At 40.4% G+C, this 144,179-nt stretch overlaps 3 protein-coding genes across 6 annotated transcripts in view; 1 reads left to right on the plus strand and 2 right to left on the minus strand.

The window, feature by feature from the left end:
- LOC131226052 (membrin-11-like) overlaps nt 1-11,056 on the plus strand; it is a 20,783-nt gene extending 9,727 nt beyond the window's left edge. The window contains exons 3-4 of the mRNA XM_058221719.1: nt 5,864-6,013; nt 10,640-11,056. Coding sequence (XP_058077702.1) covers nt 5,864-6,013; nt 10,640-10,801 — 312 coding nt within the window. The 3' untranslated portion in view covers nt 10,802-11,056. The remainder of the gene's footprint in view (nt 1-5,863; nt 6,014-10,639) is intronic.
- Nucleotides 11,057-13,128: 2,072 nt separating this feature from the next.
- On the minus strand, nt 13,129-39,257 carry LOC131226053 (uncharacterized). The gene is made up of 11 exons (XM_058221720.1): nt 38,955-39,257; nt 38,824-38,871; nt 36,966-37,142; nt 36,788-36,854; nt 25,835-25,899; nt 17,392-17,470; nt 16,499-16,617; nt 15,291-15,370; nt 14,686-14,755; nt 13,618-13,695; nt 13,129-13,512 (listed from the first exon to the last, which is right to left on the minus strand). Exons 1-11 carry the CDS (start codon nt 39,156-39,158, stop codon nt 13,408-13,410), a joined length of 1,092 nt encoding a protein of 363 aa, XP_058077703.1. The 5' UTR covers nt 39,159-39,257; the 3' UTR covers nt 13,129-13,407.
- Nucleotides 39,258-42,789: 3,532 nt separating this feature from the next.
- Nucleotides 42,790-104,457, minus strand: LOC131226054 (protein phosphatase 2C 70). 4 transcript variants are annotated; one of them, XM_058221721.1, is made up of 13 exons: nt 104,254-104,456; nt 91,409-91,595; nt 91,098-91,295; nt 90,779-90,954; nt 89,518-89,676; nt 85,059-85,202; nt 84,918-84,979; nt 83,383-83,518; nt 45,522-45,616; nt 44,225-44,340; nt 44,014-44,143; nt 43,395-43,449; nt 42,790-42,998 (listed from the first exon to the last, which is right to left on the minus strand). In XM_058221721.1, the coding sequence occupies exons 1-13, from the start codon at nt 104,371-104,373 to the stop codon at nt 42,834-42,836; spliced, it is 1,743 nt and encodes a 580-aa protein (XP_058077704.1). In that variant the 5' UTR covers nt 104,374-104,456; the 3' UTR covers nt 42,790-42,833. The 4 variants fall into 4 exon arrangements, 3 of the variants coding, with proteins under 3 accessions (XP_058077704.1, XP_058077705.1, XP_058077706.1); XR_009161634.1 differs by having other exon boundaries at nt 42,926-42,998; nt 44,004-44,143; nt 104,254-104,457; XM_058221722.1 differs by lacking the exon at nt 89,518-89,676 and having other exon boundaries at nt 104,254-104,457.
- Nucleotides 104,458-144,179: the final 39,722 nt, after the last annotated feature.

Consider the following 144,179-nt stretch of genomic DNA (forward strand, 5'->3'; position numbering starts at 1 on the left):
AATTAGACTACTTAATAATGAAACGTCATGATGGTGCAACAAACATAGCATAAAATTATAGGAAAAATAGGGCAAAGAAGTATAAAATGAAGAAAGGGCAACTAAATTGATTTAATATTGTCACTTATATTATTTTATTAAAATCATTGAAAAGGTCTAATTCTTATTGAAAATAGAAAATGTAACAAATCATTGAAAACATTAATTGATTTTAGCGTTTTAGTGAAAAATAACTTTTATTGTAAGCTAGATAGCGTGTAGTGTAGGCCATGTAGCATAGGCTACACATGACTTGAGCTATTTTCATGAGCTACTTAATGTTAAGACTAAGCTACATTGCGTAGCATAAGCTATTTTACTTTAGAATAATTGTGTCTTTACAATATGTCTTTGTAGATGCTATGTCACATAGAGGGAGAAAACCCTATAAAATCAATGCTTTGAATTGCGGTGTGCAAAATCTGTTCATGTACTCTTCCTATTTTCTTTCTTATCCATCCTGCATCACATTGTCAAATACCTCCAAGCTACTGACCAGAGAACATCATTTAATAATGCCCATCTACCCTCATAGATTGAATTTCCGTGAACCGACAATGGGAAAGGAATTCCTGGGCGTGGTGCAATCGGTTCACCCCAAAGTGGTAGCCGATCATGTCCCAATTTGTTTAGAATCCTCTAACATTGCATTGGACAACTCCACTCAGATTCCAAAAATTGGTGCCTTGAAGTTCAAGAATCAAGATTTCGTGCAAATGATTGAAAAAGCGGTGGGGTGAACAGAAAGTGGAGGGTTGGGCCAGTTTTAGAATCATTAAGAAGCTTTAGCGTATCAAGACCAGATTAAAAGAGTGGAGTAGAGAGAAGTTTGTGGCTGCTGCACAACATAAAGTAGGGATTTCATTAAGCACCATTCAGCAGATTGATGAGGAAGCGGATGGGCCAATTTATGAAGGAAAGTTTCAGGAAAGGGAGATTGAAGTTGGATTATGTCAGCCTCTTAAGAAGGGAAGAGTCTGCATGGCTTCAAAAATCTAGGGCTAAGTGGTTGAGTGAAGGGGATAGAAATACTACTTTCTACCACAAAGTTGCCAATGGAAGACCAGATACGAATCAGATTCAGAGTCTGTGTTCAAGGCACGCTAGTGGAAGATCCAGATGATGTAAAGTCTCTGGTTACTGATTTCTACTGTAATCCATACACTAGAAAGTAGTTTGTGATACAAAAACTATATGGCGTGCTTACCCGTGGAGGAAAGGATTGGTGCCAGAGAGTATTCAAAGAAGATTTAAGTCAAAGGTTTGTGGAGAACAAGGCTAGAGGCAGAGCACTGAGCACTAGGACCTGGTGGTTTCTCCATGACTTTCTTCCAAGCTTGTTGGGACATCTTGAAGGACCTGTTGGAGTTCATGCATGAATTCTTTCGTCATCATGATCATGATCATGATCATCTCAGCCTTATCCCAATTAATTGGTGTCGGCTACATGAATCCTGTTTCACCATTCCACTCTGTCAATGGCCATACCTTCAGTTAAAACCCTAGCTCTTTTCTTACTACCTCCATCCACGTCCTTTTTAGTCCTTCCAATTGCCCTTTTGGAGCCTTCATCTTGTACCTACTTGCTCCTAACCAGCGCAATTCTCGGTCTCTGTTGCACATGACCAAAGTGGAACATGTGTCTGAAATCAAGGACTTTAGGCCAATTAGTCTTGGAAGTGGAGCCTATAGGAATCAGATCCTGGCAAAAGTTCTTTTGCAAGACTTTGTGAGGTGGCGGAAAATGTTACATGCTTACATCCCCTTCCGAGGGGCATTCATTAAGAAAAGACAATTTTTATTTTTATTTTTAAAATTTTGAAGATTGAAAAGACAAATTCTTGATGGTATCCTATTATCAAAGGATGCATCAATTCATGAGCTGCTGGCAATGAGGTTGGATCCTTTGTAAGATTGATATGGAAAAAACTATGATCATGTAGATTAGGAATTCTTACTCTATTTGCTTGCAAGAATGGGCTTCACCACAAAATGGATAAGGTGGACTAAAGACTGCATTTCCTTGACTTCTTTCTCTATTATAATCAATGGGTCAGCGGCCAAACGCTTCTCAATCTCTATAGGTATTCTGTAGGTGGACTTATTCCCCCATACCTTTTTCTTTTGGGGTTCACAGCTTGAGTTTGATTTTGCCTGACCAAAAAAAAAAGAGCGTGAGTCTGTTAATGGAAAGGGCTTCTTCTAGTGGCCTTAGCATTGGGAACTCTAAATTAAAGATATCCCACCTACAGTTTGTGGATGGTACGCTCATTTTTTGTAGGGCATCTTTAGTGTAGTTGGATAAACGAGAAGCATCGTCCGGAGCTTTGAAGCTGTCTCAGGCCTTAGAGTGAAGGTCAGTGAAAGCGAATTGGAGGGAGCTGGTGTGATCAAGGGGGCGAGTTGGAGGCAACTGGTGTGAACAAGGGGATAGTGTGTAGCTTGGTGGAGGGGATGGGGTGCAAAAGAATCTGTCACATGCTTTTACCTTTGTCTACCCCTTGGTGGCCATGCAAAAACAACCTCATTTTGGGACCAACTTGTTGAAAGATCAGCAAGGGAATTATCAAAATGGATAAGTATCTTTCATGAGTGGGAGGATAACTCTCATAAAAACGGCTTTATCTATTTATCCAGTGGGCCATCTGTCGATGGTTAAGATGCCGCTGGCTGTTGTTAAAGGTTGAGCGGATTCAAAGAAACTTCCTTTGGAAGGGGGATGACCTGGCTTTAAATTCCATCTAATGAGTTGGAAGAGGTGCAAAGGCCGATAAGTGGCGGTTCAGCGAGGAGCCTTCAGCCCTTTGGAGAGGGGTATTCTCAACGAAATATGGGGAATCTGGTGGTGGTTGGTTTCCTTGAATTCCTTCTGCATGGTCAGGGTTGGATGTCTGGAAAGGTGTTAGCATAGTGGGGAATGGGGATCTAAATGTTGATACTGTTGCCAAAGTTTCCTGAGAAACTAAGAAATGGCGCAGTTCATCGTTGGTGAAGAGAAAGTTCAGTTTTGGATTGACCCCTGGACTGATGATACCCTTGGCAGACTTATACCTGGGCCTATTCTCCCTCGCTTTGAATAGTGAGGAGAAAGTTTCCGACTTCTATAAAATATTGGAAGGAACCAATTCTTTGGCTACAATATATTGGAAGGTACGCATAAATCTATCTGATGATGAGCTTATTTTGTTTGAAAACATCATGAGTTTGTCGTGCAAGGCTAGTGTCAACCTTCTCGCCGAAGGTCAGGAAATCTAGAAGCATTCCCCACATACTCCATGTTTAAGATTCTCTTCGGAATGTGGAGGGCAGATTCCAAGAGATTATGTTTGGAAGCCCCCCGTTCTACCTAGAGTGCAAGCCTTTTGCCTGGCTTGCTAAGGCCAACAAGATTCTTACAGTTGACAACTTGGAAAAATGCATGATGCAAACACCAAATATGTGCTTCTTGTGTAGGAACGGCGAACATGGAGAATCGAAATGGATTTAGTCAAACACAGCATTGCCTCGATGATTGTGGACTGGGCAGTTGCTAATCAGATTTTAGAGGTTGCTCATCTGAAGATGTTATGGCTATCTTCCAGGGAGAGCCAAATAGTGACATCTAATGGTCCTTGGAAGCTTTTGTTTTGTATTGCCTTGTGCCTTTCCTTTGTTCCATGGCTTGTTGGTGTGAGGCCTCGTTAAATTGACTAGTGGGTCACTTGTTCAAGCTGTCTGATGTGTCTTCTCTTTTTTGCTTTGTAGTAAAATTTTCTTTGCCACATCATATAGACCTTATACCAATTAATTAGGGTCAACTACACGAATCCTGTTTTGCCATTCCCCTCTATCAAGGACCATACCTTCAGTTAGGCCACATGTCATCCAGTTTTTTCTTACAACCTCCATCTACGTCCTTTTAGGCCTTCCCCTTCTCCAATTAGAGCCTCCAAATTGTACCAACTCACAACTTCTAACCGGCACAGTTCTTGGTCTCCATTGCACATGACCAAACCATCTAAGTCTACTTTCCCACATTTTATTATCCATTGATGCTACTTCTAAGTTCCCTCAAATGCATTCATTTTGAACTCTATCCTTGCTCGTCTTGCCACTCATCCCATCTCAACATACTCATTTCAGCGACACTCATCCTATGAACATGTTGTTCCTTAATTGGCCAACATGTTGCCCCATAAAGCATGACTGGTGCTCTTATAGCTATTGTATAAGACATCCCTTTCAGTTGAGTGGTACACGACAATCACATAAAACTCTGGAGGTGCATCTCCATTTCTTCCACCCATCTTAAATTCTATGGGCATCATCCTTCTCAATCTCTCCGCTCTTATGAATTATTGACCCAAGGTATTGAAAGTGGTCATTTTGGGAATCTTCTTGGTTATCAATCTTAACTAATTCCTTGATTTCACTCCTATTGTTACTAAATTTGCACTCCATATAATATGTTCTAGTTTAACTAATTTTAAATCCTTTAGATTCTCAAGCATTTTTTCATAAATCTAGCCATGCATACACCCTCCCACGTCTTGTCAATCAAAACTATGTCATATACAAACAACATACACCATTGGATCCCTTCTTGCAAATCCCTCACTAACTCGTCCATAACCAACAGGGACTATTCAAATGAACAAGGTAAAAAAGGGAATAGGGATGTTTCCAAAAGCCCTTCTGAGTTCTTTTCTTGCGAGTGCCATTTGACTTTTCTGCATTTAATTGGCTCCGCACCACCAAAGGGATGTTTCTCAACTCCTCTTCCCCCAACTTTCAACACTCAAAACATCAAAGAAAAATTCTTTGACTCCTCTTTGCCCAACTCAGAACACTCAAAACAGAATAGCGGTAGTTAATGCACCAAATCTCATCTCTCATGGGCACCATGCAGGCCATATGTCAGATCTTGGAGTGCTTGATGCTTGATAGATTGCTTGTGATTGGAATGACTTCTACCAAATACTCAGCCGGCTTAGTATTTCAACCTAGCTCTCCAACTATGAAAATACTTGGATCCTTAAAAAACAGGGGTACCCAAATAGTATTCTCAAATACTTGGATAAGATAAAGGGGGCCTCTTTCCCAAGACATCCATATTTATTGCAAATCTGGAGTAGTCTCTCGTTTGGCTGCAAATCTGGAGTAGGCAATTATCTAGGAGCTTTGTTAAGTGCACATGCATTACAATAAAGCTCGTGTAAATGCGACAAATGGCTTGCATGGCACAGAGGTGTGAAATCTAACCCATCCATCAGGTTTGTCCAACCGTGTACATGTTTTCCCAAAAATAAAATTGGGTCCAATCAGTATGTGGGCCCCAATACTGGAAATTGGTGGATGGGTTAGAAAACTTCAGCCAAGTTTCTCAAAGCCGCCCATTTGTTTTGTCAAAATCTGGCCTGCCTGAGTAGTGGATCCACCTGATTCTTGGGCTAGGGCATCAATATAGTGGTGCAGCTGGTGCTTTTCTGATGGATGGATTGGATCTCAAACCTATCGTGCCATGCTGGCACATGTGGCATGTTCATGACCTTTATCGCACATGTGTGGCTTAGCCAAAGCTCATTATCTAGAATCAGGTAGTATCAATTCAGCAGCAAATTCATCCTGCGATATTGTTATGGAAATATTTCAACATGATTATACTTGCATTCACTAATCAATCCTTGTCATACCATTGTCTTAAGAATTTAGATATTGATGATCAGCGAAAATCGCAATCCATGATTTTGACGTTTGATTGTGTTATATCAAATGCAACAGTTTAGTAACTATTTTTCCAATAAGAGTTTTCTCTGTTCATAGAAGATTTGCTGTATGTTTTCAGAACGGGGACAATGCCCATGTTCTAAGAATTTTTGATGAGGAAGTACAAGCGATGCAGTCAGCACGGAATTCATCCTTAATGCTGGAAGAAGCATATAATACTGGAGTGGCCGTTCTCACAAAATATGCAGAACAAAGGGATCGTTTGAAGGTAACTAAGACTCTGGATTTGCAGCTGCTTCTTACAAAATTTCCTTGTTGAGATGTTCAGCAAACAATATGCTTAAATTCCTGAAGTTTGTCTGAAGTTTCTAGTCGTGACAAACAATATCATAGATTGCCAACAACAACAACAACAACAATAATAAATGGCATATATGTTTTTTTTTTTTTTTTTGTAAATACTCAAATCATTTAAAAGAAATTTTGGCCTTTTTTTTTTTTAAATTCCTTCACTCGAAGCTTCTTCTTCTTCTTCTTTTTTCCTGTCATTTTCTTTCCCAAAAAGAAAACTAAAAGACAGATAAAAAATAGATTGACATATGTGACTACTTTCACAGTCACAATCATCACACTTTGTGGCCCGTGATTTCGTCCATTTATTGATGGGCCCTTCCATGGGTTATGAATAGCCCATAGCCCTAAGGTACTACTATGCAGTCTTAATCCTAACTATCAGATAGGATTTTCTTGCTACTTGAACATAGAAATTGCTAAAGATATTCTTGCTTCTTGAATGTAGAAATTGCTAAAGATTTTCTTGCTTCTTGAATGTAGAAATTGCTAAAGATTTTCTTGCTTCTTGAATGTAGAAATTGCTCAAGATTGATTCAGAATGGTCTGTTTGTAGCTTACATTTTGATGGTTATCATCGTTTTGGGTGCAACTTTGGGGTATGACTTATCCATTATAGGGACCAATAGATAAATAGTCCAGATAATTGCTAGCCTCTTAATATGCAGCAATCATTCGTAGCCTCACTTTTTATTATGAGACTTGTTTGATAGATAATTGCTGGTACCTTTTCAAATATGTTTCTTTGGAGGAACAGTTAGGGCTGTACACAAACCGAGTTAGCTCGGTTAGCTCGCTCGACTCGACTTGAAAAAGCTCAATCCGACTTGGTTTGAAACTGAGTTCAAGCCGAGTCGAGCTGTCCCAAGCTCGATTCGGTTCGACTCGTGTACACTTCTAGGAACAGTTCTATGAGTGCAATTTTATTAGAGTTTCAGGACAAGTCTTGATCATCATCATCATCTAAACCTTATCCCAACTAATTAGGGTTGGCTGTGTGAATCCTTTTCCACCATTCCACTATCAAGGGCTAGGGACAAGTCTCAATTAATTAATTCAAAGAGATGGTCTGTCAATTAGTATGACAGCTATGGTCTGGATCAGGCCAGGCCAGTGGAATGCATAAATCACAAAGAACATCCTTTTCTTGACTTCTGTATTGCATTTTTAAGAGATTCTAGCCATTGGCTTTTGCCTGTATGTGTGAGCCCACAGAGACCTCATGTGCGAGCCAGTGGCATGCCCCAATATGATGCCTCACTGTGACGTGTACATGAAATCTACTCTAACCATCAGGTGCAAAACCCATGTTAGGCCTAGGTTCCAAAAACTAGGCTGGTTGATGATTCAAGTGGGCCACACCAAGGGAAACTTGTTGTAGGGCTCTGCTGTGCATTGTATTGGACATCCACTCCGAACATCAGATACATCACCAAATTTTAAGTCGAGGGCCCAAAAACCATGCTGCTCCAATATTCAGGTAGGCTACACCAAGGGAAACAGTTGGGAAGAGGAATGCCCTTGATTTTTTTACAAGCTCCATTATGATGTCTATGTGAATTCTACTCCTACTATCAGGTGCATCACCACTTGTTATGCCTAATGCCCAAGAACTAGGCCCATCCCTGATCCAAGTGGGCCACACTAAAGGAAACAATTTGGAGGTTGGGCATCCCCTTGTATACACTATTCCTGGTCGTTTCGCCCACTTAAATTGTGGAAGGGCCTGAATTTTGGACCATAAGCCTAACATTGGGTGACATATTTGATGGTTAGTGGATTTCACATACACATCATGGTGGGTCCCACCTTTTGTAGGAGACTAGGACTGTGTGTGTGTGTTCACAATATCAGTGATGTAGAAACTCCCTTGAATCTGAATAGTTATCAGCAATTTGTCGCCTATGTATCGACACGCGATAATATCGGCAAAATACTGCCCGAAGCCCTCTTTAAAAGTTCCCTTGTATCAACTATAGTGATGACATTATAACCAATACAGCTCGATAAGGGGGAAAAGGGTACGGGCATAAATGCTCAGAACTTTAGAAAATATCTAAAATATAGACAAAAAAAAAAGAAGTTTTCTTAAGATTTTTTTCTGGGGGATATGGGTTGGAGGTGGATTTTTGACCGCCTCTCTTCAAGTTTTTTTGTAATTAAAATCCCTCATTTGGGAGAAATCGGGGAGCGGATTGCCTGTGGCACCCACCACAGGGATATCCCTATGGCACAATGTGGCCCAAGCTCTATGGGGCCTACTGTGATGTATCTGTTTTACCCACACCACCCATCCATTTTGCCCTCATTTTAGGGCATGTGCCCAAAAATGATGCAAATCCAAAGCTCAAGTGGACCATATCACAGAAAACAGTGGGGATTGAATGCCCACCATCAAAAACTTCTTGGGGCCACAGATGTTTTGGATTGAGCTTATATTTCTGTTTTCCCATCATCCAGGTCTATGTGACCTTATGAATAGGTTAGATGGCAAATAAAACATCACGGTGGACCCTAGGAAGTTTTCAACGACGGGCATTCAATCCTCACTGTTTTCTGTGGTGTGGCCACTTGAGCTTTGGATTTGCATCATTTTTGGGTTCATGGCCTAAAATGAGCTGGCAAAACAGATGGACGGCGTGGATAAAGCACATACATCACGGTAGGCCTCACAGAGCTTGGGCCACATTGTGCCACATGGATATCCTTGTGTTGGGCACTGCAGGCAATCCACTTCCAAGAAACTGACACTCCAAAGTTCTGGTGGGTCGGAACATTAAAGGGGGGGAAAATCATTCCTAATATTTTTCATGGATTTTATTCGAGTTGAAAATTGAAAGATCTGGGGATCGGAATTGGAGAAATTTGAAATTTTGGGGAAAATCTAAAATAACTAATTGATGGCCTAAATTTTAGTGTGTTGATGAATGTTGGCCGATCTATTCATTCATGTAAATTTCTTGATTTTTCAGAATTTTTTAAAATGTTGAAAATTAATTAAAAAGTCTGTTTTCATTGGAAAATATAATTTCAACCTATTTTTCTTAGATTTTTTTATATCTATTTTATTTATGATTGTATGTTGATGATGGATGGAGTCCATTTCTTAAGAAATAAAAATTCTAAAAATATCATAAATAAACTGTTTTTTAAATTATTTTTTCATTTCAAAAATTATATTTTTCATGGATGCATGGTTGTATCACACAATGCATGTATGTGTGTATAGATGGATGGATGGATGTATTTATGTATGTATGTATGTAATGTATGCATATGTATGTATGTATATGTGCATAGATGGGTGGTTGGTTCGTGTGTGTGTGTGTGTGTGTGTGTGTGTGTGTGTGTCTGCATGGATGGATAGACGTTTGTATGCATGACTGGATGGATGTATTAGTGTTTGTATACATGGATGCATGCATGTGTGGATGGATGGATAAATGTGTTTGGATGTATGTATGTATGCATTGATGGACGGATCTATTAGTGTATGTACGTATGCATGGATGGATAGATGTAGTTTTGTATGTACATATGCATGGATGGGTGTATTAGTGTATATATGCACCGATGGATGGATAGATGCATCAATGCATGTATGTATGGATGATGAGACATGGATGGATGGATATGTTAGCATGTGTTAGTGTATGTACATATGCATGGATGGATGGATAGATAGACATTTGTATAATTTGAACTTATTTTGGTTGCTATTGCAATGATTTTTTATTTTCATTACATGTACATTCCTATTAAATGGAAACTTATTGTGTATGGTTCGATTTTGCATTTTAAAAAAAAATAAAAAAATCTTAGATATGTAAATATGTGTATTTTAGTATCTCCTATAGTTTCACTAAAAAGTTCCATGCACGCGCGCACGCAATGCTTTCTTGTAATTTTTCAAGGATTGCTCTTGTTAGGAACTTTAACAAAAATATATTGAAGTAGCGATCACCATCGTGAGATGTGCTAGTTGTGGGAGTGTGAGGTGTTGGCTCCAGTCATCACCGGCACATAAACTGAATGCTCGCAAGATATGCTAGATACCTAGTTCTAAAGCTTGCCGACTCATCTCGGAATGTGGCTGAGTCTACTTGGCAAGAAATCTTGCCAACTCTCGGAAACTGAAGATCTGGCTCAATCCCGACTTGGGAAGGTTTGCCAAGTCAACTCGACACGACTCACAATGACTCAAACCGAGTCACTGTCTTAATCAGCTCTATTATTGAATGACAACGGGATGGGTTGGAATCGAACCCACAACCTCACATGCGGAAAGAAACAGTCATGCATCAAACACTGGTTTGATGCAAATATCTGAATTTTATATTACTCGTAATAAATCAAACTATTTTGTCTATCCATGGGAATACCTTGGGTTGGGTCTAGTCTCTGATTCAACCTGACCCAGCTGAACATCTAGTGAAATAGAATTTTTGGGTTTTTAAACTATGCTAGATACAGGACCATTGGACTTGGCTGCCAAGCCATTCTTCATTTGTCACCCTATTCTTATGGTTACTCTCTGGTGTAGAGAGCGCAACGGAAAGCATTGGATATCCTGAACACAGTGGGCCTCTCTAACTCTGTGTTGAAGCTTATAGAGAAGCGGCATCGGGTCGATAAGTGGATTGCCTATGCAGGTATGATAACGACTATCATTGTTGTGTATGCATTTTGGCGGTGGACGCATTGATTGCAGAGGTTCTGCATGCACATGGGGGCACATTATTATATTATTTTTCTTCTTTCTTTTCTTTCCTTTTCTTTTTGTTCAGTGGTTTCTGTGGCTTGAGAAAAGATCAATCACGATCAGTGAACATAGTTTAAACAGATCTCAACCATTTATGAAAAGGTGAAATGTCAGTGCGGGGTCACTAAGAAGTTTCCAGTTTAAAATGACTGTTCGGTCTTAAGGCGTTTGGATGCACTTCCACCGAAGGGTTTTTCATGCTTTCTTTTGCCATCGACTTGATGCTTGAGTTGGCTTTTGAGTGCCTATTTTGTGAAGTGGGGATAAGATAGGTGATGCAAAAGTGCATTCAAACACAAAGGAACATGGTTTTAACTCAAAATGTCAATTGACTGTTCCCTTTCCAACAAGATAAACGTTGAAAAGAACTTCAGCCTACCCTTTTCATTAATTCATGATATCTATGGGAAGAAGCTCCCTGCTGTAGCAGTGGACCCTTGTTTTGGCAATTCACGACCTCATGTGTCCCACTTTGTTACTCCCAGGTCGAAAGATCTTTGCCACTTCCCATTCAGAATTTTGGTTCTTTCTTGAAAGAATTCATCCTGTTGTTGTTTTTCTTTCCATTTCTAGTGTATTTTCAGGCTGCTGGTTGGAGAGTTGTGATTCTCTCAGTCGGGGATTCGTTGTGTCGTCCATCAAATCGACGCCCTGGATCACTGAAACAGGTGCTCCCACTTCAACCAAAATAGGCTTCATTGTTCTCGGGCAAGGGTCTTATATAATTCATTTTATAGGGAAAAATAAATGAATAAATAAGAAGGCATCTGCTTCCTTCTTTTGACTTCCCTGATAGTGTTTAAGCAGCGACCAAGGCTCTCAAGGAGATGATTTTTTTTATCATACGTTAGAGCCACCATTTGCTAACAATAATCGCAGAGAGCGGTGGTGATGGGCTGGTTTGGTGCTCAAGGCCTGATCCCAGGATGGGCCTTGCATAGAGATCCAAGAATTTAATGTCTAGGTCCCGCCCAAAATTGATGAAATTCCTATTTCCAACTTTTAATGCTCCTAATCTCTCACTTGATCAAGTGGGCCATGTGCACCTAGGAATGAAATTAATGGTCTGCATTCAAGATGCATGCGCTGCCTAATCGAGTACTGGAATGGCATAGCTGGAGGATGCATGCACATAGAAAGTTGGGTCCGGCTAAAATGATTTGAGCCCAAGCCCATCCTGAAATTCATCAGGGCCTGGTCTATGTTCCTATCTGTAATACGTCCAAGCACGGCAGGCCAGGCTTGTTGGTTGGGTGTATGCGTCAAGGACCAGCTATCATTTCCATCCACCAAATTGGTGCATGATCATTAAGACTGAAACAGGCGACTTCCCAAATCACACATGATTATTTTTCAACCATTCTTCAATAAATTGGAAAGCCTTCTTTCAGTTCGTAGTTACGTGTTGTTTAATTCAAGTGTTGGACCACTTAACCAATGGTTTGGATACATTTACATGGACGCCAATCCAATGTTTTTTTTTTTTTTTTTTTTTTTTTTGGGTTTACTTCTAGAAATGGCGCCAAAATCTGCACTTGCTCTCCAACTATTCCCTCATGAGGATTCTCTTCACATGCACCTGTAGCACTTGAATTAGCCTAGTCCGGCATGAGTGGCACCTGCCGTTTATCAAAGCTTGCAGAAACCACAGCTCATCAGACCAGACACCTGCATGCTGGATGTGGGTCTTCGGCATGTCTTTTAAATTATCCACTTTTCATATGGGGGTCACCCATAGAGCTGTTTGGTCAGGTCCAGCCCACCAGCAAAACAGGCCCCAGAACAACCCATAGTCAATGAGGATCAAACCAGACCAAACCAAGCCAAAATAGGTACACACAAGCCAGACCCAGCCCCTCAGCCCGGGTGCAAACCTACAAGTAGAGGTGGCAATCGGTCAGGTTCGGGTCAGATCAAGGTCAGCCGAGTGCCCAAACTGTTTACTAAATGGACCAAAAAACCCAACCTGCGACCCATTAGCTATCTGGCCAGATCGAGTTGGGTAGATTTCAACCTGAACCCAATACATTTGCTTAAACGGACTACATTATAACCCTAGCCTGACCCACTACATTTAGCTTGGCTTAAGCCAGCCAAATATGCAGGGTGGGCGGACCATGGGTGCAGATACACTTTTGAGTTCACCCAATTCTATCAGCACAGCTAGATCTGAATTTGGATGAAGCACAGAGGCAGAGAGCTGAACAGCTCTTCTCATTGGATGAGATGAGGAGAAGCTTTCCACCGTAGACAGCTTGTGCACGATCAGAGAAGAAAATGACCTGATGCAAGAGACCAACAGTCTTTAAGCCGAGGCCCAACCTTGATGCTAAGAGTAGGCAGTAATACAACGTCCAATATCAATTTGAGTCCCATCTCTTTAGCGTGGGACCTGCTGGATCAATGCATGGCAATGATAGATGAGGGATCAATTTACGTCTTTATCAAGCACTGTCCCCAAAGAGTCTTGAAGAGAATGATTGAACATGAAAGTTATGACCAAACTAATTGGCGCCTGTGGAGTGCAACAGGCAACCATATGTAGGGTCTTAATGAGGCAATTCGTCACCTCTGGTTTGTAATGTCTCTTTGAATCTCTGCTTGGCCCGCTCAATTGGTTCCTGGAAGTATTGTAGGGATATGAATATAGCTTCCTGTCAATGAAAACGGACCATTCAATATTATAAATATGGAACTACCAAATAGATGAGTGGTCAATAGAAGGATGATCGGAAACACAGACTGGTTGAGGTTGATACCTCAGTTCGAATTGTTCTACTCCCTTGATGGGGACATGTATTCAAATAAGAATCGAAGACCTTGCGAACATCCTTACCCTGCCAAAACAACAGTACCAAGAATATTCAACAGCTTCTTCACGAAATTCGGTCTGCCTGACTAATATAAAGGTAAAGATTTGCTATGTGCGCGATGCTGATTTAATAGGACACATGCGGGACACCTTAGCCATGCATTGGGCGGGCTTGTTACTGACCTGGCCCAAATTTTGGCCAGTTAACTCGTAAAGTGGGCCACACGTCCAGAAACAGTGGATGGTATAAGAAAATTTTGCCAAAGGTCCACATGTACCATACCTGTCTAGCTTGCTGATGAGTTGACCAGCCTAATCATTGGGTAGCGTCATCTACATGGTGTGCCCCACCTGATACATGGCCTGTGTGCCTCACATGCACTCCAGGTTGGCACAAGTAGCTACATCTGGAGAAGTACACATTGGCTTAATGGAACACGTGGTGATAGTGTGAATGAAGAAAAACTTGATATTGTTTTGTCCATCCAGTGACAAAATTCTTGGACATTGTTCTCTGCTTAGCATGAGATCTGAGTAGATCTGAGTATGCAAACCAACATGTCATAGCCGTTCCACTTTTTCTAATTGAGTGCTTTGCTAAACCCACGCACATGGACATGTCAGCATGCACATGCCACCACATCTGCCAATGTGGCAGACAGTGAAATATCCAAGCAATCCATCAGGCCACGTAGATGTATTTCCCAAAGATAAAGGTGGTCTGTTCAGTAAGTGAACCATGATATTATAAGTAAACGGGGTTAGAAAACTTCAGCTGCTTTTTTCACAACCACACATTTTTTTTAGTTAACTGTGGCCCTCCTAACTGGTGGACTGACCAGATTCTTAGGATAGGGAATCTACATAGTGAGTGGCTTGGATGTTGCAACTGTCTGCCACGACCTGGCATATGGAGTGGCGTGTGCATTAGCTGACTGTACACTTGCGGGCTTAGCAAAGCTATCTTACTGAATTAGGTCCTAACTCAAAGAAGGAAAACCTTCAAATGACATACCTTCAAGTTACTATCCTCTTCAATGTTCTCTTCCAGGCCACTGAGTCCCCCAAAAGCAATCAACAAGTGCCTGCCAAATCATGCACATTTCTACTGAGTCAGTTCACAAATTGATCGAATTTATATAGTGTATGACTGCTTTTTTTCCCAGTAAAAATCAAATACAAGAGAGGGATGATACTATCCAATCCACCAAACATGAGCACGCATAAGAGATGCAGTGACCAGGAGTGGGATGATTTGGATTGTACCTCTAGCAGCCCCCAATGAGACGCCACAGCCTAAAAAAGCGCATGGATTGATGATCCTCACCATCTGACTAGTAGCCTTTAAATGGGCAGTTACAGAATGGAAAAAATTTCGAGTACAATAGGCAGAAGTCAGATTGAACGGTTGTGATCGTTTGGACTAAGACAATGTGATATGGAATCTTGATGGCAGGACAATCAGATGAACAATCCAGATAATGCTCACCAGAACTCATGGAGCATTCACGTTTCGGGATCTCATCGTATGGTATAATTCATGAAAAACACTCGAGGTCATCGAACTAACACATCCATATCATCTTATGATCAGCCATCAACACGCATGCAAAAAGGTACCTGAATGCAGGTATAACAAGCTCTGATGAATTAACAATGCGGCCATGCTCTGAAGTTCCAATTGTATGATCATACCCACCCTGTATAAAATAAATTTAGAAGACAACAAGATGATTGGGTTCTGTAAATGGCTAATAAACCATAGTTCAAAAACCTGGAAACTTGACTTGATGTTCATCCAGGTGGGGTGGACCTGGAGACTTGACCCGGCTCGACTCAATATTTAATTATTACAAGTTGTCAATAATTAGGAATGCTAGTAAGTATTTAAAATAGTTAGATTTTATATATATATATGGGAAAAGGTACTATGCGCTCGACCTCACGAGTCCGTCCCATGAGGTCGAGCTGTGAGGGCCCCACCGTGATGCTTTTCGAACATCTAACCCATCAGTCAGATGCACCATTCCATCGTGGGCCTAGGTCTCAAAAATCAAGTCAATCCGTGACTTGTGTGGGCCACACCACATACAGAAGTGGGGAGGGGCCGTGCACCATTAAAACATTCATAATCAGTTTTTTAGGCCCACCGAGATGTGGTTTGCAAATCCAGCCCATCCACTATGTGTGTCCCACTTGCATGAGGGTTCAGACCAAGTTTCAGCAGCATTCAAAACTCAGGTGGGCCCCACCAAGTGCTTTTATATGTTTTAACGGTGTTCACATGATTTTAGATGGTATGGCCCACCTAAGTTCCGTATACGGCTGATTTTTGGGGTATCCCATAATTTAGAGGGTACCCATCAAATGCACGGTGTTGATGGTCGACACGCATCACGGTGGGGCCCACACAGCTCGACCTCACGGGAGCTAATCGTGAGGTCGAGCGCATAGTACCTTTTCCCTATATATATATATCCAATTCAAAGCAGCAAGACCATGTTTACCTGACTGGGCATGGCTTGCTTGGTTGAGGTTGGGGGTTTAGTTATTATCACTCTGGCCTCATATTGTGATAAAATCCCCGCTTTCATAAGACGAGCGGCTTGGTTCGAGTCATGTAGAGTCGATCGAATCATCGAGTCAACTCGGTGAGTTTCTCCGAGTCATTCCCACTTCCAAGTTTCCCAAGGACTTTGGCTCGAAATCTCGCCAAGTCAAGTTGACTCAGCGAGTTGAGAGTCAAAGTAGCAAGTTTTAGTACTATGTAATAGATAAGATTCGGATAACATTAACAGACCAACAAAAGGCATAAGAACAATGAGGACCTCGTACGGGCAGCCATTGAACACATGACTGACATTGGATGCGTATCGCACTTTATACCCCCAATACTGGCCCAATTCTTCCCTAGGCTTGGAGGAGGGCACCACTTTTCGCAAACAATCTACACAGGTGAAAAAGGCAGCTTACTAAAATAATATTAAAAGAAAAGCGGGAAAAAAATCAAATCTCTCATGATTTGTGGCACCGTTCAAAAACTTGGTATCCAATCTTTGGTCTGCTCAACTCCACGTCTTGATCAAGTCATTAGTGACTAGAGAAAATAATAGGTCTTAAGTCCAGTGAATAACTTCCACCCTGTTGGAAGTGCATGTGACATCGAACCCTTCCAATAGGTTGGCCCCACCATGAGGATGACCAAGTGAAAAAATCAGCCCTATCTACTCATTAAGTGGGCCGCACCATAGAAAAAATATCTAGCCATTGATTAATAGAAAAATACAAGTGTGATCCACACGATGAGTGGATATGGCTGATTTTTGGACAAGGTGATCTTCATGGTGAGGCCAACCTATTGGGCGGATTGGATGTCGCATCCAGTAAATAGGTTTGAAGTTATCCGCTGGGTGGAGCATAACTTGTGGTCAAACCGGTTTGAATAGAGACGTCATTTAATAGATACTTAAATACCCCCATCTAACGGTGTTGTTGCAACTTGCAAAATCTGGCCTTTGCATTGGGATTGTTTTCTCCCTCATTTGATTTACCCTATTCTATAATAATATCCCTTGTAATTCATTTTTCAAAAAAAAAAAAAAGCCTAGTTAATTGTTTAGAAAGCTTAAGTAGAAGAGAAGCCAGTGACCTCAAAACATGGCTCAAAGACCACACCAATTAGGTTGCAAGCCTACAGAAGGAGAAACACCGAGCTATTTACCTGTTTCCAAATGGCGGTTGGTTCCCACGGCTACAGTGACACGCAGTCCAGGTTCAAGTTCTTCCTCAACCACGACATTCTGCACAATTCAATAGTTCAAATTATTTTTTTTTGTAAATTATTTTTTTACCAATCACCTTTCAAAAAAAAAAAAACACAATACTGATCAAATTTCAAAAGGGAGTGTCCAAAAATTTAAAGATTAAAAAAAAAGGAAAAGAAAAAGAAAAATGGCAATCACAGGTAGGGTCAGCAAGTTGCAATTCTGGCCTCTAAATTTCCTTGAAACACCCACAATATTACTGAAAGTCAAGAAAGTGTTGAGAATTTCTTTTGCCACCTTACAATGGGTAAAGAGATGGACCATTTCCTCATCTTTCTCGAACATAAAACATAAACTTGGGAGGCTATGCTGCCTGTTTTTAAGGTGGTCAAAAGGGAGGATGTCGTAACTGCAGCAATCCATGTGAAAGCTGCAACCCAAGGAGAGGCTGAAGAATCCCAAATTGAAGCACAAAGAAGATCACCCCTTTCCCCTGTTAAGGCTTTGAAGAAATACTTTCCCGAGAATTTACCGCTCAGAGTTCCACTTCCACGCGAGAGGGTCACCAATTTTCAGCCATTCTCTTCCTCTGCTGTAAATTTTCTCCTGCTTTAATAAAAACTTGTTCAAAAGCAAACAGATAAATAACATGTACAGGCCACCCTTGGGTTGCTCCAAGCAGTGTTCGAATTATCTCCGATATTATCGAAATATCTCTGATATTATCTTTATCTTCAGCTCAGCGATACCGACAACACTAGCAGCGATAGCAATAACGCTGGTAGCATCAGAAATTCTAGGTATTAGAAATGAATCGCTAAGTATCGCCAACGTATCAATATCGTTAATGTAATCAACTATGTAAATTCTAGGTGTTGCTTGTATTGCCAATGCATCAATATCGCCAATGTATCGCCAATATTTTCGACTATGTAAATTCTAGGTAACGCTTGTATCATAAGTGTATTGACAATATTATCAATTTTTTTTCATGGGCACATGGTTGTATGTAGTGTTCAATTTATCATTGATAATATTGATAATATCTCGATATTATCGATATCACAACATGCGAGACAGTGAGACCACAATCTTTCGTTTCCTTTCCAATTATTGATGATTTCTTGGTGAAATATCATGTGTTGTTGATATTTTGCAATATCAATGGATGTTTGGATGGAAGGTTGGATGGTTAAATAGGGCGGAGGGGATGGTTGGACTGACTTCTTACAGCAACACATGCTTTTAAGGCCCCATTTAGAGCTGTACACGAACCAATTTAGCTCAGTTAGCTCGCTCAACTCGACTCGAAAAAGCTCGATTTGACTTGGTTCGAAATTGAGTTCGAGCTGATTTTTTTAGCTCGAAAGTTCGAGCTTGCTCGACTCGACTCGACTCGAATCAAACCTCAACTCGAATCGACTCGGATCAAATTGACTCGGGACACGGTTATTTTGATATTGATGTTGCTCGCCAAGTGTTTGATGAAATGACTTAATGAAGTGTTGTTTCATGTGCATACATTCTTCGCGGGATCGGCTATTGGCGAGGAAGGAATGTCTATGAAACAAATCATTACAAAAAAACAAACTTCACATTATAAATTGCCCTCAAATTATGATTTTGATGTTGCCCGCCCAGTGTTTGATGAAATACCTGTATGTTGTTGTTACTGTTTTGCATTCTATGAAAAGTTGAAGATGCATTGCATGTGTTTGAGAAAATGCTAGGCTCGAACTCGCCCAAGCTACTGACCGAACCAAGCCAAGTTGGCCAGTCAGGCTCGAGGATCGAGCTGAGCTGAGTTCGAGTTGGGGTTAGCTATTGGCCAAGCCGAGCCGAGCCGAGCTGTGCCAAGCTCAACTCGATTTGACTCGTGTACAGCAATAGCCCCATTAAATGGAAACTTGTTATGCATTCTTTTTGTATTTTTTTTTTTTTTTTAATTTCTAAATATTCAAATATGTACATTTTAACATCTCCTGAAGTTTCGCCGAAAATTCCACCGTTTTTCCTATGTTTCCCCGCATTTCCGGTTATCAGCGATATTATCGGCGATATCAATATTGTTTCTGTATCCCTGGCCACTGAAACATGTAGCGATATCGATACTTCGAATACTGGCTCCAAGTGACCTCTTTCTTCTTTATATCCTTACATTTCTTCCCACATATCCTCAGGATCCCCATCCTTGTAACTTTTATCATCTGTTTATGTTGCCACTGAATTTCCCAACACTTTGCCCCACATAGCATAGCGATCTTAGAGTTGTCTTATAAAACTTTTCCTTTAGTTTCATCGGCACGCTGCAAGCCTACAACTACACACTACTCTAGACGCACACCTCCATTTAATCTACCCAGCTCTAGTTATAATGTTAAGAACTATAACCATTCACATGGTGGGAGAAAGAGGAAGAGAAAAGACTCTTTGGAGAAAGGGTAATATTTTCGATTAAGATCCCACTGTTAATGACATAACATTAACCCTAATAAACAAATGAAGGAAATGATGTCCAAAAGGAGTATTAAAGTAAATTAAAAACGCCCATACAAAACGTACATGTGTACTCACACTCGCCACTCTACACTCCCACTCCCCCTCAATCTACAGCATAAATTACAAACATGCTCGGCTTGCCCATTATAGTGTGAAGATGCAATGGATGAAGAGCCTTCGCAAGTAGATATGCCAGCTGATCATTTGTCCGAACATGAGGAGTACAAAGAAGCTCAAACAAAATCTTCGCACAAACAAAGCGACATTGAGCTTGATGTGCTCTATCCTTACGTGAAAGACAGGGTTCAGTGCAATGTGAATAGCAGCCTGACTGTTACAGCACAAGAAAATTGGAGTAGAAACTGAGATTTGCATGTCCCAAAGGAGAGACTAAAGCCAAATAACCTCGCATGTTGCATGAACCATAGAGCAATACTTTGCATCGACAAACAAATGAGCCGCCATTGATTATTTCTTACTTTTCCATAAACCAGCTTGCCTCCAAGGCTCCAACAAACATTCAGTAACCAGAAGTGGAATGGTGATCATTGGACGATCCAGCCCAATTTGTACACAATATGCCTGGATATTGAAATGATCAGGATCAGCATACAAGAGCCCTTTTTTGAGAAGTGGATTTCAAGTAATGAAGAATTCAGTATATGGATTTAAGAAGATGAGCTTGCATGAACTGACTGACCACAGACAGCATACACAATGTTGGGTTGACTAAGTATCAAATAAATGAGCTTTCCTGCTCATGAGAGCTGGGCATCGAGTCGAGTCGGACCAGATTGGGTCCAACTCGACTCGGTCCGAAATTTCCATGGCCTGACCTGAATTTGATTCGATCCGGGACCGAGTCCGGGACATCTCACTCGATCCGATCCGAGTCGGACTCAAATTGGGTACGGTTCAAATCGGTCTTGATGTTTTCTTCCCCTTTTTTTTTCGGAAAATTAAAATTAAAATAAAAAAATTCGGACCTACGCAATCTCCTCGAACCCTTTTGGAAAGAACTGATCCCAAACTGCAGACCTATGCATTTCTCCTGCTAATGAAACATTCCCCAGGGGCTGCGGACCAAACCAAGCCATATCGAGATCTAAGATTTGAAAGTGGTTACAACAACATCGATGCCATCCGATTCAAAGAACAAGGTCTAGTTCAAGATCTCTCTAGCACAGAGGTTCCGTAGGATTTTAAGAGGGAGAGATATTGGATACAGGGAGTGAGAAAAGAGAGATAGGAGGGGTCGGGCTGGATGGAGATGAGTACGGCGCTCGTTCGGGCAGAGAAAGAGAAAGAAAAGATTGGGGATTTAGGGTTCGGGTGAGGGTAGCTGCTGCCGGGTAGGTAAAATGTAAAAATAAAAAATAAAAAACTACTTACATAGACCTGACCGGATCGGATCCAATCGAATCGGATTGGTCAGGATTGACCACTGATCCGAACTCGATCCAATGTACGGTTGGATCTGACTGGGCCAACTCGATCCGATCCAATCCTAGCCTTCGGTTCGGATCGAATCGGGTCGGATCCGTCGGATTGGTTCGGTTTCTACCCAGCTCTATTGCTAATTGTTGATGCATGCTTGGGTTACTAAGAGCTGTAGAATCTGTATTGTGTAGATGATGATTGATTTTAATTGGTGTAGATGTCGAATGGGCGCCCAACATGTCGATCTTATGAAGAAGGTGAAGAGTATATTTTCACTCAGATATAAATATACTATGCCCAATCAAGCTCTCAGAAAGTATTTAATGCAGGGGCATTTTCACACCAGGCTCAAGTGAGGTTGTTTGTGGGATGCGGGGGCACACTCGAGGTAGGCGGGGCCCACGGGGAAAGTCTCGTGTTCGAGACTCCTCACCGGGGGTGATTAATGTGCATTTCACACCGGACTCGAGTGGGGTAGCCTGTGGGATGCGGGGACACACTCGGGGAGGGCGGCCCATGTGAGGCGGTACCCATTTGATTTGGGGTCCACGAGGGAAGTTCAGCCGAGGTCCTAACCCATGAGATGTGGGGCCTAGGCTATGAGATACAAAGATTAATTCGTCATACTCTAATAGTTCGAGCTTTTAGAGCAAGTGGTTAATTGTCTGCATCAAATTGGTATCAGAGCGGGAGGTCTCGTGTTCGAGACTCCTCAGCGGGGGTGATTAATGCAGGGGCATTTTCACACCGGGCTCGAGTGGGGTCTCCTATGGGATGCAGGGGCACACTTGGGGTGGGCAAGACCCACGAGGGAAGTCTCGTGTTCAAGACTCCTCACCAGGGGTGATTAGTGCGCATTTCACACCGGGTTCGAGTGGGGTAGCCTGTGGGATGCGGGGACACACTCGGGGTGGGCGGCCCATGTGAGGCAGTACCCATGTGATTTGGGGCCCACGAGGAGGGTTCGGCCAAGGTCCTAAACCATGAGATGTGGGGTCTGGGCTATGAGATAAAGGGATTAATTCGCCATACTCTAACAGTTCGATCTTTTAGAGCAAGTGGTTAATTGTCCTGCATCAGTATTTGAGCAAGGCCAAATCTTTAATTTCAAAGGACCTCACCAAAAACTGCTTCAGCATAGCAAAATCGCTTTCACTATCACCAGTGAGAACAATATTGTCCACGTAAACTGCAAGGGCAGTGAATGAGGAACTAGCGTCTTTAATGAAAACATAGTGATCATAAGCACTTCTACGAAATCCAATATAGGAAATGACATTCGTGTTTCTCAAACCATGCTTTGGTGATTGTTTGATTCCATACAAAGCTTTCTTCAGCCTGGAGTCTTTGCTCTTGTGCCTGATAGTCAAAAGGCAGGAGGGAGAAATATGTAAACTTCTTCGTGAAGATTGCTGTGAAGGAAGGCTTTCTTGCGTTAAGTTGATGAAGGGACCAACAATGGTGTGCAGCTACAGATATGAGCACATTCACGCAATTCATCTTGGAATCACGCCTCAACTGTTGTGTGAACCCCTTCAAAATGAGACAGGCCTTGCATCTAACAAGAACCCCTTTACACCTTTACAATTTGGATTGTGCTTAAGGGCGCATATACAACCCACAATGTGTTTATCATCAGGGCATTCTACTAGATCCTGTGTTCCCCACTTCTCAAGAGCTGCCATTTCCTCCATCCTTGCAGCTTTCCAACTAGGGCCAACCAAGGCATCTTTGACATTTGGTGGAAAAGAAATAGAGAAGATGGATGAAAGAAAACCTTTAAAGGAATAACAAATGTGCTCATAAGAAACAAAGTTACTGATGGGATGAGAGGTGCTTGATCAGTATTTTTCAGGATAAGCGTTTGGCTTTCCAAAGAGCAATGGGTAGCTCAGGTAAGGTGTGAAAGAACCAATGTCAGGAGATTGATGGTTGTTTGTCTCTGGCACCAAGTTGGAGGATGGATAGTGGGTAATCATCTCTGAAAGGTTATCTCTGCGCTTTCTGTGAGTATACACCTTAGACACATACAGTTGTCAACATCTGGGAGAGGAAACACAATACTGCATTCTCAAAGAAAGTAACATCCTTGGAGATGTGCCTTTTTCTAGTATCTGGACAATAACACTTGTAACTTGAGTATTAGCATATCCTAAGAAAACATACTAAAGTGACTCAGGACTTAATTTATCCCTAGAGGACCCTAAGATTTGCACAAAGCACACAATCAAAGGTTTTTGGTGAAATAGAAAATAGTTATAGATCAGGTTTTCACAATTTTAGATGGCATCCTATTGATCAAATAGGGGCAGTAAGGGTTGCCTCATCCTAGTAGATCTATAGAACATTCATCCCTGTAAAGAGGGATCTAGTGACCTCCAGAAGATGACGATCTCTGTTCTGTTGAGGAGATACGAACCCAATGTCTGGAATTCTATGCCATGATCGTACTAGTCTTGACGATCATAACATAGGCATTCTTTAGTATTATCAGACTGAAGCACTTTATTTTCTTATCAAATTGAGTAATAACCATTTTATATACTTCAAAAATAAAAAAAGGAACTTAACAATTAGGTGACGCTTCGCTTCTTAATTTCATCAAATAAATCCCTGTGAATCAAAAACTAAAAAAAGTGTTGAACTTTTATAAGTACTAGGAGTAAATGTTGTGTGACAATGTTTTGACAATAACAAACATCACACTTGAATTCCACATCTAACTGAAATTTATTGGGAAATAATATCCTAAGACACTTAGTAGACAAGTGACCTAAGCAAGCATGCCAAAGCTGGATGTGCTTTATTTTTGAGACCCGACTTAGAGACAAGAACAGAAGAAATGCCCTCGGCATCAAAGAAGTACAGGCCTTGAGATTCACATCCACCGCCAATCCTCCTCTTGGCTTACAGATCCTGTATAAAATAATAAGGAAAGAAATTGATGCAACAGTTCAATTGTTTAGTTAGGGCACTGACTGACAATAAATTGGAAGGAAACCTAGACATATTAAGAACAAATGGTAACATTAAGGATGATGAGAGGTGATAAGCACCTTTCCCAGAGGCCCTGGAAAAAAATACATCAACAAGTTTGATGAGACTTAAGGAACCTGAATACAATAGAATATTAACTTTGGTATTGGTCATATGATTCGTAGCTCCGAGTCAATAGTCCAAGACGTGAAAGGAAGAGAATGTGACTGAGCGAAATGAGCAGATGTCCCTGGCTATCCGCTCGAAGTGCGGGCTAAATGAGAGGAACATAGCTCCGAGCTCTTGCCGTAGGTCAGTAATGGGCTTGCTGAGGGCACCTATCTGCTCCCTCAAGTCTGAAACACTATCTGAAAGCTGCTTCCCGTCAACCTCAACATTATGAGCTGCTTTCTTGAGCTTAGGTTGCAGATGAGGGTGGACATCATACCAATGCTCATGCACATTTGCAATGACTGCAGATAGACTAGTTTGCCTTTGTCACTGTTCTGGTAAAAGGATCATGACTAGTTTGCCTTTGTCACTGTTCTGGTAAAAGGATCATGACTAGTTTGCCTTTGTCACTGTTCTCCCTACCAACAAGTTTACTGTAGCCTCCCTTCTATGACTATCCTTCCAAAGTGGCATTTGAAATACTCTGGCTTTGTTTTGCTAATTTTGAAGATCTAGATTATGGAGCCTTCCTCTAAACCTCTGAGTTAGCATTGGCACCCTCTCTATTCTTGTGGACCATCGCCATATATTTGGCAAACAACATACACCAAGGGACCAAAACTAATGAAATCAATGATAGATAAGAAAACATAAACTAATGAAATTACTAACCACAATTAGCTGCATCAAGACATAATGAATGGTAGTTGCTATTTGGTTGTCTTTTGAAGTAGGACATGGAAAATTATTTTGGAGGTACTCCTAGATCAAACCCATAACTCCAACATGAAGACCTCATTGTGTACTGACCACCAGGGCACTAAGCTGAAACGCAATAAAGATCGAGGTATTATGATACATAGGTAATCCATTGTTTCACAAGAAAAATATAGAGATCAATAACATATACATACATAGAAGACGCTGTATAACTTATAGTTGCATGAAACCTAAAGTGAAGTGGCAATGGATTCATATGAGGGAGCAGGAAAGAGTATTTTTCAAAAAGTTAGCAAGTATAAACATCCAGGAAGTGGGCATGGGAGTTCAAAGTGAAATCCAAACTGGAAGCAACACCTGGTTAGAAGCATTGTGCAGCTAAGGTATAACTACAAAGTTCAAACATTGAAAAATTGCTAAGAGGTGTTTAAAGGATATTGCCTAAAGAGCATTTAAGTTGATTCTCTTTCATTATTAACATAGTAAACTTGAAATAAATAGTCACAGAAACATTTTTAATATCTACTAAGAATACATGAAATTTATGCAATCTACTCCGCTAAACAGATATTGGCAAGAATTAAAGACTCGGACCTTATTTAACCCAACATCAACAAGTGTTCCCGTAGAATTTGGAGGTTTTGCTTTAAGTGTTATACCTGCAAATTGCAATAACATTGAAAAATATAATGGTGTTAAGTCCAGCACGTAAGAACACGGATTATTTTATTGGCAAATAAATAACTATTAATGAAAAAGAGCCTAAAACAAAAGCACATGCTTTCTAGATGTCACGAAAACAACTTAAATAGTCACCATGGTAGAGCTCCCCCTACAAGAATAATCATAAACCACCCTGTTATGCATGAGAGACTACATTGTGGAAATTGTGATTTTGTTTATTTTACTTCTTTTAGAGATAAACAAGATAATATAGAAGAGGAGAGAGATCTGTGAGATAAACAGGAATGCATAGAAGAGGAGAGATTTAAGAGATATCTGCAGAGATATTAACAGTACACATCTTAACAAATATAGAAGAATCTTAATTTAGGAAGATTTCCCTAATTACTTTAGCATCCTCCTCAAACTCAAGGTGCTCTAAAAGGAGTAACTTGAGTTTGAAAGGTACAGTGAACATTTATTCAAAAGCAAAAGAAATTCAACAGTGACATGGCGATGAGACGACTAATAGCATAAGGCGAGCAAGCACTTTTTGATGACCTGAGATGTGAATCATTGGCACTTAAAACAACTGGCAAATGATGTACTAACACCGCCAATGACCAGGATTTCAACTATTGCTTTTCCGATGGATACACACTTCCGGTGGTTGGGAGTTCAACCGTTGCTCTTACGGTGGCTATGGATGTTCCAACAATAAGGAAAAACACAACTTGTCAAAAGGCCCGGTGTGGGGAAGATGAATCTGCAACACACAAACCAAGTTTATATCCGCAGGGCACCAAAACAAAGAAAGAGAAAGAGAGGCTACAAGTGCATTGATTGTATGCACCTGCGGAGCACAGGAGACGACATTGTGGAAATGCGATTTGTTTATTTCACTGAGAATAACATGAATATATAGAAGTTGAGAGAGATTTGTGAGAGATCTTAACACAGGTACGCATCTTAGCAAATATAGAAGACAATCCTAATCCAAGAAGACTACCCTAGTTACTCTAACACACCCCAATATGCCAAAGCAGATAATGAACACATTATTTGTCCTGATGCAAGAGGAAAGCTTGAGTCCTATTAAGTTGAAGATAAGTCTGATTTTGTCAAACTTGGTTTAAGAATATGAGTAGGCAAATAACTATTGGCAGTCCAAGGGAATATTCAGGGAGCATCCTTAAAATATAATATATGTACTAGTGTACTGGCTGTAATTGTAAGACCTTACTTTGAAGTCCTAAACTTTCATTTTTGTCATGCTCGACAAGTAAACCAAAACTTACCTCTTTTCTTTCTTTTTAAGATAAGATGGGTTCTCACCCTCCCTCGGTGTTAAAGGTAACAACGCCTACCACCTCAGCTATGGTTTAAACACTTAATGGTGATTGTAAAAATAAGTTGCAAGTAGACAAACCCAATGGTCAATAGACATTTGTGGCCTCTTACAACCTCAAAAGAAGGAAAGAAAGAAAGAAAAGACCGATAGACCATAAGGCATCAATAAAGACACAAAAGTATAACAATATTTTATCTTTTTTGCGTATAATTTTAGAGATGTGTCAAACATCTTATGCTGAATGCTAAAAGATTTAAGAATTTTTTTTTTGTTCCTTCCAAATTCACCAAAATTGGGAGAACGGAAATCTAACAACATTCAACACATTGCATTATCTTACAATAATTTTTGAAGCCAATTTCGAGCCGAGTCGAGTTGAGCCTCGGCCTAGCTCAAACTTGGCTCGATTTTATTTTTTTGAACTAAAAAGAAAAAACAGGTTGGCTCGGCTCGGCTCCAGCTTCGAGTCGAGCCGAATCAAGCTTAGCCAAGCCAAGCCGAGCTAACCGAGCTAGTTCTCTCTCTCTCTCTCTCTCTCTCTCTCTCTCTCTCTCTCTCTCTCCCCCTGCTTTTGTTCGTTAGTTTTTCCTTTTTTTCGATTGAAACGCAGTTTGGGGCTTTTTACTAGCATAATAGGGGAAAGAAAATATGAGATTGAAATAACAAGGTTGAATAAGAAACTTTTCTTTCTTCATTCTAGGGTTAGGGCTTTGATATCGGGATTTTTACACAATGGATAAGGTTTCTTTCAATAGGGTTTTTTGTTCTTTTTGGCTGGAAGGCTGTTTACCAAACATACTTACACATTGAATCAGTAGAAACCGAGATCAACTGCTAGAGGCATAAGTAGCTGAAGCACAACAACTTGTGATCCAAACATGGCCTTAGTGATAGTTAGAAGCTAGTCGTAATTGGTGTATAAGAAGCCAAAGGGAGACTACCTCAAGATAGAGGGAAGGAAAAAAGGAAGTTGAAGTTAAGATAAATGTTTTATGATCAGGAGGTTGGAAATTTTTAAGACAATCTTAATTTATCCCATCATCCAATAGGCTGAGGCCCTATCTCCATGAGGCAAATTTCAGCTCCCCTTCAAGGGGATGAATGCAAACAAGTGTATAGATGAAGTGTCAAAAAGTTAGCTTCCTGCAGGATAGAGCTCCAAGCTAGCATGGAGTTGAGGTGACATATTTACTTTGCTCCTCATCACCACCAACGTCCTGCTCAGGAACACAAAGGACCTTTGATCGATATGCATCAAGGGCAGCCTTCTTCTCTCCCTTATCACCTTTTTCCCTTTAATTTCTTCCGAGTTCTTTTTTTTTTTTTGCTCCCTTACTTCCTTGGGGACATTTGGACACTGAAAAACTTGACCCTTCTAATGGTCCAAGTGTTGTCTTAACGGACTTATGCCTCTGCTCACACTCCCACTACAATATTTATACATAATTTATTGTGTAATCCCTCTTATTCTTACCCCCATACTGCCACCTTACATCATTGTTGTCATTATCAGCCATTTTCCCAACATCAACTGCCAAGTCCAAGCACTAACCCAAATATCCAACCCAACAAACATAGCAACAAGTCCAAAATCCACTTAACAAGTGCCTGCCACACTAGTACACCACAATCCAGTAGCCCACTGCAAGTATACAAGCATGCATTTGCAATCAACAAACCACTTTCTAAAAACACCAACATAAGGTGAAAATACGTTACAGACTTGTTTAATAAACTAATTAACTAAACACATGAACTCCCAAAGCAACTAAAATTCAATAGCTTCTGCATGTCTCATATGTGTGGAACCATGCCAAAAAACATGAGCGAAGCACACGCAAAAAAAAAAAAAATGAAAATACAATAATAACAACCAACTACAATAAAAGAAAACTTAAAAAGCAAAAAATTACAAAAGAAAAAAAAGAAAAAAAAAAAAAGAAGTGAAAATGAATGCATTCATCTACCATTTGGTCCACATGTCCATTTCCCAAATTGATTTTTTTTAATACATAAAAAAATTTGAAAATAATCGAAAATACAAAAAATAAAAAATAAAAAAATAATTTATAGCTCATAGATGATAGATTTATGTTCAAACTTGAAACCAATAATTTTCCATTCCCCAAATTGATTTTTACAAAAAAAAAAAAAAAATGTACAACAATAGCCAAAAATACATTTTCAAATGATCCAGCACATAGGACAGCCGATCCATGTTCAAAGAACAAAAACCTATGTTCAAACCACATAAAATTATCATTTTCTTAAACTGATTTAAACTAAGAAAATAAAACCATTTTGATCATGGCAAAAAAGTGGACGGGAACACATTAAAAATAAAATTACAGCCTATAAAATATAGACTTACAGCCTATCATTCCCCAAAATAAATTTTAGAAAAAAAAAAAAAAAAAGAGCAAAAAAATCAGAAAAGGTTCCTAAATATGGCAAAAAATGGCCCAAAAATACACGAATAATTAAAATCCAACACTGAATGGTTGATCTATGTAAAAAAACATTAGTTTAACTAGATCTATCTTCAATTCATTCGCTTAAACTTATTTTGAAAAAAAATCAAATTTCGGAAAATGCCCTTAAAATGTACAGAAAATACAAAATAAAAAATAAAAAATAAAAAAATAAAATTGTAAAAAATTATTTAAGTAATGCATGAAGAATCTATAGATCCATAGTAGTGACACTATCTTCATGCATCATTGCTCAAATTACTTGAAAAAAAAAATTTAAAAGAGAGAGAGAGAGAGAGAGAGAGAGAGAGATTTGCTGATTTTTTTTTTTAAAAAAAAACAATGAAAATCGAAAAAAAAATGCAAATAATCCCAAATTGAACACAAATCAAGCATAATTTTATTGATTTGGGGTATCATGTTGATTCGACATGATCACAACAAGATTGAAAAAAGGTTTACTACCATTTTTTTTTTTTAATTTCTATGAAATCGGCCACCGGCCATTCAATCCTTCGATTTGAGCCCAAAATACTTTTTTTTTATATATTAATCTTTAAAACAAGCGTAGATCTAGTCAGAATTGGGCATAGAAGAATCCCTAAGCAAGGCAAAATTGAAAAGAGAAGGAAAAGAGAAGGGGAAAAAGTGGAAAATAAGACAAGCCTGTGACTTTTATATGCGATCTTGAACGATATGCGTACCAAATATCTATATGCCGATACGGGACCTTTTTCCCAAGGCGGCTCGATACAGACCCATACCGTGAATCGTATCATGCCGATACCAATCTGATACAGTTGTATCGGCCTATGCGATACGAATATTTGGAACTATGGTTATCACAAGGCCAACATCTGTCATAAGTTTAGACGATTCATTGCGAATTATGTAAGAAGCGATGACATAACAAAGAGACCTGCAAGGAATTTCTGATGTTATCGCATATGGTTCTGTCACCTCTTGTCCATCCTCTCAACCTCGATCTCAAAAGGCAAAATCCTTGTACATAGGAGTAGTGATAGGTGCCTATCTTGCATGTTATCATTTCTCTCTTCACGCAGTATATCCCTTACTTACCTACCTTGCACGTTTACATTTCTCTCTTCCTGCAACAAGTTTGAGGTTGGGCATCCTATTTTGCACGTTTACATTTCTCTTCCTGCAACAGGTATGAGGTTGGGCCAATCAATACATCCCCTATTTTCCTTTCTTAAATGTTTACATTTCTCTCTTCCTGCAACAACTTTAAGGTTGAGCCTCAGTTGCCTAGGCCTTTGCTCCTGCCCCTGTGTGCAGGCATCTGGCCTCTTTGATATCGAGGATAAGAGGATGACGTAGATGCAACAAAAACAAATGCGACGACACCAACAAGTTCCCTACGGGGCTTCATGTTGTGTCTTAGCTTCTTACCTAGTCCACAACAAACTATTTGACCTTGTGATGGGCATTGGCATTGTGATAGCCCATCATTTGCAACTCCTCTTATTGCCCTTCGAACGTCCCAGCAGACGCTTCATTTTAGGAAGTACTTTGATTAAATTTTATTTCTCCAACATTGACATTTGAGGCATACTGTGTATCATAAGCTCATGTGTCACATACTATGCAGCAATAGTGAATTGGCCACTTCAATAATCTTTTGATTTTTTTCCTCTACTTTTTAGGATGGTTGCGACCACATGCTTACAAGTCACATCATTCATTTGCAATTTGCGGCATGTACATCTTCTTGTGTTCAAGAAGATAGTGTGTTGACCATCATGGCTGATAATCTCATACCTATCTTCTCCTACGGGCAACAATTCAGTGTGTCATGCCTTCTTAACACTTTCATTTAATTCTTTCTCTACCCTTCGGATGACCTTTTCCATTTCGTTGATCCATCCCATCTCATTTGAAACTTTGCCATGAGCTTCCATCAAATGGTATCCATCATTTCATATACAAGCATATATCTTGCATCACCAAAGAAATTGTTTAATGACTCAATTGCATTATTATCTATTTGGTCGCATGACAACCACCATTCGAAATACACTCTTGACCAGTTCCTCTGTGCAACTACAATCCAGTCAACCCATGCATGTGCTTAGGGCGACAATTCCTTGATCGACATTATCTTCTCCTCAAATTCATGCATCGTGCATGCTCTTGCAGCTGCTCAAAAAGTATTTCTTGAAAATAGTTGTCCCAAATTCCATCCTCTTCATATTGGCATACAAGTGTCTCATGCAAAAACAATGTTCATATTATGGGAAGTTGCCCATGACAGCATCCACCAACCCTTTCTGTCTATCAGACATGAAATTTTTGAAGCATATTGCATCATCTAAAACTTGAAAGAACCAAAACCGACTCTCATTGCACTCAAACTAAACCAAGGCCACCACTGGTGGAAGGATTCCATTGTTGTCATCTCGTACATCTACAGATAACAAGACTCCCCTATACTTTCCCTTAAAAAAAAAAACCATCCAATCCAATATATGAATGACAGCCAGTTAAAGAACCCATCTTACATGCACTAAAAGTCCGCAAATAACCTGTAAAAAGTAAAAACTGGCTCCATTTGTAGAAACCGCACCCCTGGGGTTGGTCTTCATTGTGGGTATCGCAAAAGAGTGGGAGCATAGCGGACTTCTCACGTGACTCTCGGATCTGATTAACCCCCAGCTCTCTCGCTCACCAAATCTTTGATATTTTAGTGAACAAACTATACTCACCATGCATATAATCCAACAAATCTTAAACTTTATATTTGGGTTTTATTTAGGCCAGCTTTTAATTTAATACACTATCCAACCTTGGAATGCCATGTGATTCCTTTGTCATCCACCAACGTGTATGGGTGCTTCTCTTGAAATGCCTTAATCTTAAATGTCACTCCTTGTAAGCATGACGCATGAATGTGCCACGGAAAACCTAGCGCAGCACATTGTGCCATCACTCTCTTCACCTCATTCTTTATAAATGCATGTCAAATGATTTTTGAATAGCATGTGCCTTAATGCTTTTCGAAACATATTAATATCATCAAATTCTAATCCAGCATGCAGCTTTGAATTGGACAACAATGTGGCGGATCAAATTCGCGTAGATCTTCACAGCCTTGTAGTCACTGTCATCATTAGACAACTCTTTTGAAGGTGTATAACTGGACATACCATCATAACATGATAATCTCTCCTTAATTTTGAAAATTCTTGTTGTATATTTCTTCCTTCCTCATTTACTTCCTCAACTTCTTCCTTTTTGGCTTTTTCCTCCACTTCCTCCTCATTTACTTTCTCAGCTCCTTCCTTTTTGGCTTTTTCCTCCACTTCTTCCTCATTACCCACCTCATTCCCACTTTCCATGTCACTCCTATCACCTTCATCTTCCACCTTATCCACATCAACTTCATCATTATAAGTAAAGCATGCACACATGCCCATGCACACGTGCACACACGCCCCTGCATGCAGGCGCGCACGTGCGTGCACATGCATATATCAAACCCCACCTTCCTACCATCAGAAACTTGATTGAGTTCAAGCATGGACATCAAAGCTCGATCACTAGAAACTATGTCTATTGTTTCAAACAGTGCAAGACCAAGATACTTGAAATTTATAAAAATATTCTCTTTTCTTAGTTTTGTATTTCTCATAGCATCATCTAAAATTTCCATATAAATGTCCCTATCTATCATAATATAATCAAACCCAACCCCCTACATATCTTGCCACTAATTTCCAACAATCCCGAATAAAATTTGCCCCCATGATGAAGGGCAAGGACCACATTATTGCTCATTGATGACATCGTCCTGGAAAAACATACAACACAAGCATACATAATACTAGGAGTGAATTGGAAATCTAAAATCAAGGATATGAGCAGGGATATGAGCTCCTAATGTAGTTTAACATTTTCTGGAAACGGCTGTGAACTCCTGCTATATTTTTGCAGGTCCTATACTGTATAAATGAAACATGTTCAAATTTAATTCCAGTTCGCAATGACTGAAATGAATGCAATATAACACGCAGTTAACTGAAATCATAGGTGAACTTAGTTCACAGGTAAAGCAGTGTGATAAATATCAGATTTTCCCCTAAAAATTTTGTGAAATATACATTTAGGCCTATTTGGATTGTGAATTGCATCAGTAATGTATTGTAAAAGTGCCATCATTATGATTTTACCACAATGAACCAAACACACGAATCAGCAGTCAAATGCAGATGTTTTAGGAGACAGCAGACAGGTGAATTTATGATCATCACAATTTTACACTGCATTGCAGTGAAATCTCGAATCCAAACACATACATCAATTTATGGATCTAATGATTTGACATTGAAGTAATGGAAATGTGTCATCATTGCAATTTTACCACGATAAACCAAAAAGAGGAATTGTCAGTCAAATGTAATGTTTTCAGGAGACAGGCAAAGGAATTTGTAATCACAGCACTTTTCCAGTACATTTTTTATGTAATTTGCAATTGAAACAGGCCCTAAATGATATTTCATGATATTATTGTGAGATTTTCAAAATATCATATTCTCATCTGATATTATTGTGATATTAACTTGAAAAAAAGGAAAAAGTGAAAGCCTTGAAGATTTTGTTAGATAAATATATTTAAAAATTAAGATTTGTTCATTAATTTATATTAAATATTTTTAAATATTGTTATTTTTGGCCAGATTTTCTGATAATAAAAACCTCAAATTTTGAAAATCGTCCAAGAAAGTCCAGGCCAAGAAATTGCCATGAACAAGATTTGTCGCCGTAGTTCAAAGCCCACAGCTGAATCTGAAATCAGATATGAACATAGCCCCCATAGCAACAGCTGACTCGGAAATCAGATATGAACATAGCCCCCAAAGCCAACAGCTGACTCAGAAATCAGAAATGAACTTAGTTCACAGGTCACAGTCCACAACAGGATATCTGAAATGTCACGGTCCACGGTTGAACATGAGAATCAGGATCAGACCATCCCAGTCATCACTTAGTGGCCTGCAATTAGAGGCCCTCATTCTATGGGCCAAAATTAGAGCAATATGGCTGCGATTATTGAATCATGGTCACTTTTGTGGGCCCCACAAGACATTACATGCAACACACATTGCATCCCGACAACTGTGTGGGCCATCCTTAGAAGTGGCTCCAGTGTGAAGATGAACGTGTGGAAATCGAGCTGGTCTACTCAACAGGTGGGCCACGCAGATACACTAATCCTATGCTTTATAAGGTGGGACCATTCACTTGATGGCAACTTCTTCCATGGCGAGTTCACTACCTTGTAAAGGATCATTACCAACTAGTAATGTGTCATTGTGTTTAAGCACTTTGTTCCCTTACATTGTAGCAAACTCAAACTATTAGACCTGTATGGATATGTGGATATACTTGAATAGATATAGACAGTTCATCTGGAGAAACCAAAAAACTGACACCCATCATTTGATCTAGCTGTTAATTAGATGGTTTCTTAGTATTACAAATGAACCGTTGAAAGAGATGCAACTTTAATGAGCAAAAATGTCCCAATTGGTGGTTAGGATCATCCAACCAGTGCCATCTTTTGGCATGTGACCCTCTATAATACCATGTCTCATACAAGTAAATGTGCACTGAGATTGAGTGCTTGATAACTTAGATATTGCATGCAGCTTATTTTCATGATTGTTTGTGACAAACACCGAACTTTTATGTTATGCACCTAGTTTCTACATGTGGGCCCCCTGGTTGGTTTATCCAAGCCATTGGTCTGATGGCCTTCATCATGGATGGACCATTCCCTCCAAATCTCCCAAATTAGAAGATCCTAGCCATCAAATCTTTGGTCTTACACATGTGTTTGCATGTGGCGACCAACATAGGAGATTTTCTAACATGGTCCATCCATGATGGGGACCATCAAATCAATGGCCTGGATAAACCAACCGGCCCCACATGTATAAACCCGGTGCACAACACATGCCCAAATCATCATGCACGTGTGTCAGCGTGAGAAAGAGGACCAACAACAGTTTTTTTTTCTTGACACTTATTTGCAATCGACTAAACAATTATAACGGTTCATTTGAACACTTACTTTCAAAAGGCATTCTTGTTAGGAGGGCATTTTCATCATTTTAACAAAGAATAAACCACTTAATCCAACTTCTGTTAAGAAATCTAACGGACGGTACTCTAATGATAATTAATTAAATTGATGTGGTAGCCTATTGAAAACCATTTTTTAAAAGGTACCAGAATGTGAATTCTATAATAAGTAGGTAGTTTTTTGTAAAATTCCCTTTGAAATATAATAAAACCTGAAAAATACAAAAGTTCAAAGAAGAAGAAGGGGAGTTCAAGAAAATTAAACCAATTTGTCTAATCTTTTCTACTGTTTTGCTTATAAATTGCAAAATATATGATCATCTACCGCATGTAAACATATAAAAATTAAAAAATCCATGATGCTTATACATCATGCCTCTAGGCCTAAGCCTCGCCTTGCCAAAGGGCCAACCGCCTCCTTGCTTGCCTCATGCCATTTAAAACTCTACTACTGGTTGTACAAAAAGTGTTTCTGTTGCTTCAGATAAGTTCAAATAGAAGCAGGCAGTATTCATGAGTTAGTCATCAAGGCATTCACAAATGGATAGTGAAATGGAATATGTTGCACACACACACCCATTTGAAAATGATGTCCTTTGTAGCAAGATGGTAATCCAAATTCAGTTTACGAACATAGCAATCAACATTTCAAAAGACATGCAAGTGTTCTTTTCACAAAAGGAATATATTGAGAGTTGAAACAAGAGTGCGCATACTTGAGCTGCCATAATCACAATCCAGATGCTGTATGAGAAACTAAACATGGGTGTGCACAATTTATACAATTAGAACAAGAAGACAGTGCCAAAGCAAGATCCTGAAAGAAAACATTTAAGCTCGGAAACTATCCACATTCAATTTCACACATGAAATGATTGCTGGAAGAAAGTAGAAGCGTGAGGTGTCTCACCCATTAGTATAGTGCACGACCACTAAAGACATCAATAAATAGTTTACCTTCACGGTATGGAGCCCATTCATGCTTCCGGAGATGGTGAGGAGCATCAAGGGGAGGCAAAATTCCCTATCAAATGCGAGTGGAAAAGAGCTTCTTTGAGTTAAAGGAATTATATATTTGCAATCGGAAGAACCATATTCACCGAAGGAAGATAACTTGCAGAAAATGGCTTCTTACCACGAATATTAAGCTGGAATGTTTTGGGAACAGGCTGCGACGTAGGTATTGTGGTGTCTCAAGATATTGCAAAAGCCTTATTAGAAATGGTGCACCACTTTCATTGGCATCTGTATCTTCTGCTTCTGTTACACCAGAATCATCTGCTGAGGTAGCTTTGTTATCAAATACAATGACCTGTTTACAATAACAGAATAGTCTTGTAAGCCCAGTGAGCATGCTCTTTTCCACATTTAGATATTGATGCTGCAGCTACAACCCGAACTTTTTTAAGGTGATTTTTTTTAACTGGGTGATGGAATCAAAATGATTAGTCACAAAATCTTTTCTCAACCTTAAACATGAAAGAGCAACCAATTTATCACCATCGCAAATAGAAGTTTAAGGTGTTTTTGGTAGTAGGATACAAGATTTGTTGTGGTAGGAACATCTACTGCAAAGGTGCAACCATTACAACTCTTCCTTCATTTCTTCTGTCCTTACAATCAAACCATAGTATTAAAAAATTTAACAATTTGTGGAGTTTTTTCTTACGGACAATTTCACAATTTTAAACACTAAGTGCTTGTTTGGATTGAGGGAAAACGGAAGAAAGGAAAAGGAAACATTTTCCCATGATGAGAAGTTTCACCATGTTTCGATAGCAAAAATAGTAGTATTCCACCTAGCAATTATCACACTTTTCTATAGTCAATTTCCCTGACATAAGATACGAGGTAAGCATGGTCTCACAAAAATGAGATTTCCACTTGCCATCCCAAAAATGGAATCCATTATTCAATAGTGCCATTGAATCCATCATTGGATAATCATTTCACTTTTCCTTTCATTTCTTTAGTTCTCCTTTGCTTTCCCGCAATCCAAACACACCCTAAAAGGCAAATGAAGTGTAGGGAAAAGGTGTAATGATTACACTGTTGAAGAAAATGGCTTACCACAACCTATTCTATGTCCTACTACAAACTTCCAAATAATGGTATGGAAGGTGCATCTTAAGAAACCCGTCTTCATACAAAACTCCCCACGCTCTTAAGGAGAAGAATTCGAGTCCACATTATCAAATATGAAGTGGGTAGGGGATTAAGTAGTATTTTAATTAAGTACCTGTCAACATAACACCCACTGTTTTCTGAGTGAATGAATAAAGTTGGATGAACCCCAGATCAGCCCACCATTAAAATCCAAAAAAGACATCCACAACTCAAATGTAACCTAAATCTCTTAGGGCATGTTTGTAATGTGGAATCCAATGCAAAAGAAAGAAAAAAAGAAAGGAAAAAAAAAAAAAAAAACCAATAATTAGTCAGGGACGATTTCCATGAAAAACTATTGAAACATGGATTCCACTTTTGAGTTCTTGTTTCAGTATCACGTAGAAATCTCGCATTCCTCTCACAACACTCACCCAGTTTCTCAAGCCAAGCATCCAAATTGTAGAGAGGTGTAATGATTGCTTGGTGGAATTCACCCTTTTCTTCGTTACCCAAAAAACACAGAATCGTCATATCAAAGGAAAACCCTTTCTCCCTTTCCACTGTTGGGCACGTACGAAAGTGACATATGTGAACCACACCATGTAACAGGCGGGTTCATCGACATGAAAGTACTCTATCCCAAAATCTAGGTTGTTCAATTTCTTGATAAACATCCAAATGTGCAGCAATTCACAACTCCAATCAACGTTGGCTGACTTATAGACCAGAGCATGTTCACAATCAACGTTGGCAGAGATCTCACACGAATGTGCAGCAATTCACAACTCCAATCAATCTCTCCCCCACAAAAAGCACTCAAACAATTCTATAAAGAAAAAAAATCCGAATCCGCACGCAGGGGGAGAGAAATCAAATCAGCTTACCTCATCGACGCGGAAAATGGTGGCAGCACGGGCAATCTGACCAGCCAACTGAAAATCAAAAGAAACTGAAACAGTGAGAAGATTAAACGAATGTGAAAGGGGCAAGTGATAAAGAAAACGCGACTACATACACGAGTGGCGAGTTCGAAGGATTGAGCATTATCGATGATGGAGCCTGCGACAGCTATGCTCACTGTTGGTATCTGTTTATTCTCCTCCGCCTCGTTCTTCAGCTTCTTCTTCTTCTTCTTCTTCTTCTCCTTCAGCTGCTGCTGCTGGTTTTGGTTTTGAGCATCGGCAATCTGCTCCTCTCCATTTTCTGCTTTTCTCTTCATTTCTCCTTGCCTTTTGATGTTTTTGCAGCTAAAACGCGCCAACGGCTTCTTTTGAATGGTAGAGAGATTGGAGAGAGTAGGGTTTAAATTTGGGGAAGAGAGAGAAGAGAGATGGTGAAATGGGCCGGGCTGGCTTTGTTTGGGTCCGGTCCGTTAGCCACCCCACAGAGAGAGAGAGATCCGAAACATGCTTGCAGCTCTGTTGGATCTCTGGGGTCACATTTCTACAATCAACACCGTTTATATGATGGGGTCTCGTCATGGATGGAGGGGATACTCAGATTATTTTTCTTCTATTTCGATTACTCCCAGCCGTATATCGTTCGCTCTTTTCCTTATGGCCCGGCCGGCCTTAGCCCAGCTCAGACATCTGGCTCTGGCCCATTGCCACTCCTATTTATGGGATTCATGGGTTTTCAATTCAGCCTGTTGGGGCCACGAATGCGCAATCCAGACCGTTGTTTTGTTTCATCTTTCGATGGATGGACTATGTCCTACAAATTTCCTCAATGGGGGGAATCTCGACCTTTCAATCTGTGGCATACAATTTTACAAATAGATGCGACAGCATTCCAAGTCTTTCAATCAGTAAGCTTTCTGTAGATAATGGTACATCCACGTTCGGAGGAAACAGATTAATTGTCTGGATTACCGGTACATGGACCCGCTTGTATGAATTGAAAATTCTCTGACCTCTGTATGTGTAAACAAGCTAGTTGAATGTCATGTCATTCCTCGCCATAAACCTCTCAGGGTGGAAGATCCTAAACCTTGGATCAGTAGCCACTGTATGGACGGTTAAGAAGAAAAAGATACGGATACGGAGACGATGCGGAAATAAGGCCTAATATGGATGGCAAGTGTTTTTACTTTATACCTATTTCCCGCCCTAATTTAGGCCAATTAAAGGCGATCGTGTGTCGATATCATGAAATTGCAATTTGCGCAAGATATACTCTTACCTGAAAGTATCACCGTTGGCATTTCCTTCGGTGATGCACATTGCAATAATTGCGGGCCCTTTGGCCTACCGTTAACAGAGCATATCAGCATAAGCCATATGGCCACGGTTATCGTGCCCATTAATGAGGCAAAGTGCCAACCATGTCCATAAGAGACCTAGATTTTATCACAAATTTGATAATGATTCTATTGGTGAAGCTCTCTCACAATCCTTCCAAAATGAAAAATTTTGTCAAAGATGTTGAGAAAAACTATAACATTTAAGAAGATTTCAAAAATTGGATAGACATCCAAGCAAACCCAACTGTGGCTCAAACCTGGATCAAGAGGAACAAACACACCACAAACCCGGATCAAGAGGAACAAACACATCATCTGGCGTGGGTCCATAACCATACTCTTAACTAGAACAAAAGTTGGGTAACAAGATTGAAGAAGGATATCATTTGCAAAATAGAATATCAGTATCAGATGGATCTGGCCCATTGGAGAACGACTATGATTAAGTGAAGGATGCTCTCCTGAAGAGTCCAATAGGAGAGCATCTATGTGTAGGAGTGGAAATTTGAGATTTAATGTCCTTAGACTTTTCAGAGACCTTCCTGATTAAGAGTTTCTAAATCTTACTAACGAGACTTTTCTATTCGAAAAACTAATGACGTGGGCGCAAAAGATCCAGAAGTAGTAAGAAAGCCCTAACGAGAGTCTCACTGCTTCAACAACCTATAAAAGGAACAATGGAAGAAGAAAACGAGATTCCATGCCAAACACATTAGTGTATTTTTTATTTTTCTCTCTGTTCTTAGCTTAGTTTAGCTATTACTTAGCAGCTCCCATTGCAGTTCCTTAGGAGTAGAGTTAGGTAATATCGCGATTCTTTCAAGTTCCAATTTGGTTAGTCACACCCGCTTAATTCATTTGTTCCAATAGCCATATTAGGTATTTATCTATTTCACCTTTTTTTAAAAAAAATATTAATAATTTGGCTGTCTGACAAGTTCTCGATTGTAATAAACATTATTTTACAATACTAAATGAAATTGACAACATTTAACCTTTATTTAATTTGAATGTGTATCTATGTTTATTTGAAAACTGTTTTAAACTCATAGTGTTTGTGAAAAAACAAGTCCTTAATCCCGTAGACTCACGTCTATTATTACTACGAGATAAAAAAGAACTTATTCAAAACGATTAGCCTCACTTCCTTTCACTAATTACCTGAGTGGAGCACAATTTTGGTGGCCAATAGAACCCTCGATCTTTTATCTTAGTCTCTGATCTGTCCATCTTGGTGAAAGGGACACCAACAATTTAATCAACCCTTAAATCAAGCATACTCTAACATACCTGTACATCCTACTTGCACATATATCCAATCTCGACCCTCAATCACACAAGTGGTTTTGTTTGATTGAATTGGAGTGCAACAGGGATCCTCCAACGTAGAAGATTTTGGAGCATTACAGTGACCACACCGTCCCAAAAGTCAGTCCAACTACGTAGGTTCAAGCCCGCCTAAAGCCGGGTTGAGCTTATCAGTTCAATGGCCCTTGTCACCTTACGGCAGATGAGAGGTCATTGCACATGTAGGAGATCCACACCATTCATAGGTTGGGTCCTACGGTGACCATGACCTGGCCCAAAAGTCGCTCCACACATCAGGCAGGCCACCCATGAATACTGAATATTTTCTTCTCATGCATGCGGCCAATGCAAGGAACAGACCCTCCTGGACTTTGTCAACAGCGTGCATGCCCAAGGAGCCTGGATCCCTCACAGGTCCCTATCAGTCAAAGGCGAGCAAGTCCCCTTTTATTGGCCTCTTAATCATTTACTCTCTGTTTTTTTTAAAAAGGGGTGGACCATCAATTTTCAAATGCCACTGACTCATCCATCCCAGAGATGAGCGTGGAGGGGACACAATATCCAGAAAAAAAAAAAAAAAAACACTGGACAAGCGATTTGAACCTTCCACATGGTGCCATGGATGATGAATGAAAGCAAACTTGTCAGGCTTGAAATTCAATGGGCAAAATCAGATGGGTAGCTAGCATACTTGTAGACCTAATAATTAATCAGGGCTGCGATCAGTGGGGGATGGACCCACTTCAAACGTATTCAACACAACCTAGGCTGTGCAGGCTTAGGCTTGAGTCTTCCTGGAGACTAGTGATCCAAACACTTCATTGGACCATCCTCCATTCAATGCTGACTGCTGCCAATCCAATGTTCAAAGATCATTTTATCACGGCCACTTTGCAGTGAACCCATGAATGGCAGGATCATCAATCCTTGTAGCACGTCTGGATTCTATGTAATATTTTTGAAGAGTAGGAATTTCTAATCTGGGACAGATCTTGGGGTCATCTTTTCCATTCTTGGTGGATGTGGGGCTTTGGAGACAGCCCCAGTCACCAAACAGTAGGGCCCACTTGTACGGATGACCACATCAAGACACTATTATCACCTTGACGATGAAAGTGCACAAACAAGGAAAACAAAACATCCCAAGGAGAAAAACTTCACTATGGGTAGATCTCATCGCCACCTATTAAGATTGGGCTGTGTGGGAGATCAGCACCATTCAATCCCACCAAACCAAAAAGTTCAATGCATGTGGGCCCCTGGGTGGAAATGAATCAACAACATATAATGGAGACAATGGTTTGAAACCCTAAAAAATATGAATTTTTTTTTTCTAAATGAAATTTACGAATCAAGGTTACAAGCAGCAGTTCTGTTGGCATCAAAATCTAAGAATATTATCGAGGTGTTGTCCTTTGTACGCAGTGTTCGTGCTTCGCTCAACACAAAATTAGCTATCCTCTCTGCTGAATTTGAATTCTCTTTATCCGCAGCGTATCTCTCCTTTGTCTGCTCATTCCAACACAAGAAAGATTGTCAGCATACAAAGGATTAAATCGAACAATGTTTCTCCACAAACCGGCATTTGTCTTGCTCAAGTTGCATTCCATGCAGTTTGGCCCACCTACAGCCACTCATCTTGAGGGCCTCAATTTGGGTGGCTGCAATTGTCATCTACAAATTGGCGATTAAAAACAAAAAACATGGCCATGCTCCATAAGCAATGAGAGCAAGTTCACCAATCAGATGGATGGAATTATTCGGTGGAAGGAGATTTCAAGTCAATCAACCATCCACAGCAGGCCTCACCAGATGAAAGATCTAGACCAGTCGAAGTAAGGCCCATGGCTCACCCGGAGCTAGAAGAAATTCTTGATTCTTCATGGGAAGTGTTCAAGGGCATACCTGAAGAACGAGCTGCACAGCTTTCTTGATGCCAATAACATCCCATAACCCATCACTACAGTTTTAAGAAACAATAAGAGAATCTCATCAGGTGGTGAACGCCCTTTTTTTCACCATAGTAGCATGAAAACTCAAACACTCGACTCGACTAAATGTTCGGCCAGGTCGGGTTGATTCAATCCAACTTCGCTCAGCATACAATGGTTATAAATTTAGAAAAGAAGGGATAAAAGTGTACACTTAACAAAGTAATATAATCAAATCACTCAATCGTGGGCTCGCCAGGTTCATGTTTCCTTTTGCGGAGGTCGTGGGTTCAGTTCCCTCCCTCCCCACTTAAATTTTATTAATGTTCACATTGACCCACTGAGTTACTCAGTTCGAATCACTGCAAGTCATGTCAAGTCGAGTTGACCAAGTGATCAAATCATCTTGACGATTCATCCTGTGTCAAAATCTAGTCAGAACCTGGACTGAGTTTCCCAGCAACTCAGCTCAGAATCTCACTGAGCCGAATTGACCCAGTGATTTTAGAACTACGATTTTCAGTTGGAAGTAAACAAAAAGAAAATAGGAGGAGATGCAAAATGGGAAGAGATGCAATCATACAGAAAATCACCTTGCCATGAGAGCAAAGGCCTGGCTTCCTTTGGGTATATGCACAGCTTGACTAACATATGGCTCCGAACTGAAACGGGCGTCTTGCTCTTTCAGAAACTTGTCTCCAAGCATGCGGGCAATATTCAAACCTGAATGGATTTGATATCAATGGGTTAATAATTCAACTATTGCATGCTTCAGATGTTGAGGGAAAGAAGCCAAGGCATCACCACACAGTCGTGTTTCGCCATCTTTCAATGGAGGCCCAGATTTCCTCAACCGGTTTCTTTCTGATTGACTAGTAATTCTGTGGTCTTCAGTCATAGCAATAGGCTTCTCACCAATACTGCCATGGAGAAAACATAAACAGTCCTTTAAAGAGAAGATTTGTCCATGAAAGCAGTAGCGATGGAATGGTTATTAATAAATTTGATTAATAATATCATAGACAGCTCATTGTATTCAAAAGAATGAAAAATGGGAGGCTGAAAAACCAAGAATAAATTATTAAAATAGAAGCATAGCAATCCAGTCATGGCATTCTTGAAGTATTTGATCTTTTATATTAATTGCAATTTAATTATTTCTCATTTGGCCAAGTCACTGAATCCGATTAAGCCAAACCAAAAGAAATTTTGGCCTACCGAGGCAAGCCTGAGTTCCTGCTTTTCCAATAGCGAATAGGGGCCTTGTGAGAAAAGTCATCATTCCTATCATGGGCCCCACAATTAAAGTACCAACTACAGTAGGCTTCACGTGGTTTCCTGGATCATAATTCCTGTGACAAGCCTTGGATGGCTCCTACTCCAAGACATCCTCCTGTCACAAGTCTCATGATAAAATAGCAAATATTGATAAACAAGATTCATTATCTTTCCCCAAGTTGTTTGATGCAAATGATATCCATATCCAATTGCTGAATGAGAACTGATCACCCACAGGCGAACAGCACCAAAACTCGTGGTGCCATATGATCTTTCCTGCTAACATGCTACTTGCATAGGACATCCATGCCAAAGAAACAGGAAGCCCCACCATGTCAATCACCCTTCTCAAAAATCAGTCTGATCCACTCACGAGTTGGACCACACCTGTGTATTGAGTTAGACTATAAGTCATCAATTGATTCAAATGGTGCAGCATATCAGATGAGCCAACCAGCCTGAATTTTGTGATGAGTGATCTTTATGGTGGGTTGGACTATACAAGTGGCATGTTAGTGGTAAAGAGTACAATTAGCAAGGATAAGCTTAGATGATGATAATGATCTACAAGAAAACGAGTTGATGAGCGTTATCTAGCTACAACCAAATAACCCAAGAAAATGGCCTCGTAAATACAGCTTAGATGAATTTACATCAGAAGATCACCCAAGGATCAAAGCTACAAGAGAACACTCACAAGTTATTCTGACACGAGAAAGGCATCATTGAATCTACGTACCTATTTTTCCCTCAAACATAATTGAGTGTATCTATGACATGAGAACTAGCTGAGGGGGGGAAAAGGGAATAATTGGCTACGTACTTTATAACACAAGCTGAATCCCCAACATTTGCACATTGTGCGAAGAAGTCATCTTGTTGATCAGCCCAAACCAAAAGAACCGTTGCAGTACAACCCTGAAAAAACAAAAGGTCACAACAACTATATAATTGCACTTAATAGCATCCAATCATAAGACGACAGAATAAGATTTGCAAGATATGAGAATGGTACCCTCCAAATACTTTATAAAACCTTATCAAAATAGAGCAGGATGAGAAGGAATCAGGTAGGGATTTATCCTCGCCCTTTTTTTATGAGTCTAGATCACAGTGACAATTCACCACCATTTAAAGGATTTTCTATACTTTCTACACTGGCAGAGGATGATCAGTCATACACCCACAAACTACCACGGTACATGCAGTGCATGTATCGAATTGACACCATGCAAATCATGGGTGCAACTGTTGATGGAGCAGGTACCTGATATCTCCTAACAACTCATTTTTCAAATATATCTCCTATTTATAATAAAATTATTTATAAAAAAAAAACAATTAAATATTGGAAGCACATCCTTGCTGTACCCGTATCCTGTCATTTCCTCATTTGGAGGGTCACTGTACTTGACACTCGTACCCATATCCACATACCATAGGTTAAACATGTTCTCACCCAACATATCATGCCAATGCACAATGTATGAATAAAGTCATATCCAAACACATTAGCATCTCAACGGCCAAATAGTTAAGATGGTAAATGACAGATTAGTTACTAAATATTTATAGAGAAATGCTCAAGTGTTGTCAGAACACTATATGTTATAGTGCTCCTAGTTGCATCAGTTCAGTTAGACAGTCCAATCTCAACTGTCCATTAAGTTCAGAACAGATTTCTAATGTTAACATCCTTTTTCCAAGCCATCAATGGGATGGCTACAGTTGCCTAGGAAAAGTGATTCTTTAGAATAATAAGTAATCAATGATGGTATCTTAAAAAAAAAAAAATAGATGGATCAAAATGTTGATTAGACCATCGATCAAATGGTTTATGTTTGTCAGATTTGTGTGATGCTTGCATGGTTACCCATAAAACATGCGTTGGACCTACTGAACAGTCTGGATCAATGAATTGGATAGTCCAAGTGTCCCAATTTAACAAAATGCAAGTAGGAGCACTTTAACTTATAGTGCTCCGAGAGCACTGGAGCATTTCTCGTATTAATATGCAAAAAAAATTTCCCTCTCCCATACTACATCCTCTTTGTTGGATCTTACTTGTACTGCAGTGAGAAATGAAAACAGGAAAAGGGAGTAAAGTAGAACCTCATCTTAGATTTTATTTATTTATTTATTTATTTATTTTTAAAAAAAAGGCAGAAAGAGTGACAGGGAGATGATGGATTTTGGGATATTTGGTTTGTATTGGAAGTTCTTTGCCCCTTGACCTTTTGTATTGTCTTTGCCTTTCCCAATAAAATTTCTCATAAAACTACTTTTTTAAAGAGAACTTTTTTTTAATATAATATAGAAGCATGTAAAAGGAGAAATTCCATTTAAAAGTTTACTATATGAGATGATAAAATGTTATAGATGGGCATATTAAAATCCACAATAGGAAGAAACTTAGAAACCTAGAGCAATCTTAACTACCTTGCACCTCGAGAAAGAGGACAAATCATTTCTGCCACTAGCTTCACAGTGTAAATTAGTAATCACTATCAAAATACTGTTCACAGGACACCAGATGATTTCAGTAGAGTTCTGCTATTGATATTTCCACTTTCTAGTGCCAGAAGCAATTTCCAAGAAATTCAAATAAAGAAACAGACTCACAGAAAATTACAGCTTAATTCAACTAAAAAATAGCCTATGTATTAGAAGTCTGTTGCAAGATTAGATGCTATAGAAACCCTACAGGTACAGGCTGAAGGCACATAACTACAGATTGGCTTGGTGCAGTCTTGGTTACAAAAAAACAGTCACTTTGTACTAGTTAAACTCATCAGGCATGCGCTGGATAAAGAAGGTCATATGGCAGGCTGGGAGGTTGGTCGGGGTCACATTTGGGGATTGCGACAAAGATTATATTGCCTTTTCTCAATTTGTTGAAGAAAGAGGACTTCTAAAGGCTAGTCTGATTAAACAAGGTAGGGCACTGATGTTGTCAAGGGGGAACACAGAATTGGTCCGCAATGGTGGTTCAGCAATTTCAGCCGCGGGAATTACAGCGAAGGTTGTGAGGGGATAAAGGTTTATGTTAGTTCATCAACTGAAGATAATTAGCTGGAACATCCGTGGTTTGGGGAGCAGTCAGAAGAGATTTCAGATTAAGAGAATCAGGAAGCGTTTTAAGGCTCAAATCATGACCCTTCAGGAAACCAAACTTCAGAAGACTAAGTAGGCTATATTGTGGATTCTGGGTACGGGTGGGTGGGTTTTTCTAGAGGAATTATAGTTATTTGGTACAGAAACCTGTGGAAGAGTGGAGGTCGTTGGAGGAGGCAATTCCATCTTACTGTTTTACTGAAAGAGATTGGCTCAGATTTTTCTTAGGTTCTAACTTCAGTCCACAGTCCAAATTGCTCTTCCTTGCACGAGGCATTCTAGGAGTTGGACACTTCTAGAAGTAACCATATGGAACCGTGGTGGGTGGGAAGGGATTACAACGTGGTTAGAAACAGAAAAAATTCCAAAAAGCGTGAGGGAATTTTCTGGTTGAGCGGAACGACACGAAATGGTGGATGTTCTCATGGGCAACATGAAACTCACATGATTGAATGGTCAAGATCGGGTGGTGAGCTCAAAGCTAGATAGATTTCTGGTCTCTCCTTCAGATTGAGCATTTCCGAACTGTCTCTTTGAGGGGTCTTCCTAAACCTGTCTCGGATCATTGCCTGATTTGATTATGCTTGAGGTAGAAAACAAAAACTGGGGTCTGCATCCAGTTCAGTTTGAATTGATGTAGTTGGAGATGGAAGGGTTCTGGGGTCTTATTAAAGAATGGTGGGACTCTTTTGAAGTGGAAGGTTTCACGGGTTTTAAGCTTTTTCAAAAGATGAGACTACTGAAAAGGAAAATCATCGAGCGGAGGAAAGAGGTGTGCAGTAAAAGGGAGGACGAAAAATATTCGCTATTGTGGGCTATTAAGTTGTACGATATTGAAGAACAAGAGAGGGAGTTATCGGAAGATGATAGGGCAGATAGGGAGTCACTCTTGTGTGATTACAATAAGTGGCTTAAGGAGGATGAAATTAAGTAGGATGTTACACAAACATCAAGAGGTTGGCCTTTCAGGGTTTTGAGGTGGGGAGGGAGAGTTTCAAATCTCCCGTCTTCAATTCACTGATGACACAATCATCTTCAGTGAAGCCAAGGAAGGCAAGGTGGACAATTTAAGAATGATTATCAAATGTTTTCAAATTGTTTTGGGGTTGAGCATCAACGTATCGAAAAGTGAAATTCTAGGGATTGGGACCACCAAGGAGGAGCTAAGTCGATTGGGAGGGCTTTCAGGTGCAGTGTTGGGTCTTTCCCTACCACTTACCTTGGTCTTCCCATCTGTATCGATAAACCACCTAAGCATCCTTGGGACAGAGTTATCGAAAGAGTGTTCTTCGTGGAAGAGTAGATACTTATCTTTGGGTGGAAGGCTAACATTGATTAAAGCAGCTCTCTACAATATGCCAATCTATTTAATGTCTTTGTTCAGATGCCTAAAGGATGTGATAGAGCAGCTTGATAAGTTGGGGCGTGATTTCTTATGGAAGGGGTTGTTGAAGACTCACAAATTCCATTTGTTGAAGTGGGACGATGTGTGTAAATCGATATGGGAAGGGGTTCAGGGATTAGGAGATTGAAGGAATTCAATAGTGCTCTATTAGGTAAGTAGCTTTGGAGATTTGGTTCGGAGAATGATTGCCTTTGGGGAAGAGTGATTACCTCTAAATATGGGGTCGAGGGAGGGGATGGTGGGTAAAGGGATTTTCTTTATATAGAGCTTCTGCTTTGTGGAAGGTAACTGAAGGAGTGGGGGAGAGTTTTAAGAAAGGGGCGAGTTTCAAAATAGGCAATGGAGAAAGGGTTCTCTTTTGGGAAGACATTTGCTTAAGTGAAAGGCCTCTTCATTTGGTTAAGTGAAAGGTCTCTTCAAGCCAAATTTCGTAGGTTGTTAAACATTGCCTCGGATTTGAACTCTTCTATGGCATTGTTTCTTGGTCCTTGAAAATGAGACAATGTGAACCCCCACTTGTAGGAGAAATCTTTCAGAAGATGAGTTGAAGGAGTTTCTAAGGTTTTCCATGAAGCTTCATGGGATTTGTTTTTCTCCAAGGTTGGAAGACTCATTGGTGTGGAGCCTAGAAAAATCAAACAAATTCTCAGTCCAGTCTTTCTATAGGCTTCTCACCTCTATGATTGTGGCTTTGGGGCTGAGTCTGTCATCTTTTGTTTGGAGTTATGATGCTCCTCCAACGAGGGCAGCTTTTGCATGGTTGGTGTGTGTAGGAATCGGGATCTCAGTTCTCACTATTGACAACCTTCAAAGATGGTGATGTTCATTCCCAACATGTGCTCCTTGTGCCTTGGTAACACGGAATCAGTAAAACACTTGTTTATTCATTGCTTGCTTGCCATGTCCATTTGGGAATTCTTGGGAGTGTTTAACATGCCTTGGGTGATGTTGGGAAGCATTGAGGTCCTCTTTCTAGCATAGCATGGAAGCAGATCCAAAAGAGAAGGCTCTAAGCTTTGGAGACTTTCTTTGGTGGCCATTTTGTGGTCCATTTGGGAAGAAAGAATAATCGCTGCTTTCGGGGCAAAATGGGCCACTCTCCAAAGTTATGACCTCAATAATCTTGGACAAGAATATGACTAATTTGTTCTTGATGCGAAAAGCAATGTCCACTTTCAACTTTGAAAAACTACTTCTCCTTGCAGATTATTTATCCTTGTAAATTGGTGTAGAGATTGAAAGAGAGAAGAAATTAAGAGAAAAGAAGGAGAGAAGAAAATATGAAGGAAGAAAGGACTCAATTAGAGTTGCACGTCCCCACCCCTTTTTCTTTTTTATTAAAGTAATTAAAAAGCAAATATTCAAAAATACCCCTATATAATAAACTTTATATCCAACATATCCCAAGACTAAAAACACTAAGAAACTTGTAGACCATAGGCCCATAACTAAAACCAAGAGGGCCATGGGCCTAGACCCTATAAAGAATGTTCCTTATTTGTTTATTTCTTGTTTGTGCTTGTTTGATGTTTGGTACTCTTGTGGAGTACCCTACTGTAACTTTAGTTGCATAATAAAAGTGTTGTGGTGTGGGAGCCCTAACTCACGAACCACCCTCTCTCTCTCTCTCTCTCTCTCTCTCTCTCTCTCTCTCTCTCTCTCCCCCTCACCTCTACTTGGTATCAAAGCCACAAGTCTTGTGTTCGAATCCCGGGAGCAGCAAATATGCTTTCCTAATATATTCTCCCACGAGGGGCCATTTATGGTGTGAGTTGTGAGTGTCCCTCCAACCTTGCCCAATATATTCCCGTGCGGAGTTCCACCTCGCACGTGCAGGGGAATGTTAAAGTCCCTTGATATACATTGATATGCCATCCTCTAACGGCTCGAGCTTTCAGATCTCCAGGACCTCTTGTTGATTGAAGCTACCAGGGTTTACTGATGCTAGCAACCGTACAGCTAACGTTAGCAAGTGTACGTACGATACATATTGTTTTGCATCAGGAAGAGCATGATTTGATAGAGCTTGATTTTAGAAGAATTATGGCTATTTTTACAAGATTTTTGGGGCTGATCTAAGATGTTTTTGGGCCATTTTTCAAGTTTAGCAGAAAACCCCCAATTTGTCGATTTTTCGCGATCTCTCCCAAATCGCCAAGAGTTTTTTTTTTTGGGGGGGGGGGGGGGGGTTTTGTGTGTAGGGTTGGTCGGTTTTGCCTACTTAAAACATCCATGGAAGTTTTTTTTAATCTTGGGAAGGATTTTTGGTGTTTTCTGGCTCTTTTAGAGGTGTAGCTCCATTGTTTTTTGCCCCCTAAGGCCCCTCAACATGCAACACAAGTATGGTGTATACCTGCTATGTTCTTCTTTCACTTTATGGCTATGGGTTGTTCCCGTGCAAGTCTTTTGGTGATGCTTCCTGCTGTTTTTTTGAGTTTTTCCTTCCTTTCTAGACCTATGGCCCATTATTTGGAGCCTCGGTTGTGTGGCAATCTACCCTGTGTTGGTTTGTGATTGTTCCTCTTTTCTACCATCCTCCACTACTGTCCTATTACTACAGATTCGTGTCTGTGGACCATATGGACAAAATATCTTCTGAATCGGGTGCGGCGCCTTTAGATTCGCATCACTATTGATTACCACTGTCAAGTTAGATGGTAAAAATTATTTACAATGGGCTCAATCCGTGAATTTATTTTTGGAGGAAGAGATAGGCTCACCTACATATTGGATGATGTTCCAAACCCTATAGATGGAAATTACAAAATGTGGACCAAGGAGAAGTACCAAGTCATGGCTTAGTTACTTAACAGTATGGATTCGTTCGTCAGTAATTCCATTACGTTTTTATCATTTGCCAAAAAGATATGGGATACTCTTCATGACATGTATTCAGAAGCAAGGAATTTATCAAGGGTCTTTAAGTTGATTTCGAACATTAGCAGGTTCCAACAGGATTCCCGATCTCTAAAGGAATACTTTTCCACCCTTCGAGGTATGTGGGATGAGTTAGAACTCTATCATCCTCTTCCGTCCGAGGGTAAGAAAGATTATGATCTCGTTCATAAACAACGAGAAGAGACCAGAAGCATACAGTTCCTTTCCGGCCATAATTCTGAATTTAAAGATGTTAGTGAGCATATTGTTGTCATGGCTCAGCGTGTTGCTACCTCAACCACATCAACCTAGGTATCATCTGATAACTCAATGTACGCAGTTGGTGACCGGCCTTCTTTTAATCATGCATCTAGAATACTTGGGGTGTGGTTGTGATGTAGGTTGGGGTCATGTTATCGATCGTGGTGGCTACCGTGGTTGAAGTGGACGTGGATGTCGTCATGATACATCTCGCAGTTGCACGCATTTTTTATTTTTTATTTTTTTTTTTGGGGGGGGGGAGATATTGATCCAGCCTTGTAGCCTCTAGTTGGAGAACCTCGAGGGAAGTCTCCTTTAGGTGATAGCGTTCTTGTTTCCCAAGAGATTTGCCTTCATGCAATTCCATATTCGTGATAATCCTTCGATTTCCGGAGCTATTGTTGCCCAGTCAGGTATTTCTCTCCATGTGTCATCTTCTCCTTCGTCCCGGGTCATTGACTCTGGAGCCTCCTCTCACATGACTGGTAAGCTTCTCTTGTTTAATTCGTACCTTCCTTCTATTCGGTCACATTTAGTCACGGTTGCAGATGGAAACCAAACCCTTGTATCTGAGACTGGTACCATTAAGCTTTCTTCTTCCTTGAATTTGTCATTGGTTCTACATGTTCCTAGTTTTCCTCTCAATCTAATATCTATTAGTTCTCTTACGAAATCCTTGAATTGTTCGGTAACATTCTTTCCCTCTCATTGTGTGTTTCAGGACATCCAGACGAAGTAGATGATTGGTGGCGGCCATGAACGTGACATCATTTATTTCCTAGATGATGCACCTATCATAAGAACTAGTGCTTTATCCTTAGATAGGCAGTCCATGTCTAAGTGGTATTGTCGCTCAGGGCACCCATCCTTACCAACATTAAAGCTCTTATTTCATTCAATATTTGCATCCAAACCCTTATGTTGTGAGACTTGTGAGTTCTCCAAACATCACGGACTATCTTTCCTCCTAGTTCATCTGACAGGAAACCTAGACCTTTTGAGCTTGTCCACTCTGATGTTTGGGGCCCTGCGCCTGTTGTCTCTCTTTTTGGATACAAGTATTTTGTCACATTTATTGATGATTGTACTCGAATGACATAGGTGTATCTTCTAAAGTCTAAACATGAAGTGTTTGATATGTTTAAAATATTTTACAACAAGGTGATTACCCAATTTCAATATCCTATCAAAGTTCTTCACTCTGATAATGGGGGCGAGTACCTATTACATGCATTTCTGTCTTTCTTGCAGGACCATGGTATTTTGTCTCACACTTCATGTCCTCAGACTCCTCAACAAAATGGTCTGGCTGAGCAAAAGAATCGTCATCTTCTTGAAGTCACTAGTGCCCTCTTCCTTGGTATGAATATGCATAAACGTTTTCGGGATGATGCTTTGCTTACTATTGTATTTCTAATTAATTGAATTCCATCTCGAATATTTTCTCACAAATTTTCATTTGAAAATTTGCATCCACACGATAAACCCTTTCATTTACCTACTAAAGTTTTTGGATGTACATGCTTTTTTCAAATTCTTGTTGAAACTAGTGACAAGTTGAGTCAACGGGCCACAAAGTGCATCTTGTTAGGTTACCCTAGATCACAAAAGGGGTACAAATGTTATGACCCCTCAAACCGGTAAGAGATAGGGCTGAAAGTTAGGAGGGTTCACCCAGACCGACCCATGACCAACCCGACATTGGGTTGGGCTTGGGCAGGATGTATCGGGTTTGGTCTCTGGCTTGGGCCATACAAACACTAACCCGATAAAACTTAGGTTGGGCTCGGGTTGAGGTCTCAGGTTGCCCGACCCAACCCGAACCCGATCGATATATAAGTTCCTTATAAATTAATTATAATTGAGTGCAGATCGACTATGTTGAAGGCACAAGAAATTCCAATGCCGTTGGGTTTCATTGGTCCACGTCATTTCCAATGACTCAAGCTAACAAGATACGCCAGATTTCTCTTCCCAAATAGATTGCTTGATACACAATACAACTTTTAAAAGAGTAGTTGTCCTATATTTTAGCTTGTTTGTTTAGAAAAAATGAACTTCTTTACGATAAATAACTACATATATAATTAATAAAATTAGCATATATAATAGACTAATGTAATAACGAAAATATTAGCATATATCTACCCGACCAACCCGACCGAGCCCGCTTGGGTTGGGCTTGGGTTGAGAATTCCCAACCCAAGGTTGGGTAGGGTTGGGTTAGGGTTAAGGTATAGGAACCTCGGGTTGGCCTAGGGTTGAGTACCAACCCGCCCGACTTTCAGCCCTAGTGAGAGATGTATCCGCCGAAGTGACATTCTTTGAAGACATTCCATACTTTTCTGATGAAGAGAGATCTTTACATAGTCATCTTCTGAGTCAGGGGGAGCATGTGCAATCTATCTCCATACCCCTTCTTGTTTCTTGTCTTGATGATGCTCCCATTTTGTCTATCTCAAAGCCCATTCTTGTGTATCATCGATAGACTATATCCTCCACTGCTCAACCGCCCCTCATCTCATTTGCTTCTATTGGTGGTTTAGGCATGCATTCTTTGCCTCCTGATGATGATCGTCCTATTGCCTTGCATAAGCCTACCCGCTCATGCACTAAGCATCCCATTAACAATTTTGTTTCATATCACCATCTTTAACCTTCATTCTTGTCCTTTGCAGCTTCCATATCCTCCATTATTACTCCGCGTAATTTGAAGGAAGCTATGAATAGTCCTTATTGGACTAAGGCTATGATGGACAAAATGTAGCCGTTGGAAAAGAACAAGACTTGGGAGTTAGTTCCCTTACCTGAAGGCAAACAGACGGTTGTCAGCAGGTCTATATCATCAAGTACCTTCGCGATGGTTCTATCGATTGATATAAGGCTTGGCAAGTTGCAAAGGGGTATACTTATACATATGGCATGGACTACTTTGAGACATTCTCTCCTGTAGCCAAGCTTAACTCGGTTCGTGTGGTTATCTCCTTGGCAGTCAATTTATCTCGGCCCCTGTTTCAACTCGATGTGAAGAATGCCTACCTACATGGCGATCTCCCGATGAGGTTTATATGAATCAACCCCCAGACTTCTCTATGGCCTTTAACAAACGCCTTGTGTGTCACCTGAAGAAGTCCATTTACGGCCTCAAGCAGTCCTCACGTGCCTGGTTTGATAAATTCAGTCGTGCTCTCTTGGATTTTGGATTTATTCTCAGTCAAGCCGATCACTCCCTCTTTATTTGTTGTCGGCCTACTAGGATCATGGTGTTAATTGTCTATGTAGATGACATCGTGTTGTTTGGTGATGATACTGAGGAGATGGTGCAACTTAAATCTTTTCTCAAGACTCGATTTGAGATAAAGGACCTAGGCACTCTTTGGTACTTACATGGCATAGAAGTTGCTTGGTCTAAATCTGGGATTGTCTCTCCCAAAGGAAATATGCTCTTGATCTTTTTTCCGAAACCGGGATGCTAGGATGTAAGCCTACTACTAGGCCTATGGATCCTACTTATAAAATTAGTCTTGATGATGGTGAGCTCCCCTCTGATCCTGGGATGTATAGGCGGTTGGTTGGCATACTGATCTATGTCACTATTACTCGGCCAGATCTTTCGTATGTTTTGTGTGTGTTTGTGTGTGTCTATACACACACACACACACACACACACACACACACACACACACACACACACACTTCTTTCCCTTCAAATCTTCTCACCTCTACTCACCCAACTGTTAACACTCCCCCTCAAGCTAGAGCATAGTTGTCTTGCATGTCCAGCTTTGGAACAAGTTTGTCGAATTGAGATTTTCCAAGAGCCTTGGTGAATAAATATGTGATGAAATATAAGGTGTGTGGATATGTCCTTGAGATTTTTTTTCTCGAATAAAATGACAATCAACTTTTATATACTTTGTTCTCTCATGAAAAATAAGGGTTTTGGTAATATATATTGCAGCTTGACTGTAACAATGTAAAGACATTGGACCCTAAACTTCGAAAGCCAATTCTTCGAGAAGAGATTTCAATTACATAAGTTCACGAGTCGCATGTGCCATTGACCTATATTCAACTTCAGCACTTGATCTGGCAAACTCATTCTATTTCTTACTCTTCCAAGTAACCACATTACCGCCTAGGAAGGTGCGATAACCCCTAGTCAACCTTCTATCATGTCTCGACCTTACATAATCTGCATATGAATAACCGGCTACCAAAAGATGACCATGAGCTCTATATAGGATATCCTTCCCAAGGAACATTTCAAATACCTCAGGATCCTCATAATTGTTGTTTAGTATAGTATCCTCGGACTTTGCATGAACTGACTCACCACACTAACTGAAAAGGCAACATCAAGCCTGGTGATGGTCAAATAGGTGAGTCTGCCAACAAGTCCCATGTACATTCCAGGGTCTTCTAACAATTCTCCTTCGTCAGCTTCTTGTTTGAGATAAGGGTCCATTGGAGTATCAACCAATTTGCTCCCAACATCCCTATTTCTCTTAACATGTCACAAGTATATTTTCTCTGACATAAATTCATTCCAACTTTTGATATTGCCACTTCAATGCCAAAAAAAAAAAAAAATCGAAGAAGACCAAGATCTTTAATTTGAAACTGAGTTTGAAGATATGCCTTCAACCTTTTAATACCCTCAAAGTCATCACCAGTCACTATGATATCATCAACATACACAACCAAAAGAATGTAGCCAGAGGGTGAGTGCTTTGAGAAGACATGAGTGATATACTTTACTCCTTTTTAATCCAAACAATACAACTACACTACGGAACTTCTCAAACCAAGTCTGTGGTGATTACTTCAACCCATATATTGACTTATTTAGCCTATATACTTTAAACGACCCCCCCTGAGCAACATACCCCGGAGGTCGCTCAATATAAACTTCTTGGTGTTGGTCTCCATGCAAGAACGCGTTCTTCACATTCAACTGAAAGAGAGGCCAATCATGATTCACAGTGAGTGATATAACACAACCTAAACTAAATTAAGCTCAGCCATCGGGGAAAATGTATCCACAATCACATAATATACCCGATAAAATAACTCTTCAAAAGAAAAAAAAAAAATCCACCCCATAAATCCGGGTATATCCCTTAGCAACTAACCTGGCTTTATAACAATTAATTGATCCAAACTTAACTAGAGACTTACCTGAAGGAAGATCAGTTAGCTTTCAAGTATCATCGGAGTACATGGCTTTCATCTCTTCATCCATAGCTCGTATCCAATTTTCATTGGACAATGCCTCCTAGACTGACTTAGGAATGGATACAACAAACAAGGTTAAGAGTGAACTTATGATAATTTGTGTACGGATGGGTAAAAGTGATAACGTTGGAAATCAGATGAGTAACGCAAGAATGTTTACCTTTTCGAACTGCAATAAGAAAATCATCTGCAACTTTGGGAGACTCGGAAGAACTAAGAACCTCGGCATGTGAAGTAGCCAAATGTGTGGATTGAAGAGGAATAGTCTGCAATGCTTGGTCTTTTTTCCTTTTTCTATAATAAGTTTGTGTGAAATCCTTCTAAGGTGACATAGGTATCTCAACATCAAATTTCGAAGGAAATACCTTTAGCAAGGGATCTTCCATGGATTTGGCATCGACAATATGATCATCTTTAACGTAGAACAGAACATCTTCAAAGCAGGTTACATTAATAGTCACAATATGCTTCTTAAGAGTTGGGGAATAACATCGATAATCCTTTTGAGTACATGAATATCCCAGAAAAATACACTTTGCTGAACAAGGCAAGAGATTATCTCGACTTGACCCAAATATATGAGTAAAGCAAGTACAACCAAAAACTTTGGTAGGAACAGGAAAAGCTAGTTGATCAAGAAACAATATAGAGAATGGTGTATTGCCATGTAAAATTGATGAAGGCATCCTATTGATGAAATGACATGCAGTAAGAATTGCATCACCCCAGAGGATTTGTGGAACGTTCATTCCTAGTAACAAGGCTTGAGTCACTTACACCCAGATCCATAGCTCAACTGGCAAACTAAGCGGATATACCTCGTTTCAACACTTGAGGTCTTGGTATCGATCCCTAAGGGGGTGGCTAACATGGGTGTGTACTAACAAGCTAACACCCCCCCCCCCCCCTAGGGGGATTCGAGTTAGTCCCCACACATCACTATAAACTAATTTAAATGGAACATCACTTCTTGAATCAATTCTAGACGGAAAATGAACTCTATAATGTTTACTCAGCTCGCATGTTTCACACTCCAACTTTCCTAGCTTGAGAAGAGATGGGATGAGTCTATAGATTCTAGAGATATGGATTTCCCAAACAACGATGCCACTGAATTCTCAAATCTGAAGGAAGCATTGCCGCACCTACTGATTCTCTCTCCAAGTAACACAGACAACTCCTCTCACGACCTCCACCAATCATCCTGCCCATCTTGAGGTCTTGAAACACACAATAAGAAGGAAAGAAGGGAAAAGACTAATTCAAGGACCTTATTAGTTTACTTACAGATAAAAGACTATATGAAAACTTTGGTGCATATAGAATTGATGACACGGAGACCGATGCATTAGGTTGAGTGGTACCAACTCCAACAACATTAGACAATATCCCATCACCTCAAGTAACCAACGTATTTGACGAAACACAATCAAAAGAAGAAAAGAGACTACGATTACCATAAATATGGTCGAATGCCCTTGAGTCGATGATCTAAGAGGAGGCAGAAGATGACAAAAGACATGTTTTACCTGATTGAGCCAAATTAGTTGTAAGGTTGGAGGTAGATTTGTTGTTGGAAATAGAGTCAATAGAAGATAGAAAACATGCATATTCCTCTTGTGATAATGAAACACTTATCTGTTCACCACCAGGATCAAACGAAGCAAGAGTAGTGGATCTACCATCGGAAGAAGCATCCCTAACATAAGAGCTTGATTAGTCCTTTGGGGTTTTTCATGAAGATCCCAACAAAAGTCTACAATATGATTTGTCAAGCCACAATAAGTACATATATGGTCTCCTTGACTACTACGACCACCTCTACCTCCCCCTGAGAGTCTACCACCTCTTCCACCACAGAGAGCACGACGGCCTCCACGCGAACTAAAATAACTGGAAGAAGTGGCCAATGCAGTTTTATCAAATGCATTAACATTAACATTATCAAATTCACTTGCCAATGAGACTCTCTAAAGCCTTACATAAACCTCTGCCACTGAAGGAATAGAAGTTCCTCCCAAAATATGATCCTTTACTGATTAGTACTCTTTTGACAGTCCAAATAGAAGTTTCATTACTTTCATATCTTCCTGTTGCTTCTTCATGAAGGTGGCGTCAGACATAATAGGATGATATATGGAAAGCTCTTCCCACATTCCAGTCAATTTTGCGAAGTATCCACCAAGGGGTTTATCCCCCTTTTAAAAAAGAGATCTCCTTATATAATTGATACACACAACAAAAATTTTGTTCTTAGTAAATCCTGCTCACGGTATCCTAGATATCTTTTGTCGTTAAGAACACCAAATTAGAGCTCACATCAAACTCCATACTATTCTATAACTAAGATCGAATCTGAACATCCTTACGCATCCCTTGTCTGTATTTAGGGTTAGATCCGTCCGGTTTAGGATTCGTGAGATATTGATCTGTTTCGCAGGCTAAGAGAAAAACCTCGACAGACTGGGTCCATAGAAGATATTTCTTTGCGTTCAACTTGACAAAGGTTATTGAGGCATTAAAGGAGGGACCCTGCATTTCCCCAAGAGATGAGGAATCACCAACTACACTTCTTGGCTGCATATACATTCCACAATAAAGTTACTTTAACACCAATAAAGAACCCTACTTTTAAACGCCGGATCCACACACAATTGTATTTCCAAAATCACATAACACCGAAATTTCTGACCTAGAATAACTCCAATTCATGTTAAAATGGTTCCCACATATCATACGATTTTCTGGGTAGGAATATTCAACCAAAAACTACAACTACACAATGAAACCAACATAAAAGAACAACTTTAAACAGCAACTCATGAAGATCATCTGTCAAGGCGTTTTCCTTTTATTTGAAGAATCACACACACACACACACACACACACACACACACACACACACAAACAGCAACTTGCTTTCCCTTAAAGCTCGATCAATCCCTTATGTTTATGAAAGATCCCCAAAGTTAAATCTAGCAACTTGGGGGTGGATTGGAGAAGAATGTGGGGCTCGAACCACTCCTAACGGGGCTCGATGCCATGTAAATTGGTATGGAGATTGAAAAGGAGAAGAAAGAAAGAGAAAAGAAAAGAAAAGATGAAGGAAGAAAAGAATCAGTTAGAGTTGCACGTCCCTACCCCCTTTCTCTTTAAAGTAATAAAAGGCAAATATGACAAAAATATCCATGTACAATAAACTTTATGTCTAGCATATCCCAAGACTAAAAATACTAAGAAACTTGTGGACCATAAGCCAAAACCAAAAGGGCCATGGGCCCATACCCAACCGTTAACGATCATGTTCTGTAGTTATCTCCTCTACTTTTGTTGCTCAACGAGGCATGGTGGATATTCTAGTTATGGTGGAGACTGGTTCCATGGTAACAGTCCCAATGGTTGTAGTGGATGAGCCTATTTTAAACCCCTAGTGCCAGTCCAGGTCTCTTCCATTCTGCTCCTTGCGACTCTTCCAAGATCATGCGATGCTTGTCCTTACACCGTGTTTCGCATGCTCCCTCTCTCCCAGTATTGACTCAATCATGGTTGGTGCTACCATTTGCCTGTCAATTATGGACATCAGTGATGTGACTGATCCCAAATCATGTGGTACTCCATCCTTACACCATGTTTTGGATGTTCCTACTATTCATAAGAATTTTACATCAGTTGGGAAATTTACCTCTGATAATAATAGTTCTTTTTAGTCCACCAAGTAGGATTTCTCAGTGAGCGATATTACAGTCCAGACATGTTTACTTCTGCCACGAGGGAATTGGGGGAGGGGGAGAATATCTATGCATGGAATAATGAAAATTATGCTCTTTTGGCCGTCTTTTGCTTCTCATCTTCATGCTTCTACTTCAGTGTGGTACATCAGTACATGCGACTTCGAAGGCATTGACTTCCCTTTTCCAAGCTGATTTGATTCAATTTATGAAAACTCACCACCATTTGTTCTAGCGTCTAGTTGTCAAATAAGAAAACACTACAAACTTCCTTTCACCTAATCTAATGAAAGAGTAATTAATCCACTGTTTATGGTTTATTGATCTTATCAGGACCATTTCCTAGTCCCTCAACTTTCGACTTTCTATTTTATGTTGTTTGTTGATAATAGATGTTATTCAGGGATATATCCTCTACATCAAAAGTCGGATTTCTTTGGGTGCTTTATTCATTTCAAGCAGATCATTGAAAATATGTTTGATAAGACAATCGAGTTTCTCATTTATGCATTTGAAGTTTATCTCAAGACCAGTGTTAATTTTTTTTGCTGCCGATGGCATTATTTGATAGTTTCATGTCCACACATGCCTCAACAGTGTGGGATCTTTAAGCTTTACAATGAAGACCGGTTCGACTCATCTATTTCAAAGCAAGGCATCCGCTGCAATGTGGGTGGACATTTCCTCTACAATTGCCTCATCAGTTACTCGCAGTTAGCTTAGTAAGCTGTCCAGAGCTCCCTGCAGCCCTTTTTATTGGGTTCTCATCAGCTGTGTGATCTCATGTGGTAAACTGGACCTTACCTCGTACATAAATCTGGGGATTGTTTCTGGTTAATATATTCCTATAGCAAAGGTGTCCCAAATCTATTGGGAAGCTTCAAGATCCCGCAGGTTGCGGCATGAGAAGTTCCTGGTTTCGATGGGGGCCTGCTAGCCCTGAGGCGATATCCCTCAATCAAGGCCATAAATGCTGACGGTGTTTCTCAAACTTCCAGGCCCTTCTCAAGCAGCATAGAGGACAGGTGTCCTCAGAATTAAGCTTCTTCTGCCGTTTCTCCTCCTGTTTCCCCAATTTATGAGAAATGTGGCTAACCTTACGATGACACGTCGGCTCTCTCTGCTCTCTGTATTTATGGTGCTGATGATGATGGCCTGTCAATCTTCTCTAGGTTGGATTCCCCCCTCGACACCTGGCTCTCGAGACCTCAATTTTGACAGCAAAGCTTTTTCGGAAGGCAGTGGGGCTCTAATCAAGGGAAGAGGTGATGATGACTCTGCTTGTAGGGTTGACATGTATCACTCATCCTTGGACTTTTTGCCACACATCCAAGGAATTTGAGAGAGGGACCCAGATCTCGGATCTCCCATTCATGAGACCTCTCCATCCCATGTGAATCTTCCGGATATGTCGTTCATGTGGGGGAGATAGATTATTCCCCCACATGCCCCCCTCTTTCTACTCCTATTTCAGAACATTTTCCCACTCCTCTTTCTTCTACTCCTCATATTTCTCCTCAATGACATCATTCGAACAGTCCTGCGTAATGACTTCTCATGTGAATCATATCACCACCCTTCGTGCAATTTTCAATATCAGAGACCTTCACATCTCCCCTAGAAACACCCTTTCTCCAGCTCTATCCTCGGATGATCTAGTGAGTTTGGTTGCTGCTGTTGGAGCAAGAGGTGGTGAAGGATGCCATCGAGGCTTCTGGAGGTGGTTTTTTGAGACGAGGACGAGGACTATATTGTGTTACTTCAGTTAATGGCAAAGAGGTATTTGTATCTCTCCGAGGGAGATCCAAGGGAGATCTCCGAAGTCTAAAGCTTGTCTAATGCAGGGGCATTTTCACATCGGGCTCGAGTGGGGTAGCCCATGGGATGCGGGGACACACTCGGGGTGGGTGACCCATGTGATTTGGGGCCCACGGGGGAGGTCTCGTGTTCGAGACTCCTCACTGGGGGTGATTATTGCGCATTTCACACCGGGCTCGAGTGGGGTAGCCTGTGGGATGCGGAGACACACTCGGGATGGGCGGCCCATGTGATTTGGGGCCCACGAAGGGGGTTCGGCCGAGGTCCTAACCCATGAGATGTGGGGCCTAGGCTATGAGAAAAGGGAATTAATTCGTCATACTCTAACAGTTCGACCTTTTAGAGCAAGTGGTTAATTGCCCTGCATCAAATTGGTATCAGAGCAGGAAGTCTCGTGTTCAAGACTCCTCACCGGGGGTGATTAATACAGGGACATTTTCACATCAGGCTCGAGTGGGGTAGCCTGTAGGATGCGAGCACACACTTGGGGTGGGTGACCCATGTAATTTGGGGCCCACAAGGGAGGTCTCGTGTTCAAGACTCCTCACCGGGGGTGATTAATGAGCATTTCACACCGGGCTCGAGTGGGGTAGCACGTGAGATGTGGGGACACACTCGGGGTGGGCGGCTCATGTGATTTAGGGCATACGAGGGGGGTTCGGCCGAGGTCCTAACCCGCAAGATGTGAGGCCTGGGCTATGAGATAAAGGGATTAATTCACCATACTCTAATAGTTCGAGCTTTTAGAGCAAGTGGTTAATTGTCTTGCATCATTGTCCAAGTCAAGCTTCTTTGTAAGAGGCCTAAAGCTTCAATTGTGATGCTCCAAGAGTCAAAGCTTCAAAGTGTTGATAGATGTCTAGTGGAGTCTGCCTAGGGTCATAGGTCCGTCAATTAGGTTGCTCAAGACTCAATTACGACTTTAGGGGGAATCGCAGTGATGTGGAATCCCTCCCTTCATAAGGAGGATTCCTATTTGGGGGATTTTTCTGTTAACGTTGTCTTTGCGAAAGTTTCCTCAAAGTTCAAATGGGTTTTTGCCGAGGTGGATGGCCCGAATCACCCCTCTTTGGCCATCTTTTCAAGATGAGTTGTCCTTGGTTAATTACAAGTGGACCCGTGGACCCTTCCTTGGTGTGTCGGAGGGGATTTCAATATAAGAAGGTTCGCCTACGAAAAGCGCAACTTGGAGGATATTCCTATGGTAGGCGTTCGTTACACTTGGTCTAACGGTGAGGTCATCCTAGCTACGGCCTTGCTAGACAGATTTCTCGTCTCACCTGTGGTCAAAAGTTTCCTTTGTCACATCAATTAGGCCTCCTTGACCATGCATGATCACTATACTGTTTGTTTGAGGCGAAGGCCCAAAATTGGGGTCCCAAGCCTTTTTTTTTTTCTTCGCATTGGTATGGCTAGAGATTGACGATTTTAACTCCCTGGTTTCAAATTGGTGGTCTTCTTTTCAGGTGGAGGGCCGAGTTGGATTCGCTCTTCAAGAAACTTAAATTTCTTAAAGCAAAGCTCATGGTTTGGAAGCAAGAGGGTTTTTTTAGATCAAGGAGTTGGAGTTGGATTCAATGTCAAGTGATATTCGAGAGTTGGATATTGAGGAAGGCATACTATCTAATGCGGATCAAGAGTCCAACGATAAGCTTTTATCTAAATATCAATTAAGGATCAATGATGAGGACATTCAACCATTTAGAGTATACCAGACAAGGAGGAGATCGGCCCAGCCTTCACTTTGGCTCGATGACCTGTACATGGGCCTTGGATCATGTGGATCCTTCGATCGGGCAATTGAATCATTATGATCCTTGATCACTTTGATCATTAGTATTGGAATTAGTTGATTTTATGTTTTTTATAGTTTAGGACGAGTTATTTTCATCTTATTGCATCATGGGACATGTGAAGCATGTTTTTATCAAGTGAGGGGTATTTTATCAAAACACATTTATTGAGACTATATTGGGGGGGTGGGTGTTCTAGCCCTAGCCCATTATGATGGAATGAAAAAATAAAAACATTCTTTTGCTGGAAAAGCCCATTCTCTCATGTGATTTGAGATTCTCTTGTGGAAAGAGACTACTTGGTGTGAATCCAAAGGTGTGAAGCCTAGTTATCCTCTTCATCTCTATCTTATTCATCTCTAAAAGGTATGTTTTTATTCTCTCTTTTCTATTTCTCCACTTTAAAACCAAAATCTTCCTTAACCTTCAACATACTCCACAGTGTCAGTTCCCATCATCCTACAACCATAACCTAGGCCTAATCGATCAAAACCAAAGCGCGTATGGTTTGCCCCTATCCATATAGGTCATACGGACAGCCATTCATAGAGTTGTAAATGACTACCTCAGCTCGAGCTCGGCTCGACGTTCGAGCTCAAAATGCTAGCTCAGCTCAGCTTGACTGTTCGAGCCGAGTGAGTTGTGTCAAGCCGAGCTGTCTATTTTTGTTTTTTTTTTTTTCATTTTGAAAAATGAAAAGGTCAAGCCAACCATTCATCGTTTGCCATATCAAAACGAGCGGTTCCAACCTAGGGGAGAGGATACAATAGAGCTAGTAGAACTATTACCACACATCATAGGGCAGCATAACAATCGGGACCATTCATCTAGTTTCCCAAACTATGGATTGACAGTGGTCAAAAATACACATCCATAAGATGATCCCAGCCATCTGATCCATGTGGTTTTCAAAACACGGACCATCAATGATAGGCATCACGAGATGGACAGCCCCAATCAATACACACGTATGCACAGGATAGGATCCATTTTTCATGATTGAATTTAAAGAAGGGAAGAAAGATGAAGATTCGAACCTACTGTTGCTGCTCTCCGACTGGATGCGGCGGAGGAGGGTAGCGGTTTTGCCAACAAACATCGGGCCAAGGATAACACGGATCTCTCTGGAGGCGGACTCGGTATGCATGGCGGGATCAGAGCCGTCGATTAGGATCAAAGAGAGTGATGGGAGAGGGTCATTAAGGGAGGAAGAAGAAGAAAAGGCCTTTGTATGGAAAAAGAGGGGAGGACAGGTTGGTGATTTGGAGAAAAGGGAGGGGCAAAATGGGAAAGGGAGGAGAAGGGGGGGTTTGTGTTTGTGGAGAGTTGGATTGATGGAGAAGGGAGAGAGGGAGAGGGATATCATGATCATGGAAATGGAGGGCATCGATTGGGTTGGGTATTTATTATTCTACGACACTGATTTTGGGAGATTTGAAAAAAAAATGGAGGGAAGGGATTCCAAGCCAAGGTGGGGTTTTTGGAGAGAAAACATTGAGAGGCGGAGAGATTAGGTTAGGGAGGGAGGTGGGTTTTGGTGAAGATGAAATGTCGGGTTCTGCATCATGTCAAAGTAGACTTGAATTTCTTGCGAGCCTATGCGAAATAAATTTTTGTGGGACCCACAGTGGCCTCAATTTTTGTTTTTATTTTTTGCTTTAGGGTTTTCTTTTACATAATACATAAATAATTTGAAATTATACTCGAGCCGAGCCGAGATCCACTCTACTTGACCTCGGCTCGTTTTCAAACGAGTCGAGTCATGAGAAGCTTGGCTTGCCTCGAGTCGTCGTTCAAGCCGAGTCAAACCAAGTTAGATCGAGCCAAGCCAAGCGAGCTTTTTGAGCTAGCTCAACTCGTGTACAGCACTAGCCGTACACCCTCTTTCCCCTTCCTTCTTTGATTTGGTAAAACCCTAGCCCCAATAACCTTCAAAACCCCTAACTTTCTAACCCTAGAATTGCGCAAATCTGCCCATTGAATTAGAACCATACCTATGCTAACGTGAGAGTTCCAGTCTCTCATTGGGCCTCATGCCTATGTGGGATTGTGATTTAATGTAAATCTGAATTTTATTATGAACTCTTTTAATCATGGTATAATGGCATGTTATTATATTTGACTTATTTTGATTAATCCGTTAATAATCTCATGCATCCAAATGGTTAGATCACACGTCCTACATCAAATTTTGGTATCAGAGCTAAGGGTTTAGCATATGTATGCATAGGGTGAGCACATTCATCACACCTAGGGTCTTGTTAGTGCATTCATTGCATATAGAGTCTAGGTTTACATATTGTGGCGTCTAGGTCAGTCACTTGTCCTTCATCATAACATAGTATTTAGAGTCTTAAGTCTTAGGCCCCTTAGTTTGTCCCTTGTTTATGCATGTGTACTTGGCAAGGTTTTGGTCTTCACCATACCACCATGAGCCAAGATCAAATTCTTGAAACTCTTAATGCCATAGCTAGACGACTAGAGGCCCTTAAGGCTCAAAGCAAAACCATAAACAACCAACTGACAGTAACTAACAATCGTATAGCTCAATTGAAGAATTCCCTTCAGGCAAACCCCGACAATGGGGAAGATGTCCAGTCTTATGTGGGAGGTGCGGAGGAAGCTCACGTGGGAGGACGTGGAAGAGGTCGTGGCCGAGGTGTTGGCCATTATGGGGTGCACACCTAGCCACCCCTTGGAGAGTATCATGATCATTACAATCCATATGAGCGCATTTTGAAAAGCGTCAAGATCAAGGCCCCTAGCTTTGATGGTCATCTAGACCCCAAAGGCTTTCCTCAACTGGCTTGCAGACATGGACCACTACTTTGAGTGGTATGAGATGCCTGACCGTCATCGAGTGAGGTTCGCCAAGATGAAGTTGGTGAGTCAGGCTAAATTATTTTCGACCAATCTTGAGCACAAGTTAAGAGAGGTCGGGATAAAACCCGATCATAAATTTGGTCGAGAAGAAGGATGCGTTGAAGGAAAAAATTCTCCCTATCTCATATCGCCGCAAATTAATTGATCAATGGCAATCCCTTCACCAAGGAACAATGCCTGTGACAGATTACATCACCAAATTTGAAGAATACATGATGCGATATAAAGTCAAGGAGGACCCACTAGTGACTCTTTCTCGTTTTAGGATGGGCCTCCGATCCGATATTCAATGCAAGTTGCTCTCTCACGATGTTGACGCCATTGAACATGCATATCAGTTCTTACAAGAACTTGAGCGGTACTTAAAACCACAATTTGGGAGACGATTTGATTCTTTAAGTCCAATGTTGAGACTACTCCCCCACGGAACCAAGTCTAACTTTAGGACTCAACCCAAACCCTTTGTTGGCACTCAAAGTAACCAAAAGGAGTTTCAAGAGTAAAGGAGTTGTCAGTACCAATTCGCGAGGAGGCGAACCCAGGTGGTGCTATAACTGCCAAGGATATGGCCATTTCGCTTATGAGTGTCCCACAAAAGAGTGAACTAAGGCCCTTGTGATTAGAGAGCATGAGGAAGATGAAGATGACCAGCGTGACTATGAAGAAGAAGAACATCACCCTGTAATTGGTGCTAGTGATGAAGAAGAAGGGGAGGTCGTACCACTTGCAATTGTTAGATGTGCCTTAGTTCAACCTTAGGGGATTGATGATTGGTGTAGGAATACCATTTTCTATGCTTACGCCAAGTGTACTCAGAAAAACTGGAAAGTGATCGTCGATAGTGGCATTTGTATGAATGTGGTCTTCGATAGCACTATCTCTCGTTTAGACCTGAAGCCCACTCCTCACCCTCATCCATATAGAGTTTCATGGGTTGATGCGTCCTCTATACCAATCTCTCAACGTTGTCTTGTTTGCATCTTATAAAGACTCTTCGTGGTGTGATGTTTTGCCTAATGATGTATGCCACATCATCCTGGGCATGCCTTGGCTCTTTGATTGTGATGTAACAATATTTGGTTGCTCGAATGTTTGTTCCTTCATGCATGAGGGCAAGAAGATAAAGTTAAATCCTCTTCTACCCAAGAGCACCTCGGAATTTAAGAAAGAGGATGTTAAAAAGGGTGGGCCGAAGGAAATAGCAACCCAAGTCTCTCCACATATTAAACGGCAAAGAGTTTGAGTGGGAGACTAAGGCACATTCGATAGTGTATGCCCTCATGACTAGAGAGGCTACACCCGAGGTTAGTATAGAGTTGTCACCCGAGGTGAGTCCAGTACTGGAGGAGTTTAGTGATGTTTTTCCTAAGGATTTACTGGATAAGATTCCACCCATGAGGGGCATTCAGCATGCCAATGACCTTATCCCTAGGTCGACCCTACCAAACATTCCTCATTATCGAATAAACCCTACGGAGCATGAGTTGAAGAAGCGGGTATATGAACTCCTTAGGAAGGGTCTCATTCAGGAGAGTTTGAATCCGTGTCGTACCAGCAATTCTCACGCCTAAGAAAGATGGCACTTGGCGCATGTGGTGGATAGTCGGGCCATCAACAAAATCACGGTCAAGTATCGGTTCCCATACTGCGACTTGATGATGTGTTAAACATGATGGCAGGTGCCATGATTTTTTCAAAGATAGACCTCAAGAGTGGGTATCACCAGATACGTATTCACCTAGGGGATGGATGGAAAACGACATTCAAAATGAAGGATGGGCTCTACGAGTGGTTGGCCATGCCTTTTGGTTTGACTAATGCTCCGAATACGTTCATATGTGTGATGACTCGGCTGTTGACCCGAAAGTTCTTGGCGGTGTACTTTGACATTATTCTCATTTATAGTACCTCCAGAGAACTACACCACCATCTGAAGCAAGTTTGCGAGATCCTTAAGGAAGAGAAGTTAAATGCAAACCTCAAGAAGTGTTCGTTTATGTCAGATAGAGTTATCTTCTTAAGTTTCATGGTTTCATCAGAAAGCATGCCTATGGATCCTGAGAAAATCAATGCCATTATGAGTTGGCCTGAACCACGGAAAATTCATGAGGTACCTAGCTTTCACAGCTTAGCTACCTTTTATAGGTGGTTTGTCAGAGGCTTTAGTTCCATAATGGGCCCCATCACAAATTGCATAAAGAAATGGGAGTTCAAATGGACTAACGTCGTGTCTAAAGTGTTTAAGGAGATCAAGGGCAAGATGATAGGGGCTCTTGTCATGTGCCTTCTTGACTTTTCTAAAGTCTTAGAGGACTAGTGACACCTCTGGAGTCGGTATAGGTGGAGTACTTAGCCAGGAGGGACACCCTATTGCTTTCTTTAGTGAGAAGTTGAATGAAGCAAAGCAACGGTACTCTACTTATGACAAGGAATTCTACGTGGTAGTCCAATACTTATATGTCATTGGCGACATTATTTACTACCGTAAGAGCTCGTCTTATTCTCAAACCACGAGACCTTACGTTATCTTAACTCCCAAAAGAATTTAAACTCAAGGCATGCCAAGTAGGTCGAGTTTCTTCAAGAGTACTCGTTTGTTCTAAAACACAAGGTCGGGGTCAAGAACAAACTTGTTGATGCCCTTTATTAGCCATAGAGTGGCATTACTTCAATCCATGAGTGTTGAAGTCACTGGATTCGAGAGTTTAAAGGACGAATATCCCACGTGCCCAAACTTCGGGAAAGTATATGCATCACTTTTGGATATTCAAAGGGATGATAGTGGATTTGTCCTAATTGATAGCTTTATTCAAAACAGACAAGATTCTGCGTTCCCCGCACATCCCTACGAGACTTCCTTGTTTGGGAGCTTCACGTCGGTGGAATAGTCGATCATTTTGGTCATGACAAGACTTGCCCTTGTAGAAGACAGGTTTTATTGGCCAAGTCTCAAGCAAGATGTAGCCAAAATTATAGGGTAATGTCGAACCTGTCAGTTGGCAAAGCTAAAAAGCCAGAACATGGGTTTATATACGTCTTTGCCAGTGCCACACGTTCTGTGGCAAGACCTCAATATGGACTTCATGCTTGAGCTTCCCAAGACAATCAAGAAACACGATTCCAATTTCGTGTTAGTTGACCTTTTTTTTTTCTAAAATGGCCCATTTCCTACAATGCTTAAAGACATCCAATGCCTCCGACATCGCGAAGCTATTCTTTGCAAAGGTGGTTCGTTTACATGGTTTTCCGAAAACCATCGTGTCTGACAAGGATGCTAGGTTTATGAGTTATTTTTGGAAGACACTTTGGCACATGATGGACACGAGATTACAATTTCCATCGGCATACCATCCTCAAACTGACGATCAGACAGAAGCCGTCAATAGGAGTTTAGGGAACCTATTACTGTGTCTTGTGGGTGACCATACCAAGACTTGGGACGTAATCTTACCTGTAGCCGAGTTTGCACATAACGGTTTAGTCAATAGGTGAATAGGCATGAGTCCCTTTGAAGCTGTGTTTGGTTATAAGCTTAGAAAACCTATAGACCTTATTCCCATGTCAGTCTCCCATGAGCCTTCAAAGTCTGCAAATGCATTTGCACGCCATATTCGTAACTTGCATATGGAGATTAGAAAACGGATTAATATAAGTAATGAAAAATATAAGAAACTTATTGACTCTCGCCATAGGTTCAAAGAATATCAGATAGGCGATAAAGTGATGATAAGGATAAGGCCTGAACAATTTCCACAGGGGAACTACAAAATATTATAAGCCCGAAGTGATGGACCATATAAGATTTTGAAATGATTAGGTCATAATGCGTACTTAGTAGATATTTCACTTATTATGGGTATTAGTGTTACATTCAATGTGGAAGATCTTATGCCTTTCCAAGACTCCTTTCCTGACATAGATGATGACACACCCGACTTGTCCCATCGACCATGGACCTTACCTAACCCTTCTTCTCAGCCTCCACCACATTTACCATCCATACCTACGAACAAAGAAGAGATATAGGATATTTTGGACGAGTAGGTGGTTTCCACTCAACATGGAGGCTTTTAAAAATATTTAGTCAAGTGGAAACATCGATCAATTTCAAATTGCGAGTGGATCACAGAGGTGTGTCTTTAGTAACTTAACCCTGATCTTTTGGAATTAGTATCGCAACTTTATTTCGCGAGAGGAGAAATCTTCTCAGTTGGGGGGAGTTAATGAAAACATCTGACCATTAAGAGTAAACGAAATGAGGAGATTGGCCCGGCCTTCACTTTGGCTCGATGTACATGGGCCCGGGTAGGTCGCACTAAGGACTTGAAGACCCCACATGCATGATTATACATCTTTAAAGAACCTACACCAGGAAGATGCATGTGGGCTACTTATTTGAGGGGTTTTGACAATTAGATAGTGAGGACACGACGATCGGACCATTGGATCATGTGGATCGTTCGATCAGGTGGTTGGATCATCATGATCCTCGATCACTTTGATCATTAGTATTAGGATTAGCTAATTTTATGTTTTTTATGGTTATTTATAGTTTAGGGCGAGTTATTTTCATCTTATTGAATCATGGGACATGAAGTATGTTTTTATTGAGGGGTATTTTTGTCAAAACACATTTATTGGGGAAGGGGGGTCCAACCCTAGCCCATTATGATGGAATGAAAAAAATAATAATAATAATAAAATACTCTTTTGTTGGAAAAGCCCCTTCTCTCATATGATTTGATATTCTCTTGTGAAAAGAGACTGCTTGGTGTGAAGCCTCCTCATCTTACTCATCAAAAAGGTATTTTTTTTGTTCTCATCTTTTCTATTTCTCCACTTTAGAACCAAAATCTTCATTACCCCACAGTCTCACTTCCCATCATCCTACAACCATGACCTAGGCCTAATTTATCAAAACCTAAGAGTGTACGGTCTGCCCCTATCCGTACAAGTTGTACTAACGACTGTACAGACAACCATACACCCTCTTCCCCCTTCTTTGATTTGGTAAAACCCTATCCGCAATAATCTTCAAAACCCCTAACTTTTTAACCCTAAAATTGCACAAATCTACCATTGAATTAGAACCATACCTACGCTAATGTGAGAGTTCCAGTCTCTCATTGGGCCTTCGATTTTCATGTTTATATGGTTTATGTCTGTGGGGGATTGTGATTTAACGTAAAATTTATTATCTATTTGGAACTCTTTTAATCATGGTAGAATGGCATATTATTATATTTGACTTATTTTGATCAATTCGTTAATAACCTCCTGCATCCAAATGGTTAGATCATGCATCCTACATCAATCAAAGAGGAGATTAAGTGGCATTAATGCTCGAGAGCGCTTTGGCTAAAAGAAATAAAAACATAAAGTATTTTCATGGTATAGCCAACGCCAGGGCAAGGGCCAATTATATCTCCTTAATGGTTAGAGCCAGATTAGTTGATGAGGGTCAATTTGTGAAGCTATGGTTAGTTTTTATCAATCATTGCTTTTGGATGAAGGTTTCCAATGGCCCATCCTTGACAATCCTCCCTTCGATTCCCTCTCTTTGAAGATGGCAGATTCCTTGGAATCCCCTTTTTGTATCAACGAAATTATAAAGTTGTTAAGGATCTTGTAAGGAATAAGAAATAAGGACCTGGGTCCTGACAGTTTTCCGTTGGCCTTCTTCTAATCATTTTGGGATTTAGTTAAGGATGATATCATGGCTTTTGCTAATGACTTTTTTGTCTCTGGCTATTAGTCTCTAAGTTACGTTGCACCTTTTTGGCCTTGATTCTTAAGGTTAATGGTGCGAATAATCTTAAAAAATTTACGCTCATTAGCCTGGTCAATCCCTTATAAGATCATGGCTAAGATTTTGAGTCAAAGAATTACAAGTGTCCTTCCTAAGGTAATCTCACCTTTCCAAAATGCTTTCGTAGCAAGCAGACAGATTCTCGACAATGCTTTGTTGGCTAATGAATGTTTGGATTCCTACCTTAAATATGGTAACAAGGGTGTTATATGCAAGCTGGATATAGAAAAAGTCTACGATCATGTTGATTGGTCATTTTAGATTATTTGTCGTCTTAGTTGGGGTTCGGAGAGAAATGGAGAAGTTGGATTTGATGGTTTGTTTCCTCAGCAAAATTTTTTATGCTGATTAATGGAACCTGTTTTGGTTTTTTCAAAGCTACTCGGGAGTCTCCATTAAGGAGATCCTCTCTCCCTATCTAAGGGTAAGTTGAAGGTCTATTCTGCAGTTTTGAGGTTGCCAATTTCCTTCAATCTATTAATCACCTCCAGTTTGCAAAATGATACCCTCCTGTTTTGTAAAGCTTTAGAGTCACAACTACTTTAAGGATTGTGATAAGATGGTTTGAAATAGTTTATGGTCTAAACATTATCTTAGCCAAGAGCCTATTGCTTAGGGTTAATATTTCTCAAAATGAGGTTTCTGAGTTTGTTGAGATTTTTGGTTACCAAGTAGGTTCATTCCCTTCAACCTACTTAGGCCCAATGTTTTAAATATCGACGATATCGGCCGATATATCTCATAATATATCTTGTATCCCACCTGTGCGATACGAAACGCACAAGCAATGTTGATATATCCCTCATGTTCGATCCTGTGAGCAATTTCAATTTTCAATCCCTTTTTTTTGTTGAAATTATGTTAAATCAGTATCAAATGGTTATAAATCCATTGGTCCTTCATGTTTTGCATTAAAAATCATGGAGTTTGAGCTTTGATTGAAATATCCATTGGTTTTTCATGTTCTCCATTTTTTTTCGAAAATTTCCTTCAACTAGATGTCAATTAAGACTAATTTTGAAGTGTTTAGGAGTATTTGATGAAATGATCATCACATACACTCTAATTTCAAATTTTCAGTGTAGGGGTTCCGATTTGGGGAAATTTGAGAAATATTCGAAATTTCCTCAATTTCTCTCAAATTGCTTGCAATGTTGCACTCCAAACATGAAATCAAGCATGTATGAGGACTAATCTATTGATTTGTTGAGTCCTTGTCAATTTTCAAAAAATAAAAATAAAAAAATATTTTTTAATTGAAATTTAATAAATTATTATTAAAATATTAATTTTTTTTAATTTCCCTTCAACCAGTTGTCAATTATGACTAATTTCGAAGTATTTAGGAGTGTTTGATGAAATGATCATCACATATACTCTAAATGTTATGCATTTAATTTGAATATAGTTGCATTAGTTCAGTCAAACAACGCATAGCTTAAGACCCTATACAAAGGAAACATATTATGTGCACTTCTTTTTGTGATGCTATGATTTAAAAGTGTCTATTAAGGCCTTTTTAACAATCCCTTAAGTTTCATTATAATTCAACCATTTCCCCAATGTTTCCCCATGTTTTCCAAAAAGTGCGATAAATTACTCGATAGAAATGATATATCACATGCGATAACTGATACGTATATGTATCTGTAACACCCCGTATTTTCTATACTCAGGTGTTGTTGTAAAGATCTAATTTTGTAATATAAACTTAGTTCATTGTACTTTCACCTTTATTTTAGCATAAACCTAACCATACATCTTAGGTTTTGAAGCCTGAATAATCAGGGGTACGACGTCTTGTACTTGACACGTCACTCCATCACACTAATAGGGCTCCTTACAAAACCGCGGATTAATTGTTGTACCTCGGATTCACAATTAAGTTGATTTACAACTGCTAATAGGCAATCCATCATTGTTTACAATAATTAAATTACCCGACCACCTAAACATACCATCATTGTCCTTTAAACAAGTCAAGAGACCTTTTATTTCGGTTTGGGTCAGATTTGGAATAAATCTGACCATTTGAAGTAAACTACATCGAGTCATCCCTCATATGAGTGGCTGGATGGACCATCACTCTAATAGAGAAGTCTATTTTTCACCTTGATAGATAGATCAAGCTGTCCATTGTAAATATTAGACACTGGATCATCAAATCTGTTGTTCATCAGGCCACGGGGCCAAGGATTTATAATATGCATTAATCATAAGCTAAACACGTGAGTAAACTATCACTTTTCCTCTAGACTAGGTGGGGAGCTCCAAGGATCACTAACGATCAAACATGGGTAGGATCTAACCGTCCGATCTTCAAGGGTCATCGACTGGTACCAATTAGGCACATAAATCAAACGTTAGGGCCCACCTGAAACCTTGGATTTGCCGTAACCTTGGGTCAAAGGCCTCGGATGAGACTTCCAAAGTGAATGACGGCCCAGATCACGCTGATCATCGCGTGGGCCCCACCTTTAGAACCGCACTAGCACTAGAAGAACCGTAGACTCCCCTATGTTTGGCATTTTCGACAAAAATCCTCCTAGTATGGCCCACCTCACCTTTTGAGCATACAAAGTCCTGATCTAGAGTGATTAGCAGACCTCCCAAAAACGAATGAACGGTGTTGATCGACTCAGATCATCACGTGGACCCCACGACTGAGCCGAGCGCATACATCAATAGTGTGCACACGCTATGCACGAGACCAAGCCATTGGGTCAAAGGAGCTTTGACCCGATGGAATTTACAAAAAAAAAAAAAGAGGAAATTTGAAATTCTCCCACCCGGCGTTGCTCAAAACGGGCCATCCGTTTGGCGATGCTTATGGCCACCATCTGAATACAAAGTGGGAATCCAGACCATCCATCTGATAGCCAGGGTCCCACTGACCCTGACCACGTTACCATCTAGGATAGAAAGCTCTTCGCGACGACACAGACAGTGTCTGATCTCGCATGGCAAAGGTGATGCCCTGACGGAGAGGATTGGGACACGTACATCACTCCTTTGACAGATCCAACCGTTGGGAACCGTCGGACGGCATCCACGTATGCAACCAGAGCCCCGTCAGCCCTATGGTTTCCAAAAACACGCCCCTACCCGACGGATTGCGGAAAGAATCTTTCCCCATTGGGGAAAGACGCATCTCGGCCGTTCATTGACGCCTAGAAGCTTCTCTCAAGCTGATCCGAAGCGTTGAGATTAGGTTTCAACGAAAATATCCTAGCAGACGAGATATGGATGAGAAATTGAAGCGGCGATGGGTTTTTCGCCTGTTAAGCGGCTATTTTAATCAACGGCCCTCCTTGCGCCGTGAAATGGACCCCACATTACTTTTAGGCCATACCAGGACCGTCCAAACGGCCCTGATCTATGGATAAGCCACTCAGTTAAAAAATGTCATTTTCGTCTGCCATCTTCCTTAGACTGACAATGAAACCCATCAACGTAAGCTCGAGCCCTTTCACTAATCCGAGACGTCCATCTAGTGGGCCACCTCATCAAAGGTCCATCAGGAATGATCAAACGGACTCATGTACACACCAGACCGCACCTACAGATCCCTACACAAGGATTCTCGATCCTTCTTTTGCTAACTCAGTGCTAATCCGGGTGATTAACTGTGGAAATATCTAGAAACAGTAAGGCGCCGCTGAGGTGAGTGGCAGGCCTAGTAGCAACTTGACTCAGTTTGGACCGTTTGTTGCTGTTGGCTGATCACGGTAAGGGTGGGAGAGGAGATAGTTAGAGTGCTAGTAGAAAGGAGTGAAGGAGGAAGTGTGATAAGGAACGTCAACCGCTGGAACGAGTTTCCAGCCGGCTGTCTCACCTCAAAACAATATTCAGGATCGAGTTGATTAGCATGGGTTCGAGTTCCGACAAACCCGAAACAGAGCACACCGTGCTCAGACCTTCCGGCAACCGGAAATCGCCCCTGGACAAGTAATCACGCTCATTACTCCTCTGTCATCATCGGTTTCCACCCACTCATCTGACTGTGTGCACAGTCACCTCAACTCGCTCACGAGTTGTGTGACTCAACACCCTCCCAAGGCGGAAATACCCGATCTGCTTCCATGGCAGTGGTCGGTTTTCCTAAAGCTACAACCTGCACTCTGAATCGAGTTCTGGTTCGCCACAACTAGCAGGTAGGAGTGTCGTTTACACTTAAGTCACTACTGAGTCAATAACTCAGATTCAGTGCTGGAGGGTAAAACCCGACTCAGCTGGGCCTAAGAAGCAACTCCTTACAATGAGTATAAGTCTCGTTTGGGGCAACCCGAACCTGCCTATTGTGGGGCAGACTCGACCATGTTACCTGACCGAGTCAACTCTATCCTCTTTAACAAGCTGACTCAGTCAGTTTTCCGACCGAGTCAGGATGACCCCAATCACCTGTGTAGAATCTGACGAGTGTTGGATTTAATTGGACCATAAATAGGACCTTGTTGTAGGTAAAATCTTATAACTAGCTCAACTCGCCGTTGGTTAAAAACCCCGACCGAGTCAACTCGGTTGTAACTCACTAGTGTCTTGTAACAAATCATCCAGGCCCAACCAACAACTATCTTACCTTAAAAGACATCTCAAAACAAGAAGAACTCTCAAACAAGGTGAGAGATATCCCACATGGCTTCCTCATTTCATTGATTTCTAAGTTAGCTTAAGCTTAAAAGTATGAAGATGGTATAATTATGCCAATATTAATGTTGCTTCCTTAAATCTTAAATTGATATTAATAATCATGTAGGATTGTCTTGAATCTGGCTGTTTTAATCCATCTTATAAGAATTGTATCATACTCTTATGCCATATTTAGAATTGCCTTGCTATATATACACTTTCATTAACTGTATTAAGAAGTAGTAAACCTTGCCTCCATTTGAATGGTAAGTTTACTCCATAACTCATTTTATATGCTAGAGTCATTTTAATCTGAATCTATGGTGTATGAAGTCTTAGAATAGTACACAATTTCTTTCAATTCTAATTAGTTATGTTGAATGTGAGTAATATGCTAATGCCTAATTACCCAAGTCTTATATAATCATTAGGTGATTAGGACTTAATTGTGCATGCTCTAAGTTAGTTTAGTAATTGTAAATGTTGAGGCATAGTTCTACTAGTAACTACAAGTATGACGATACTTCAATTCATTCTCAAGTCATATAATGAACCCTAGGTGTGGAATGTCACCCATTGTGAGATGTAGAATAAACTTGTCTCAAATTTAAACTCTTGATACGCCACATTTATGGGCCCCCTTTTTGACTTAGCGGAAGTAAAATATTTATACTGAACTCTTGTTGAATGTTTGATATCCTATTAAAAGACCACAAGCCTTGACCATATTTATGAGAATAATCTTATGCATGAGTATTATGGTGCATGACATCCACACATGACATGTGAGCTTTTTCGAGTGCTCACTGTAAGCCACACCCTGTTCGAATTCCTGAAGGTATTATCATTTCAGTTTTACTCACATGAAATGTGCATTTGGGTCACTTTGGGCGCTCTTTCTTTTCATGAGGCTTTTCTGGGATTAGACACTCCTCCGGCGTACCCCGTGTATTTTTCCAGGAGATATCATTGGGCGCACTCCCTGCATGGTCTTTTCCGAGTGACTAGTTCTCATTGGGCGTACCTTTGAGTATTTTTCCGAATGACTAGTTCTCCTTGGGCGACCCCTTTATTTTGACAGCTGGATGTGCATCCCCAGATCTGTATCTTCAGCATACATTCATACATCCATACATTTGCATTTAAGTTCACATTATCTTTAATATAATTGATTGCGTTTGGTTTAAACTATTTTGGAATGATATGGTATGCATGAATCCTTGCGGAAAATTCCCACTGAGTTTTCACTCACCCAATAGTGTTGTTGCACCAAATAGATACAGGTATGATGGAGGAAGGTGGCGCCTATGATGGGACCCCTGGCGCAGCCGATGAGGAGTATAGAGAGGAAGGACAGTATGCTGATACGGTTGAGCCGTTGGAGCTCAACTGAGGATATAGGACCTAATTACTTTCATGTTTTCAGACATTATCTTCATTTTGCTTAGTTTGAGAATCGTAATTAAAAATCCCCTGCTGTGGGATCTTACTTTACTTCTTTACTTCTATTCATGTATGTTGAACTCCTTTTATTAGTTTATATAGCGGTTATATTTCGATGTTATGAAATGTGTTGGTAATTAGATGAATGATAGTATTATTTCATGACATAACCCTCGGGTTCTCGTACTCAAGTGATCATCCTTGGGTTATGAGAATCAGGGTGTTACAGTATCCCAAGGATGCGATACGTAACACGATACTGATATTTCGAACACTGCTTAGGCCTTCCTTTATGTTTGGGAAAACCTATTATACATTTGTGAGATTCGAGAGAGTTAATCCCTTTAGAAGAGTAAATTGCTTTCTCTTGATGGTAGAATTACCCTCATCAAGGCTTCTCTCTCCAATCTCCCCACATATTTCTTGTCTCTGTTTAAATGCCATAAGTCAGTCTTGAATCATATTGATAGGCTTATGAGGGATCTACTTTGGCAAGGAGGCAAGGCCAAAAGGAAATTTCACCTTCTTAGTTGGTCCAAAGTGTATAAGATTGTGGCCGAGGTAGGTGTGAGCATTAAATGTTTGGATCTAGTTAATTCGGGCCTCCTGGGTAAGTGGGTGTGGAGATTTGGGGTGGAGGATTCCAACCTTTGAAAGAGAGATATTGCAGCCAAGTATGGTACATCTCCTCTAGGATATTGGGTTGCAGAGTCATCCTCTATATAGGACCTCTTTCCTTTGGATATTTGTGGTTGGGATGGCCCCAAGGATGGCTAGTGGTTTGAGGTTTTAACGCAAGGGCATTTTCACACTAAGCTCGAGTGGGGTAGCCTGTGGGATTTAGAGACACACTCGAGGTGGGCGGCCCGTGTGAGGCGGATGGCTCGTGTGAGGCGAAACCCATGTGATTTGGGGCCCATGAGGGGGTTCGTCCAAGTAAGTGGCTCGTGTGAGGCAGAGCCCATGTGATTTGGGGTCCACGGGGGGGGTTCGTCCGAGTACCTAACCCATGGGATATGGGGCTTGGGTTATGAGATAAAGGGATTGATTCGCCACGCTCTATCAATTCTAGCTTTTAGAGCAAGTTGTTAGTTGTCTTGCATCAAGTTTTCTCTTGACGAGGGGTCCAGAGTTCGCTTTTAGGAGGATGTTTAGTGTGAGAGTGTTCCCCTCCATAGCTAAGTTATGTCCGCCCGCTGCCATTGTTGTGGTCAACAGCTTCTCTACTTAGGATAATGGGGGAGTATGGCTTGCCCTTGCAGAAGGGATTTGTATGATGTTGAAGTGGTTGAGTTACCGTCTCTTCTTTCCCTGCTGTAGAGTATGAAGCCTACTGCTAGGGAGGACTCACTGGTGTGGAGCCACTCCAAGAAGGGAATTTTTTTTGTGCGGTCTCTTTCTTCGATGTTGGCTCATCCCACTGGTGTAATGGGCATAATTCACACTTCCTATATCTGGAAGTATGGCATGCCCCCGAAAGTTGCTATGTTCATTGGTTAGCAGGAAGGAATAGGATTTTAACCATCGACAACTTGGACAAAAGGTCCATTATCCTAATGATTGTCCATTGTGTTTAAGCGTCGAATGATCAATGGATCATTTATTTATCCGTTGTTCTTTCTCTCATATTATCTGGTCAGGAATTCTAAGATCAACCAATGTTTGATGGGCGATGCCAAGCTCAGTCATTGATATGCTTCAAGCATGGCATGGTGGAGAGGGTGGCTCGTTTCGTAGGAAGAAATGGAAGATAGCGATGTTGGCTGTGTTTTGGGCTATTTGGTTGGAAAAAAGCAACCATTATTATTTTTAAAATTTTAAAGGGTTCTGGTGAGGGGATTTCTAATAGGGTGGCCTTGTATATCAAGGAGTGGGCTACCTGAGAGTGCTTTTCTTGTGGTTTGTTTTTCTTTTGTTTGTTTGTCTAGTTTTCCTTGTTTTATGGCCTTTGGCCCTAATAAGATAATCATCTTTCAACAAAAAAAAAAAAAATTTTGTTGTAAATTGAGGAAAATAATCCATCCATCACAATATCAAACAAGGGTAACCATAATATGTTGTACAATTCAAGAGTAGTAACCACAAACAGGGAAGAATTTTCCATTACAAAATCAAGATTTCCCATAGAGATAACATCAACATCTTCAATTGACTTCCAGCAATTTAAAAAAATTTAAAAAAAAAAAAAAATACCACAATTGTATATTATCCTCAGAAATAAACATACTTTTAATCTCAGCCTCAGTAACTTCCAATCTTAGCCATCAACTCCCCTTCTTTTTTACTATTAAATACACGATGAATAAGCCCACACGTTGGGTGTTAACTAATGGCCTTACTAAATAGATTTGGAAAATATCATTACATCAGTTTAAACAAAAGCATGGACATAAGGACAAGTGTCCTTTCTCCCGCTAAGTAGAACGTCACAATTGTGGACCAATGACATCCCTAAGGGCCTGTTTGTTTCCCCAATTACATTAGTTAAGGAAATGGATATGATTACAAATTGATTTACTTGTTTGGTGACATCAGTTGCATTTGACTGCAATAATGACATTGCTTACATTGTTTATTTATCTAGGTAAATTTGTAAAGATGACAATTTCATAATGTAAAATTATGATGATTACAAATTCCTTTACATGTCTCCCATTACATATGTATTTGACCCTTGAATTATGTACCGTAATACTTGTTTAAACAAGCATTGTAAAATAATAATGATGGCTAATTTACGTTATGTTACCAAGGAAACCGGCGAAACAAACATGACCTAAAAGTATGTGGTATGCATTTGGAATCATGCCGCATTGTACCTTCTCAAAAAAGACTCCCAATGAAGAAAAAGAAGGCGGATTAGCTCATCTTCAACTCCTTTTTTTTTCTTTTTTCTTCTTTTTTTAAAACAAAATGACCTCGGGCAGCTCACAATTTCTCATGTAAACCTAACTATTTCATAAACCACCAAGAGTTATTTAGAACGTCTCACCAGAAGAAATTTCCGAGGAGCAAAAAGTGTGTAATTTTGCAAACGATAAAAATATAAAGATGCAAGATTTCTCATGTACATGAAAAAGGTGAAGTCTACCACCGGGTCCTTACTCTTGCTCCAGTGGTAGACTCTTAGGAGTTTCAACACCTGGTCAAGGGTTCGAGTACCCATAGGTGGTGAAATTCCACTACGGCGTGAGTGCGTGGGGGTATGTGTGCGTGTGTAAATAAAAAAAAAGTGCAGCAGATCAAATCAATCAGTAATATAAAACAGGGCTCTTAGATCTTGAAACAATTTGCAAATTTGAAATCATGTGTCACATGACTGTACATTATGAAAAACAATTGTTCTATATCTCAAGGAGAAGGTGAACAATGCAGGAAGAAATGCAGTGACCTTCAGAAAACACAGGATCGAATAAACTGCAGATAAGAAGTATTTGAATAAACAATGGATAAGAAGTACAGATAAATGAAAAGCCACTAAATTTTGTAGAAATTATCGTCCTCCCTCAAACTTCAAATTTTCCAACAATGCAGACAACAGGCAAGATAAAGTAACATTGGATCATGATAAGCAAAAACCACAAAGATACCATCATGATACACATATTAGAACAATACAATGAACAATTTCATCATATCATCATAAAAAATGCTTACACAAAGAAAGCAATGATATGGGAGAAAACCTCATACTGATGATTCATAGCTGCCTCTGTCTGAAAAAATGCATCCCTAAGGACTTCTGAAGCATCACCAAGGGAAATAACCCTCTCTCTTCTTTCTGAAACTGACAACATATCGGCAACCGTCTTGGGCAGTGTTCTAGACAGTAAAACAATGAACTGTTAATGACTGAACATCCATTGCAATCAAAATATCTTTACTTTCCCGTCTATTCGCAATTTAGATAATGATCTACAAAGTCATACCAAAACATTAATAGTGGAACTTTGTAGCAACAGACGGAGAGGATATGAATTGGAATACTTTGCAAAGAAGTCACACTATAGTCAGTTAACCACCGAGGCTTCTCACAAGTTATCATATGGCTTGCATTTTCTCAACATTTTATATGCTATTGCTTTCCAGCTCTAACAATTAGCAGTTTCTGCACCTTGATCTTTCTTTTAACTCCAACTCATAGACAAATAAGCCCATCTGAAAGAATGTTTTGGTGCCTGAGAAAACATGCTCAAGACCATCTTTTCAACCAACTGAATGTTCAAAACATAAAAGCAGTATAAGACTGAAAATTTTAACCCTGAAAAGATAACACCATACACCAAAGAACAAATGTTTTGGTGCCCGAGAAAACATGCTCAAGACCATCTTTTCAACCAACTGAATGTTCAAAACATAAAAGCAGTATAAGACTGAAAATTTTAACCCTGAAAAGATAACACCATACACCAAAGAACACTTTTTTCACTGGTGCAAAAGAACACAAATTATGAACTGAAACATTAGAATTTCATCCAAAGTATCATATTTGCAAGGTGTTTAACAAAATGAGAAATACTATTACAACATGCACATCATAGAAGTTTATACGCAGTGCCATCTCCTAGTGTTTACCATAGATGTGGAATAGATGTGGAAAGCATGAATGCTACGCTGATTGGGAGTGTTGATCTGTGTGCCCCCTCCCGGATGATTCTTAGCCAAAATCACAGGATCAGACACCTATGGCCATCCATTTGGGAGTCATGTCCTTTTGCCTATCAACAAACTGTTTTTGAAAGGGGGGAAAAAAAAAACTATGCGCAAAGATTGCACAATGCAAAAGAGAAAGACACAAAAACAGCCTGGCAAGCTTTATCAGCGACCCTGTGCCTGTATGCATGGTTATAAACAGTTGTGAGGGTTGTCCACTGAATGGGGAGACTTCCTCTGTTTTAAGCAAACCATCCCTTTTTCAGGCCATTGATGGACACCACAGTCCAATCTTCTTGCCTTTTGCAATATTGCCCACCACATGGTGGCGGACCAAATCAACAATCCCAATCACCAAAAACAAGTGCCGCATGTACAACAAAGATGTTTCCAATTGCACATAAGATTCATGATGCTCTCATGTCATTGTAGCAACCCCCTCAGTTAGATACAGTTTCAAGGCAATACAACCATTTGTTCCCAATCAGAAGAGTCTATCATGCAAAAATTCTGCCTATGGATTTTGACACCTCTAGTATGAAATCAAAATCGGATGGCTAAAACTAACTTGCTTGCGGATCTGGCTGCAGCTGCTCCACCATGCCCATCAAAGATGCCAAACAGTCCAAACTGCATTTTGTGCATTGATTAAGATACCTATCGAGGACAGAGGAAAAAATCCCACAGCTAAAGGCAGTAACATGAAAACCTGGTCAACTTCGGGAAGTGGCCACTGGTAATAGCACACATCTTCCATAGGAAGTTTCTTTCCTCCTCGGCGCAGAGACATAGCATCAGAAGCCAGACCAACTCCAAAGGGAATATTATGTTCAGCATGATGGGTAATTTGAACCTGTTACAATGTAAAAGAATGTGGATACCACGAACTGATAGAAAAGAGAAGATTAAGCAAAGAGCAAGGTTTGAAAGCTAGCAATGCAGACATAAATGACCTATAGGTGAAACCTATGGTTGAGTTCAGTTGCAACTAGATAATGCAGTGAGATAGGCATTAGAAGTTGGGTGGCGGATGATGTACCCACATTGTGACTGGGAATAAATCTCCCTCTCAGGAGTTTTGTGGAAAGTAGCCTGATTAAGCATTTCTATGGGTGTTTGAATGTAAATGTTTTCCCAACCATAGTTCAATCACTTCAAATAAAACATGCCACAAGGGGCCAAAGACTACCTGTGTTCGGATATCAAAATTGGTAAAGTTCTTACCCAACGAGGTTTTGGCGAGCAGCCGTCACCGTGGATTTGATCCCTACGTGTGGGTTCGACTCCCCTCCTCAGCATTACCCAATACATGTGGTTATGGGTGGTTGCGTGTATCCGCAGGGAATAATCTCGCCTCAAAAAGGGGCGGAGACACCCTGTGTCGTGAAAAAAAATTGGTAAAGTTCTTACTCCATGTAATGTGGTTCTGATGAACAATCGTTTCCCCCTGCAACTTATTAAGGAGACCCTATCCTGGTGAATCCCAATGAGCCTTTTTGCTCAGCCTGCCACCTCTAAAAATTTCTCTCTCCCAGAGTACGCACAGTGACATTCAAAGAGTCATTCTACCTTCAGTACCTTCTGCATCCACGACGCCACCTTCACTTATCTAATGACTACAGGTTCCAAAGGAAGCTATTCCAAAACGGTTACGTTAATGACCGTAAGGGCAGTTACATAATGGTAAAGGTAGTCACTGTTGCACGCTATGGGGTCGTAATAGCCGTAACGGAAAAAAATGACCCGTAACAACCCTATAAAGGTCCGCTACGAGGCCGAAATAGATTATTTTTTTTTAATAGAAAAGAAAAGAAAATTTCTGTGACGGTCATTACAGCCATTATTGTAATGGTAAAGGTAGTGGCCATTACGACCACCATTACCGCTATGGAATACCATGTTCCAAAGTGTGTAATAGGGCTTTCAACAAGCAAGGTCCGGGTTAGACACTGTTATACCCAGACCTGAAACCAACTAGGGGAGTTAGATTCCTGTATTGTTGAGTTCGGATAACAACACCGTCTATGAGGTTCCAGATCTGAATCCAATGAGTTTTGGGTGTTGCATAGGGTCTGACAGGTCCAGTTTAGAGCATGAATTAGGATTCGGAAAGGGTTTGGATCTGGAATCAGGTCCAGCTCCAAGTTCAGATTAGGATCCACACTAGAAAATGCATTTTGTAAGGTTCTTAAGTAGTCATTTTAATTACAAAAAGAACCATCATCACCATCTAGCCTTTCTCACAACAATTTGGGTTGCTTTTAAATGGTAGATCGGCAAAATTTTACGATCGGCTCCCCACCCAACATCAACCTTTGCCCAATATATAATCATCGATTGGATTTAAAAGTATAAACAAAAAATCATGAGGCCCATGCATTGTGCCACGAACCTAAGCCTTGCCCCACTGAAGGGCCAGCCACATCCTCAGCTTCACCTTGTGGTTTTAAAACTTTGATATTGATTGTAGCAAAAAATGTGTTACTTCAATCAAGTTTAAAATAGAGGCAATGTTTATGCCTAAGTTAGTCACAAAGATAATCAGAACTCGCAGTGGAAAGGAAACAGTTAATTGCCTTTTATGTACCCATTTAAAAATGACGTATTTTGTGGTAAGATGGTCATCAAAACTTGGTTTATGAAGTAGGAAAACAGTCAAGAGTTGTTATTACAAAAGGAGGATATTGGAAGTTGAAATAAGAAGGCACGTACTTAGTTGGATTTCCTTTCCTGATTTTCTTGGATGCAAGGTAAGTGCTCTGCCTACAATCTACTTGGGCCTTCCTCTTTGCATCGGTAAGCCCCTGATTCACCTTTGGGACAAGATTATAGAAAGGATGGAAAGCAAGTTGTCTTCAGAAAATGAACTTTTATCATTGGGTGGGAGGTTAAATCTTATCAAAGCGTCTTTTTCAAATTTGCCTATCTACTATCTTTCTCTTTTTAGATGCCCAAAATCGGCTATAGCTAAAATCGATAAGTTGAGAAGAAACTTTCTATGGCAAGGAAGATCTGATGGGAAGAAGTTTCCCCTGCTTAATTGGAAAGAGGTTTGCTTACCTTATGAGGAAGGGGGAGCCAATATCCGGGATCTCCTCCTTGTCTATGAAGCCCTTTTGGGTAAATGGGTTCGGAGATTTGAGAACGAAAGAGATAGTTTATGGCATCAAATTATTTCAGCTAAATATGGCCTCTCCCCCCCAAGGTTGGTGAACTAAATCCTCCTCGTTATAGTGTGCCTCCTCCTTGTGGAAAGGAATAGCCAAGTCTGCCCCCTTGGTGTTTGAGAGAATCCCTTTCTCCCTTGGGAATGGTTTGAGAATCAAATTATGGTTAGATTTATGGTGCAGTGACCAGCCTTTGGTTGTGTTTTTGCCTGTGTTGTTTGCATTTTCCTCTAATAAGGATGTAGTTATCAAGGATTGCTTTATCCCTGGGGGGGGGGGGGGGTGTAGATCCTAAGAAAGAGGAATTTACTCTGAACTTATCTTCTTTGTAGACTTTTTTGTCCTGTGAAGTTGAGGAAGACTGTATGCCTGGTTCAGGAATCTTTTTTGTTCATTCGCTTTACAAATCCGTTGCAGAGGCCTCTTCTCCCACAACAACCTCCCACATAGCTCATTTGTGGCACTATGGAGTCTCTCCAAAAGTGGTAGCTTTCAGGTGGCTGGCGGTAAGGAACAGAATCCTCACAATTGATAATCTCTAAAAACGTGGAATGTGTATTCCCAACATTTGCCTTTGTGCTACCATTCCAAAGAAACAGTGGACCAACTTTTCATACGTCGTCCTTTCTCCTTTGATTTATGGTGGAGCATTTTCAGAATGTCCGGGGTAGCATGGATCATGCCAAATTCTATGGAAGATCTCCTTTGCAAGTGGCGTGCAGAATACGAAAGAGCTATGGGGAAAAGAAAGTAGAGAATCGTATTTTTGGTTGTCCTATGGCAATGTGGGCAGAAAGAAATAATCATTGTTCAAGGAATTCTAGCGTTTCTACACCGGGGGGGGGGGGGTAAGATAGAGGAATTTACTCTCAACTTATCTTGTTTGCAGACTTTTCTACCTTGTGAAGTTGAGGAAGACCGTATGCCTGGTTCAAGAATCTTTTTTGTTCGTTCACTTTACAAATCCATTGCAGAGGCCTCTTCTCCCACGACAAACTCCCACACAGCTCATTTGTGGCACTATGGAGTTTCTCCAAAAGTGGCAACTTTCGGGTGGCTAGTGGGAAGGAACATTATCCTCACGGTTGATAATCTCTAAAAATGTGGAATGTGTATTCCCAACATCTGCCTTTATGCTACCGTTCTAAAGAAACAATGGACCAACTTTTCATATGTCGTCCTTCCTCCTCTGATTTATGGTGGAGCATTTTCAAAATGTCCGGGGTAGCGTGGATCATGCCAAATTCTATGGAAGATCTCCCTTGCAAATGGCGTGTGGAATACGAAAGAGCTATGGGGAAAAGAAAGTAGAGAATCTTGTTTTTGGTTGTCCTGTGGCAATGTGGGCAGAAAGAAATAATCATTGTTTAAGGAATTCTAGCGTTTCTGTGGCTGGGGTGTTCTCGAGTGTCCTTGTTCTTTTCAGGGATTGGGCTCCCTAAGAGACTCTCAGCTCTTCCTGGGTTGTTCTTTCGAGGGACAGATTTTGTATGGTCTAGTTTTTTGTATTTTTTTTGTTTTTGTTTTACTTTTTTAGCTCTCTAGGTTGTTTTTCCTGTTTATTTTTTATCTATCAGTAAAATCCTTGCGTTTCAAAAAAAAACAAGTACGATAATTGTGCACGTACTTAACATACTCGCTAAATTATTTGTAAAACTAAACATGGGCTGCAAAATTATGTAATTAGAACAAGCACATCATCATCATCAGCTTATCCCAACTAATGGGGTGGGCTACAAAAATCCTGTTCCGCCATTCCACTCTATCAAGGGCCATAGCTTCAGTTAGACCATAGGTCATCAAGTCTTTTCTCGCTACCTACACCCACGTCCTTTTGGACCATCCCCTTGCACTTTTAGACCATTCGACTTGCACCAATAACGGGTTTATTTTGCCAGTTTTCAACAGTGATTAAGTATGTGACAGATCTTACATGCAGTTCTCGGCTCAAAAAACAAAACTAGAGAAACCAAAAATACAAGCAATGCCACTTCAACTCACATATACTTGGGATGTTGTACCAAGAGTAATTACGTCTCCGCTTGAAAGCTCGATGGGTTCACTCCAATGCCTTTGTCCTGACTCTAGATGGTGAACTGCACAAGAATTTAAGAGGGTTCCATTCAAGCTCCCCATATCCACCAGCTCCCATTTCAATTTCTGCCATCACCAAATACCAATCTAATGAGAAACAAAAGAGACTCACATCAGTGCACTTGCCCACTGCCGCATGCCAACATGTGTGACATCCAAGCCACTAGCAAAGCCCACCACATTCATGCTCTAGCCAAAAGATCAGGCCAGTCCACCCATCCAGGGGAATAGACAAGTAACCATCCAACTGTTCTTGTAGACATCTGAACAATCTGATGTATGGATCGGCCCAGTTTTTGCACCAGGGTTAAAGTGCGAGACCCATCCAATGATCAGCTTAGGTAGTGCACATCACATATGTGACATGTTCGAGCCACAAGTGCACTAAGTCACTAACACAAGCATTAACAGCCCTCAAGTCCAGTAGCAAGCAAATTAAAATCAAGGTTGGCCAAGTCAACTCATGCTCCCCCAAGTCGACCTTGAATTATGCCACACCGAGGTTTTTTTTTTTTAACGTGCAGTCTCTGTAACAGAACAAAATCAACATTCCTGTGATTTTTTTTCATGACTCGATGACTCAAACATGAGATAACCACACCGTCTTGCTGGTTAAAAAGGGCATACAAAACTTATTCAACCTATATGATGTTACCATAATGTTATAACTATTAAAATATACATTACGATATATTGTTTTAAGATAATAAAAGCTCTTTTTAGATGGTAAAGCCAGCCTCCCTCCCTCTGAGTCATGTCAGACTGTGTTGTTCATTAAAAAGGACATGAAAGTTTATTTAGCCTACAGGATGTTACTCCTATTAACATATACATTATAAGATATTGTTTTAAGATGATAAAGGTAGCCTCTCCCCCTCCCACCAAAATATGCATTATAATGTTGTTTTCAGAAGATAAATCCAATATAAATTTAAACATGCATATTCATTTGTAAGAAACTATTCTTTATAATCCAAAATTAGGTTAATTAAAAAAACACAGGTCACACTGAGTAACCACACCAACAGCACAAGTCAAACTTTACAGGTTGACAGGGTCAAGTCTGAGTCCCTAGTTTTCCAAACTTGATCAAAATAGCAGATAAACAGTTCCTGCAACCAAATTTCACATGGAACTGAAGTGAAAGCAAGTGTCAATTGATGCTTACATTTAAGTTCCAATTTATCATTGCATGCTTCCCTGAAACCTCTGAATCCTTCAGCAACAAATCACTTGGAGGAACTCTTCCAAGGGTCAATGGAAATCGAGAGGCATTTGTTGACTGCAGGGAACAGCGGAGTCCACGAGAAGGACCAGATATAACTTCCAACGTCAGGCTGCTTCCTGCACTTCTAACAAAAAGATAGGATGATGTGTTTTACATAACCTGTGGTAATTGAAAAGAATGCTGAGAGTCTAGTTTATGTACAAATAAAATCAAGTAAAACAACTTATTTGAATCCATCAGGGGGGAGGGGGTAGAATACGTTGGTCAGTAGTATCTTGGGGCAACGAAACTTGATATTTATCATCATCAAAGGAAACTGAATTGCAGTATCCTTCATCCTTTCTAATATGTTTTCTTCCTTCAACAGGCCAACTTGGCACCAATGTACGTTTGAGAGTTTGACCAACTAACAAATGTTCTGGAGGTTCAGAAATAACATCCAGAATCAAAGCAGCACCTGGGAGAGTTTAAAAATTAATCATTTGTGATTGCTGAAAAGAGCAGTTATATGATGATACTCTATGCAAATATGAAGAGGCTAAACCAGAATCACCAAAAAAGAATGCATACCTTGGCTCACATGTGCATCTGCTGATGGAATCCTCTGTTTATAGACTAGTCCATGTGTGCTAGGTGAGCTGAAACTTCCATCAATTTGAGCACTAGATCCCTCTAAATCACAGCTTCTGGACAAGTCATTTCTTGGGCTTGGGGATGGAGAATCACCGGGAAAAAGAGGCCTTTCTAGATCATCAACCTGCAGAAACGGATCAGAAGAAGCGGACAGACTTCTTAAGAAGAAAAACCATGTTTGGCAATCAATAGAAGTAGTTTCCTTTGAAAAGGGGTGCTCCTAGAACCAGCATCTCATGGGGAGACATGCAAATCAGGAAAAAGCATTAATGCCAATCACTTTTCTAATAAGGAACATGCCCAAGAAAGATGCACCTGAAGCATTGGGATCGAAGTTCCTTATACAAGAACTGGAAAAGCTCAAGCTAAAAAGAAAATTAGTAGAGATGATCACAAGATGCAAGCTGAAATTCATTTTATATGTATAAATAGAGAAGACCAGGCATCAATTTGAGCACTTATATTTTAACTTAGTACATAAAAGTCACGAGCACATTAAGGGCCTGTTTGGCAGCAACAGCAAGGCTAGTAACTAACCTGGATCGTCTAACCATGGTTAGTCATTAATTTTTAGGATAACTACAGTTAGCTTAATGAGAGGACCACCACATCGCGCATACCTTGTTTCTCCTCCAACCTTCTCCTATCAACCATGAGGATGTGGATTCTGTTTAGACTCTTAGCATTAGCTTATACCTTGAACGAACTTGGTGTTCTTATCCACTTAAGCCACATTCCCTGTGATTTGTCTCCACATGATTTCACCCTGCTTTACTTTCCTTTGATATTCTAGCTTTAGTGAAGCCTGTTTTCCTTCTCCTCAAATAGACTATCAAACTCTTCATTAGAACCAACACTTCGATTTCAAAAGGAATAACTGCCTTCTCAGCTCCTGCAGTGTTCAAATTGTCCTTCCATTCCTTTTAGCTTTCTAGGTTTCATCACCAATTTGAACCCAGTCCAACCTTCTACATGAATGGATTCCCACCACTCTCACTTTGTTAGTGAATCCTCCTCTTCTAACCACAAAAACTTGACAAGGAATGGTGATGGCCCCTATTGCCCCTCATTAGTATCCAACACCACCAAGTAGTGATCCAAAATGGGAAGAGAATTCCATATTGCCTAACCCTTGTATACCAGTCTTCCTGATCCAAGGAAACAAGAAATCTAGTCCAAGAGAATTGGCAACCACTGACTCCCCAAACGAGAGGACCAACATCTCTCTCTCTCTCTCTCTCTCTCTCTCTCTCTCTCTCTCTCTCTCTCTCTACACACACAAAATGTTTGAACAAAGGGCGAAAATTGCCTACATCATTGCAGATCACCTCACAAACCAGTATTAGAGGTGAAACTTAGGCAAGTTGGGTTGAGTTGAGGGTCAACCCAACCTCAACAAGACGAACCAACTTGCAACCTAACCCAACCTGAATTCCAACCAAATGTGACCCAACCCAAAGTCCTCCATACTCAACCCAAGCCAACCCGACCAAACCTCAACCCAACCCAACCCAGACATATGTGATTAGACCCAACCTAACCCAACCGAAATTTGCTCAACCCAGACCCAAAGCAAGGACCTTGACAATCATTTTGTTGTAGTAATCAGTATAGTATACTAAAAAATATTCCTCTCATCATCATGAATGCTACCTAACTAACAAGGTTGCTCAAGATATGTAACCCACCTAACCACATTTTGCCTCATCAATCAACTTACACTCCATCAGTGCCTTTTGACAGCCATGGTTTTTTTTAAGAGCCATAAATGATTTTATTAGAAAGTAACCTGACAAATAGTGATGGGGACATCACGCGCACACACGCACTCACGCCGCCCCACCTACGCACGTACGCATGTAGGAGGACCCCATCATCGATCTGTCTTGATGACGACGTCCAGGGAGGGCCTCCTAGCTAGAAGTCAAGTTTTGGTTCAGAAAAGTGGCCCGATAGTCAAGAAAAGTCCACCATGGGATCTCGTGATCGTGGCCCACTCATCAAATTGGTTTTATATTTTAGATTTTGCTTATTGTTATTATTTAGAACATCGTGAACGCTTTAGATTTCCTTGTTTGTTTTTTATTTTAGTTTACTTCATCGCCAAGTAATAGGTGTCGCACATGGTGCGAGTTTTTGGGTATAGGGTTCTCCCTGTAAATAGGCACCCCTTGTAGTTCTTTTAATTCATTGAAGTTAATAAAAAATTCCTGCTTTATTTTTCTGCTCTCTTCGTGAGTTGTGAAAGAATTCAAAAGTGGGTGCAAAGCCCTCCATTTTCGAAGGGCTAACTACCGTGGTGCGAAGCCACATTGATCCCAATTCACCCCCATCTTCCATCATCTTTTTTTCCATCTTCCCCCACCATCCGTACTTCGAATTTGTCCTTTTGTTGCATCAGATTTCTTCATTACAGCAGGTTCCCAGATTTCGGCCCGCAAGCAAGCTGAAACTTCGGCAAAGCACCACGCACAAACCGTACATCGGATTGAGCTGAGATTTGGGGGTTTTAGAGTCCATCCCTGGCCGACCAGGGCCAAGGTGGCCTTTTTCTGAATAGTGGGCCCCACACACGTGCGGCCGGGATCACACGCACGTCCGTCTGGGCCATTGTTGCTGTCCACACTCGGGATCATCTTTTGGTTCAGGTTTTTATCCTCTCATGGCCGTTTTTCATGAATCCTAACCCTAGATTACATGATCCCTAATTGATTTGCCCCTTTTTATCACCTTAGGGTTCCTTGAATTAAAATTAGGGAATCCCTTGGATTAGGGATTGATTTTTATGCATGAGTAGTTGATTTTATTTCCCTTTGACATCGTTTGGTTTATAATTTTTATTGGTCCAGTCCTAGCCTGTGTCGGCTTGGACCCGCATAAATTCTCCTTTTTAATTGAATGTTTGGATTTTCATGTGGGACGTGGAATTTGTGTGATTGTTTCTGAATTGGTAGGATCTAAGCCTAAAATCTTACATATCATATTTAATTTTCCATGTCCTGCATCAAATTTGGTATCAAAGCCTAGGGTTCTTGTAGGGGAATTCATTACATGTTTAGGGTTTGGTTGTTTATGTCCATTACGCATCAATTCTCATCATATATGGCTGTTTAGAGGTCCATAAACCCTGAAATAAGCTGCTGAAATTTTCTGTTATCCCCTTATTTGAATTATTTTAGAAATTAACTTAGTTTTCTATTTCTAGGTTTAGAAACTTTCCTTTTCTGTTTTTTTTATAAACTAATTTTTTAGAAACTTTCTTAATCTGTTTTTAGAAACTAATTTCCTTTCCTTTTTTCTTTTTTAGAAACTAATTTACTTTCCGTTTTCTTTTTTTGAAACTAACTTACATTCTATTTTTTGCAACTTTCCTTTTTTCTTTTTCTTTAGAAACTAGTTTGTTTTTTTAAAAACTTTTCTAATTTGTTTTTTTTTTTAGAAGCTTTCTTAATTTGTTTCATTAGAAACTTTCCTTTTTCGTTTTTTAGAAACTAGGTCGATTCTTTAAAATTTAAAAAATTTAAAAATTTTAAAAAATTTAAAAAAAATCTCTTATATTTTGACAACTATATTGCTAAATTTTGGTTGGCACCCTACACTAAACATGGAACAATTGCAAGAGTCACTAAACAAGTTGTCCCAGAAGTTGGAGTTTATGATTAAGCGCTTGGAAATAGATCAATGCTTTAAGCAGCTTGATGAACGCATTGCCCGACTAAAGACCATCGCCAGGACAAACCCCACCATTGGGGTAGATGTCCAATCTCAGGCAGGTGACCTGAAGGATAGATTAATGAATGGAGTTGGCCAAGGAATCAGTTATGGGCATGCACCCGTGTACCCACCCCATGAGGGACATCAAGACCACTATTTTGAGGGGTACAACATGTGCAGCCTTGTGACTAGAGAGAGTGCACCAGATGTTAGTGTAGAGTTACCCACTGAAGTCATTCCGATAGTGGATGAGTTTCGTGATGTTTGTCCTGATAATCTACCGGATGAGTCCCTTAGGAGGGATATAGAGCACACCAGAACATGGGACACCGTAATACCTACAACCGAGTTTATGTTGAATAATTTTGTCGATAGGTCCACAGGTCTAAGTCCTCGTGAAGTCCTTACTGATTATAAACCTAGGAAACTTATTGATTTTGTCCCTATAGCACTGTCCCATAGGCCGTCAAAGTCTGCAGAGTCTTTTGCGCATCACATTCATTCATGGCATCAAGAAATTAGGCAGAAGATCATGACTAATAATGAACATTACACATTTTCTACAGACCAGTATAAATGTTTCAAAGGATTCAATATTGAGGACTCTGTGATGGTCTGTATCAGGCCCGAGTGGTATCCTTCGAGGGCCGTTCGTAAGTTACACGCGTGTAGCGCTGGACCCGTCAAAATTATAAAACGAAACGGTCTCAATGTGTATGAGGTAGATCTTCTACCTTCCATGGGAATTAGTTTCACATCTGATGTGGAGGATTTAGTTACTTTTCAGGGGACCACTGATACTTTGCCCGGCCCTTCGCCCACCCATCCTGATTCCTCATATTTATCCTTTGAACCATGGCCCCTTCCTGACCCATTTTCCCAGCCTCTACCTCTCATATCTACTTTTCGTAACCTTTCTTCCCAGCCTCTACCTCCCATACCTACCCTTCCTAACCCATTTTCCCGGCCTCTACGTCTCATACCTATCCGTCCCGACCCATTTTCCCAGCCTCTACCTCCCATATCTACCCTTCCCAACCCATTTTTCCAGCCTCTACGTCCCATACCTACCCGTCCTGACCCATGTTCCCAGCCTCTACCTCCCATACCTACCCGTCCCGACCCATCTTCCCAGCCTCTACCTCCCATACATATCCTTCCCGACTCATTTTCCCAGCCTCTATCTCTCATACCTAACATTCACACACCCAAAAAGAAAATAGAGGATATCCTGGACCATCAGATAGTTTCAACGTCGGACGGCGGGTTTCAGAAGTACGTGGTTAAATGGAAGTCACGCCCAGCTTCAGACAGCACGTGGCTCACTGAGGAGGAGCTTCAGAGACTTGATCCTGACATCCTGGAGCGGTTCGGGAGTTTTATTTCGCCAGTGGCTAAATCTTTGCAGCCGGGGAGATTTGATGGGGATATCACGCGCACACGCACACTCACGCCGCCCCCCCTACGCACGTACGTATGTAAGAGGACCCCACCATCGATCTGGCTTGATGACGACGTCCAGGGAGGGCCTCCTAGCTAAAAGTCAAGTTTTGGTTCAAAAAAGTGGCCCGATAGTCAAGAAAAGCCCACCATGGGAACTCATGATCGTGGCCCACTCGTCGGATTGGTTTTATATTTTAGATTTTCCTTATTGTTATTATTTAGAACATCGTGAACGCTTTAGATTTCCTTGTTTGTTTTTTATTTTAGTTTACTTCATCGCCAAGTAATAAGTGTCGCACATGGTGCGAGTTTTTGGGTATAGGGTTCTCCCCGTAAATAGGCACCCTTGTAGTTCTTTTAATTCATTGAAGTTAATAAAAAATTCCTGCTTTATTTTTCTGCTCTCTTCGTGAGTTGTGGAAGAATTCAAAAGTGGATGCAAAGCCCTCCCTTTTCGAAGGGCTAACTACCGTGGTGTGAAGCCACATCGATCCCAATTCACCCCCATCTTCCATCATCTTTTTTTCTATCTTCCCCCACCATCCGTACTTCGAATTTGTCCTTTTGTTACATCAGATTTCTTCATTACAGCAGGTTCCCAGATTTCGGCCCGCAGGCAAGCTGAAACTTTGGCGGAGCACCACGCACAAACCGTACATCGGATTGAGCTGAGATTTGGGGGTTTTGGAGTCCATCCCTGGCCGACCAGGGCCAAAGTGGCCTTTTTCTGAATAGTGGGTCCCACACACGTGCGGCCAGGATCACACGCACATCCGTTTGGGCCATTGTTGCTGTCCATAATCGGGATCATCTTTTGGTTCAAGTTTTTATCCTCTTTTATCCTCTCATAGCCGTTTTTCATGAATCCTAACCCTAGATTACATGATCCCTAATTGATTTGCCCCTTTTTATCACCTTAGGATTCCTTGAATTGAAATTAGGGAATCCCTTAGACTAGGGATTGATTTTTATGCATGAGTAGTTGATTTTATTTCCTTTTGACATCGTTTGGTTTATAATTTTTATTGGTCCAGTCCTAGCCTGTGTCGGCTTGGACCCGCATAAATTCCCCTTTTTAATTGAATGTTTGGATTTTCATGTGGGACGTGGAATTTGTGTGATTGTTTCTGAATTGGTAGGATCTAAGCCTGAAATCTTACATATCATATTTAATTTTCCATCTCCTGCATCAAATAGCCAAGCTGAAAGAATACAAGAAAACATATTAAAAACCCAAAAAGGAACGACCTACATTAATGTCAAAGTTATGAATATTCGAAGCCCATTCCGATGCGTCTCTCTAAGATTTCCAAAGATCTTGATCCCATTATTTGAACTTGTTGTCAAAGCATCGCACATTACGTTCACCCCAAATATTGATAAAGCATCATGCATAAATCATTTTGACAACCATGGTTGTTAAACCTCTTCACACGAATCTTGTATCTTCTTGTGCTACATTGGAGTATCCCATAGCCTTAAATGGATAGAATGAACTATCTTCCACGGATCCTAATTGCCGCCCTGGAGACTCCCAATGTCTTAATCAAAGCACCAACCAGAGTTTGAAATATCGGTATCGCGATACAGATATGTATCGCATCCTTGCGATACAAATATGTATCGGTTCTCGCATGGGATATATCATTTGTATTGGGTAATTTATCACACTTTTTGGGAAACATGGGGAAACATTGGAAAAAAATGGTTGAATTTTTCAATTGAACTTCAGGGATTGTTAAAAAAGACCTTAATACACACTTTTAAATCATAACATCTCAAAAAAGAAGTGCACATAATAGGTTTCCTTTGTATAGGGTTCTAAGTTATGCATTGTCTAACTGAACTAATGCAACTATATTCAAATTGGAATGCATAACATTTAGGGGTCATTTGGCACCATGGATTTGGGGGGATTTGAGGGGATTTCAAATCCCCCGGTTTTTTGGCATCATAAAGTAACCGGGGGTTTCAAAACTAGGGGGTTTCAAATCCCCTCAAAGAAGGGGTTTGAAATCCACGGTGAAAGCTTGGATTACATTTAAAATCCTTCTAAGAGTTGCATGTGTAACATGTGCGTCACTAGACTATTAATATATTGGGCACATGGCCCACTAATGATATCCTAAAACAATTAGATTATCAATTCAATCACTATAATTACTTTAAAATAATGATCGGCGCAGTCCAAACACTGTCCATGTAAATCAACGGTAAAAAATCGTTGGTTAGTCACTCGGACATGATCTTGTGCTTGTGGCCCATCCAAGACTTGGAATTTCATCATTTTCGAGCAAAGTATATATTTTAGCAGGCTCATTACAACCATTGTGTCAAACATTATGATGCAGGACACATGATTTAATGCTAGCATGCAACGTGGAGATTATGAACGAGTCCATAAAGTAATTCAATTAACAAAATCTGCTAATCCACCAAGTAATTAAGAGTATACAATAGGAAATAAAATCTGATTTAGCCTAAATCACATGCCCACATGCTAAAAAATCACATAAATCAATTAAAACCAGGCTCGATAGAAGGATAGAACTTCCAATTTAGCATAGGCATGTTCCACACTCGAGGGATAGATTTGAAGGTTTTATGATTAGGATTAGAAGGGGAAAATCTGAAATTTGAAGAATTAGGGTTCATGGGAAATGAGAATTTTGGAATTAGGGTTTTTTTAGAAATTGGGGAAAATCTAGGAATGTTAGGGATTTTAGATCTAAGGTTAGAGTTTTGGGAATGAAAGAAAGGGATGATGAAAAGCCAAAAAGAGGCTAGGTGGGAACGTGTGGCGTTGGAGGATGGGTTTAGGTCAGTTGGGGTTTGGATTGTGGATGGGTATGGGAAAGTATGGTTTGGGAGGAGACGAAGATCTGGGATGGAGAGAATGAAGAACCTGAAGAAAATATCTGGATGGGAGAGAAAAGAGAATATGGTGTGGGGATAGATGGAGACCTCATGCCTCCGTTAATGAAGATTAGCCTCGCACAAATCTTTCTTCCAAATCGCATAGAAGTGTCTTCAAATCGCATGAAGATAGGAGAAGAAAGCAAGAGCTTCTCTTCTTCTTTTTATCACAAAATCCAATAGGGTTGGATCTCCACCCCCCCTGTGCTTTTATTATTAAAAATTCGGAATTAAAAATTCAGCATAATTACAACTATGCCACTCACTTAAGTGAAGTGGCCCATAATTATAAAAGATTTGGTTGGTAAAAATAGCAAAGTGGACTGCAAATGACCCATAAATCTGATCACTTGAATCGGGAAAGAAAATTGTAGGAGGTTGGCAATTTAGGTGACCTTGGAAGAAAACTCTTAAGAACTTCCTTTCACTATCTGGATTTTAGTTCATTTTTCGTTATAGGTACCATGATCCATATAACAAAAAAGTAAAAGCTTCGTTGCTCTTTTTGCATTTTTGTTCTTTTGTTGGGGTTCTCGATTTTTTAACAAAGCAAGTGATGTTCAAACCACTATGACAAATATAGCCGAGATATTGAAAATCTCAAAATATTTTCAGAAAAAATTAAACGAACAATATTATTACAATAGTATGGCAAGATTGCCAAAAACTCAGCAGTTTTAAATTTTCCATGATTCTATCACAAATTTATTGTGATCTTAATGCGAAAACATTATTTTTTTAGCTAATTATTTCATTTCATTACACACACACACACACACACACACACACACACACACACACACAAAATTTAAATGTATTTATTATTTGTAATATTTTATATATGTGTGTGTGTGTGTGTGTGTGTGTGTTGAACGAGATTTTCCCAATAAAATGCCAAGAAAGGCCTAAAAAATCTAGAAATCTCCCAAGAAATTCCCAAACCAATAAATTGACACGAACAAGATCTATCATTGTGGTTCATACAAACTACTATCCCTTACTATCAATAAGGTCAATTGGTCTAAATCCCTTAGACCTTCCAGTCTATCACTCTCTGGGACAAGCACAATGAAGAAAGCCTCTATTTCTTTGGATAATAGGCCTCTAGTATAGAACTTGAAGATAAAGTCCAACATATCCCCTTTTACCTCCTCCCAGAGGCAATAGGGTAGCCATCCAGTCTAGGAGACCTATCCTTGCCCAGGTCACAAACCGCTTTGCCTCTTCCTCCCCTATTGGTTGTTCTAACCAATCCGCTTCTTCCTTGCTAATCCGATCAAATTGGAGGTTCTCAATATTCAGGCAAGAGCGACACAAACCATCATCAAAGAGCAATACCAAGTAGAAGTCAACAAGTAGACTTTGGGTTTTGTTCTATCTACTCCAGCCATTAGCAGTCCCGTGAAAAACTTTCGCACTTTTTGTCCCCGTCTTTTAGCCACAGAGCTTAAATCTTTGACATATAGGTGTGCAAAGCATGAAGCAAAGTGGCAACATATTCAAGTGTGGGAGTAGGAAGGCATTTGTTTCAAAATGTAAACAAGTATAAATGGGAGCTAGAGTCCGAAGCATGGTTTGAAGCAAGAGCAGCAACTAGTTAGAAGGATCTTACAACTAAGCTTTGACATCGCATTATTTTCCCTTATATTTTTCTTTTAAACTCAAGCTTCAACATGTCTCTTAAGCTTTTCTTCCCTAGTTAATTCATTGCTTTCTTCCTTACCATCAAGGGCTTAAATTATAGTTGCACACAGCGTGAAGTGAAGTGCCAATAGATTTGGATGTGAGGGCGGGTAGGCGTCTGTTTCAAAATAGTTCCGAGTATAAATGGGTAGGGAGTGGAAGCAAAAGCACAAATCTAAACCACGATTTGAAGCAGGAGCGGTACCTAGCTAAAAGGATCATGCAACTAAGGCTTCAATCTCCTAAATGATCATGCTTTGACATTGAATATTTAACAAAACATTCGTCAATCCACATCCCCACCCCCAAAATGTATTCTATTTTTTCAGTTTCACCATTAATCCATGACCTTCTCCTCTTTAAACAAAAATGAAGAGGAGGCTTTGAACTTATTCAGCCAAGGGAGTATCTTCAATCGTAATATCTCTCCAAAATAAAAATAAATAAACCTTTTCCAACAAGAAAGCATGTACCTTTCTCGAGTTCATGGCCCGCGGCAAGCTAAGTGTTCAGGTCCCCTAGTCGTCTTCCCATTTTGTTTATCTATTTCCACATTTGCATTTCTCCATTATTTAAAGTTTAGCTTGGAAATCAACTCCTCCACTTCCCCCATATTCTCTCACTATAACTTCCCTCCAAGTAGCCTTTGATTCCTCCCCAAATCTCCACCACCATTTGCTCTAAAGGAACCAATTTCTCCTTGATTTTCCCCTTCCATGCCACCTTCCTTCATCGGTCTTTGCATCTCCTACCAATCCCCGGAATGGAATTTGAATCATGGTTCATCTCCTTCCCACAAGAAGTTACTTTGGATTCACTCCACCTCTCAAGCAAACTTCTATCAGCATCTTAAATCGTGACAGAAAGCATACCACAAACAAGCCGATATGATCAATGTGATTCTTCCATATCTATATTATCATTGACACGAGACACATCATTTTAGATCGGCTAACATTCCCTCAAGATCTCTAGAGTCTTCAACCATGATATATCACAATCTCTAAATTTATATATCTCAAACTGTCCTACTCTTCCAAATAGAACAAACCTATTGGACGTGAAGAGAAAAGGTGTTAAAAGATTTTATTTGTTGGGAACCAAAAAATGTCTAGCTTAATTTCACAAATGTCCCCACATCCCATGCAGGAGATATAGGTCTCACCCTCGTTCACCACAAACCTATCTAATGAAGTCATGGTACATACCACTGGCACTTTCCTACAGTGCGTGCCTATGATTTGGTCAGTTTGGATATTAGTATATAATGGCACATGTTCAATGGAAATGTAAACATATGTATGGTCATATTCCGCCATGTAACAGGTAATAAAAGATGCTTTAAGTGGAGGTAAACTATCACCATAATCTATCTCCCTTTATAGAAAGGATAAAGGAATGAATGTATGAGGTTGAACCTTATCCTCCACACCACCAAGGTACTCATTGCACACCCACCCCACCCCCCGTACTCTTGCCGTACTCCTATCAAATTGACACAAATATGCAGTGGTGTTTTAGAGGACCAAAGTATATAAGGTTGGTAAAATCTGACTGTGTTTTGACCCTCTTTCCATACAAAACTTGCTTTTCATGCATCTTAAAAAACCACCCAGGTGTTAGCACAAATGTCGGAACTGCGGAAACTCGACCAAGATGAGTGTGTTTTAACTTTTACCACAACTAATCACCGGTTACACTATCCTGAAGCCCCAAATTCCATCAATCATCTCCCACAAACACAATTACATAACTAGAGTCTAAGACTCCTATCCAATATCGATGTTGTTGTAAGAACAACAAAAGCAAGCTTTTAATGGGTACAATCCCCATGTCTCAAACACATCTTTCCATAATGCACTATACAAACTCATCCATTGGCAGACAATAGAAAGGGGAGTCACGATTTACGATACTTGGGTCTTTCAAGAAATTGGAGTGCCCAATCAAATGCTTGGACACTTGGATGCAGGTAAGGACATGGGTTCCCCCATCTCCATGACTTGAAATCTATGCCTCTAGTTATTTAAATTTTAGAGCAAATGGCACCAATCAGGCTACAAGCCTAACTTGTCATGTATGAAAATTTTGATGTGATCATAGTTATGAGCTGTCACTGATCCATGTTGTGCCTGTATCCCAAGAATTCAAGGTTTGGAGGATCTGTCATGCTCAACCCTTGATGTCTCAATATCCTTACCTGAACTTGGATAACACTGGGGAGAATGCAATAAAAGGACAAGGTTCAAACAAATTAAAAGGGTGCTCAAATTGTAGTGATCCAAACCAGGTGAACCCAAGCATGCCATTCTTCAATTAAATGAGAGAATAAATCAAAGTCAAGAAACTATGAGGAGTTTTTCTTCTCAACTATCTATCCAACAAAGTTCATACCACTGTTGAACACTTCAAGAGAAACAAATTAAAGATTGCAGTCTTTGTTTTTGTTCAAGGGACATGGGTTTTCCACTTCGATTGTTCTAACAGCCCAACAAGTGATAATGTGTGCATGAACCTAGACAAGGACATCACCATCTATCTCCAAACCAAAGACATTTTGATCACATTTACAAGCTAGAGTACAATACGAACAAAGATAAAATCAGGTAATTCTAATTTTCGCTGTGGGTTTGCAATCTAAAGCGGTTGAGAGAAACCCAAAACAAGAATTTGCACCAATCACCGCACAAAAAACCCGATTCTAATCCCTTAAATACAATTGCAGTCACTCGTCCAGGCAAGAAAATGCATGCAAATCCAGACCCAATTCTCAACAACCGAAAGTATCGATTTCCAATCTTTGAATCTCCCACCAAAATAAAAGAACCAAGATCAAGAAAGTCAAATCAAAAGGCCTTGAAAGGGCCCCAAATCACATTTCCAAATCTAACCCACTAGAAATGAATGCATCCAACGAGAAATGAACAGATGCCCAAATGCCCAAATCGTAGAAAAAACCATATACTAATCGAAAAGGGGGGAAAAGAGGGGTGAGAGAGAGAGGGATGGGAGAAGGGTATTGGGACCTTGATGAGGCGTCTGGAATAGAATGAGAAGAAGCGCCATGGCTTGCAGAGGAAGATGAAGATGAGAAGGAGAAGGAGGAGCATGAGGACGAGACCGACAATGCTCTCTACCATAGCCATCGCGCTCTCTGTTGGAATTTTGGAAAAAAGAGAGAAAGAGAGCGAGAAGGGCGCTTTGAAATGGTCGCATTATATTCTCTCGCCCTCTCTTCCATGGATGTATGCATGCATGTGCGTCCGCGATGTCCGCGATGCATACCCTACATTGCTACTCTGGTGGAGTAGGATGGTTGACATACGGGCGCTGAGAAGTCGATCATGTTGCATGCAAGTAAGATTTAAAGTAGTATGGGCCTACTAGGATTTCCCGTGTGAAATTCGGTCAGTCCATCAATTATGCCAGCTCCTGTTTGAGGTTAGAGCCAACAAATAAGTAAAAAAAATTAAAAATAAAAATAAAAAAATAAAAAAACTAAGGGCCTGTTTGGAAGCATGGATTTGGAACCCCTGGATTTGTGTTTGGCACCCTGGCGTGTGAATCAACTTTAATCCAAAAATACCTATGCATGTTACATCTACAGGGTATCAATTTAATTACTAAATCAACTTTAATATCTCTAATTAGTGAGATATATAATTTTTGACACTATGGTTGTGATAAGCCTGCTGAAATATATATTTTGCCTGAAAATGATGAAATTCCAAGTCTCAGTTGGACCGCAAGCACAAGATCATGTCTGAGTGACTCACCAGTGATTTTTAATCATTGATTAATATGGACAATGTTTGGACAATGCTGGACAATGTTTGGACGGTGCTGATTTACATGGACAATGTTTGGACAGTGTTGATCATCATTAGTGGGCCATGTGCCTAATAGAATGATAGAGTGACACACATGCCACACCTGCAACTATTGAAATGATTTAGGTGTAATCCAGGTTCTACCCGTGGATTACAAACCCCCTCAAAGAGGGGATTAGAAACCCCCTGGATTTGCCCCCCAATTACTTTATGCTGCCAAACAACCAAGGGGATTTGAAATCCCCTCTAATCTTGGGGTTTCAAATCTAGGGGGTTTCTAATCCCCTCGACGGTGAGAGCTTAGATTATACGTAAAATCATTTCAATAGTTGCAGGTGTAACATGTGTGTCACTGTATACTATCATTCTATTGGCCACATGGCCCACTGATGATGATCAGCACCGTCCAAACGTTGTCCATGTAAATCGGCACCGTCCAAACATTGTCCAGCACCATCCAAACATTGTCCATATTAATCAACGATTAAAAATCATTAGTTAGTCACTCAAACACGATCTTGTGCTTGTGGTCCATCCGAGACTTGGAAATTCATCATTTTTAGGCAAAGCATATATTTTAGCGGGCTTATCACAACCATGGTGTCAAAATTTATATATCTCACTAATTAGGACATTAAAGTTGATTTGGTAATTAAATTCAAACCCCCGTAAATATACCGAATATACCATGCATAGGTATTTTCGAATTAAAGTTAAGTCACACTTAAGGGTGCCAAGCACACCGAGAGGATTGCCAATCCAGGGGGTTTCCAATCCTAGGGTTCCGAATCCTAAGGGTTCCAAATCCACGCTCTCAAACAGGCCTTAAGTGGACCACAGCATAGGAAACAGTGGGGATAGGAATGCTCAACATTGAAACCTTTATAATGCTCCCTATGATGTCTATATGTCATCCAACCTGTTCTTAAGGTGATCCCATCGGTACAAAGGGGGAAACACACAAATGCAAGCATGCAATCTTGATAGGGCAAAAAAATTTCAATGGTTGGTGGTCAATTCCCTTTTTTATGGTTCAATCCCTGCAATTTCTTGCAAGGTGGCCTGCTTAGTCTAGTGCTTGCATTATTTTTTAGGCTACCATGGGCTAGCAATGCTCTTAGATGGACATCAAGGTGGGTTCCACATAGCTTGGGTTTTGATGAGCCCCTGTAAGCAACCAGTGTTCAATCATAAGGCCCCACTTGCCTACTACCTAGGGTTAACCCCGCGCTTTGTAAGGCCCATTGTGATGTCATTGTCGAGTACACTATTCATTCGATGCTCCAAATCATATGAGGGCACGAGCTTGAGGCAAATCTAAAACTCGAGTGGACCACACCACATGAGACGGTAGATATGGAAATGTTCATCGTTGAAACCTTCCCAAGACCACTTGTTTGTGGGGAGATTTTGTTGTTATTCAATTTGGGCGTGCAGCTACATGTGTTATAAACTACCTAAAATTGTTCAACTGTATACGATTCAAAATAGTTTCGAGTGTACTAAAGTCGTATTTGACTCGAATTGATTGAGCACTTATAACCATTGGGCACCAAATTAGTCAGACTAGTATCAGACATATGAAAGTTAATTTGACTATTCAGCCAACAATGTTATAACGGTTAAGAAATTTAGAATGGGATGATTAGTCCTTTAAAATAAAATTTGTCTTGTCTTGATGACTTTTTCTTTCAACGGTAATAGCGTTTATAGGTTTTTTAGTAATGCAATGATAGATGAACGAGATCTAAAATTAAAGTTGAATCGCCAATTTCATTAACCCAGGAATATGAACAATATAAGTTGCCTTATATCGAATGGAAAATAAATTAAGCTTAGAAAAATATTTTAATTACCTGTGATTGCCTATGTGGATAGAACAGCTGAGGTGTGCATTCTGTATGACATGATTGGTGTGATCTGCCAAGTAAGGACTCGATGATCAGTGGGATCCACTTATGGTGGTTGTGGTTTTTTATGATGCACCTAAGACATATTGCAACAATGGTGTTGAATAGTAATAAATTTAAGTTTAATTACGAATTCCAAACTTACTGCAGTTTGGCTAGACAAAAGTAAAATATATGAGCTAATAAGCTAAAAATTAAGACAACAACATTGTATTGTAAAGATTAATTGGTTGTGTGTGACGATGGCTCAGAGCTATTCACCGAGTGTTGCTTTTATATGCTCGAAGATGTGGTAGTTGCATGCAGGGTTTCACATTATAAAATATTTAGATAATTGGGCATATGGATTTTACTGATTATTTATATAAGTGTAGCTCATTGTATCTAGCCACGTGTACAAAAAATCACATACGCTCTCACTATTGAAACCGTATGCAAAAAAAGTTTATCGGAGTCTCCACACTATGATATTTATATAGGAAACATTAACGAAGTCCTCACATTACCCAATTGTTGCATTTATAGAGAGTTACTTTTGATATGACTTTGACAATTAATACTTGAAGAATATTTACTTTGATGGAATTTGCTTTGCAAATAATTACCCTTGATAAAACTCTATCATTTAAGGCTTTCACATATATACACATCTAACTCATTTTTTAAAAGTTCATCTTCGATGCTTGTAGCACAATTGTCGTGTGGCATATTTTGAACCATTTGATTTGGCTGTAATTAATTGAGTGTAAACAGATTCTAACTTAGAAGAAGAAAACACAAACATCGACCTAATCCAAAACTCAGTAAATCCCAAGAAGCCTTCTAATGGTGTGTTTCTTGTGGTGTGGCACACACGAGTTTTGAATCATAATTTGTGAGATCATACCCTTACTTGGCATGAGGGATGCATATGATGAATATAACACATACATCATGCTGCATCCCACAAAGCTCTATTAAATAGAGATTCTGGTGCCCTATAAACTGCGTCCACTTCAAGTATTCAAATAATGGGCTGAAAATTTAGATGAATCATAAATAAGTGCACTTATTCGATTATCACACATTAAATCAAGGGACATTTAATGGGTGGTTAGAAATAAAAAGTAGTCCAAAGTCCTCATTCAACTAACAATTTGGAACATCGTAGCACACCAAAGTTACTCCCTATGCGTCTATGCAGCAAGAGGCCATATCAAACGCAATATTCGGAGGTTATGGCCTACTTAGCCCACGGATTTCCCAAGTAAAATAAGGAAAACATGCCACTATTACAATTTTATTGTTACAGACCAAACATGGGAATTCTGATTAAATAAAATGAATTTATAATCATTATACTTTTTTGTTATTATGAAAATTTTAAATTCAAACAATAACATTCATATATTTTGGTAATTATGATAAACCAAACGTGGAAATTCTCATTAAATAAAATGAATTCATAATTATTAAAGTTTTTTATTACCATGAAAATTTTAAATTCAACCAACAACATTAATATATTTTGATAATGATAAACCAAATGCAAAAAGCTATTCAAATACTTATGTGCTAAGGAATCATTACACATTTATTTTACACTACCACATTAATATATTTTGATAGTGATAAACCAAATGTAAAAAGCTATTCAAATACTTGTGTGCTAAGGAATCATTACACATTTATTTTACACTACCACAGTCACCATACACAGAAATAAGAACCTGACCTATGTATGAAATCGCATCATGTGCTGATCCTGTTCACTTGAGAAGTTTGATCTGAAAATTTTTTGGGGGTCCATTTCTCCCACTGGGATGCATCTTTTGAATGGATGGGATGGAATATAGAAAACACGGCAAGTGGGCCACACCATGGCAAACCGTGCCTAGAACCTTAAAAAAAAAATCACGTGTCGTGGCTCACTTGAATTTTCAAATGGCATGATTCTTGGGGTGTCCATTTCTCCGTCTGGGGGTGCATCTTTTGAACGGATGGGATGGAATATAGAAAAAACGGCAAACCTCACAAGAGGTTTGAAAGGTTTTTAATGGTTGGTGGTGTCCCATACTTCCGTTTCTTGTGGTGTGGCCCATACGAGTTTTCAATAGACCATATTTTTGGGAGTAAGCAGAAAACGAGGGCTTCTCCTGATGGACGGATTGGATGTCATGGACACGTCACGGTGGGCCCCACATTTAATCTAGAAAGCTGTGGTGTATCCAGCATCGTACACTAATGTGGCACGTGTGTGAGGGAAGAATTACATGCCAGGTGGTCCGCATCTTTTCGGAAGCCCTTTCGGTGGATTCCCGGATCCACCGAGGTCAGTGATCCCGAGTGCGGGGCCCACACCGTGATGTACGTCCCTTACATCCACGCCGTCCATCTGTTTTGACAGCTCATTTATCACAAAATCGAAGCAGCTCCCACCATAAAAACCTTATTGGGGCCAGTAGAATGTTTATTTTCCATCCAACCTGTTGATAAGATCACACTGGATGAAGGGATCGCACAAATATCAGCTTGATCTAAATTTTTTGTGGCCCACAAAGTTGTTAACGGTTAATAATCACTGTTTCCTCTGCTGTGGTCCAAATGAGATTTGAATATACTTCATTTCTTGGATCATGCCCTAAAATGAGCTGTTAAAATGGATGGACGGCGTGGATTTAAAGCAAATACATCCAGGTGGGCCCCACAGTCAGAGAACCACCGAAGCCGTGTCCCATCTTTATACATAAACGGTGGACGGAGATTTCCTCGTAAATCTTCCACGATGAAGATGGTTACCCTTCAGCCAACCACCCGCGGATGAACCGCCGACGACAAAATACATAAACGGTGTACAATGAGTGAAAAACAGCTCGAGAATCGAAAGACTGCAGCCCTTTTTAGGATTACCCATCCATGATTGGTCCCTTCAGATCAACGGTTTGGATCTCTAAACCATGACCACGCAGGTGTAGAATCCCGTCTTAGAAAGCAGTACATTTGCTGAAAAGCAGGCCGTGCAATTATCGGGCCTTGCTGAAAAGCAGTACAGTGGCGATGTTTGATACATGATATGACGCATGGATGCGTACGTGTTTATCAACACACGGCACGAGATGCAAGAAAGTCCGCGCTAGTGTTGGATACGAGGAGGATGAAATATACGACGTTGGATCCAGCAATTTGCTTGGCCCAACAAAAAGTGCTTGTGGGCCCATATTTTGGTGATCCAAACCGACCGCATGAATCGTTGTATCATGGATGGAAGGCCACACCATGATGATCACCATTCCTCCTTACTAGGCAGGCTACGCTGTATGTTGAGTCAGAGACTACTGATTAGGCATTGAATTCGATGTGTGGCCCACCTAACCCACAGAAAGGTCTGATTTTAGTCCCAGGAGATCTTCACTGTAGGGCTAACCATTTTCATGGTACCGATGTTCTGCACAAGGGGCATGTTGGCAGGGAGATTTGTACGGTACCACCGGTTGTGATTGCTTGCCTGTTTATGGTCAGTTCTACGTGTGACGACCGTAACCAGCGGCGGATTGCTTACCGAGTCAGTCCGCTGGGGCGTGTTTGGTCGGTAGAATTGAATGACATTGAATTGTATTGAATGTCATGTGTAAATGGTATATACAGAGGGACCACATGCACAAATACATGCATCAATGTGGGGCCCACATGTATAGTAGATTTCAAAATTCACATATATCCATCATCCCACCTAATTCCAACCTTTTTCATTATCTCTAAATGATGTATGGAATTGAACGGGACGAATGCAGTTCTATTCCGCGTAGTCCCATGCCCTAAATGTCCCCTGTTTGGGCGGTGGGATTAGAAGGGATTAGATGGGATGGGATTCAAAAAACCTAATCATTATCCATGGCAGGAATTGTACAATTTTGCCATGGGATAAGATTAATGGGATGCTTTGTTGATAATACGGTGGTACATTGAATGGATGTATCCACCATTATTTAAAATTACTGAGAATAACATAGTACATTGAATGGATGTATCCACCATTATTTAAAATTACTGAGAATAACACACGTGTTATATCTAAACCGTTCATTTGTTTTGTAACCTCATTTTATGGCATGGGCCTAAAAATGAGGTAGATCCAAAACTTATGTGGCCCTAAAGAAGTTTTCAACGGTAAGTATTCAATCCCCATTGCTTTCAATGGTGGGGTCCACTTGAACTTAATATTTACTTGATTTTTTGGCCCATGCTCTAAAATAATCTCGATAAATAGGTGGACGGTGTGGATATAGCCCACACATCATGGTGGGACCTACACAACTTGCTAACATTGAGTGAAATTGGGACAAGACCAATGCAATTCCATTTAATGTAATTCCGAGCTTTTCCATTCCTACAAACATGGAGTGGAGCTGGCATAGAACCAGATGAATCCCATCCCATCTAATCCCTTCTAATCCCACTGCCTAAACAGGCCCTAAGCTCATGTTTGGTTTGTGGGATTAAATAATATGGAATTGTATCAGATGAGCTTAGTAATATTATTGCACAATGATGGCATGTATATAAATATCATGATATTTGGGCCATACACTTTCATGTTTGGGATAAAAAATTTATCACGGAAAAATACCAAATTAAGTAAAATTTTGTCCGATATATGGTAGAATTGTAATCAACGAACCAAATTCACAATGAATGCTGGTAACTTGCACATGTATGTAACTAGAATATCATGTAAAGGACATATTAGAATGAACAACATGGATAAAACACACACATCAATGTAGGGCCCATGTGTGTAATGGATTTCAAAATCCGTGTAAATCCCACACGAGATCAAATGAATTCCATCCCACCTAATTCTAACTTATCCCATCCTGCCCAAATGGCAACCCTCGTAATCTCATCTAATATCATGCACCAAGTGCATGTAAAGCATACATGTGATCATGAGTTCATTCATTTTATGAGCTTATTTTAAATGATGATTTTTAAAGTATATATAAAGCTCAAGCGGAGCACACCACATGAAACAGTAAGGATGTAACATGCTAATGAAGTTATGTTAGGGCCACCATGATATTTATTTGTCATCTAACTTATTCATGTCATTGAGACATGAATGAAAGAAAAATACAAAAATCATTAGTCTGATCCAAAACCTACTATGCATTCGAGAAATTTTCAATGGTAGGCATTTAATTCCTCTATTTTTTATGTGGTCCACTTGAGCTTTGGTTATGCTTTTATTTTGGGTTCATGCCCTGAAATAAATGAAAAAAATGGGTGGATGAGACACATACATGATGGTGAGTCCCTAAACTTTATTCTTTACACCAGAGCTTGTTGAGTTACTCCGCTAAAGGACGAAGATTCAGTGTACCAGCAACCGTAGAGCTCGGTAGATCCGTTACTGTGGGCCCACCGTGATATATACGTTTTATATTTGAATTTGGATCTCTCGGAAACAAGGAATTTCCCATTTACTATATTTTCATTGGACCATGTCATCATGCATGACATCATTGCAGTGTCGATGACATCAATGATAATATCCCCAATGAAAATACAGAGATGGGATATCTAACCATAGAGAATCTGGACTCTTTTGTACCGGCTCTGTTCATTCGTTTTTACCGTGAGTATAAAAATGATTCAAATCACAGGTGAGCCGCACAGCAGGAGACGTTGGTGATTACACCCAGATCTATAGCTCAACTGGCAGACTGAGTAGAGATACCTCGTTTCAATTCTTGAGGTCTTGTTATCGATCCCTAGGGGGGTGGCTAACATGGAGTGTGTGCTAACAAGCTAACACCCCCTCTTCCCCTCCAAAAAAGAAAAAGAAAAAAAAAGAAGACGTTAGTGATTGAATGCTCACCGTTAAAATTTTTATGTGTGACCTTCTCGACTTATGGTTCATGAAGTTTTTAATGATAGGCATTCAATCACCGCTGTTTCCAGTGATGTGGTCCACCTGATATTTGGATCCGCTACACTGCTGGGTTCATAGCCTAGACCAAGCTGAAAAAACAGATGGACGGCGTGGATATAAATCACATGCATTACGGTAGGTCCCACAGTTACAGATCCACAAAGTTCGGTGGTTTCATGGATCCACCGAAACCGTGTCCTCTGTTAAATGTTTCACGTTGATTGTAATGGTCCACTTGCTTTCCACAGGCATTGCATTGGGGCATGGCCCATTAAATCATTTTTCCACCAAAATCAACGGCTTGGATCAGAAAAAGGCAAGCCTCGACCATGCCACCACTTTATTATTATTATTATTATTATTTATGTACTAGCATCACATGATCGCTCGTGCAGAAAAGCCTGGCGGTGGGTTCCTTTGTGCTCAGAACCGTACATGTGGCATACATTATCATCAATCCAGACCGTCCAAGCATCAAACGCGCTTGGATTAGCTATGATTAAAAAAGACAAAGCAAAACGGCAACAATCAGATGATGGACCGTGCTCACCCCCAAATTCGGACAACACGTGGACCCCACGGTGGACCCCAAAATCGCCCGGACCATCCATACCTTAAAGTAGAGATTGGCCAGAAATAGAGACTGCAAGATCAGAATCTTTCAATACTTTGCTTTTTCAGCTGAATCTGGACCGTTGATGTTACTAGTTTCTTGACAGTTTATATCGGTCATCACCAGAAGAGTTAGGGTAATTCAATATCGGCGATTTGAAATTAGTGTCCCTCCTCCACATAGAAGGAAATCAGATCAACGGTCTGGATCACCCGACTGTTGGTCCTACATGTTCATATTCATGGGCAATCGGTTTAGTGCTGGTACTGTGGGCCACTCAAATTGAGGCCCAGCACCAGGGATGGCCTAGATTCAAAGAAAACAGAGTGACAATGGTTATTTTCAGGGGTGGCAATTGGATGGTCCAACCCATGGGTCAATTGGTCCCACCTGCTTCTAGCCTGGATGTCTGCCAAGTCGGGTTGGTTGCGGGTTTAGCTCAGGTAGAAAGCAAAAGAAAGCTTAGTTGTATTAATGAGCCAAGTTGAAACTATGTACACAAGCTTAACTTAGTCGAGCTTGGCCCAGCCTACTTCAGCTCGGCCAGGAGACTACCCAGCTCAGAACTCAGCTAGGCTCGCTCTTCGAGCCTGACTAGCCATCTCGTCTTGGCTTGATCAGCAACTCAGGCCAGCTCAAGCAGATCTTGAGCTTGATTTTTTAAGCTGAGTACAAGTTGGAGCTTACCAGCTGAGTTTGAGTTTAGGTTCTAGGGTTTTTAAAATATATAACACAATATACACATACACACACACACACACACACATATATATATATATATATAATTTATTAAATATTTAAATATTTAACCAAGTCGAATCGATTCCAATCAAGTCAAGTTCTGAGCCAGGTCGAGTCGAGCTCAGTCTAGCTCAGGCTCAACTTGAAATGTTTTCAAGCTAAAAAAATCAACTCAACTCGGCTCGAACCAGTTTCAAGCCGAGTCGAGTCGACTGAGTTAACCGAGTTAACTCAGTTCTAGTACATCTCTAGCTAAAACAATGGCTAACCTGTTCTGAGCTATTATGTATTGAATCAATGGGCTGAGCCAAATGAAAGCGGAATGGTTCACACCGCCAACCTCAACCGTGTGTCAAAGTGGCAAAGTTATGTAGGGCGTACCGTGATTCACGTGTTATATTTGCACCATTCATTTTATAAGTTCATTTTAGGAAATAAGATAAAAATGAGGCGGATCCAAAGCTCAAGTGGACAACACCACATAAAGCAAGCAATGGGGACAATGAGACACATGGTTGTTAACCTCTTGGGGGCCATGGAAGTCTTAAACAAGTTGATATTTGTATTTTCCCTTCATCCAGGCCCTTATGACCTCATGAACAATTTGGATGGCAAAGAAACGTCACGATGGGCCCTAAGAAGGTTTCAACGGTGGGTGTCATCATCCTCTAAGCTTTAACATGTAATGCAAGCTCAATGTTTATGCATTGTCATATATAGTTAACACATACATCTCTTTGAGAAGAACAATGAATTTATGATATCAATGTTTTGCATGTTTACATATTCATCTTATATTAATAATTATTCAGAACATTAATCATACAACAAGGATCATGTTAACACAATAATTATATCAGTCATGGCAATCATAGCGATCATAACAGCATAGTAATCGCATCATTTGTCTTAACTGTATAGGCGAGACGCGTAGGGATTCACCCACCTATTCTCAGTCGAGTTGAATTTTCCGAATAATTGTACGCTTTGGAATCTAGAATTTGAATCCCTATTAAGACGATTTAACACCGTAAATTTAATTAAGCTATTCCATCACACGGGGTCCACCTTTGATCAAACCAAAATGGCCAACTATTAATCCATTATGAACTTATTACTCTATTAACTCATTTTGAAAATCAAACGGGGGACTGTCAATCAATATAGTCGATTGATCGAGCCACATTGAAGGCCCTTGATTGATCCTCCGATCAATCGACCACGAATCGAGCCAGTTCAAATTTTAATTTCTTAATTCTTTGGACATTTTGGTCACTTTGGCCCTTGATTGAACTTACCCATCGATTGATCGAAATAGGTTAGATTAAATTCAATTTGCTTGCTGGACAATTTTTGCTCTGCTTGATCGTTACCCTCGATCGATCGCGATCGCTCGAGAAATTCCTTGATTGATTGAACCTGGACTTCGATCAATCAAACCATATTGTGAATTTCTAACACTGGTCACTGAACAAAAATTGACATGTTCTCTTAGTTTGTATGGGTTCAATCAATCTAAGGGTTAGGTCCAAACCATCCACCAATTTCTTCATCAATAAAATGTTAAGAACCAATTGTTAGTGCATTGATTTGGGCATTCATCAATCATGTGCATCCGTGTGTCAGGGAGTCGATTGAGCTATTGAAAGCTAAAGACCAAAGATACATGAAGATTGAAGCATCAATGAAGTGAAAAATATGTATTTGAGGTGCCTTGGTGACCCTAACCTTGACTCAAAACAACTCTCTGTAGACACCCCACCCCAGGCTGATAAGCTTATTGAGTTTGAACGGATGGATGGACAATTGAACCTTAATCTAAAACCCGAACCCTAGGAACCCCAGTGTTAAACTCTAAGCTCAACCCATTCAACCCAGTCAACTCGATCAGCCAAACCCTAAACCCTAGGAACCTAAAACCCTAGAGCCTTGATTAAGCTCGATGAGTCAACTCACTAGGTCGATTCACCGAGTCAACTTCCCAGTCAACCTACCCAACCCCACAACCCAATCAACTTACCTATTTAAGCCCAAAACCAAGCCCGAAAGTAAGCCTAATCGGAGAAATGATTGAAACTTCAAAGCAATAATCCTCACAGTAGAGCTGCCACACGCTTAGAGGATGCTACCTACTAAAGCATGAAGTCTAAATGGGGACCAGTGGCAGCTAGGTTGCCACCAACCACGTGGTAATCCATCTCTTTGGGTCAGTGCCCTTCAAGCATATGGAACACTCCTTTTTAAACCATAAGTGTGCGGTTGAAGTTCATTGTTGAGGGTTAAATATTGCATATTAGACCACAGTTATTACCTGATTTTATGAACATGATACCGTTTAACGCTCTACTTTAATCGTGTTTATGATGTAAGGTGAATTTAGGAGCTTGGACTGAAAAAAGGTATTAAAAGCATAGATTTAACGCTCGGAAATCACCAAGGCAAGGGACGGATCCCAGGAGACCGTGATCGAACATGCCAGAGATCCGAGAAAATCAAGTGATCACCGATAAAGAGGGCCGAAAGTCATCCAGAATGCAAGATCATAGGGTTCCCATCATCTGTTCGGCTCGAAACTTTATATCTGGCCTGAGGACAATAAATTAATTGTACACGTAAAATTTCAGCTATTGGATCCTTGTGAAAGTGGCCCAATGGACAAATTAGCCCATAAATCATCAATCTGGGGCCCATCTGATATCTGGATATGCTTCAATTTTGATCTCAACCCCTTAAATGGGATGATAAAACGGATGGAGAGAGCAGATTTCGCATGCACATCATAGTGGACCCCACATGTGCATTGTGCATACACAGTGCGCACGTGCACCGGACCAAGATCCGGTCACCAATCCCACTGACCCGATCATTCTTCAGTGCGGGCGTCCATTAGACGCACCACACCGAGCCGGCTGATCACAGTGAGCCACACCCATCATCCAAACGGACTATCTGGACTGTCCATTGCGTCCAGGGGGTGGCCACGACCCTGGCCATGATGGCCTTTTCACCCCATGCATACGTATACATGTGGATCGCCGGAAAACGTAGGATGAACGACGAGTTGATTTGATAGTGGACCTCACCAAAACTTGACCAAAATCACTCCTTTCCAACTGATTTTTTGTTAGGAATCTAATGAGCGGGGTAGATTTCGCCGAAAACATCACTATTGGGCCCACTGAACATGTCAGTGCAATGAAATTCGTAGGATACGCACGTCCGATTTTCCCAGACGTTGCGGGGAGTTGTGGCCCACCGTCCTTGAGTAGTTGGATGATCTGAACCGTTCAGAGGAATCCCAAGTCGAAAAAGACCCTAGCCATGAAGAGAAACTGGATTTTTCGGCGCCCTTCTCGCCGAAAAACCATATCAAACGCAAGCGATGCATTTTTCAACTGCGTACGGGACGTGCTACTAGTTTCCACAGGTGTTTTCTCCACTGGCTTTAACAACACCGACCTCTTGCTTGCTGTCTATAAAAGGACGTGGGAGAAAGAGAGAGAGGCATTGATTCTTGGACGTGGGGTGGAGCACAAGAGAAAAAGAGCCGTGGATGGCTTCAACATCTTCTCATCCTTCTTCCTTTTCCTCCTTTTTTTTGTTTATTTCTTTCCTTTTAAGAGTTTTTAGCATGACTATGTCAGGCTAAGCCTCTTCTCTAGGGCTAAGAGGTGAAGCTTGTAGTGTGATGAGAGATTTTTCTTTATGCCTTTTGTTTGATTCATGTTTAAACTGAACTGATTTGGATTATAAGGAATGCCTTTAGTTTTTAATGGTTTGTTGTGACTTAAATTACAATAGATTTGCGATAGCTTTGAGCATGTTTGTAACAACCTGAAAATTGGGGGTCATGCGTATACTCAACTCCCAAGTTCCCGGGTATCACTTATAACTGATTTTTGTTAGTTTGCGTTTAATCTAGTTTAAATGCGCAGTATGAAATTACTGAAAACATGAAGCACAACCACAACTAACCTACTGAAATGAAAGAGGCTAAATGTTTACAAGTCCAAAAGAATGTAAATGGGTTGCCTAAGGCGTTGCCCAACAAAATCACAAAAGAATGACAAGTCTAAAAGAATAGTGTGCTGAGTTCACCAGTCAACGATCCAAAACCCGTCCACTAGGCCGATGGAGGACTGTCCATCAGCTTGAAATAGGATAGCTCATCCTCCTCATCCAGGCTCGCGCCGAAAGGCTCCTCATACTCAGCGTCACCTGCAACTACTGAAGAGTCTGGTTGGTGTTTTAAAACACCGTCCCAGAGTGGGAGTGAGTGATTAACTCAGTGGGTGCTATTAATCTTAAGTTACAACAGACATCAATTATATTATGAATTTAATGAAAGGCGAACATCCATAAATCCTTAACTAATCTTGTTAATGCATATGCATGATAAATGATATGATGCATGACCTCGCCACAACACTCCCTCGAGCGACTCCGTCTAACTATCGCACATGCCTAGCACTCCCTCATTGCGACCTCAACTGCCGAGTCGCCAAAATCTAGCTGATGCAATGTATGAATAATATTAACCGAGTATTTACTTAATTTCATTCATCCAGCAAATTGGAGAAACTGGTACACCCCACGATATTAATGCCCTTAACTAGTTGCGAGGCCAAGGCCCTCAACGCGTGAGGCCAAGACCCCGCGATCCTTGATCCCATCGGGTTCCCCATCCTCAATTTCAAGCACATGGGGAGTGCTGGGAAAGGGATCGTTCGCGGCTACTACGAGGAGGCTCATCACCCCAGCGTAGGCCGATAGCTCAGACACAGTGTCCCATTTCACCATGCTCAGCTCTTGAAATAGTGGATCAATTTCCAACAGTTATCAATGAACTTCAATGGGTGAAGGGTGTCCCGGGTTCCATTCAGGGATGAGCAGACATGGTTAACAAACATAGTTAATCAGTAAGTAGACTAGACCGCACGAGTTTAGGTGAGTACGTGATAGATGACACTGGGTACAAGCGACCCATGTAGTCTAACTACTGTCTCCCAAATTCACAGGTTTAGCCTCAAGGTAGTCCTACCAACGGGACCACCGTCTCTCTCCTCAGATTCCTAACCAACCAAGGGTTTTGATGGTAATCCATAACACTTCAACAATCAGGGTTATCAACTAATATAAGTAATATCATGCATTCATATTTCCCAACATAAAATTCATATTTTTTTTCTACGATGCAAATGCTAACATTTTTATAAAGTAAAGGTGCATATGTGATGTGTGGGTTAGTGAGGAAACCAAACATTTCATATATTTCCTAAAACCAAAATTATACACAAGGGTTAGTACATCAAACATGTTATGGGGAATCATCATGCAAGAATTGAGCAAGGATTATACAAGCAATCATCAATTTCAAACCTAATCATGTTGAGAAACATCAAATATTTCATCATCATTCCATATTGACTTGGGGGAGGATCTAAAGTGTAATGGTTTGTCTAAGTTTTTCTAGATTTTCCAAATACATCACCCAACAAGCAAAATCATTAGATTTATATTAAAATTGGTGCTAGGCCACCTAAGAACAATAGTCCGCACCTTGTGACGTTTCGCCCAACTCATGGCGCTCCTTGGGTTAGAAAATTGGGGAAAATGATTCCTATATCAATTTAGAAGCAATTAGGTAAGATTCATGTAATTTATTTCAGAAAAACCTAGGTTAGGGAGTAGGTTTTGTTTCTTACCTTCCAATCGTGAATGAGGCGGATTTGACGGAGGGAAATGATTGACGCTAGGGCTTGATTGGAGGAGACCGATGAAGGGGAACACTAAAGCCTCCCCCACCCTACTCTCTCTTCTTCTCTTCCTCTCTCTCTTCCTCTTTCCCTCTTTCTCTCTTTCTTTTCTTTAGGGAAAAATCGTATGGGAAGAGGGGGTGCCCAAATGAGGCCCTTTTATAACGCCAGATTTAGTGTAAATGGCCCCAAGGGCTAGGTTTTTACTATACTAGACCTATGGGAGGGTCTTTCTAAGCTCTAGGGCCCACTATGGGGTGTACATATTGATATACACCGTAGGATAGTTAGCCCTAATGATGATCTATGTATATATGTGATCGGCCCGCCATTTGGATGTGCTGATCGACAGATATGATTAGAAGTCTTGTTCAACGGTCATCGATAGTCGATCGAGGCCGCGACTATACAGATATGAGCAGAAAAATATCCTTACTCCACGGGTAAAGTTTGGTTGTAAACCGACGATCCGAAATCCTCAACTTTGCATAAGAGTGGACGACCTAATTCACTTAAGTTTTCGTTCATTCTTTTAAGGTATTTGCACTTCTCATGTACTCGTCCTTTAGCTCTAGTTAAGTGGTTCTGGATAGCACCCAGGTCTGACTCTTACGATGGACGTCAAGCCCAGTAAGACGGATATTATTATATAGTTTTGGAACTAGTGGCCCACTAACGAGCAGTCTAGAGCTTGTTCGGAAAATCGAAAAATTTCTGAAATGAATCTGGTAGTGAGATTTCTCGTGGGCCATGATTAGGGTTTGGATTAATTATGTTCATAGTGTGGCCTATTTATAACTAGTGAAAGTAAAGATTTGGTCATGATTACTCTAAACCGTCGGTTTTAGGCTAAAAGAGTAACGAGGTTGATTTAGTCTATTATTAAAGATCCCGACCTTATGTGACTCGGCCCCGGTTAGATCTTTAATTTAGTCATGATTGTCTTGATTAGTTAGTAATGGGTCAGTTAGATTTGGGTCCTATGTGAGTAAATCATGGGGCTATATCTGATGTTCAAGTGATCGGACGGATTCATTGGCTCCCTACAGTTGATTAATCGGACTTGTGTGGTTCCTTATTGGTACCACCCCTGTATAAACTAGCATTGAGTGCCAATGGTCAGTAAATGATAATAGAAGTTAATTACTAAAAAAAAATTTAAATTTTTTTAAAAAAATCCAAAACAGTGAAAATCCAGGATGTTACAATGTTCTTTTCATTATTGTGATTATGAAGTTAGGAAGCCCTGTTGTTCACCATCGTCTCTTGGGCATGGTTGGATGATGAAATTCTTCCTAACATTCATAAATCTCTTAGAGTGGTTGTGGATTGGTTAAATTCTATTATTTGCTTTGTCTCATGGGCATGGTTTTGTGATGGAATCAATTCTAATTCTCATACCTCTCATCTATTGAAAATTAGATCAAAGGAAGTTCAGATTTGGATTTTAATGAAATATCTTTCAATTGAATGAAGATGGGACTTTGATTCTAGTTGTGTTTATGAATCAAGCATAGATCTCCTTGATCTATACAAGTGGATCCTTGGAAACCCTAGTTTCCCACCTTTGAATTCTACAAGTTTTAGTCTAATATTTCACCATTATTTCTCTTAAAATTCCTTGATTTAGATTACATCTTTTTCTAGTTCTAGTTCTAATTACTTTCATAATATGTACAAGGTTCAGTTCCTGTGGATTCGACCTCGGTCTTACCGAGATTATTACTACATCACAACCCTATACTTGGGGTGTGAACATGCATTTACTCCGATGCCCATTTCATTACCCAAAATTATCCTTTTACCACCTCATCCAACCCATGAGATGATGCCATGTGACAGTCTCCAACCTCAGTCCTTCAAACACCTTTTGCCCTTAGGATCACTAGGAATTACCAGAAAATCAAGTTGGGAGACTATAAATAGCCCCCTCGCCTTCTCATTTCAAGCATCCACTCTTGTTTCAACTCACTCCCATTTTCAGAAACCCCTTAACCTTAGCCTTAGGAATCCTTCCACCAAGGAGAGTAAGAGCCCAGCCCTGGTCTAGCCTAGCTTAGCCAGAGTCTAAGCCCCCGAGCTACCCAAGCTCAAATCTAAGCCACCCAATCTAGACTGGCGACACTATCGTTCATCCAACCATTCCAGTCTCAATCAGTTTCATCAGATCAACGCATTAGCATCGTACAACATTCATTCCATTCTTAACTCACTTACTCCCTATATACATTAGCATCATAGTGCATTTTCATTATTTTCACGCATCAGACTGGCGGGCATATGCTCTGAGGTTGTTGATATAATTGGATCTTGCACACCAAAAACATTAGATAGTTAGCTGTCATTTTAAGCATACACATTGCATTCCATTGTTTTCTTGTATCTCACCAGCGGACATATGCTCTGAGATCTGTTGATATAATCACAACAGGTCCATTAGAAACCTTGGTTGGTCGGCCATCATTTTATCATAAGCATTCATATAGCAACAAGCATCCCATACATACATACTTCGCACCTTGCACTTGATCATTTCAAACATATGCTCTGCAGCTTGTTGATATAATCGAATCCTGCCCATCAGAAATTTGAATATGTCAATCATTACTGCTATTGCATCGCATTACATTTTCTATACACGTGAACTACCTTTATTCTTCAGAAATTGGTAAGATCTTACAAAGTAAAGACCATACATCTGTACAGGCAGAGTGGGTGCCTAACACCTTCCATCTCTGTAACCGCAGTCCCTTAATTAGAATCTCTAGAACGTAAACTCACAAGTCATCTTAGTGTTAAGGATCTTTGGGTTAATAATCTTAAGCATTATTACAGGGTCTAATCGACTGTAGAATCATAATAATTGGTAAGTAACAAACCTGGTCAAATATAACACCCTTTACCCCCTTTTAAGAAAGCCCTCGAATGAAGCAACCAGTGGAAAGAAGATAGTTAATCTCCCGTACTCTTAGGAAATTCGCCCTCCAATGTCCACACCCTTGAACCTTTAGATGATCTTGACCTTAAAAGGTACACTTTGTTGATCATCGCTTAACCCTAGAATCTCTATTAGAACATGATAAGAAAGTCTAGAAGACATGCGGAGCTATTGTGAAATCATATGCCCAAAACAACAATTCTCGAGTGGTCCTTGTTCCCATTGACAAGTTGTTGATGTGACATGTTGGAATTGAAATAACAATTCTCGATCCAATTGAAGAATTAGTCTAGTAACCCAACAAATTTTTTTTAAGATTTTCTTGATGGGATTGATAGACTGTTCGATCCTATTGAAGGGCATTCGATCCCATCGAAGGGCCTTTTAATCGGATTGACAGAGCCATTAACTAGCCATTACAAATTAATTCATTATAAAAGGGCATTTGGTTCCTGGGAAAATTAATGGGTTTTTAGTGCAATAGAAGGATAGGTAATTCCACATCCATATCTTATATCCTAGCTAGACCTCCGTTCCCATGAGTTGCAAGTCTTCTTCCTTGAGATTTTCACTTTAATGAGGATTCCAACCTCCACCTTGAAGATAAACTCGATCTCCACCATTATTCTAAACATTAGACTTGGATCAATAGTTAAATCCTTATCTAAATTATCTAGGATACTTATATAGGTGAATCCCCTAGGAATTAAAACTTTTTCATGTGTTGTAGGAGATTCACCCAACCTTTCTTACCTTAGTCACCTCATTGACATATCATATGAAAGACAAATAATCTTGGAACTGAAGCATCGACAAGCATCGACATCACTGATCAGGAGAGCATATTTAAATACATGAGTGCTTTGAAAAAGCAACCCAAGAAGGCGTATCAAAGATGTTCAATTCGACAAGTAAGTAGAATGTATGAGTCCATGCTCTCTTTCTATGTGTAGGATTGAGGGAAAGAGTTTATAACCCAAACTTGATAAGTTCTTGTGTAGGACCAAATTTATTAGACATGGATGCGTATGTGTTAGTCTCCATGGGAACCTTCGATGGGAGTAAATAGGTCCTTGAACTAAGACCGTTGTTGTTGGTTAGCCGATAAAAAGACAACTAAAGTCTCTTGTTGGAGCATCTGATGGGAGTGTATTCTTGATAAGTCCTTGTGTAGGCCTCTAGCGGAATTGTACGCTCGATAGGTTCTTCAGTAGGACATTGGTCCTTGTGTAGGGCTGTAAAGGTTAGAAGTGAACCTGATTTGAAACCTTTGAAAGTGAAATCTGGTACACTCAAGGAGAGTGGTCCGCCGAGAGTGGAGTAGGCAAACCGAATCACTATACATGCTTGTGTTTGAGATTATCATTTAAGCACATTTCTAATTATACTTGCAAACTTAAATTGCTTAATCATGTGTATTCATGATTAGATGAATGCTAGGATTGAAATAGTTAGCATGTCCCACACACACCTGTACATTATCATTTATATACTAGTTGCTTCATTGGCATATCATATGGAGTCTATGCGATTAGACCCACTATTGGCTTGAAAGCCTGGGTGTTAATTGCTTTATTTAGTTTAAATTGGTATATTAGTTTAAGTAAGTAATCATGTTTTAAATGACATAATTTTTAATTGGTCGTAATCACCCCCCTCTAGGACATAACCATTCATTCCATAGCTTCTATAAGCTTTCATGTATAGTCGTGGTATCCCACCACATAATTTCACCAATGGATCACTTGGATCTGAATTATTCAAAATCTAAAATTATCGTCTATGATATTTATAAGATAAAGTCAATTATCATTAACACCATCCATATATCGTTGTTGGCAATCCAACAGTCAGACCACTTCTATAATTAAGGTCATGATATGGTTTGGTCTTAAGAAATCTTTGATTCAGATCGATCTGGACTGACATGGCTGGATTACTCGAACCAATATTTGTGACACTAGCATTGTGCAAAGCCTTCTTCCTTTTCTTTTTAGACTTCTCCGTAAATTAAAACAGTAGACGTGAGGTTGATCCACCTCGTTCATTATTTAGATTTAAGGTTTTAAAAATCGAACTACATAAATTTTAAGAAGAAAAACAAATTGGGGACTTAGCGGCGGGAGTTATCTATCCATGAATTCCTTCTATCTCTCTTTCTCTTTGGACTTTAGGGTTTTGTGCAGGAATTTCCTATGGTTCCTACCTTTTTATAGAGAGAGCCCTAGATCTAGAAGATTCCTCTAGGGTTTTATAATTTTTCACAAAAAGTTAAATATTGTTGTGTCATGAGTCAATCCTCTGACCCATCCTTTTACTGAGATTACCTCTACCAACATGCCAAGTATTTTGTTTTTGTTATTAATCTCAGATTTTTTTTAAAAAATTTAGTTTAGGTCTTATGTGGCTCAAAATTCAGGGGCATTACACACTCTGCCCGTACAGATGTATGTTCTATACTTACAGGTTTTTACGAATTCTTAACAGTTGGATGTAATGCCTATAATAGGCTTTGGATTGGGATAGATAAATTTGCCTCAACTCCTCAACTTGCCAAAATGATTAACTAATCGGTACAAGTTTCTGATGGGAAGATTTGATGTAGTCGGCAAGCGACAAAGCATACAATTGTATTTATTGGTTGTTGCATGCTATGTATGCGATGCGATGAGTGGTAAGTATGTATAGGATGCAGGGCGTGCGATGCTATGTTAAATGCAATGTCGGTGACATGTTTTGGTTCGGGCTAGATAAATTTGCTTCGACTCCTCCTTTAACACCCTGAATTTCAAGGGTTGAGCAAATGCTCGACTCTTAAGTTTCCGGGCATCACTTATGTTTTGAGGAAGCTGGTTGTAATTACTTACACATTTGGTACTTGAGCATGTATAGAAATATACTAGATAATGTATCGTAATTTAGGATAAACATAAATAAAGCAAGTGAATGAATCGAATGTTTACATATAGTATGATCATCCAGAATACGGTCCACAGTTGTATCCGATACAAAATTTTAAAGTAAAAAAAAATGTGGTATAGTAGTATCTAACTAAACCTAAAGACTCAGCGTCCCCCACCGCATAGTAAACCGCCTACATCGGCCCATCTGAGAGCTAAAAATAGGAGAACTCCTCCTCCTCGTCCATCCATGCCTGATCCAATGCATCGGCCTTCGTAGTCCCTGCATCTACATCAACATCCGATTGGTGTTTTAAAACCCATCTTAGAGTGGGAGTGAGTGATCAACTCAATGGTTACATAAAGCATGAGTTACACATATTATCAAGTCTAATAGTACAGGAATGATAAAGCAATGCAAATAGTCACTTCCTAATTACTCTTATTAATGCGCATAATGGGATTTATGAAATGATGCATGCACTTGCAATCTAACACTACCTCAACACACGAATTCGATCACCTGGTTTGCAAATAACAACACTCCTTCCACATGCGAATTCAACTCCTAATTCGTCATATCCTATTCTAATGCGATGTGATGAATGGTTATGTTAGACGAGTGATTAATTAAGCCTATTCATCCAGCAATTTAGGGAAGCTAGGGTACCTCCCTTTTAGTCATCGATCTCAACTGAATAATTGGGCACGGAACAACCATAGTAGTCCTATGCTTGTATTAAGGAGATGGAGAACAAAGAAGAAATAACTCCAAGTAGGGCCATCTTCTCTTAGATTTGGAGAAGTGGTGGATTGAAGGATGATTTGTAAAATATCAAGGATTTTGCTGGAAAAATAGTAGTTGTAGAGGCTTGGGGATTTAAGTATTTGAAGTAGGCTTTGAAATGTGTGGTTGAAGTATGAGTTTGAAGGGATTGAGATGAGAAGATGGGTTTTAGGATGAACTTGCTAAGGGATTTAAGAAAATGGGAAGGTTTTTTAAGATAGGTTTGAGGTAAATGGGTATGAGAAAATGTAGGAAAAGAAGATGTGTTGAGAAAGAAGGTTGGGATGAGAAGATGGGTTGTAGAGATTGAGAAGGAGAATGAAGAAGTTGTGATTTGAGAAGAGGATGAGATTTAAGAATATGAAATGGGTTTTTGGGATTTGAGATGGGATTTGGAAAATGGGATTTGAGAGAGTGGGTTGGAGATGTGTAACATCCCGAATTTTTACTGCTAGAGTTTATACTCGTGTCCGAGAAAACTGAGTGTTAATAATTGAATGCTTTGAAAATCGCACTATATATATATCATTTAGATCACATCCAGTTACATTCATGAAGGTAACCATTCACGAGAATAAAATCAACTTTATTTATTATTTAATTAGATTAAAAGAATTCAACAAATTATCAAATACCCTCTCAATGGGAGCTTATTACATTATCTAGTTTACAGCAGAAATATAAAACTAAATTATAAAACTATCTTCTTATTCATTCAGTATAATCTTCCATAGAGAAATCGTCCTCTGGGGCTTTAATCTGTATATTACCTGCAATATCTTTATGGTTGGAGAGGGTCAACGCCCTACTCATAGTGATGGTTATCTTTTAAGATTAACAATAATTCAAGAGATTCATAAAAGCAATGTAAAGGTTCTAATACATCCCGTACTCTACAACTATAAGAGGTATCAATAAGCGCAAGCAACCTACATGAGATGTATGCCTAATAAAGTATATGCGGTTCATCACACTTAGCGATCACCATAATTTGGAAAATGATTTAGAATTATTCGACTCGCCCCACATCCCATTTTACGAAGATTCGCCGGCGTGTCCCACGTTTGACATGGATTTACGCAGTTATCCTAAGATGACAACAATACATGACTTGGATGAATTACGTGACACGATTTGTTCATGGAGTGACTATTTGCGACATCTAATCCCAAAAGTGATGTAACATGCATTATGAATTACATACATCGATTTGTACACCACTACCTAAAATTCATGGAATTACATGTCAACCCAGGGGCGGCTACTGAAATCGCAATACGTCCATGATATTCACTTGATCGCTAGAGGTGGGATTTCCAACATAGTATTTACACAAAAGAAGAAATCAATTGAATCATGGGAGCTTTGGAATTCCAAGGCACATGCCCAAGCCTTAAAGGTAGATTGCGTAAGGCTAACAAAGTAAGGAGGAGAGTAGTAATGGCTAACTCAACAAAGAGAAGAGTGGTAATGGCTAACTCAACAAAAAGGAGAGTAGAAATGGCTAACTCAACAAAGGGGAGAGTGACAATGGCCAACTCAACAAAGAGGAGAGTGGCAATTGCTAACCCAATAAAGAGAAGAGTAGTAAGGGCTAACTCAACAAAGTTGGTAAAGGCTAGGGTAAGACTTGTATCTAGCGCCCCACATAAAAATAATGAAGATCACTCATAATTAACATCATATCATAATTCCAAAGGGTAAATAATTGTTGATGGTAAATTAAACAATTACAGAGAGAGGATCATAATAACATGAGAACAGGTAAAAGGCAAGATAATTCATATCAACTTAAATTAAGCTAAGTTTAAAGGAAAACCCTTGCCTTTAATTATATGGCCGTCTACTAGCAAAGTTAAAGGCCCAAGGTAACTTAAAGATTAAACTTTTTCTTTCATCCTAAATCACATGGGTCACATGGTTAAGATTAGGGCTTAGTTTATAATATTACCAAATTCCAAGTCTAATGATTTTAAAAGATACCTCGATTAAGACGTGGTTTAGGTGTGTAGTTCATCTTAAGATCTTATAAGGTATTTGGTGTATTATTCCACTGAGTTGACTCGCTTCATCACTGTGGAATTCTCCATTTCCATTGGTGTTAACACTTAATTCTCCTAGACCCAATTGTTCGTAAACCGAGTAAGGGATCAAGTTAACACTCTCCCCTAAGTCAAAAAGTGTGTGCTCAGTCCGGTGGTTCCCAATTACACAAGTGATGGTTGGGCTACCGGGATCTTTGTATTTTTATGGCACATCTTGCTTGAGGATGACACTCACTTTTTCTGTCAAAAATATTTTCTTTTGTATGTTTTATGGTCTTTTATTAGTACATAAATGTAACACCTAGCCCAATCAAAATAGTGTTCTGAGGCGTCCACCTGTGAAATGCCGTAGGACGGCACGATCCGATCACATGTGTAAGCTTACCACCAATAATTAACTTAGATTAAGCCACTAACACGATCGAGCTTGATTATGTTTGGGCCGAATGTGGGCCGTAGAGCCGGTCTGCCCATTTATACTTAGTGACTGTTTGTACGGGTCATGCATCGCCCAAGGAAGGGTAGAAAAATCTGAAACTTTGGGAGGCCATGGGCCTCATTGGGCTTGTGGCCCATCGTGGGCAACAAACTTGGACAATGCCTAGAAACAGACAATTTGCGCCGTTTAGTCGGCACTCATAAAGTGTAACTCACCCTAGCTTTGGCCTAAAATCTAAAATTTTAAAGCAAATGGCCCCACCACTTAGGACAGTGAATTGGGGCATTTCAGCTGTCGGATTTCATTCAAATTTGCACCAAAGGTTGAAGATATTTCCCTGCACTCGCCCGCCAAATCTGACCCTTGATCGAGGAGTAGTGACCATCGATCATAAATCGGACCCTTGTGATAAATCCCCGCATCCGTTTGCCGTCAAACCTTGCATAGCCCCTCATGGGGCCATGGGGCACCCATCCCATAATTCAGATGGGCCAGGGGACCATCGGGGCATCTCCAAAAGCCATAAGTTGGCCCCAAAGGGCCATTTGAGGAAATAAGTGGCACCTATGGCCAACTGAGCTAAGTTACAGGGTATAAAACCCTTTAAACCCTCTCTCCCTCACTCCTACAGCAAAAATTCTAGTAGCTGGGAGAGAGAGAGAGAGAGAGAGAGAGAGAGAGAGAGAGGGAGGGTGTGTGAGTGCTTGGGGAGCTAGGAAATTGGAATTCCCGCAGTCTTACCTCCGACATTCGCCGAAAACCTCGGCCCCATCGCCGTAGAGACGAGGTGTGGCCGATCTAAGGTAACAATTTGAGCTCTCCTCCATTTTTCTTAACTAGGACCACATGCATGCATCTTGACATGCAATTCATGTGGCACAGGGCCCCGACACGTCAAACTTACGGACCCGGCGCCACTAGAGCAACTGTAAGAACTTCTGGTTGACGATAGGTGCAGACCATTACCTTTTGGTGGCCTGTTATCATTCCTAGAGTGAAATTTAGTGATTTTGTGTGGAAAATTTGCTTGCATGTTGCTGTTTTAGTATGAATTTGCTGATTTAGAACTTATGCCTATAATTTTCCTAAATTGTGAAAGGAATTTCAATTCCAAGTTCCTTGATGTATGTATTGTTGAATTGTTTGTCAAATTATGAAGTTGCATGTACATTATCCCCAATCTTGCTGATTTCATAAGTTAGATCCTGTTGCATGCAACTTACATGTGTAGATTGGTATATTGCTATTTGTACTGTTGAATTGTTGAAATTGCGGAACTCCTAGTTAGGAATGTCCCTGAATTTGCTGAATGTAAACTATGGACTAGCACACATGCCTCTTGTAGATTTGAAATGGGGGAATTCACTACCCACATTGTTGAGGGTTAAATATTGTATATTAGACCTCAATTATTACTTGATTTTGCGAACATGATACTGTTTAACGCCCTATTTTAATCGTGTTTGTGATGTAAGGTGTATTTATGAGTCTGGACTGAAAAAGGGTACTAAAAGCATGGATTTAACGCTCATAAATCACCAAGGCAAGGGACGGACTCCAGGGGACCGAGATCGAAGAATTTACACACTAGAGATCTGAGAAAATCAGGCCACTCACATTAAACGGGCCTGAAAATCGTTCAGAATGCGAGATCACAGGGTTCCCACCATCCGTCTGGCTCGAAACTTTATATCTGACCCGAGGACCATAAATTAACTATACAAGTCAAATTTCAGCCATTGATTCCTTGGGGAAGTGGGCCAACGGACAGATCAGCCCATGAATCTCTGATTTGACGCCACCTGATATCTGGATATGCCTCAATTTTGGTTCCAACCGCTTAAAAGAGATGAGAAAAGGGATGGACAGACCGGATCTCTCACACGCATCATAGGGGATTCCACTTGAGGGCGTGCATGTGCATAGTGTGCATGCACCAGCCACGCACTGAAACTCATGTCGGGTCAAACCAACTTTGACCCAACAGATTTAGAAAGAAATCCAGTGTTTGCAAGGTGCGGACGCTGGGATGAGTAGTGGGCCCACACTGTCCATCAATAATCAGGACCGTCCATTCGGTCCAGGAGGTGTTCACAACCCTTGCCAAGGTTTCCTCATGGTCCCATGCATGCACACACAGACAGATTGCATTCAAATGTAAGATGGACAGCAGAGTAAAAGATCTTGAGGGCCTCATCAACGGACGGGAAAAAATATCCATTTCTGACCAGAATCTCGAGCCACATCCAATGGACAGAATGGATTTCTCTTTAGATTCCAATCATGAGCTCAACTAAGCACTAACGCAACTAAAAATCTGTCATTCGCGCACATCTGCGAAAATCGACCTCTATGGGCCAGTTCTGCAATCGAGGAGACAGTTGAATTTACGATCTGGACCGTCCAAAACTCTCCCAAGGTGGGACCGACCAAGCTCAAGGAGTTTAAATGACTTAGATCCCATTAACGGATCAGTTATTAACGTCAAAAAGTAGGCCAAACGCGGTTCTTCTGCTGTTACCGTGCACACACGTTCTGCACTGACTCTGTTTATGCAAACCGACCTCCCCAGGCCTTTATAAGAAGAAGGAAAATAGACGTGAGAGGCATGGTGGGCCGTGGGAGAGAAAAAGAAAGAGAAAGAGAGAGAGAGAGAGAGAGAGAGAGAGAGAGAGAGAGAGAGAGAGAGAGAGAGAGAGAGTGGACGTTTTTCCTTCTTCCTTCCTTCATCTTTGATTTTCTTCTTTTCCTTTCATTTTTTTTAATTTTTTTTATTTTAAAAGTTTTAGTATGATCATGTCAGGCTAAACATCTTAGCTAGGGCTAAGAGGTGAAGCTTGTAGTGTGATGGGTAGTATTATACAGTCTTTGATTCATGTTATGAACTGATTTTGATTATAGTTTGATTATAAGGAATGCCTTTAGTTTTAATGATTTGTTGTGTCTTAAATTACAATAGATTTGCGATTGCTTTGAGTATTTCCTTTCCCTTATTTTGATTGTGAAGATAGGAAGTCCTGTTGTTCACCATTGCCCCTTGGACATGGTTGGATGATGGAATCCTTCCTAACATTCATACATCTTTTAGATTGGTTGTGGATTGGTTTAATTCTGTTGTTTACTTTGTCTCATGGGCATGGTTTTGTGATAGAATTAACTCTAATTCTCATACCTCTCATCTCTTGAAAGCTAGATCAAAGGAAGTTCAGAGTTGGTTTTAGTGATATATCTTCCAATTGGATGAAGATGGGACTTGAAGTCCAGTTGAGTTCATGAATCAAGCGTAGATCTCCCTGATTTCTACAAGTGGATCCTTGGCACCCTAGTTTCCTACCTTTGAATTTACAAGTTTTATATTAATATTTCACCATTATTCCCTCATATTCACTTGATTTAGATTTCATCTTCTTCTAGTTCTAGTTCTTGTTACTTTCAGATTATGTATAAGGTTCAGTCCCTATGGATTTGACCTCGGTCTTGCCGAGATTATTACCATATCACAACCTTATACTTGGGCTGTGAACAAGTTTTTGGTGCCGTTGCCGGGGATTGACGGTTACGTTTTCTAAGATTAAATAGTTTTAGAATTAGGTTAAGATTAGGTTTTTTTTTTTTTTCTAATTATTAGGTTAGAATTTTTCTGTTTGATTTTTAGAAACTAACCTAACTTTCCTGTTTTGTAGGATTCTGAGATAGATCTTCTAAATTGGTAATCTCTTCCTAATTTCTCTATTTTTTTTCTATTTTTAGAATTAGGGTTTTATTTTTAGAAACTTTCTAAATTTAGAAACTAACTTTCTTTCTATTTTAGGTTTAGAACTTTCCTAATTTGTTTTAGAAATTTTCTAATTTTCTTTTAGGAATTTTTCCCTTTTTAGAAACTAGTTTACTTTCTATTTTAAGATCTCTTGCTATTTCTAGACTTTCTATCTTTAGAAACTAACTTGGTTTGTTTTATTTTGCAGGTTTTTAACTTAGGAACTTCGAATTTGGTAACTTCTTTCCAACCCTTTTCTCTTTCTTTCTAGATTTTTATTTCCTTTCGTTCTCTTAGGTTTAGGTTTAGAATATGAATTGAGGGTTGCGAGTGTTTCATGCCTAAGTGGGTCCGTGATAACACTTGACGTCTCTTGACTGAAGGAGGATTGGTTGAGGGGTCGACTATCCATTGCAGGACTAGACACCACTCGAGATCCCCAGAGTTAATTGAAGTGATGGTTGTAAACCAACCTCTTCTATTTTAACCTAGGGTGGAGGACATTCAGGATGAGAATGAGGTGCATCAAGCACCCCCGCCTCGTACTTTATGAGATTATTTACAACAGGCGGGGGTGAGCATGCACTTATGCTTGGTTTTTTCATAAAATATGGGACACATGAATATCAAGCCATGGGTGATTTAACTCCTTCCAAAATTTCATGGGCTTGAATATGAAAATTCATACCTACACTTAAAAGAGTTTGATGAAATCATAACTACTTTATACTTTCCTAACGTGTCTGAGGACACGGTCAGGCTGAAACTCTTTCCCTTTTCTTTGAAAGAGAAAGCTAAGACGTGGTTACATTCACTACGTCCCCGATTTATTGGCACATGGAATGACATGACAAGGGAGTTCATAAAGAAATTTTTTTCATATCACAAAATGAACACCCTTAGAAAATCAATCATGAACTTTGCCTAAAAGGAGGATGAAACATTCTTCCAATGTTGGGAAAAGTTTAAGGATCTTGTCAGTTTGTGCCCACAACACGGTTTTGAAATGTGGCGCATTACACACTTTTTTTTATGATGGACTGACATCTTCCATGCGCCAATTAGTTGAGACGATGTGCAATAAGGAATTTATGAATAAAAATATCGATGATGTGTGAGATTACTTGGATAGACTTGCTGAAAACGCACAATCATGGGACACATACCCAAATTCGAGTACCACTTCTAGTCCCACTCAATCAAGGGAAAGGGTGGAGTATACCTTCTGAAAGAGGATAATGATATCAATGTTAAAGTGGCTAATCTCATAAGGAAATTCAAGACCATGGAATCAAAGAAGGATAAGGGTAAGGAAGTTTGTGGTATTTGTGGTTGTAACAATCACACAACTGAAAATTGTCTAACTATATTTGCCTTTCAAGAGGTACTGACTGAGCAATTCAATGCCGTAAATAATTACCAAAGACCTTTCAATGGACCTACCTCTAATACGTATAATCCTAATTAGAGAAATCATCCAAACTTCAGTTGGAGGAATGGACAAGCTGCTACCCCTTAAGGTTTCTTCAATCAAATTCCAAATCAAGGGAAACCTCAAGAAGATCCAGTTCTAAAACACATTCAAGACTAAGAGCTATTCAATCAAGATATCAGATCAGCAATAGGATCAATTACATCATCCATTCAAAGGATAGAGTCACACATAATGATTGGGGGAAAGGGGATGCTTCCTGCTTAACCTCTCCCCAATCCCAAACTGCAATATGAGATAAGTGATCCAAGCTCTTCAGATCAATGGAGTAGGATAAATCTATCACCACTCTTAGGAGTGGAAAGACCATTGACAAAATTGTTTCGGTTAGGGCTGAAAAGCCTAAGGACTCGGAAGAGGACAATAATGATAGACCTAACATTGCTTTACAAGAATTAGAACTGGAACTTCAAGACAAGCCAGTTGCTCAATTTTCCCAACGGTTGGTTGCGCCAAAGCATCTTTCTAACTCTTAGGATATTCTAGAGGTGTTGAAACAAGTGAAGGTCAATATTTCTCTACTTGATGTCGTAAAACAAATACCTTCATATGCTAAATTTCTAAAAGACTTATGTATGACCAAAAGACTGCAAAATATTCAAAAGAAAATCTTCTTGACTGAGAAAGTGAGTGCCATCCTAAAACAAGATGTGTCGCAGAAATTTAAAGATCTCGGTAGCCCAACCATATCATATGTAATCGGTAACTATCAAATTGCATATGCACTTCTTGACTTAGGAGCGAGCATAAATCTGATTCCTTATTTGGTGTACAAACAGTTAGGTTTGTGTGAATTAAAACCCAACCTAACCATATTACAACTTGCCAATCGCTTAGTTCGTGTACCGAGAGGGGTAATCGAGGATGTGTTGGTCTAGGTTGACAGATTCTACTATCCAGTATATTTTATCGTCCTAGATACAGAACCCATCAATAACATGAGTACTCAGATTCCCGTCATTCTTGGTCGCCCATTCCTTGTCACTTCAAACACCATCATCAATTGTAGGAATGGAGTTATAAGTATGTCTTTCAGGAATATGACATTGGAGTTAAATATCTTTCTCAATACTGGCAGATGGTTGGAGGATGATGACTATTTCCACAACATTAACATTATTGACTCTTTCGTAGAAGATAAAACACTTTTGACCTTATCCTCTGATCCTCTAGAGATGTGCCTAACCCACTCCCATGATTTTAATGATGACATGATTAGGGAGATGGGTGTCATGCTTGATACTGCACCGGTACTTGAAGTTAATCGGTGGAGGCCATAATTTGAAGAATCACCCCAAACCGATACAGTGCCTCTACCATCTAGCCTCAAAGCACCGAAGCTTGACCTAAAACCTTTCCCATTTGATTTGAAATATGACTATTTAGGTCAAGATGCGACATATCAGGTGGTGATTTCTTCCCACCTTGAACAACAATAAGAGAGTATGCTCATTTCTACTCTCAGGAAAGATAAAGGAGTTATTGGGCATATCATCACAGATCTCGATAAGATGAATGAACTCCTTTCAACTGAATGTTTTGACTCTTTGGATGATTGCTTGGCACACTTTGCAGATTCAAATAATCCCATGATACAAGAAATAGTGGATGCCTCGCAAGATAATACCTTAGTAGTTGTCACGGATCGAGAGAACTTTTATTCTGAAGTACCCCCTCCCCCAGATCCTGAATGTTTACCATTAAAGGAGGAGGAGCTGAGAATTGAACCGAAGATTGAAACTTCAGTGTGTGTTAAGACTACACCACCTGCTATGAATTTTTCTGAATTTCATCTACTTATAGTCTCTGATTCATCATGGTGTACTAACTTCGAAATTTTTTCTGTCATAGGTGAATCGTATATGCTTTGGACACTTTAAAAGATTAAAAGGAAACTTTATGCTGAGGTCCATCAATTTCTCTGGACATTTATGATCCAGGACATCCAAGCCTATTGTAAAAAGGGCTTCTGGATGATCTTGTTGAGAAACCTTCTGAGAAATTTACCAAGATACTGGCCGAAAGAAGAACCTGGATGCATGACTGAGTAGATTTTCCGTGCTTTCACAGTTGAGGATTAGAATTTGCCGCTTTCATAGGATTAGGGTAGTTTTCTTTCTACATTATTTTAGGATAGTTTGCTTTTGTTGGTTTCACTCTTGTGCTGACCAGCTCTCATGCTAATATCTTTGGAAAAGCTTCTCGAGTTATTCATCCAGGTATTATCTTTCCATCACTCTCCTTTACTTTCGTTGTCTCATGTGCATTGCATGCTTATTTCTTTTACATTGAAGACAATGTAGATTTTAGGTTGGGGTTGGGAGATTAGGTTACATAATCAGTATTTTCTCTGTCTTGAGCAAAATTTGTGAAAATTGTGAAAATTTTTAACAATTTTCAAGAATTTCTTGTGAATGCGAAGTAATTTTGAAAGATAGTCGTGATTTGAGAATTATAAGATATGAAATGTTGGCGATTTACACTCTTGGTTTTAGTTATCTATTAGATTTCACAGTTAGGTTCGTATTATTAATCCAAGATTAGAAGTCGTAAACATTGATTGAGTCATGATTTCACATGTAACATCTCACTTACACATTATGGTTTCAGTTTGATGAAGGATTAACTTGGTAATCACTAAGCATGAAAGGAACCAGCCTGAAAAATTTGCCCATCATGCTCAATAAATAAAAAAAAAAGGAAAAAGAAGAAGAATTGAAGATAAAGAAAAAGAAATAAATACTCAGCTAAACAACAGTTGCCTATGGAAAGGGTTGGGCGAATGGTCTTCACCATAGGTTTGCTCCCTATAGTTGAACTTTCTATTCCCCAAGGTTGACACAGCATGAAAGTCGTTGATGAAAAAGATGATCTATAAGGCAAGTTTTGGTTTTGGTAGTCATGAATGCTCTTATTGGTTACCAATGATATCATGACATAGAAAAGTGAATGTTAATGTTGATAAGCCAAGATTACACTATACACCCATGGAACTTAATGTTTAGAATTGTTCTAATTGAAGGATTAATACTTTGAACTTAATTATGAAGTTTACTATGCGCTTGATTCCAGGAGAAAGTAATGCTTAACATTCATGAATCTTAGAATTCTCGTATCTTGATTCTTTTTCAAAATTCACTCGGGTTTATATGAATGGTCTTGTACTTCTTAAATTATTTTTCGCATAATTTGCTCGGGACTAGCAAAATGCTGGTTGGGGGTTGTGTTGAGGGTCAAATATTGCATATCGGACCCCAATCATTACTTGATTTTGTGAACATGATACTGTTTAACGCCCTATTTTAATCGTGTTTGTGATGCGAGGTGTATTTAGAAGCCAGGACTGAAAAAGGGTACTAAAAGCATGGATTTAACGCTCATAAATCACCAAGACAAGGGACAGACTCCAGGGGTCCGAGATTAAAGAATTTACATGCCAGAGATATGAGAAAATGGGGCCACTCACGTTAAACGGGCCCGAAAATTGTCCATAATGTGAGATCACCGGGTTCCCACCATCCGTTTGGCTCGAAACTTTCTATCTGGCCTGAAGACCATAAATTTATCGTACACGTCAAATTTTAGCCATTGGATCCTTAGGGAAGTGGGCCAACAGACATATCAGCCTACGAATCTCTGATTTAGGGCCCGCTTGATATCTGGATATGCCTTAATTTTGGTTCCAACTGCTTAAAAGAGATGAGAAAAGGGATGGATGGACCGTATCTCTCACATGCATCACACGGGATTTCACTTGAGGGCGTGCATGTGCATAGTGTGCATGCACCAGCCACGCACTAAAACTCAAGTCGGGTTAAATCGACTTTGACCCGACAGATTTAGAAAGAAATCCAGCGTCCGCAAGGTGCGGATGCTGGGACGAGTAGTGGGCCCACACTGTCCATCACACCAACGATCAGGACCGTCCATTCAGTCTAGGAGGTGTCCACGACCCTCGCTAAGGTTTCCTCATGGTCCCATGCATGCACACGTAGACAGATTGCATTCAAACGTATGATGGACGATAGAGTAAAAGATCCCGTGGGCTTCATCAACGGACGACCAAAAATATCCATTTCTGACCAGAATCTCGAGCCACATCCAATGGACGGAATGGATTTCTCTTTAGATTCCAATCATGAGCCCCACCAAGCACCAGCGCAACCAAAAATCTGCTGTTCGCACACGTCTGCAAAAATTGACTTCTATGAGCTAGTTTTGCAATCGAGGAGACGGTCGGATCTATGATTTGGACCGTCCAAAACTCTCCCAAGGTGGGACCGACCAAGCTCAAGGAGTCTGAACGACTCAGATCAGACTAACGGATCAATTATCAATGTCAAAAAGTAGGCCAAACACGGTTCTTCCACTATTACCGCGCACGCACATTCTGCACCGACTCTATCTGTAAGACTCGTACCCTAAACCGTATAGTTCCATAGACTTTCACGGTCCTCCCTGTCGAATTCTGGTAACTCGCGATCTATAATCGATGTTTGCACGTAACCCTAAGTCGCATCTTGTATATCTATGTCGACTCGACTCGAAACTTGTACCCTAGTGACCGCACCGTCGCCGCGGTTCCAACGCTGCGTCTCACGCGCCAATGCGACACCATGGCCAGGAGTTGTGGGCCCGTGTTTATTTTGAGAAAAATGGCGTGCAAAAGAATCTCTAATCAAATCAATCCCATCAATCACATCACTAGTCAAGGTACAACATCCATCCCCAAGTACAACCACCCTCCCCAAAGTCAACTTTCTCTTACAACCAAGTACACCTATCACTCACCCATCACTCACACCCATCACTCACCCATCTCTCTCTCTCTCTTACAACCTCTCTCTCTCATCTCTCTCTCCCTCATTCTCTAAGCAACCCAGCGTCCAAGCTTCCATGAGAGAAGCTAGTGTGGCCCACCTTCCTACCTCCCATCTCCACCATCAAAAGATTATTTCGACCATTGAAATCGTTCCCTTGGAGCTCTAAAGGCTATAGGCGGAAGAAGAAAGATGAGATCAAAGGTGGGTGCTTTCATAGGATTAGATTTATATATTTGTGCTTAGATTTGATGATTTGAGGGCCCACTTATGGTGAGACCCATCTTAATATATGCATTATATCATGAAGGAGCTCATAGTGGCGGAGCTCCTCCCATCATCATCGTTCTCTCTCTCTCTCTCTCTCTCTTCAGATCGTGGACTGCCTTAATTTAGGCCTGATTGGATGATCCACACGGTCCAGCAGGTGGGATGACCTTGTTGCCTACCCTGATGGACAGTCAGTCCGGTTGGACTGTTTGGATGGGGGGAAAACAAAAAAACACAAATATCCGTTGATCCAGAACTGGTGGGCCACACTAACGTGGACCCCACCTTGACGTGTGTGTTGTAGCCACACCGTCCATCCATTGTTCTAAGATCATTTCTGGGTGGGCCCCGGTCTAAGTTGGCAGGCCTGGACGCTGCATCATTTAAAAAGATATATATATATATATATGATAACATATCTAATATATGTATATATATGATATATATAATATTATATTATATACCTGGTGGGCCCCACATGGGACCCACTGTGATGTATGGTATAATCCACGCCGTCCGTCCCTAGGACGGTGGGACCCACTCTGCACGTGTGGGGTCACCACCGTCCAGGAACGTGGACCCCACATGATGCGTGTGTTATATCCATAACGTCCAACCATCTGTAGATGGCCCACATGATCAATACCGTCTATCCAGCAGCAGATAGTTGCTGGATTAACGTTAGCAAGATCTATGGGTCCCACGTGATGTGTGGTTAAATCCAAACCGTTCACCCGCCAGCTCTATACTACTTTTTGATGACGCCAGAAATTGTGGTCTGATCATGAGTTGTGTGTTAGATCCAAACCGTCCAACTATTGGGCGAGCTCGTCTTAAGGCTTGAGACTAAATATAAGACAGATCTATATATCAGATGGACCACACCGCAAAATCAGTGAAGGATTGACAGTCTACCATTAGAATTGTTTGGGATCCCAGCAGTTTTGGATTAATATGAAATTTGTCTTTCTTCTTAATTTAGTCCTTTGTGACCTTATGAACAGATTGGATAGAAAATAAACGTTATGGTGGGCCCTGGGAATTTTAAACGATGGGAAACATTATCACCACTACTATTGTGGTATGGTCCAGATGATCTTCTGATATGATTCATTCCTTGGGTAATGTTCTAAAATGATCTCTAAAAATAGACGAATGGTGTAGATAGTTCACCTAGAACGGTGGGTCCAACTTGATGTATTTATGGCCCATCCATGAGGCCATCTTGATGTATTTGTGACCCATCCATTAAGGCCCACCTTGATGTATATGAGGCCCATTGGTGCGGCCCATTGATGTAGCCCACCTTGATGTATATGAGGCCCATTGATGCAGCCCACTTGATATATACGAGGCCCATTGGTGTGGCCCATTGATGCGGCCCACTTGATATATATGAGGCCCATTGGCGTGGCCCATTGATGCGGCCCACTTGATGTATATGAGGCCCATTGGTGCGGCCCATTGATGCGGCCTACTTGATGTATATGAGGCCTATTGGTGCGGCCCATTGATGCGGTCCATTTAATGTATATGAGGCCCATTGGTACGGCCCATTGATGCAGCCCATTTGATGTATATGAGGCTCATTGATGCGTCCCACTTGATATATATGTGGCCCATTGGCGCAGCCCATTGATGCGGTCCACTTGATGTATATGAGGCCCATTGGTGTGGCCCATTGATGCGACCCACTTGATGTATATGAGGCCCATTGGTGCGGTCCATTGATGTGGCCCATTTGATGTATATGAGGCCCATTGGTACGACCCATTGATGCGGCCCATTGGATGTATATGAGGCCCATTGGTGTGGCCCCTTGATGCGGCCCACTTGTTGTATATGAGGCCCGATATGATGTATTTATGGCCCATGTGCCAAGGCCCATTGTGATGTATGTGCGGCCCCCGAGTGAGGCCCGATGTGATGTAATTATGACCCATGTGCCAAGTCCCATTGTGATGTATGTGCGGCCCGTATTTGAGGCCCAATGTGATGCATATGTAGCCCATGAGTAAGGCCCATCATGATGTGAATTAGGCCCTTGAGTGAGACCTATGGTGATGTATATTGGGCCATTGTGTGAGGCCATGGGCCCACTATACGTTTGGCTCTATGTGGGCCATTCCTTGGGAGCAGTGATGGTTAAATGTCCATATTAATGGGCGATGATGGTTATATGTCCACATTGTGACCTTTCCCTAGGCCCTTTGTTAGGCCGATTAACAATTTCAATTGTCGAGGCCGATTGTCGAAGCCGATTACGATTATCGAGACTGCTTCTGATTATCGAGGACGATTTCGATTATCGAGGCCAATTCCAATTATGGAGGTCGATTCTGATTGTGGAGGTCGATTTCGATTGTGGAGGCCGATTCAATTATGAAGGCCAATTCTGATTATCGAAGCCGATTTTAATTATCGAGGCTAATTATCGAGGCCGATTCTGATTGTCGAGGCTAATTATCGAGGCCGATTCTGATTGTCGAGGCTGATTCTGATTATCGAGGCCGATTCCGATTGTCGATTACCGAGACCGATTGTCGAGGCTGATTGTATAGGCCGATCATCGAGACCAATTATCGATGCCGATTATTGGTGCCTATTGTCGATACCGATTATGAGTATGTGATAACATAACATCATGTACAAACCATATGCATCATCTGCATGTTTATTATGAGATGTGGTTGACCATTGTATATGTCATTGGGCAGGTTATTATGAGACTCCCTGATAGGCGGAGATTATCTCATTTGAGCGCACGGTATGCGCAAGATTAATGCATGACTGGATTGTATGACTCATGCATCTCGCATTGTGTATTGTGATTACTGTACGCCTTAGCGATATCAGGGCCATAACCTCCATAGGCATATCGTGGATGGCTAGATGGGACACCGAAAATATTTGGTTCGAGCATCTGGGCACTTTGGATGTCCGTGGATGAAAGTCCCTAAACCTCCGTGGCCAGGAGATGCTCCAACGTCTAGAAAGAGTGGATACATGAGCGCCCGAGTGCCCAATACTAGTAGGCCGCATCTCTCACTGTGTTGTGGTCGGTTGGGAGGGGGTGTGGCCTTATTCACGTGAGTGAGGGGGCTGTAAGCTAGGCTGAGTTTGACCAGCTCCCAAATGGGTCCGCTATCGACGAGCCGAGTTGGCATTGGTATACTATTGACAGGCTGGTAGTAAGGTCTTTTCCACTCGCTGGGCTGCGCGGCTGGCCGGGGTGGTAGTAACTTGGAGTGTACTAGACCCCGGTGATGATCCTAGAGATGTACAGTACTGTTATGTAGACTTATTGAGTAGGAGTTGCATACTCATTCATTCATTCATTCACTATCCACTCGGGCTAGTGGTGCACAACTAATTGTTGTGCACCTTCGTAATGACAAGGATTTCGGTTGGGGCGCGCGACTAACCTGAGATCAGGAGTCTACTACATTGAGTCTGGCTATCCAAATTTAAGTATGTGACTGGTTTGGATAGAAGTCCCTTGTGATGGACCCCATAGCCTGCGATACTACGTACTATCATCCTGACTTCACTCCAGCTTAGTCATTTCATTCGCACAGCATATTGTATTACATCCGAAGCATTTAACATTTTGGGTTGCCATATTTTTGCATTGATATGGTCGTTAGCATTCATGCCTTGCATCGCATAGCCTTGGTACGACTAATGACACTCATGAACTTATCGGTATATTTTCGCTTACTCTGATATCATATGATTCATGATCTTGTCAGTATTTTCGCTTACTCTGATATTGTATAATTCATAATCTTATCAGTATTTCTGCTTATTCCGATATTGTATGATTTATAGCATTGTATTGCATACTTGACACTTACCTTTTGCACACACTTTCACCACCCTCTAAGTTTTCTATAAGCTTATGCATGATAGATGCATGCAGGTGGCGTTAGGTCACAGCAGCATTGAGCTTGGAGCATGCAGCAGACTTTTAGAGCTTTGATTTTTGACATATGTATTTTCTTTTTAGTACTGTATTCAATAATTTTATTAGTGGATATGTGATGATGATGTTGCCTTTGTGAATTGGGTAAACTTATGGTTATGCTTTTTACGAGATAAATGTACGTTGAAAAATTCTCATTGTAGGATCCCGGATCGGAATCTGGCGTATGCGCGCTGGGAGCTAAAAATGGGGTACTACGGAGGCTATCGGCACAGAATTTGGTGATCAGAAATTTTGTGAGCCCGATTTTCGAGTTTGGGGTGTGACACTGTTTATACAAACTGACCTCCCCAGGCCTCTATAAGAAGAAGAGAAGAAGGAAAACAGACGTGAGAGCATGGTGGGACGTGAGAGAGAAAAAGAAAGAGGGAGAGAAAGAGAAAGTGGCAGTTTTTCCTTTTTCCTTCTTTCATCTTTGCTTTTCTTCTTTTCCTTTCATTTTTTTTTTGTTTTAGCATGATCATGTCTGGCTAAACTTCTTTGCTAGGGCTAAGAGGTGAAGCTTGTAATGTGATGGGTAGTATTCTACGGTCTTTAATTCATGTTATGAGCTGATTTTGATTATAATTTGATTATAAGGAATGCTTTTAGTTTTTAATGATTTGTTGTGACTTAAATTACAATAGATTTGTGATGGCTTTGAGTATTTCTTTTCCCTTAATTTGATTGTGAAGATAGGAAGCCCTGTTGTTCACCATTGCCCCTTAGACGTGGTTGGATGATGAAATCCTTCCTAACATTCATACATCTTTCAGATT

This window comes from Magnolia sinica, chromosome 14 (assembly GCF_029962835.1).
Source record: "Magnolia sinica isolate HGM2019 chromosome 14, MsV1, whole genome shotgun sequence".
Classification (NCBI taxonomy): Eukaryota; Viridiplantae; Streptophyta; class Magnoliopsida; order Magnoliales; family Magnoliaceae; genus Magnolia; species Magnolia sinica.

Excerpts from the sequence above, each read along its gene's own strand:
- LOC131226053 (XM_058221720.1), bottom strand. The coding sequence starts at position 39,158 with ATGAAGAGAAAAGCAGAAAATGGAGAGGAGCAGATTGCCGATGCTCAA. Across the intron at positions 15,371-16,498 it reads TCAATGGCTGCCCGTACGAG|GGTGGGTATGATCATACAAT; the intron begins GTCCTCATTGTT and ends TATTTTATACAG. Across the intron at positions 13,696-14,685 it reads AAGAGGATAGTAACTTGAAG|GGTAAGGATGTTCGCAAGGT; the intron begins GTATGTCATTTG and ends TTGTTTTGGCAG.
- LOC131226054 (XM_058221721.1), bottom strand. The coding sequence starts at position 104,373 with ATGGCTATGGTAGAGAGCATTGTCGGTCTCGTCCTCATGCTCCTCCTT. Across the intron at positions 45,617-83,382 it reads CTATGAATCATCAGTATGAG|GGTTGTACTGCAACGGTTCT; the intron begins GTTTTCTCCCAT and ends TTGTTTTTTCAG. Across the intron at positions 44,144-44,224 it reads TGGCGAAACACGACTGTGTG|GTTTGAATATTGCCCGCATG; the intron begins GTGATGCCTTGG and ends AAATCCATTCAG.